The 144,179-nt window shown below is 33.5% G+C and overlaps 8 protein-coding genes and 1 long non-coding RNA gene across 33 annotated transcripts; 3 read left to right on the top strand and 6 right to left on the bottom strand.

The window, feature by feature from the left end:
* Nucleotides 1-14,169: 14,169 nt before the first annotated feature.
* LOC148597945 (uncharacterized) lies at nt 14,170-20,037 on the bottom strand. Its single transcript, XM_088561211.1, has 3 exons — nt 19,690-20,037; nt 17,018-17,170; nt 14,170-15,607 (listed from the first exon to the last, which is right to left on the bottom strand). Exons 1-3 carry the CDS (start codon nt 19,943-19,945, stop codon nt 15,390-15,392), a joined length of 627 nt encoding a protein of 208 aa, XP_088417337.1. The 5' UTR covers nt 19,946-20,037; the 3' UTR covers nt 14,170-15,389.
* A 6,092-nt stretch (nt 20,038-26,129) lies between these two features.
* LOC148597944 (uncharacterized) lies at nt 26,130-27,584 on the top strand. The gene has a single exon (XM_088562131.1). The coding sequence runs from the start codon at nt 26,130-26,132 to the stop codon at nt 27,582-27,584; it is 1,455 nt and encodes a 484-aa protein (XP_088418257.1).
* A 7,539-nt stretch (nt 27,585-35,123) lies between these two features.
* Nucleotides 35,124-46,882, bottom strand: LOC148597943 (uncharacterized). Of its 6 annotated transcripts, none has more exons than XM_088561052.1 (6): nt 46,759-46,882; nt 46,210-46,599; nt 41,270-44,155; nt 40,418-40,804; nt 38,950-39,085; nt 35,124-36,513 (listed from the first exon to the last, which is right to left on the bottom strand). In XM_088561052.1, exons 3-5 carry the CDS (start codon nt 41,313-41,315, stop codon nt 38,985-38,987), a joined length of 534 nt encoding a protein of 177 aa, XP_088417178.1. In that variant the 5' UTR covers nt 41,316-44,155; nt 46,210-46,599; nt 46,759-46,882; the 3' UTR covers nt 35,124-36,513; nt 38,950-38,984. The 6 variants fall into 6 exon arrangements, 2 of the variants coding, with proteins under 2 accessions (XP_088417178.1, XP_088417180.1); XR_015918459.1 differs by lacking the exon at nt 35,124-36,513 and having other exon boundaries at nt 37,521-39,085; nt 41,270-43,454; nt 44,055-44,155; XR_015918457.1 differs by lacking the exon at nt 35,124-36,513 and having other exon boundaries at nt 37,521-39,085; nt 42,386-44,155.
* A 14,947-nt stretch (nt 46,883-61,829) lies between these two features.
* LOC148597941 (uncharacterized) lies at nt 61,830-71,195 on the bottom strand. 2 transcript variants are annotated; one of them, XM_088561277.1, is made up of 4 exons: nt 71,039-71,180; nt 67,406-67,617; nt 64,659-65,048; nt 61,830-62,400 (listed from the first exon to the last, which is right to left on the bottom strand). In XM_088561277.1, the coding sequence occupies exons 2-4, from the start codon at nt 67,461-67,463 to the stop codon at nt 62,282-62,284; spliced, it is 567 nt and encodes a 188-aa protein (XP_088417403.1). In that variant the 5' UTR covers nt 67,464-67,617; nt 71,039-71,180; the 3' UTR covers nt 61,830-62,281. The 2 variants fall into 2 exon arrangements, with proteins under 2 accessions (XP_088417403.1, XP_088417404.1); XM_088561278.1 differs by lacking the exon at nt 67,406-67,617 and having other exon boundaries at nt 71,039-71,195.
* On the bottom strand, nt 65,057-67,328 carry LOC148597942 (uncharacterized). The gene is made up of 2 exons (XM_088562029.1): nt 67,305-67,328; nt 65,057-66,582 (listed from the first exon to the last, which is right to left on the bottom strand). The coding sequence occupies exons 1-2, from the start codon at nt 67,326-67,328 to the stop codon at nt 66,316-66,318; spliced, it is 291 nt and encodes a 96-aa protein (XP_088418155.1). The 3' UTR covers nt 65,057-66,315.
* Nucleotides 71,196-73,863: 2,668 nt separating the features above from the next.
* LOC148597940 (uncharacterized) lies at nt 73,864-83,005 on the top strand. Its single transcript, XM_088562097.1, has 3 exons — nt 73,864-74,169; nt 76,983-77,135; nt 79,623-83,005. Exons 1-3 carry the CDS (start codon nt 73,902-73,904, stop codon nt 79,877-79,879), a joined length of 678 nt encoding a protein of 225 aa, XP_088418223.1. The 5' UTR covers nt 73,864-73,901; the 3' UTR covers nt 79,880-83,005.
* Nucleotides 83,006-90,258: 7,253 nt separating this feature from the next.
* LOC148597939 (uncharacterized) lies at nt 90,259-95,566 on the bottom strand. Of its 3 annotated transcripts, none has more exons than XR_015918700.1 (3): nt 95,532-95,566; nt 91,757-91,866; nt 90,259-90,577 (listed from the first exon to the last, which is right to left on the bottom strand). It is a non-coding gene; the product is annotated as an uncharacterized LOC148597939 (long non-coding RNA). The 3 variants fall into 3 exon arrangements; XR_015918701.1 differs by having other exon boundaries at nt 91,757-91,821; XR_015918702.1 differs by lacking the exon at nt 95,532-95,566 and adding an exon at nt 95,108-95,525.
* Nucleotides 95,567-95,627: 61 nt separating this feature from the next.
* On the top strand, nt 95,628-122,973 carry LOC148597938 (uncharacterized). 16 transcript variants are annotated; one of them, XM_088562080.1, is made up of 21 exons: nt 95,629-95,812; nt 96,200-96,480; nt 98,384-98,438; nt 98,672-98,719; nt 100,379-100,474; nt 100,897-100,995; nt 102,134-102,232; nt 102,552-102,653; nt 106,378-106,476; nt 106,825-106,929; nt 107,172-107,270; nt 108,516-108,596; nt 109,665-109,722; nt 109,953-110,198; nt 111,453-111,902; nt 112,894-112,997; nt 116,649-117,866; nt 118,233-118,263; nt 120,368-120,654; nt 121,354-121,414; nt 122,498-122,973. In XM_088562080.1, exons 3-21 carry the CDS (start codon nt 98,436-98,438, stop codon nt 122,830-122,832), a joined length of 3,621 nt encoding a protein of 1,206 aa, XP_088418206.1. In that variant the 5' UTR covers nt 95,629-95,812; nt 96,200-96,480; nt 98,384-98,435; the 3' UTR covers nt 122,833-122,973. The 16 variants fall into 16 exon arrangements, with proteins under 16 accessions (XP_088418222.1, XP_088418206.1, XP_088418208.1 ...); XM_088562082.1 differs by lacking the exon at nt 96,200-96,480 and having other exon boundaries at nt 95,629-95,807; nt 98,383-98,438; XM_088562081.1 differs by lacking the exon at nt 96,200-96,480.
* Nucleotides 122,974-126,836: 3,863 nt separating this feature from the next.
* On the bottom strand, nt 126,837-143,270 carry LOC148597937 (clavesin-2-like). 2 transcript variants are annotated; one of them, XM_088561425.1, is made up of 6 exons: nt 143,188-143,270; nt 140,081-140,242; nt 137,725-138,155; nt 135,821-135,931; nt 134,272-134,459; nt 126,837-133,894 (listed from the first exon to the last, which is right to left on the bottom strand). In XM_088561425.1, the coding sequence occupies exons 2-6, from the start codon at nt 140,211-140,213 to the stop codon at nt 133,711-133,713; spliced, it is 1,047 nt and encodes a 348-aa protein (XP_088417551.1). In that variant the 5' UTR covers nt 140,214-140,242; nt 143,188-143,270; the 3' UTR covers nt 126,837-133,710. The 2 variants fall into 2 exon arrangements, with proteins under 2 accessions (XP_088417551.1, XP_088417550.1); XM_088561424.1 differs by having other exon boundaries at nt 143,170-143,269.
* Nucleotides 143,271-144,179: the final 909 nt, after the last annotated feature.

The following is a 144,179-nucleotide window of genomic DNA, read 5'->3' as shown; positions in this document are numbered from 1 at the left end:
AACAAAGAATTTGAAATAACTAAATAACACGTACAACGAAACAAAATAAATGATCAACCCGGATTCCACTAAAAAAAGGGAACGTAGACAAGGTGCATTGGTAGGGTAAGCGTCCTCTGCTCTTTTTTTTAAACGACCACCGAGTTGCTCATGCAAATGTTACGTCTGAGGTAGACGAAAGAGGAAAGGAAAATTATAACACTGTAAACAAATCGGTCTCATGGTACAGATCGATACATCATTACGATCTACAAGTTCATACTGACTTTAATTGTGTAACAACTTAATTCTGTCCCAGAAGCCTAATTATAAGATTCAAACACGGTAAAAAATGTTCGCTTAGTTTTGGCAAGCTGTGGTATAACGTATAATTTGGAATATGATATCACCATACGCATGTGGTGAAGGGACGCTGCCAAAGATCAAAATCAAAGTTGGCGATACAGAATGAGAAGTCATGCTTGACGTATAGTTTGGTCGTGCGTTTTCCTTTTTCGTCGCCCTATAAGAGGAGGATCAGGTATGTGGCTGGCTTCATAATGTCTGTAGTGTCAATTTTTGGGGTAGATGCGAAGTATGAATATATAAAATTGCATGGCATTTTATTATTTATAGTTTCATATTTCATCACGCACTTAATCAATCCGACATGATTATTTTCATCAAAGTTTAATAACTGTTCACATTTATAATATTTAGCCACCAGCCATACTGGGCATTGTATATGTCAAATCACGTTAACGTCCTGAAGCTTTGTTAGCGAGGGGATTATTTAATAGCAATCAATATCTTTTGAATATAATTGTTCTAACAATGCAGATATTCATCTTGTTTTGTTTTTATTTTTATTTTTATTTTTATTTTTTTTATTATTTATTTTTTTTAATCTTTTAAATTTGTTTTTGTTTTGATGGCTTATCAATTTGTTTCAAATAGCATATAGTTACCGCTTCTTCGACCAGCATGTGGTACTACGGAGATCGGTTGACGAGTGGTTAGCTCGGAGTAAAAGAAACTGTGCCCTTGTAGGATGGCATTCCTACCTGATTATTTTGCTTTGAGCTAACAAAATTAAGATCCGGCTCAGCGTGTCAGATTATGAGGAACCAGGGCGTGTTAAATAGGTCGTTGGTCCTGGGCTGAAGTGCGTGAAATATATGCCAAAGGTTGTTAAACCATAATCAATCAATCGCCATTTAATCAATCCATCATAGATCAATTATAATGAAGAAGTAAATTTTTATCAGCAAAGGAACCGGAACGGGCGTCTTATCTGGGTGAAAGCTATTAAACAACAGATTTCATGTTATATTTTCCCGCGAGTAAAGTTTTTCTCTTAACCGAGCATAGCATTATCCTTAGATCGCCATATTCAAATGTGTGTAGATAAAGATTGCTGGAGATCCACACCTAGATCTAAATCCTTTTCGGCGTGCTTGTCAATATTCGTATTACTCATTCGCAACTGACATTTGACTAATGATGAGTTTGGCGATTTAGAACTTTCACCAGATTCTCTTAATGTCGTTTCCCTTGCAATACTCGTACCTGCTGTGAAATTAGTAGCTTCCGGTGTATTAATGTCGCCTACTCTTCTTCTCAAACATTTACATTTGAATTCTTTTCGCAACATCTCATTTCTGAGTAAAAACACTAATGGATCACAAAGAGGGTTGATGAGAACAGTGATCGCTAATATTTCGAGAACTGTCTTCAGATTTTCTGTTGTAATATATCCCAAGAAATAAACATACAGACACATCTGTCTAGGAACAGTAGTCATTGATGTCAAAGCAATGACCACGATAAGCGTGATCATATTCTTCTTCATCCTTGCATCGTTTGTTTGATGTTTAGCTTTTTGCGCGTCATTTAAAACTTTTACTTTCATTATCCGATTGTGACGTCTCAGGCGAATTATGATGACGCCACAGCAACCAATCACAAGACCCATTAGGAGGGTAGATACAAAATCGCCAGTGAAATAGAAGTTCATTGTGGCAGTATAAAGAAGGTTGCAAGGAGGGGGCGAGGTAACGCTATCTATGCAAAACCGGATCAGCGACAAAACATGGATTCCACCTAAACCAATAACCGAAGACGCAGTTGACGTCATCATGTTTAATATACGTTTCTTTTGTACAAATGTCGCGTTTAATTGCTGTAGGCAGATCTGCAACGTTTGGTAAATCGAGAATATTAAAGTTCCTGTCATTGTATTTGTTAAAACGTTACAAAGATATAAAAACTTCCGGTCCTCATCACTTGCTATTGTAAAGTGACGTGTTATAACAGTACAGATGAATTCAATTCCTGTGAATGCATCACTAAGACTAAGGAACAACAACAAACGGTTAAATCGGTTACTGCGAAGGTTTTTCCTCCGACACAAGATTGTCAAACACCATATATGGAATGATAAAAGCACAAAACTAAAAATCACTCCAATGACAAGGCGGATCTCGAACATATCGGAAGGAATAATCTCAAAACTTTTACTTTTCAGCTAAAATAAACTATTACAGATATCATCAATTACATTCAGCAGACTACCTTCCGTAAATATATTTATAAGATCGATATCAAGTGACGTTAACACAAACCCGACACGTTTGTTAAAAAAAAATTCCGCATAAAGCTTAAGATACTACAGCTTCTGATGAAGATAATTTCATATTCCGAGCTTCCTATTATTGTGAAACTTCAAAGTACAGACAAAGATAATGAAACAATACTTAGTTTCCAAACACTTTATCAACTCTTGCGTATGAATTTTCTAGCACAAGTCTTAGAAACTTCCGTGTTAGCATCCTCTTACCTTTTTTAACATTTCTTTTTCTCTTCCAGAAGATTTAGAGACAATGTCAACCCGACAGTGTCAGAACAAAGGATTAAACTATTCCCAATACCTTTTAAGAATGTTCCTTTTATCAATAATTAATATGTGTTTTTTTTTTACTTTACTGTAATTAGGAAGTAAGGTGCTGTGTTTTCACTTTCCGGATTTCAATAGAATCAGTGCTTTTATTGTACTTGATTATGAAATAATCACATACAGAAGGATCTTTGATTATGATATATGGCACTGCTGGCTAAAACGATATCTACTTAAACATTCATTTTGTCTAATTAACGGATAAGTCATATTTTGACCACACCAACAATTGAATGTTCATTAAAAACACAATGTGTCTTATTCAGCACCAAAAATAGAACATCAAAGCAAATCTAGTGTTGAGTAGGGCACAAAATATCTAATGCAACCTTTCTGTGCGTTGAGGTAGGCACATTTTGTCTACTTCAACCCAAAAAAACGTCGACACTTTTTGACTAACTCAACCAAAAAAGTGTTGACGTAGCCATAAAATGTCTACATAGATATTTCATTTTGTTAGTTGACTAATGCATATTTTTTACTTTTGTGGTGGACAAAATGTATTTCTCATAGACAGATAATGCGTTGATTGAGACATTTTGTGTTTGTATCAGTCAAACAATGGCTGACGATGGTCATGTCAGTCATTATTTTATTTAGTAGTATAGACATTATTTATACAGTGAAACATGTATATACCGAGGACTTATGTACTGTATAGGTTTTCCAGTTCATAAAGCTGTTCCATTAATACAGGATCTAAATACATTTAAACTGATATGAAAGATTAAAAAAGTCTTTGATTTATGGTCAATTCTTAAGTGATCAGTTTGATGAGGTAGACCATGGGTAAGGGACATATTTCTTGAAATCAGGGATATGTTTGTATCATATTCAATTTCAGCAAAGCCTATCAAGCTTTCATTTGAAACAGAATGAAATCAGTCCAAGTTACTTTGATGCTTACATGTAAAATGCAAAATGCAAACGTTCCAATGCTTTGAAACAGTTGTGTCCCATATTCTAGGTGTACCCCCATACGGGAGTTCGCTGCTCATGTTCAGCCATTCTGGACAGATTTTCGAACTCCTCTGGTGCAATCTATTTCATGGCATTAACATTTTTGCCCAGTGACACAAGCTTTTCTTCTAATGACTTCATTAAATATATCTTAATACGTTAATGGAGATTTTTTTGTCATCCTCGTTTTTTTCCGGGGCTTATTAGATGAAACATACCAGACAAAAACTTCGGAAAATCTAGATATCCTTTTGTGCCAAAATGTCAAATGCGTATATTTCAAAAACGAGAACACTGACCGATCATTTGTTTCTACTCATATTGTTCTAACGTAAAAGATCTTTAAGAAGCTGTTTTTGTAAGAATTATGCAAAATATGAAAAATGTGATACACTCCAAAAAAAGGCTACATATTTTATTGTTGTAATTAAGTTGTTTTATGGGTCTATATTATGAAAATCCAATGGATTAAATTGTATTTGAGCGCCATTTACAAAGTTGTCTCCCTTAATTTTGAGATTTACATTGCATTCTATATATTTTCTTTTTATCTCCAAGAACACGTTGAAAAACCGAATGTTAATTTCTGTTCACGATAGCAATTCAAACAAAATATGTAGGCTTTCCATCCATGAATCACATTTTGCATGATTCTAAGCTGGAGTGACATTTAAAATTTTTCAAAGCGCTTTGAAATCATTATTATTTGTAGACGGATAAGCGAACATTTTTACAATTGCAAGACAGGTTGCGCTGTAATTATTTATCACAAGAGGTTTTGTTATACATGTTATTTGAGTGAACAATTTATCAGGACGTTGAATTCAGCTTGAATTCTGAAAATCAAAATTCCTCGTATCTATCCAATTTCTCTGCGTAATGATATATTTTCACATCCTTTTCATGTACAATCATTCAACCAGTTTCAGCTATAAATTGATAAAGACAACTAATAAATGTTTTTCAACTGTATTTTGGTCCTCAGGTGATCTGGAAAACAGATATTATCTTTAAAAAAATAAAGATAGCCTTTGCAGTAAAATTTCGTTCTTCTTACTTACAATTTCCTGCATTTCATTCAGGAAATAACGCATGGCAAGCAATTTCAATTTTCGATACAGTTTTTTCAACGCCTCTAAGTTACCAGTATTTGGTCAATCAAGAAACAGATATGCGATGAGGTGACTTGCGTTTCCATACAACAGCGTCTTTAAGGTCAAAGTGTAAAAAAAGAAAGTATATCAACTGCGTCGGACAAATCAATCAATTAGTCAAGTATCAAAAAGAATAAAGGACCAATTCAATGTTTGTCATCTACCTACGTTTCTTATTAAAAGGTGAAACGTACCTTTAACGCTTCCATGAAAACACAGGGTAAATCATATGTTTCATTTTGTAACTCCATCCGATATTAGCTGATTTATTGCATATCATTTCTTAACTGAAGGCATTACTTGGGCTATTAATTAAGTAGTTCTCTGAAAGCATCAAAGGAATCAGTAAAGGCTGGGAAATCATAGGTGTCAGATTTCGACAAATTTGGTATATAAGCCCATAACATGGCTCAATTGAAAAAAAAAATGATATGAATTTTCTTTGCATACATTCGGTTGCTATGGAAACCGTTGACCTAGATTTTTTCGCCGAAACTCAGTGTTTTTTAGTGGTAACCAGATGACCAGAAGTTGATTCATTTAGTGACCTCAGTTTTTGTAAATGCTAGCATAGTACTTGCTCTTTTGAAAGATTAAGGGTGTGACATATACTGAAATGAGGAAATTCTCAATTTCTGTAAAAAACTGAAAATTTGACCTTTCTGAAGCAAGATTTACGGAAGAACGCAGGCATCGACAGAAAAGTGGTTTATATCAAAATAGAGACCAAGGTTTACTCTATATAATATATAAAAAATTACAAATTGTATGTTTCTAAAATTAAAATTAATTACTTGATGTAATATGTACATTTAAAATCACAAAATGGCTAATAACTTCATGTTTTCTTATAGATTGTGTCTGTATCTAACCATTATTTGAACTGTTAAAGTTATGATAGAAACTAGAGGCTCTCAAGGGTCGCTCACCTGGTTCAATTTTCGAACTTCAATGGCAATAGCTTTAACATTGAATCGTTCAACAACTGAGGCCCAAAAGAAACTTTTTAAGGCCTTGTTTTAAGGACCATTTTATCAATTTAATGTATTTTTCTATCTATTATAGTTTTAAGATATTCGCTGAAAACTAAAAAAAAAACGTCTTTTCTTGCCTTTCAAGGACAATACCTATAACAAAGTGTTGACATATAACTTTGACGAAATGGAGACTCATAAGGATCATTTCATCAATAGAAACTTTTTCTCTAATTAGAATTTCTTTCCATCTATTATAGTTTTCATGATATTGGCTAAAACAAAAACAAAAAGAAACGTAACGTTTTGCCTTTAAAGTGCAATAACTAGTGTAAATCAATTTATTGGAATACTATCTTAAACCAAAGTACAAGAAAGTCATGTTTCTATACTCTGAACAATGAAATCGTATTATGTCAATATGTGTGAGACATTCAAATGGTAATGTTTGTATAAATAACTTATGAAAAAGTTAAACTTCTTAACTCAAATTAATCGGTTTCAAACAAAAAATAGATATGAATTTCTATGAAAATAATAACAGGATTTCTTTTTTAGAAGTTTGTTATTGTGGAATGTATAAGAACGTCCAAATTGTAACACGCCAGGGGTACCCCATTCCACCACCTGGGGCACATATCCCAGTTGCTCTGAGGGTCGAGCGCCCTAGCCCCCGGCTAGGATTCTGAGCACTATTTAGTCGCCTTTTACGACAAGCTTAGCGCTGCTGCAGGCCTATTCTTTTAACACCCGGACCTGCATGGGGCTGAAGATTGATTGATTGTTTGTGTTTAACGCCAAAGCACCAATATTTCAACTATATCCAGACGGTGAACGTGAAATGGATGATAAAATGAAAATGAAATGATGATGAAATAAAACATTTTAAAAAATGGGATAGTATAACACTGATAATAGGGTCGACAAGTTTCGATTGCCATTGGAAATTGGGAGAGGTGATTGGGTCGAGCAATTTAGCCTCCTTTGGCAAAGACGAGGCTCCTTCTCCTGTCAAATACCACAGCAAGGTTCTATAACGTGCAAGAAACGTGGCATTTTTTTTCAACATGGTGCACTACTATGATTTGCGGTCAGGTTTTCCGTATAATGGCCTGACTACCTCAGCATGTTGCATGCCAGGGGCACCTCATTCCACCACATGGAATACACAACCTAGTTGCTCTGTGGGCAGACCAACCTAGCCTCCGTCCAGGATTCTGATCACTACTTAATTCCCTTTTACAAGCTTAGCGCTGCTGTGGGTCTATTCCTTTGACATCTGGATCCGCACAGGGTTCATTTCAAAGATTCTCAAATAGACACGTCGAAAGCTACAGTTCGACCCCTTACGTACATGTATCTAATTTAACTAAAGTCATGATTTAAACATACATGTATATCATATGAATTCATATCAAACCGGTCAGGTAAATTTTACTGTATACAAATTATTGTTTTTGTATATTGTAAACTTATATTTATAAAAACAATACTATGACAGCCCTAGATCTGCCTCTGAAAGATGTCCTAAACATATACTTACAAGTGTTGTAGTATAATAATTCTGTATTTGTTGTTAGCAATGCGAACATACTCAATTGAAATTTTTTTTCTGTTCATTTTTTTAGGAAGAACAACGTGGACAGAGCTGGGGTCAATTTCAAGATGTGCACTGATGAAATATGCAGTGCAAAGTCTTTTCAGACATACTTTTTTTTTAAATGTCTAAGATAAGTCACACAAATGTCATCAATTTTGGTTACTAACCCGGGTCACAATATATACTACAGTTGTTGCCAGTGTAGTCTGGAGAATTATCCCGAAATCCGGCGCACCATGGTTTGGAGCTTGACAAAACATAGAACAGTTTACCTCTTGATAGTATCTTTTAATAACTATAAAACACTTCATATTTACCTATTCATTGTTCATCAGCTATAGTTTTGATAGTGTGATAGTTTCAAATCTACTGTTGTACATATTCTGACCTTTTCTTTACAAATGTCACTTGACAATATACAGATGAGTTCACCATACCTTTTTGTTTGCTTTGTACATATTATTTTAGTTAAAAAAGATTTCCGCTGGAATCTTGGTTCCCTGGATTACTTTTTCAATACTTCAGAGTTTCAATGCTTGTTTAAGGTGAAATGTCTTCTGTCCTTTCATAATTATACGGTAAAACAAAATTATCTGTAATATAACAGTATCTACATCCGATGTAAGCTGATCAAGCCATCTGAGTTCTAATTAAAGGCATTAATGAATTTTTAACCTAAAATCCTATTGGTTGCCAAATGATGCAGTAATCAAAACTACAAGACTTCCTTAAAAGTAAATGTATATGTTTTATGTTAAACGAATATGTCTGCTTGTCTACTAGTGTACTGAATCAACATCTTGTTGATTTAACATTGCTAATAATTGTTCGTGTTATCGAATAAAATTCAGAAACCATTGCGTGTAAGCTTGCAATAATTCGTGCAGTTTTGTCACTTAAGTAAAAAATGCATTTTTGTTTGTGCAATTCCGTTTTCCCTTTGTATTAAATGTGATGACGTCACATCGTCCTTCTGTTTCTTCACTGTCCCTACCAAGACGCCAGAAGGACGATGTGACGTCATCACATTTAATAATCAGGCTAAATTGCCCGACCTTACCCATCCCCCTTTTTCCAGTGGCAATCAACAAGATGTTGATTCAGTACATATACATTTGACCAGTGGTTATTGTTGACCGTGTCATTCAAGACAGTCACTAAACGGATTAAAATGTCCATTTTTCCCAGACTCAAACAATATCATAAACCAGAGAACTTTTCGCTTAACTGTTAACCGTTATCTTCAGACTTAGTTGTCATAAGTTATGGAACGCGGTGGATATGTAAGAAACTGACGAGGTAACATTTTGTTTGTTTGTTTGTTGGGGTTTAACGTCCGAGCAGCAATATTTCAGCTATATTCAGACAATGAACATGAAATGGATGATAAAATGAACATGAAATGAAAAAAAAGGATGGGTCACAAGGATAATAGGGTCGACAAATTTTGATTGCCACTGGAAAAAGGGGGATGGGTAAGGTCGGGCAATTTAGCCTCCTGTGGTTCCTACTCCTATCGAATACCACAGCAGGGTTCTTTAACTTGCGAGGAACGTGGCATTTTTCCCAACACGGTGCACCACTATAGTTTGCGGTCAGGTTTTCCGTATTATAGCCTGACAACCCCAGCATGCAACACACCAGGGGTACCCCATTCCACCACCTGGGGCACACATCCCAGTTGCTCTGTGGGCAGAGCACCTAGCCCCCGGCTAGGTTTCTGAGCACTATTTAGTCGCCTTTTACGACAAGCTTAGCGCTTCTGCAGGCCTATTCTTTTAACACCCGGACCAGCACGGGGCGACGAGGTTACATGTTGCTTTGTCAAATGTACAGTTGAAAGTCGAAATTCTCCGAATCACTTCAATTAATTCGTATATGCAATGGGCTGCACGTGTACCGTTAATTCAATTATGCAATCAACTAATCAGTTACAGGTAAATCACAGTCACAGGTGGCTGCACATCGGCGAAAATTGACACACCTGTCAATTAATTTCCAATAAACAATTAGGAGATAGGTAGACAGGATGTTAATACACTATTAAAACCAAGCAGACTGTAAGGGTTGACATGATCATCTTAAAATTGAATTGTCCAATAATTGAATTTAAACTTCTTTTTGTGGCTGTGACCTTTTCTGGTCAGCATGTGTAAAGCTCCACGATTAAGCGGAATGGGAATAAGTATGGCAGTTGGACGTGCTTATCTATAAGCGGATTTAATAGGTATAAAAGCATCTTAGAACCGTTTTATAGAATTCAGCTTTGAAATTGTTTCTCGACCCTGCTACGACAAGCCAAGGCTAAACACAGTCATGTACAGTTACCCGAAACATCGCCATTGGTCGTCTGAAGGCTGGAGAATCACAGAATGTATGCAGTCGCTTGACTTTATAATGTTCACCGAAGCACTATTTCCAGACTTTGGCCACAGTACCAGCAATCCGGCTCAACGGCTGACCGTCAACGTTCTGGTCGGCCTAGGATCACATCAGCAGCCGAAGATAAATACACACCGATGCCTCACCAGACCGGAACATAACAGCAACAGATACAGCAACTAATGTCCCATGACCTGAGTTCTCCGTATAATATCGGCACAGACAGTAAGAAACCGTCTCCGTGAAAATGCCTTATGCACCAGACGTCCTTACTTAGGCGCAGTACAGAGAAGAGGCCAGCATTGATTTCCAATGGTCGGATGGTCCAACAGAGTAAGGAGCTGGGACCTTGCAAAACTTGAATCTGGTTCAACGATGAATCAAGATGTATGGTCAGAGAGCAAATTGTCGTACACGTGTCTACAGACGCCGGAATGAGAGGTTCACAAGGAACTGCGTTCTTGGGGTCGACAAATTCGACATATGAAGTATGATGATGCTGGGTGTCATCTTACGCTCGAAAAAACTTAATTGGTGTACATCCCCGGCAACCCTAACGTTTATCGGCACGACAACGCTCGCCCGCACACATCTAGTGTTACTGCTGACTTTCTAACCAACCAGAATGTAACAGTGTTCCCCTGGCCGTCTAAATCCGGAGATTTGAACCCTGTAGAACATTTGTGTAATGATATGACGATGTGTACGCAGTCGTCAGCCAGAATCGCAATCTCTGCAAGAACTGTAGCAGGCTCCTCGCAAAAGGTGGAGAATTCTGCTAAACCTATTCGTGGTTTGATACATTCTATGCCGAAACGGGTCCGTGCTGTGTTACAAGCAAATAGTGGGCGCAACAGATATTTACTTTTGAAGTGACGTCATCTAACCTGTCTGAATTTGAATTGGTATTTTTGACATTTCAGTAAATTAGCAGGCCTAAACAACCCGTGTGCCAAATTTCAGTGTTATATGATGTTAATTATTTTATTTTAAATGAGCATCCACAATGAACAGTTGCACAGAAATACTATGACCCAAAAAATTTGAATGTTATCTGGTATGGGGGCTCAGAGTAGTTCATCTAGAACTAACCCTAGCGTCGAAGGCAGAAAAAATGTTCACGTGTCTTAACTCCATTCAATTTGATAGGGGTACAACAGAATCAAGATTATGTGGTGAATAACGATCCAATTTAATTTGAATACAATCTGATCAGTGGTCTCAGAGATAATTCACCCACAAAGTTTCCCTAAAATGTTATATGCATGCGTAAGAATATGCATTATAACAGCCAAATAACTCACGTTATACATTCTGAAGTGTAGGCAAAATTACCGCAGGGGGTCTGGCGGCCGCTTTAGGCCCCCAGCAGGTCCAGGGGGCGTATTTCCACGTAACTATTACTCGTCTTTTAGCCTTCGAATCCGACATCCTCTCTTTGTCTAGTATCAAACCGGAAAGCAGTTTCCACCAGATTCGGTATAAATGGCGAATGTGAAAGTCGTCTATTGGCTAAAAACCACTAATTCCACTTTCCATAGGCTTCTATGCTAATTTCACAATATTCAATGGCTTCTCTGGACTTTACCTTAACTTTAACCTGCAGAGGACTATATATCAGCATGATTCTACATGTCAGCTCACAATCCTCAGAATGGCATGTGGGGTTAGCAGACTTGCAGTGCAGTACTGGTCACCGGAAGTGAAGGGTCTATAAATAGCATAGGAAATCCCAGTGTTTTCACAAGACAGGGGTATATTTAAAAATCATTATGGAGATTAGGCTTCACATCACAAGAAGCAAAATGCACCTATAAAATGTACAGAAATGTTTTTCCTTTCAGAAACTGTTCCAATTTTTTAAATAAGATGAGAACTTTTTTCACAGCACTATGAGGAACAGGGATAATTTCTGCGTAGGACTATTTTTGCGTACGTTCCAAATGCTCATTGGTTGAATTGGTGGTCTGTAACCTATACTCACTCTACACGTTGACGTACTCCCAAATAGAGTGGAGAAACGCTCTCGGACCCACGTGGGGTCTGGGAGTAGGCCAGAACGTCAACACAGCAGCCCAGCCGCTAGGACATACTCTGAGTGCTTCGGTCAGGTATCCCGGAGGCTGGGCTCCGCTACCTTCTACTACTATCTGGCCTTACTAACAGAATCCCCATAAGGGGCGGTCGTGCGAGATCCGTAAGGATAGTCAAGACCGTAAAAACTTCCAATCATCATCGTCTATACTGCAAAGAATTGTATCTCCCAAAAAAACTTGGACTTGAACAGAGGAGATAAAATGATTTTACTTACATGGCCATTTACCATATCTGATCCCTTTTTTCTATTTAGTACATGCATACAGTGTACCAAATAAATTATCAAACTGAATCATTGTGTATTGAGTTATCCTTCAATATGTGCATAAACTGTTGTGTATCATTACATAAATATCGGTAAAAAATACAGAAGCGACTGTAGTGGGATGATTCTAATTAATACATCATTATCCAATAACATGGCCTAAACATGAACACATGAGACCGAGATGATCTACATACAAAATGTAATGAACCGAATAAAAAATATTATACATAAAAACTGAAGATAAGGGAAACAAGGCGTCATATAAAAAACTAAATCACTAGCAATATCACCATTAGTGACACTAGGTGCTCAGGAAGGGTAAACATGTCCTACTACACCAGTGGCACCCATCATACTCAGGAAGGGCTAGAATGTCTTGCTACACCAGTGGCAACCATCATACTCAGGAAGGGCTAGCATGTCCTGCTACACCAGTGGCACCCATCATACTCAGGAAGAGCTAGCATGTCCTGCTACACCAATGACACCCATCATATTGTAAGTGAATATAATCCAGAAATTATCTAGTGACCATAATTCAGTCTAGTATCAGGAAGGGTTAGCATGTCCTGCTACACCAGTGGCACCCATCATACTCAGGAAGGGCTAGCATGTCCTGCTACACCAATGACACCCATCATATTGTAAGTGGATATAATCCAGAAATTATCTAGTGACCATAATTCAGTCTAGTATCAGGAAGGGTTAGCATGTCCTGCTACACCAATGACACCCATCATATTGTAAGTGAATATAATCCAGAAATTATCTAGTGACCATAATTCAGTCTAGTATCAGGAAGGGTTAGCATGTCCTGCTACACCAGTGGCACCCATCACACTCAGGAAGGGCTAGCATGTCCTGCTACACCAATGACACCCATCATATTGTAAGTGGATATAATCCAGAAATTATCTAGTGACCATAATTCAGTCTAGTATCAGGAAGGGTTAGCATGTCCTGCTACACCAGTGGCACCCATCACACTCAGGAAGGGCTAGAATGTCCTGCTACACCAGTGGCACCCATCATACTCAGGAAGGGCTAGAATGTCCTGCTACACCAGTGGCACCCATCATACTCAGGAAGGGCTAGAATGTCCTGCTACACCAGTGGCACCCATCATATTGTAAGTGGATATAATTCAGTAATTATCAAGTGACCATAATTCAGTCCAGTAACCCTATGAAACTCAATACAGGTGAAATCATTCATTACAACTTAAGTATCATGATGTAACTAGCAAAAGATTGAAATATAACAAATTGTTCCAAAATTTATATATTTTAATATGTATAAAAGTGGTGAAATATACATAATGGCAATATGAATTAGGTATACAAATATACATTAATCAGAAACAGAAATTGTCAACATTTTGTTCGGTCAAAAATTATGAAAAATTCCTCTTGTAATCTTTGCTTTCGTAAATAATCAAGACAGGTGTATTATCAATGTTTTATATCAAATTTTATTTTTGTCTTCAAAAATAGAACTGACACAAAGAAAGTGTGAAACAATTTGAATTACATGTACAAGGTGCTTCGTAATTCATTATCATCTACAGTTATGTATAAACATAGAAATTCATGAAAAAAGTACATTTATTGTTTTATACAATAAGAAATATAAAATCTAACTAAAAACAAAGGAATGAAAACGTGATGTGAGATATGAAAAACAGGTAAGTTTATCAAAATGAAATTTGCCAAAATATAAGGACAAAAGAAGGAACTTCAACTGTCACATTCAATTTTCATGCTTTGAAAAAAGTTATTTCCCCTTTACTGTAAGGTTTGTTTTTGTTTTTTGGGTTTTTTCTGCTTTCTCTGTAAATCATATCATTCTTAACATTTCAGTTATTCACAAATCAAAATTTACTTTTTAGAAGACACGAATCTTTGAACTCAAATGGATGGTCATTTTTAACCAAAGTTTGGCATGTGCCATTATAGCCACCTTTTAAACATAATTAAAATGCACAGTAAAATATATGTAAAATGATTCTGTTCAATATGTACATACATATTTACAATTGATTTAAATTTTTATCAAATATTTACAAAAAAAAATCCATTTTTTTTTGTACAAGTACAAATGTATATAAAAAAAAGATCATATAAAAATATTCTGATCTACACTTAAAAATGACAACCACACTCTGAAATAGTCTATAAAGTGAATATAAATTGGAATGTTTAAACAAAAACCTAAAATTCACAACTATGAATTTAGCTATTTTTTTAGAACGAGTTCTATAAAAAACAACAGATGGCCGACTCATTTTTAAAACCATCAGCCCTTTAATATACACTATACTTCACATGGAGTTCATCATTTTCACTTGTGCATAGTGGAAAAATAATAGGAAAATGTACTTTATACTACCATGCAGTGTTCTCCCCATAATTTTTAAATAGCACAGTGCTTACAGGCATAGCACAGCTCCTATGGTCTATCTCCAAAACTATAGCACAGTGCCCATAGTGCATTCTAACTAAAATTAACTACTGAAAGCACAGTGCTAAGAAATCATAGTGCTGCAAAGTACAGCACTATACTGGCCTGTGGAGAACAAGTGTACATTTATTTATGGCACAAGGCACAATACAATAACTTCTGATCAAGCAAATTTTGAGTTTTCATTGAAAGAAGGAAAACTACTTCATTTTTATATTAAAAGATAAAAAATCTTGTTGATATGGATAAATGAAGGATGTTTTGATATCTAAAGAAAGAAAAAAGATCAATCAAAATAAAGTAAGCATTCCAGTGCATGACGAAAACACATTTTATCAGGTACAATCAGCACATATGTGTACTGTTGTCATAGCAACAAAATTTAGCATGTGTAAAACTTTTCAATATATTGACATCGAAATGACAGTTCATTTACATGCATCAGAAATGCAACAATATGTAAAAACTTGATTATGTCGTGTTGATATGTGGTATTTCTAATATGTTATGTACAATGTACATGTATACAAAAAATTAATTAAACAGTACAATTTTCACTTTATCTGTAGTAACTTTTGTGTGGGTAATCTTCTTTCAATTCGCCTTTAATCTTCCGTGCTGCCAGAAGAAGTAATGCTCCAGATATCAATGTGAAAATTATTGAAATTACAAAAAATCCATAGCCCCATGACAAGAAGTTCTGGTCTGGTCTTGGCATCCAGCCTCTGTCTTCTTTTTTCACACCAAACAACACCATTTCAATGAAGCCCACCAATACTGAAAAAAAGGAATTTTAAAACATTACACAGCTAAAAATCAGTTTTAATTCCAATATAAGTATTTTGTTTGTGTTCATGTAGTAAACTACAGTACCTTAACAGATCCATGAACAAAAATTGCAATTGGTCATCGATCACCGATCAGTTTCTGATCAGTCATTGATCTGCCAAACCGATCCATTAAATCAGTGATCGGATCATGTGACCACAGAGCGATCAATATATTTTACTGTTTCCGTTGTTTTTTTGTCAATTTTACACATATTTACATAACGCAATAAATTTAAACATAAATTTATATTTTTATTTTACATTTTTTTATTTTTGACAGACCATCCATCATTTTACATAACTAAACTGTGATCAGATCGGACACTGGTCATCAGTTATCGATCCGTCAGCGATCAGTCAATCAATGGTCATCGATCTGTAAAACCGTTGCGCAGATCGGTTCAAGGACTGTAGCTGGATTTGCTTTGTACAAATATTTCTGTTTATGTTTTTATATAGTAAACGTTCACTTGAAAATAAACAAAACAGGGCATCTACTGGGACATCAAATGTTACCCCGCCACACTATAAAAAAAAATTTTGAGGGGTAAAAACGACATAAATTGGCCATAACTTCTGTTGTTAACAATCGGATCAAACTGAAGTTTGCTCATGATTGGTATTTTATGACTATACAAAGTTAGGAAAAAAATCTTTTAAAATCATCTTGATTTTTTTTCTGAAAACCAATAGATAGATTGACAGACATGCAACCTTTCGTGGGGTATCACGTAACAAGTCACCATTTTGAGTGATGTGATATAAAAAAGTAAGTCTACGTTTTTGTCAACATTCGGAACAAAGGATCAGTACCAAACACAAGACATATTCTATGAAAACTATAGGTAGCTAAAAGCCAGAATAATTAATAGGTCTGATGTGGGTGACAAGCCTTCCTAGAGGCTACAAGTACTTTTCTGTGACTGTGTATTACAAATATCTTGCCATCTGAATTGGACTTCTCTAGAATAATGCTAAATCAATTGAACTGATCACAGTGAGGAAACACACAGAATGTCTGCCATTGGACATAAACAGCATGTAAAAATCAATCAAGTTTAAGGGACTGAGTGTTTTTTGTCTTTCATTTCTTTGTACATGTAGCATTGTGTTAATATATATAGATGTAAGCACTAGTGTCCATAAACACCATCTATTTCATGGAGTTAATTACTTACCAATAAAGAATCATGTGAAGCTGTAACCCTTCAACACCACCTCTATCATGGAGTTGATTACTTACCAACACAGAAGAATGTGAAGCTGATGCCCATCAACACAATCCATTTCAATGGGTTGATTACTTACCAACAAGATGACCATCAACACAATCCGTTTCAAGGAGCTGATTACTTACCAATGAAGAAGTATGTGAAGCTGATGCCCATCAACACCACCTCTTTAAGGTAATGAGGTATACAGTTCAGGATCATGAGCACCAATACAAGTGTTATTATCACATGGAACAGGAGGCAGACACTAACCATGACCTGGCACACAATAAACCATGCTGAAATGAAATGGTCAATGTCACTAACATGACTAAAATATGAGTAATTAGTTGATACAAGTATACACTACACCATGTATCTGATTTAAGTGAGCATCTTATTGTACTGAAGATCATACTTTATGTATAAAATTGCCGACAATGAGTCTATCGGTAAGTTGTATCAATCTGTCAAATACATTTTTGTAGTTGTGCAGATCGATTTCAGGACTGTACATGTAAGTAGTAATGTTCTATGAAATACAATAAAAATATCAGGATAAAATTACTCCATTTCAATAGTTTTCAATTTGTTTCTGTCCTTTACTGAAATGTCATAAAAATTGCTAGAACCATTACATATACCTTGTTTTAAAGACAGGAGAAGTTAATTACAGACAATTTTTGAAATGGTGACTCCACTGTGGAGAGTGGAGAAATTAAAGTTTGTGTTGACAGTAGTGTACAATGTTCTCCTCAGGCCATTAGAGCAATGTACTTTGCAGTGCTATGATTTCTTAGCAATGTGCTATCAGTAATTAATTATACACTGTAGTTAGAATGTATTGGCACTGTTCTATAATTTTGGAGAAAGGCCAAAAGAGCTGTGCTATGCCAATAAAAAATTATGGGGAGAACACTGATGTACATAATGTTTGCTAATGTGAGCCTAAATTACTAGAACTATAAAAAGGCATGTCAGATGCTACCTTCCTGGCTGAATGACTCTAAAGTCAATTTTCTTATTGCATTGCGTACATAATGCAAATAAAAAGACAAACATAAATTCTTGAAATATAAGTTGCGCAAATACATGTATTAAATAAAAAGTTATTTATGTATATCATTATGGACCTTTTCAAAAACCAATAGCAATAAAAAAAAATGGAATGTTTGTGGCAATAAAAATGTACATTATTGTACAATACATTATGTAATTTTTCTTTTCTCAATTCATTTTGAAGCTGAATTAATCCACATACAAGTTTGACATTTTATAGGGCCAGGATTACAAGTACTTGTAAATATAGATTTTACTAATCAGTTAGAACTCTTTTTTGGTAAGTAAAAACATTTTACCACTCTATTCTTAAATCGTTATAGGGTAAGTAAGTCTCGATCTAGTTTTATTTTCCTTACTGGAATTTCTGATATAGAACGTATTGAAATCTGAAGACCGGTTTGCATTTTATTGTATACTTATGGGATCTCGAAACACTATATCACAATGCAAAATCTTCTATTTTACGCTTTTCTTACCCTATTGTCATGTGGAAATAGATATTTGTCATTTTTATTGGTATATTTACACAAAAAAATGTTTTGGTTTCATATACTGAATCCAATGCTCTGAAAATGACAAATCTTTATGCATTTGAATGGTAAACTATGACCCATTCTCGTGAAACCACGGAGTCAGATGACGAAACTTACAAACCCTATTGAACATTATCTTCAAACTGAAACCACTTTCAATGAAACTTAATTTAAATCAGTTCTTCAAAATTGACAGCTATTCCAAATCTGTTAAAATACTGTTAAAATTACATGTACATTTTACGTGTACCTGTACAAACATTTTCAAATAACAAGGTATTATTTGAATTTGAATTTATTTCGGATTTAAGAAAAAAGTAAAAAAATAATACATTGTTTATAAAATTTATCACTATTAAAGGGATTAGTCATGCCGTCATGACAATTTTGTTTGCGTTTTTTGCAGTTGTTTAAATGCATGACAGAAGCATCTGAACACAAGATGGGAACATTTGTTTGAACGCAACCTGGGAGTGATTATTTGAATGCGCCATAGGAGAGTTTGTTTATTTTGTATATTCATTATTTCCTTTAATCTACTGTTATTTTTATATTTTTTATATTTCCTTTAATTCTATTTCCATTTTTTTCTTTTTTCATTAATATTTGTTTATGCTACTTTTCATCGTTCATGTATCATGTTTATACACATGCTATGAGCATTCGTGCTTTGTTTATTTAAATGCACGCTTAGAGCGTTCATTTATTGTGCATTAAAATGATAGGAGTGTGTGTTTATCATGCATGCATTGGAAAGTGTATTAACTTCCCAGTAAAGTGGTGAGTAGGTGTTTGTGGGAGATTTATTTATTCCTGTCCGTCATCACCAAAACCAAAAACCAAAGTCACCAACTGAGCACAACTAGCTGAGTTGCTGTTAGGCAAAGTCTAAAATCATATTAAAATCAATGTGATGACAGTTCTAAAGAAAGGTTAAGCCTGATCATCACTGTACATGCTTTGTTACATTTCCTCAGTGTCTATATTTTACAGCAACATTATCTTATTTGGGTGTTATGACAAAATATCTTAACACCAATACTTTAACATAATCTTTATAAAAACCCTTGCTTAAAACAAGAAAATGTACTACCATTTTGATCACTTCCGGTATTCGAATTTGAATGTAAACAATACGTTATAATTAGTTTTATACCTGAAATTAGATGAATTCTGCAAACTTGACACACCTGAAACTTCTTAGGAGACTATTATATACTTACGAGGTGACAACCATTCCCAAATCGGCCTGTACTGGTTAGAGAAAATATACCAGCACCCGAGATATCGTTTTCCGTTGTAGTCCTTCCAAAACGTGTAGTCATTGAAACAAAACTCCCATAAACCTGCTTTGACAAATCGGTTCTCAGACTTCGAGAATGACTCTATCCAGTAAGGACTTGCGAAAGCTCCTACCATAAATGTTATAGCTGCTATGGCAAATATTAAACCGATCACCGATTTCTTTTCCTCAGCCATCTTGATGGCTTACCTTTGTCTACTGGTCCCGACAGGTGCACTTCAATATTTTCGCAGCACCACTTACCGGGAACCAGTCACATTACTCATCTGCCATTTGGACGACTCTATTCATGCGAAAAGGGGAGTAAATTTTATTCTCAGTATTTAACAGAGATCAACTTTTACTGTAACAGAAACTCAGTTACCATATTATTTGTACTATATTGCTGTTAAACAGATGATCCAAGAACTGGTGTGCGCCCTTTACTTTTTTTTTTTTTTTTTTTTTTTTGGGGGGGGGGGGGTGAAATCTTAATTTTTCACAAATTACACCGTATTTGTTTTTTTGTATAGTTGCTTCTTCAAGTCTCATTATGCTGCTAGCGGCTTTAATTTTTTTAGTTGATATTTCAGTCAGTTTGCATGTACATGTATCTCTTAAATGAGAGAACATATAGTGGGACTTTGCCACTTACGTCCTGTCCAGTTGTCTCTTGTATCTTTATATGTATGCTTTCCTAAACTTTATGTGTATTAAATATTGTATGCATTATGTGTCTTACATGTATAATATTGTTATGTTGTTTATGTCGGTTTCAAAAGCTTATTTATTCGGGTTTGTCACGGTTGTAAATTTCGGAAAATGCGGTTCCCGGCAGAAGGAGGATTCATTACTTTATTGGTGATTTTTTTTCTTTGTTTTTGTTTTTTTTTGGGGGTTTTTATTTTGCCAAACACACTAAATCAACACAAATTTGCAAATAAAAGGAGGTTCGAACATTTGAACCCACTGATCCTCCAATGAGACCCTTACGGGTGCAGTAAGAAATTTTTTGAAATGGGGGTTCCAGAAAAAAAAGGGTTCCAGACTTTTTTTGCTCATTTTTGCCAAAATTTTGCACAAATTCAACAAAATATTTCAAAAAGGGATTGCGTCCCTGGAACTCGACGGGACCAGCCACTGGGCCCTTTTCACTTAGTCAAAGCAAAGCCAACCAAATCGTCCTTGAAATTATTATCTCCATAGTATACTGTACTATCTCACTTATTTGATTGACAAACTGTTATTCATTTCATTTTAAAATGAAGACAGGAAATATATTCAATTCTTAATATTGTGTTTGCTTGAATACAGACTTAGGTACTTTTTTCTAAAGAAATCAAGCGAGGCCACTTCTCGCCCTTTTTTAACTTGGAATTGAATAATGGATTGACCACTTTAAAAAAAAAATTAAAACGCATCTTATTGGAGGGGGGTGACCGTAAGGAATGGCACCATATACAAAAGAAATCATAGTTGCAAAAGTAATTGTTCATGAAAAAAATGAAATTAGATGTGATGTATGCATGTTGATTTTGTTTTTAGAATGTTCTCCTTGTCTCATACCTTAACTATTTTCTACTCACACAAAAATATAGTTTTCATACAATATGGACTAAACATCACCTGCACAATTCATGAGGGCGGACCTTTCTCCCACATCTTCTCTCCCTTCTCCCGCCCCATTTTTTTTCTCGTCGGTTCTCTCCCTTTCTCCCACCCAGTCTCTCTTTTCTCTTGCCCATTTATCCTTACTCCCACCCTTCTCTCCTTTCTTCAATCCTTTCTCCCGATCCTCTATCTTTTATCCCGCACCTTCTCTCCCTTTCTCCGAGAGGGAAAAGTTTAACGGGGAACCAATCTCCTCTGCAGACCTATAACCGTTTCATGACCTACTATTTGTCACTAAGCTACTTTATTTGTGAAAGAAGCAATTCTCATTATAAATCCGCGAAGCTGTTTCCGGTGTACTGTACTTACTAGTTTACATAAAGGGGATGGTTTAGTACTGAGAGTGGCAGAGGTGTAACGCTTTGAAATAGCGAAACCTTGTGTAGGAAATTGTTAGGTACGAGAGATACTGTTCGAGAAAGGAAACTGGTGTTTGGGAAAAAAAAGGAAAATAGAGAATGTAGTGGCATGATACATACAGGAAATGAAACAATTTTTATTTTTTTGGGATGGTGCGCATAGAATGAGACCATGGGGAAAGAGGAGACCATGAAATATAATTAGACAATGCTGTACAAGATAATCTGTATGCATATGGGGATTTAGAAAATGAGAAATCGGTTAACTGTGAATAAAGAATAAGACAAATGGGAACGGAAACTGGAGTTACGTGAATGCGACAATGAGGATAAGGAGATTCTTTCGGGAGAATGAGAAGTTATGAACGGGATATCACGGTGTATGGTGTTATTGAGATGTTTGCACTATGTCACTAATGTATTTATACATGAATGTGTTATCGGGTTAATATTTTATCATTGCATGTCAACATGCTATCTTGTCACAGTTTTAGTTGACCCGATTTTATACGATTAATCGGAAGGACTAGGTTATATAAAATCTTTTATTGACCCCTAACATTGTTTTCGATTTTAAAAGTGATCGGCTTCATATTTCTGATTTCTATATACTGGTGTCAAGGTTTGCATTGGAAGGTACACATGCAGGAAAAATTGCAACATATGCTTTCAAATGTTTTAAGACATGTGGAAACATATGGACCGATTTTTAAATATTTTGATTTTTTTGCCTATAAAACACATGAATAAAAAATGGGTCAAGACAGAAAAAACACGAAGTTCGTTCCCCAAAATGACTAAGTTCAACTATTTGTATAATGTGTAATTTATCATATGGAGACGTGCATATTGACAGAAATTTATCTTAGCCTAACTATTTTTTTTTTGTTCAAAATATGTTGTTCGCAACTCCTAAACAACTTGCAGGATTATAATGAAACTTTACATGGTGTTAGATTATGATATGGAGATTTGTATATTGCCAGGAATTTATTTTTGGGCAAGTACTTTTTTTGTCTGTCTGTGTTTTGTCCTAAACACATTGCCTGAAACTCCTCCTTTAACTACTTTCGGGATTGTATTGAAACTTTACATGGTCCTCGATTACCATATGGAGACATGCATATTGAGTATCCAAGTACCGGGAATTTATGAATTGGCAAATACTTTTTTGTATGTCCGCTGTTAAGACTGGTATTATATTTTAAGTATGCTACATGTATATGATAAGGCAAACATTGATTACAGTTGATTGAAAAAAAAGATATGGAAACCAATGGCATCATAAAACATCCACATACAATGTTTTGATTATGATAGTTCAAGTCGACAGGCAGTTAAAGAATTTTAAGAAAAGTTCGACTGAGGCATTTACGCTACCGCTCATGTCCATTGTAATTTTTACTACATGTAATATAAGCTTTCTATATTCAATACCCTTTCACGAAATATTACCATTTTGCAACGCATTCTCAGTTTTTGATCGAATTTAGAATCTTGCATTGCTCTGGTGTGTTTCCAAGATGGCACCAGATCGACGGCTTACTATACCCCTTCCTTTAATAACACCATATATGTATATTTGCAAGGTTATGTAATATCAACGATCTTCGACCAGTCACGTTTACATTGATAGGAGGTTACACAGTTGAGGTATGTTGCTCGGGGGTGTTGAAAAGGACAGTAACATTCATCAAACTCGAAACCCTGTTTCGTTTGTCACTCAAAAAAGCAAAGCAGAGGTGTATGTCGGCTGATGGCGTGACGGATCGGTCTTCTTTTCAGGTTAATGTACGTTCTTTCTTCGCTTGAATGAATTTTTTTTGTCATATTGTAATTTATGCAGGTTTTTTTGTAAATTTATCTTTTTAAGACATAATGTAGGTTCGTATTCAAGTAAATTGTTTACTGCTCAAGTTTTCTCCATCACAATGCGTACATGTCAAACTTACTAGCGATTATATACAAAGTGTATATTCAGTAAAGGATTTTTTTACTACAATTCTTTTGTTGTGACATTTCCTTCTGGCGTTACAGCATAGGTAACACATAAGTAAGAGAGGTGCGAAACAACGAACGCGGAGCTGTTTGATTGTGAAGACACAATGAAAGCGGCGCTATAGAGTCAATGTTAATCTAGACACAACAGACCGGGGGCAAATCGCTACAAAAAGTGTTTATAGTCGTCATCATCAACTTGTGGATCGCCATGGTTTGTCATCAGCGCTTAGAGAACAGATTTGTTCACCGTATCAGACTTTTTTCTTTCTTCTCTCGTCTACCCCGGAGCAATTCGGTGGGAGTTTCTAGAAAAGCAGAGGACACTTACTCGACCGGTACACCTGATTCATGCTCCAAGTTTTAAGTGGTGTCCGAGTTGATAATTTATGGTAATGTCATGTTCTATTTTATGTTTGTCTATATATTTTTCTATATCTAGTTATTATCTCATGAATATTTACCTTCTGTGCAATGCGAACTTCTCGAGAACTGGTTTAAATGAAATAGAAATACACCCCAAAAAATACTGTCTTCTCTGTACTATATAATAATTAAATATGACTATAATTACTGTTAATAAAGATGCGCCGTGGATACAAAAGATCAATTAACATATCTGGATTATCTCCTAAGGGCAGACAGATTGGAATGAATAATTATACATTCTATAAAGCACTTCATAACAAAAATAAAAATGTGTTGCCTTTTTGGGGTGAATCACATATTACATAATTTGTATTTAAACCATGCCCCTTTTAACCGGGATACTTATACCAATGAAAAATCCTGTCTGAAAGACGGCGTGTGTATTGGTATTCTTCATAGGTTTTGCTAAAATATTTTCAATTACGAGCAATATAACTAAAATCTAAATATATAATTTTGTATAAATGTATGCATAACATAAACCGCGAAGCGGTTTATTTTGCGTAAATAGAACCAAAGTCATTTATACAAAATGATATATTGAAATATTGGTTACATTCCATTGCACGATTCTTACAATGATTACTACTTTAAAATTGATTCATAAAAATGTTGATCATGATAATGTCACATGAGCAGTTTCAACGTTTAATATTACGAAGGGGTCATTGCAAGTAGAATTAAAATAAACAGATTTCTATCAAGATGTTTAACAAGTGAATGAGTATCAGAGTACTTGAATGTAATCGAGTAGATTCGTTACAATCTCTAATTATTTATACAACAATATTGAATGGAATGGAAGGTTTTGTAGCAGTAAGTGTGTGAGATGGAAAAAAGAACGAATATGGTGTAGCGCAATAAATGCATAAACGTAAACCTAAATATAAAATAGCACTTTGAGAGAGTAATCAAGGGAACCAAGGTTCTAGTGGTAATCAAAAGAATGTAATCCAGGCACAAAGACCAGACATGGAAAACAGACATACACAACAAATAACATGAAGTAACTAAAATCATACACACAAAGTGACAAAAGCAAATGAGCAACTCGGACTCCACTAAAACCTAGGAGCATGGACCAGGTGCACCGGTAGAAAAAGAGTCCTCTGCTTTTCTAGAAACACCCGCCGAGTTGCTCATAAAAAGTCCAGGGTAGACGAAAGAGGAAAGAAAAACTAGATCACCAAAAGGTCTTTAACGAGTATAAAAACACACCTTTACAACATCTGTACGCTCTGAAAGGCCCCAACAATATATAAATTATAAGTTATAATATAAGTTATAAATCCATGATAACGAAGAGACTTCTTCAAAATAGAACTATTTAGCAAAATAACGACATAAAGCATAGGTGGTTCCATGGGGGGGGGGGGTGGCTGACCCCTTATCATTTTTGCAAAATTTATAAAAATAAATAGCGTATTTTTATGCGTAAATGCATAAATGCATTTATTAAAATGCTTTTATCAAGGATTTTATGTTACCCCCTTAGGTGATTTTCTGGATCCACCAATGCAAAGACACATTAATGAGCAACATCTCCTGACTGTGGACAGAGTTTCGTTTAGTAACCATAGTAACTATATTGATCAGTCTCAGTATCTATGAACTTATGTAGACAGTGTCCTCGGAAATTGATGTCGGAAAAGATCTTTCATCTACTCCATTTCGAGCAGTTGACTTTTTTTGTGCAATATGCTGGTTATTGGCATGTGTTTAGTCTATTGAAATCTTGTTTCAATTTTTCGTATTTTTGTCAAATGGGTTCGTCTCGTGAGTGATATTCGCTTTCTTTTAATTTTGTGTAAACCAGGAAACACCGATGATTTCCTTTTTTATTAAAAAGAAAAATATCACCAATCCATGTAAAAGTTTTATTACATGTAGTTACAGCAACAGTCGATTTCATCTATTGCAGAAAATGCTACAGTTTGCTACGATAAGATTTGCCATATTGGTTTTATGGTTTTCTACACCTTTTTATGCAAAATTTACATCGTTAGAGGACTTTCTGAGGGTATCCAGTTCCATCGACCCGAATGAAACTTCAATTGAATACATTAATGGAACAGTTTACGGACGCTTAGCTGGATCCCGGTTAATGCCATTGTTTTGGTTCGAAGGATACAATATAAATCGGAAAGTACCAGAAGAGGGTGGCGATTGGTTGTCTTTGTCTCGCGAGTTTCTCGTCTATCGAGACTTTCATACGAGACAAATTTTGGAAGTGTTTATTAATCCGTTTACATCTATTCCAAACGAAGTATTTCCCGTTGCTAATGATCCAGTGAATGGACGTTTATCCAAAGATGTTAAAATCCCATATAAACTTATACCTGGAGATGTTTCTGTGTATGACTCAAACTACATTTTGGAGTATCCAAATCCCCTCGATCCGACTAAATATCCTAAATATTCCGCGGGAAAATTTTATAATAGTGCCGAACTCTTTACGTATTATGCAAATCACTCTGAACTCGCGAACACAGACAAACCCAGCGTGAATCATATAAATACCTGGTCGAGACATAGTCAATTTCTTCCCTGGTTCGAAATGGGACAAACAGAAGGTTCACTCTTTTACGCGACTTTAGCATGGAAATGCGTGGATGGACTTCAATGCATCACCAAAGACATTCTTGATTTGATCAAGCAAAAATACCACAAGTTTTTGACAGCCCCGGCAAAATATGAAATACCAAATGACACGTCGTGGACCGTTTTCAAAGAAACAATAGATCAGCGGAGGAAATTAAATTTACCAGACATAATTATACCTGCTATCAATATATCGACGCATGCATCATATGACCCTCACGTTGACCCTCGATTAATACGTTTGCTGTCACAATGTCAACATCAGATAAGTTTCAACGCGTCTTTAAGGACTCAAATAGTTGGAACTGATTCTATCAGATTACCTGATATGAAAGGGTTGTTGAAAGTAAAGACGATGCGTAATTGTAATGGTTTTTACCAGCTTATATTAACCGGAGCTGCTTCGTATTTTGACCCACAGACAACGAATCCGATTAATAATTGGATCAATCCTATAACAAATAAAACAGTTAGCGTACCAACTGTCTCTATAAGTGAAAAATGGGACCTCGCGGCAAACAAATCATATTCGACCTACATCTCGGCATTACAAACCTCTGGTCTTACAGTGACGGATGATAAAAGTCGAATCGACCATGATAGCGGAGGCGAATATTGGTCTGTATCGCTCGCTCAGTTTATATTTCCTGAGGCTGAGATCACCAAACCTAATCCACATTTCTATGGAACTTACCATCGGTATGGTAGCTGGTTTAAATGGATGGAACTCGATGGTATCGATGGTGTCCTAGTGTTAAAGGCAATATTTTCCAACTAGCAATAAAACCTGGTCCCTGTTTCCATATACTTTTCTTGTTTCATTTAAAAACTTAAAATAAATTGTTTAGTTTCTGTTATTCATGCATAACTTTTAAAAAATGAAAATAACCAAAGAAAAACTAGAGTTAAATCACAGGAAACAAGGAAAACGTAAATGCGTTGTCAGCAAATCCTAGAACCAGGTGTACCGGTAGAGTAAGTGTGTTCTATATAGTTTTCTAGACACGATCCACGGGTTAAAAGTGTTATGGCACATGTAAATATTAAACTCGTTATATTCCGTAACAAGGTGGACAAAGAAATATAAATGCGTTTTTTTCTCTTTCAAAAATATAGGCGTAACTTTTTTTATAAACTGTATAATGCGTAAAATCTCCCAAACCTTTCTCCCCACTTCAATATCAAATGGTCGTTCCTTAAAATTAGATCTAGTTTGCTAAATATAAAAAAGACATAACTTTTTTAGGATTTCATTTGCGAATAAAATGTGTTATTACTGAATAAAGATGGCAATCAAGTAGTCTCGCATTTCCATGTAAAAAACACGGCGGGTATTAAAATAGGGTCTGTAAGTCTCGATCTAGTTTATTTTCTTCCTGGAATTTCCGATTTAGATTGTATTGAAATCCGAAGACCGATCTACATTTTATTGATTACTTCCGGGATCTTGAAACGCTGTATTACAATGCAAAATCTTCAATATAACTCTTTTTCTTAAGACTTGTCATGTATAAATAGAAATTTGTCATTTTGAAACGACACTTTTACACAAAAAAAAAGAATAGATGTTTTGCTTTTAATACTGAACTCAATACTTTGTAAATGATAAATCTCCATGCATTTGAATGGCAGACTAGGACCAATTCTCGTGAAACTACGGAGTTAAATGACGAGACTTACTTACCCTATAGTACGATTATTCATTGTCCCTTTACAAACTTATGTTTTGTCCAAAAATATGAACAATGACTCATAGAATAGATCAAATATCACAGTATGAAATGGCATTTTGTTTTTGTTCAGAGAAGTTAACATTATAAAATAAATATTCTCCCCTGAACAGGTAGGTGCAAAACGAAAGTGAAAGTAAAGAAAATGGATATTTTTAGTTCAAGACTTCGATGACGCTCCCTAATTTTTGACACAAAATTAAATTTCTACATGTCTTTGGTAGTGCAACAGCAGTACAAAAGACAAAGTTTTCTTTAATCATTTTTTTATTTTAATCCTAAAGATATGCACTGTATAGGAAAACACACGCAAGACTGAAACCTAAACATATCACGCAATGATAACTGCAAGGGCGTATATGGTGTAGAAACATAAGCAACGAATGGGCACTGGGTACGATGTAAAAGACTTGTGCTACATAAAGTGCAGCGGACAGGTTTCAAACAGTGTTTTAGTTTTCGAGTTTAATGGGCCGAGAGGTCATACGGCTGTATCATATGTCAAAGGAAAGATAAATCAATGTAGTTTTTGAATATCGTACTTATCAAAGTGAAAAACGGTAAAGTTTTCTGCAATTTTGCATTAATTAGGGGAGGGGCAAAAGATCAATCGACACCAATACACTTTGATTAGTGATCTAAGTGGAATCGTTCATTGTAGGTATTGGGAAACAAATAACATGTAAAGATGACATGTATACAATTTCAAAAATGTAAAAGTTGACTATTAAATCACAGAACAAAATTGCCCCTAAAAATGGTTGCATTTTAGTGCATTTTCAATGATTAAGAGACAATAAGACACCATAGAATATTACAATGTATATCTAAATATTCTTTACTGCATAACAAATAAAATAAACACTACGTTTTCCATTCGATCTGCAACATGGGCTTTGCAAAATGATTTGCAAATTTTCACACATTTTAACTACTAATTATAATAAAATTGTAAAATACGAAATCAATTCCCGGAGAACCTGTTCTGTTTCCGACCTGTTGATACAACAGAAAAGCATGAATATCATCCAAAGTAATTTATTTTTTGACATGATCAAGATTTTAAATGCTTTTTAAGCAGATAGATAAAAGTTTGACATATTTGTTCTGTTATTCAATAATCGAGCGCTCAACAATGTTTGTTTTCAGGAAATTGGAATGGTGAATGGGATATCTATATAGTCGAGACAAAGCACCAAAAATATTAAAATAGTCATGAGAATAACATATATAAATTTAAAGAATTAACTAGCAGGACAGGCTTGATTAGAAAAACTGAGGGTTTGGACCAGGTTCATTGCTAGGATATTAATTTTAACGCCTTTTCTCTGTTTTCCTTAAGCGCCCGTCGATCTGTTCTTATATATATAAATGATGTCATTCTGGTTTAAACGAAGGGAGAAAACTCTGGCATTGATTAAAAGTCATCTAGTATGTGACGGTGAAAAAGAGAACGTTACAAAGATTTTTGTAAATGGATGATTTCAAATAAAATAGGCCTTTACTATCATATAGACCAATGAAAAGTTTCCAAAATATGAGTGGCTTATTTCCGATTCCTATATTTTACAGCAACTTCATTAGGCAAGGATTGAAATGCTGTCCCTCCCATTGCGTGAAGGGAGGGGACAAGACCATAACCCTAGGGTAGCGAGGATGCTTTTGCAATTGTGATCCCATATTCAGATTAATTCTTATTGGTATTTAGAAAATAGCAAATCAGAAATAGGGTGAACCATAAAGTGGCACACTTATTCATTCTTTGCGTGAAGCAGACAGACATGATTAGCTGCCCGAAAATTAAAACTATGACATTGTAAATGTTCAAAACAACTTTTCTACCTTGTCAAAATATGACAACAGAAGTAACACACAATTCAATGCACAAACCACTTACTACACCTGCTCTGTACATGTATGTTTACGCCGCAAAACAGAAAGAAAGTTCATAACAACTTATAGACAGTAAATATAGTAAACGATAGATTGTATCTTGATCAGAGCCCCTCTCTTTTTTTTAATCCACCCCTAGCCTGGACAATGATGTTTCCTTTGAACTAATATTCTATAGCAACTATGATAACAATGTGTCCTATTCATACGGCTACTAAAACTGGAGTATTTTTGAGAGGTAAAAATAAAATTCGTTTTTATTGCGTCTGAACTTCTTACTTATTTTTGCGTTAGAATTAATATTTTTACATGGAATCTGGTTTATTTTTATCATCTAGTTTAGTATAATCCGTTCAGAGCAGCGGCGGACACAGTGGGGGGTGTATGGGATTGGCTTCCCCCTTTTTATTGGAAAATTTGTCATTTTCATGTGCAAAATTGACAAAAATAGTAAATAGTATCCTTGCACACACCTTTTTTCCTGAATAACCCCGGCTTGCACCCTCCTTTTTACAGTGTGGATCCGCCATTGCAGAGGATATTGCATTACAAGCATCAGCCTGGCGCACAATTAAACATCATAAGACATTAAATGTTGTGACAACATGCATGTACATGTTTGCACATGCTTCCATGCAAAATTCAAAGTTCACAGTTTATGTATTGTCAAATGTATTACAAAATCCAGCCTTATCATGAACCCCCGAGTCGCATTTTTTGTTTGAGAATCCCTGATTCATGGTTAAATCTTGAAGGTTTTATCTGAAGTCCAAGCATATACAGACAAATGCAACGAAAAAAAAAGAGATGTGTATGATATTTGTACAATGTATGTACAAAAATAAATCTCAAAATCTTACGTCTTTTCATCAAAACGTAAGGTAGACTCGATACTTTACATGTGTCTGTTCATAAAACAGTCCGGAAACTAGACAAATTGCACGGAAACGATTCCGTATTATACAATTTTAGTACAATTAATAGTTTAAATATGTGAAAATTTGCAACTTCAAACTCATTTTGCAAAGCCTATGTTGCTGATCGAATCGAGAACTATGTGGATAAGTTATTCGTTATTCAGTAACGAATACTTAGATATACATTGTAATATTCTATGGTGTCTTATTATCTCTTAATCATTGAAAATGCACGTTTTGATACCTATCCGCAGCACTATTTTGTTAGTAAGTTTTGAAAACCATTTATGCAACTACGAGGAATGTTCTATTTTTTGTGTTATGTTATGCAGATAAGAGGAATTGTTTACATGGATAAAATGGGAACTCTTTTTGTTCTTTGGGTTCCCATGCAATTAACAGTATGCAATAAAATGGAATCCACTATACTAATATACAAAAAAACACGAATCTCACAAACCCCGCTAAAAGCTGAGACAGAGCCTTAGTTTGTTTTACTTCTAGTTTTACTAAGTCTCCTACCCAAAAAATATTAGAAAACAAATGAAACTCTTGATTTTTTATATTTCCCTCCTCCAGTACAATGCTTATCATGCAGAAAAATAATTTTAGTTCGTTACAGCATAAAAGAATCTGAATTTATGTTATTTTTGATATAGAAAGTTTTTGCACGTTGTTTTTCAAATTCAAAATTTGTCAAAATAAAAAGAATTGTTACTATTGTTTCATTTTTAGATACAAAAATTTAATTTAATGAAATTGAAATAAATAATTTTGTTTATTTGACATGATTTGTATTGAAAGAGAAAATCAACAGCAGTTTATTTCTTTCCGTCCTCATACAGATAGGTTCTTTAAAAAATTTCGAAGAAACAAAAAGGTGATATATATATATATTTGACCTAAAATGAAAAACAGATCGACTGAACCATCGCTATTTGATCATGCTCCCACATTTTTTTAACAGTTCGAATTTCTGGTCCTACGTCAAGTTGTTGCATTTTGGCTTTACCAAGTGTATTCATTATTTATGTATCTAACGTAAATTATGATACTTCGGTTATTTTGCACCATAACTAAACCCACCAAAATATAACTGAAATGTAAACATCAAATTTGAGAACAAATGTACAGAATTACCAGAATAGATTTTTGTTCGGAAATGCAAATATGCTGTGACATAAATATGTAGTGCAGTGCAAGCTAACAATGATGTGTGAAAAATTGCGATATAAATGAAAATTCAATAGTTCATGTTTGTCGGTGTTGGTATTTAGCTGGATCATTGCATAAAATGTCGCAGTCAATTCGTCTAATTGGCAATTCTAACAAGAAAATCCATGCTAGCTTGCACTGCATCATACATTTAGGAACAGGGCTACATGAATTTCATACTTAAAATTTTGTTCTTGACAGCTGTAGATTTATTCTAAAATACGTTGTTCACTGTTATGTTGTTAATTCTATATAGAAGTTATGAAATGTCCCAGATACTGACTTTAGCTGAACCTTAAGGGACCAATTCATAAAATTGAACATCCTCGTAAACAAAATTGCGTCGCACGTCGTTCTCGTTCGCCATGAACAATGCAATACAGTTTCTGATTCGGTCCAAGAATCATTCACATTTTCCTTTATTTCAGGGGAAAATGATGTGGATCATTATTTTGATTCTAGAGTTATTTGTGGTTTCTGATGCCAAATTCACATCGTTCGAAGACTTTCTCAGGGTATCAAGTTCAATTAATCCGAATGAAACTTGTATTTTCTACATTAACGGAACAGTTTATGGAAGATTAGCAGGACTCCGACAAGTGCCATTATTTTGGTTGGAAGGTTACAATATAAATCGAAAGATACCACAACAGAATGGAAATTGGATGTCTTTATCCCGCGAGTTTCTCGTCTATCGTGATTTCCATACGCGACAAATTTTGGAAGTTTTCATAAATCCTTTCACTGCAAAGCCAAACGAAGTATTCCACATTGTCAACGATCATGTGAGTTGACAGATTTCGGAAAAGTTTAAAATTCCATCTGTGGTAATACCAGGCAATATCGTAGCGTTTAAAGCAGATTACATTTTACAGTACCCCAATCCACTAGACCCAGAAGTTTACCCAAAGTTTTCCGCTGGGAGTAGTTACAAAGGTACGGAACTTTTCGCGTATTTTGTAAATCAATCAGAACTTGCCAACACGGAAAAAAACATCTATTGACAGTGTTACAACCTGGTCACGGCATAGTCAATTTCTTCCTTGGTTTGAAATGGGACAAACAAGAGGCTCCATGTTTTATTCGGCGTTTGCATGGCAATGCGTCAACGGAATTCAATGTGTCAGTCGAGACATTCTTCGCTTGATAAAACAAAAGTACAAAACGTTTTTGAAAGCTCCAAACAAATACGAAGAGCCGGAAGACACCACATGGACCGTCTTCAAAAGGACTATCGATCAACGACGAATGTTGAATCTAACCGACATCAATCTTCCAGCTGTCAACAGATCAATACGTACATCTTATTATTCTCACATTGACCCTAGGATTATACGCCTGTTATCAAAATCTGCACACCAGATTAGTTTTCACGCGTCCTTAATGACTCAAATAGTTGGAGTGAAATCTTTAAAATTACTTAACATGAAAGGCTCGTTAACGCTCAAATCGATTCGTATTCTTTATGGTATTTATCAGTTAACTGTAACCGGAACTGCTTCGTATTTAGACCCTTAAACATTGCATCCGATCACATATTGGGTCAACCCTATAACAAACAAGACGATTAACGTCCCAACTGTCGCTATAAGTGAAGAATGGGACCTCACGACAGACAAATCGCACTCAACCTACATCCCAGCCATACAAATAACTGGTCTTACAGTGGTTGATGATAATAGTCGTATCGGAGATAACCAAATCGGGACGTATCACAGGTATTGTAGCATGTTTGATTGGATGAGTTTTGACGGTGTTGATGGTAACCTTGTTATCAAAGCAATATTTTCTAGTGCTCCTAGAACCAATACTAACATAAACGTACTCATTTTATCATATATTGCCGAAGTTGCTAGTTATAAAATCACTAGAGTATAGAAATTCTGTCAACGAATTTTTTGTATTTTATGTGTCATTCTCTAAGTACGAAAATCATTAGTTGCACTGTAAAAAAGCCAAGTGGTTTATTTTAATGATTAAGAAGAACAAAATGCAGGTCTAAATGGTACTATAGAAAAACCTGTCTAAATCTAACTTTAATTTCTCCGAAGGCTTTCACCAGACACCTGTTTAAGTCCCTTTATATCAATTTCAATATACTTTGAACATTGATAGACTGAAAACCTGTCTAAATCAAACCAATTCTAAAGTCCAAAACAAATTCGGTTTAGACAGGTTATACTGTAAAATAATGCTGGCCATAATTGATATCGGCTATGCCTCAGTCCCATATGGCTAACCTCGGACCAATAACGAAGCCAATATGGAAAACCTTACGCAATTATACCTTTATTGATTATCAACATAGACAAAAACGATAAATCGAGCTTACAATTATTTAAATAGATTGAAGGTTATTTTGAATAATGACACGTAACAAAATTTAAATTATACTATCTTGAGGTAATATCATAGTATTATTGCGTAGGGTTTTCCATATTGGCTGAGTTATTGGTCCGAAGCTAGCAATATTGGACTGAGGCGTAGACCATCTATCTATTTCATTAAAGAAAGCTATTTTAAAAGAGCAAGTAAGCAAGTAAGTAGGGAAATCAATTCTTTATTCAAATGGTAACCTAAATTAGAATAACTCTAATTTTAATTCGGGCCCTCTAAACGCAAATACAATTTTAAAAAAAGATTAATAAAGGGAACCAAGTTTATAGCGGTAATCAAAAGAATGTAATCCAGGGACAAAGACCAGACATGGAAAACAGACATACACAACAAAGAACATAAAGTAACTAAAATCATACATACAAAGTAACAAAAGTAAATGAGCAACTCGGACTCCACTAAAAACTGGGAGCATGGACCAGGTGCATCGGTAGGGTAAGCGTCCTTTGCTTTTCTAGAAACACCCGCCGAGTTGCTCATAAAAAACTATACAACATAAATATGTTCTCTATATGAACAATAGTATATGTTCTCTATATGAACAATAGTATATGTTCTCTATAAGAACAATAGTATATGTTCTCTACATTTATGTTAGTACTCAGTTCTCTAAATCCATTACCAATTAAATTTTTTCGCCAATGTAAAAAAAGCGTTGAAAACAAATGATTCCAAAGTAAATCTAACGATTTACAACATTTTACAACTGCTGGTAGTTCATTCTAAATATTAACAGCCGAAAAATTAAAAAATCTATTATACAAAATGTGTTGGGTCTAGGTAGAAATATGACTTAGGCTGACATTGATTTTGCTACGACAAATAGACAGGCACTAATCCACTAACAAATTAATACATTAAAATAACTTTTTGGTAACTTACTCGATTAATAAAGGATAACCATTTAAGTGACAAAAATATGAAAGAAGACGAAACAGAATAATAACAATTTAATATACTAATAATTCTAGCAACTCTTATTTGCAACTTTACGGTTCTGTCAGAATCTTGTTTGGAAACATATCAACAAACTATTACACAATAATCTATATAATGGAAAACATATCGGTTATGAAATAACTGGCTAAAATGAGTACACCTTTAATTTGTTTTAAATATCAAGAAAATATATATATATACTGAAAAGCCATAAGACCATCAGAATTCAAACAGGACCAAACTGACAAAAAATAAATTGAGAAAATCCACAAAACAACGTGCTTACTTAATATTAAGATTTATTTATGGGATAAATAACGTATATTTTTTTACATTTTTAAAATATACATCAGTTCTATTTTATTTTGTTTTGTTTTGTTTTGTGAAGTCATTCAAATGATCCCAAACCAAATAACGTTTTGGCGTAAAAAAAATAATAGCACCGATAAGACCTATTCTGCCACTACAATCTTCAAAGAAGAGTTAGTGGACAACTATATATCTGTACTATCCTCTTTTGGTCTCACCACCAAAGACGATGATTGTGATTTACCGTCTATGTACTTGATTCCTAAACTCCACATGAATCCAGGCAGTCAACGCTTCAGAGCTGGATCTGCAAATAGTACCACCAAACATCTGTCAAAACTTTTAAGCCACAGCTGTCAAAAGGGGTCTACAGTTCTACCACAACACTTGTTACTTCCGTAGTTGTATAAATTCAATGTGGATCCTGAAAATCTTCTGGAGACCCTCAATTCAAGATTATTATCATCATACAATATCATTAAAACCTATGATTTTTCAGCACTTATACTCCTATTCCCAATACTCAGTAAAAATCCCGACTCGAAAACATTATACATCGTTGTTTCCAAAAAAAACATGGCACACCTAGGTACAAATATTTATATCTTGGTAGAGATTCCACATACTTTGTAAAAAACAATTCCAAATCATCTTCCAAATATACAGAAGAAGAAGTTTTCAGGGTGGTGGACGTGTTTTTCAACAAACGGTCGGCATTCCAATGGGAACAAATTACTTTCCTTTACTTGCTGACCTATTCCTTCACTCTTATGAGGCTGACTATATAGCTGATCTGACCAGAAAGAAAGAATATCGTTTGGCTAGATCCTTCAATCTCAGTTTCCGCTATATAGATGACGTATTATCTTTAAACAATCCTAATTTCGGGGATTTGATACATCGCATCAACCCAAAAGAACTTGAGATAAATGATACTACAGACACTGTAGTCAGCCTAAGTGTATATCTTGACCTACACTTTGAAATCGATGGTAAAGGAAAACTATTGACCAAACTTTACGACAAACGTGATGACTTTTCATTCAGGATAGTCAACTTTCCTTTCATCTGTGGCAATATCCCTTCAGCACCTGCGTATGTAGTGTTCATATCACAACTCATACGTTATGCCAGAGCTTTCCGAAACTACGCAGACTTTTTGTATCGCACTAGAACTCAAACAAATACGCTACAACATTGAAGTCATCACTACGGGCGTTTTATGGTCTTCATCATGAACTCGTGGATCGTTATGGTGTATCCATCTGCACCAGGAAAATTGTTTCTTGTATAAAACAAAATGCAAACGTCTAATTAAAATTTTGAAAGTTTACATATTTATACATTTTTGTACAAGTCTAACAAATACAAATGGAAGAGCATATCACAGTCTTATATATTTATTTCCATTTAAGAAATGTTTCTATTTTTTGAATAGGTTGTACGTTATGACATAAAACCGCGAATTTAAAGAACGTGTTGGTTATCAAAGAGTAATTAAGGGAACCAAGATTCTAACGGAATTCAAAAGCATGTAATTTAATGACAAAAACCAGACGTGGAAAACAGACGAACACAAAAAAAAGAACATGAAGTAACTAAAATAATACAAAGTAACAAAAGTTAATAAGCAACTCGGACCCCAATAAAGACTGGGAACATGGACAAGGTGCACCGGTAGGGTAAGCGCTCTCTGCTTTTCCCGACGAGTTGCTAATAAAAAGTTCGGGGTAGACGAAAGAGGAAAGGAAAACTATGATACGTTGAACAAATCAGTTTCCATGGTGCAGATAGATACACCGTAACGAAACACGAGTTCATGATGACGGCCATGAAACTTCTGTAGTGATGACTTCAATCTCGTAGCAACATAACACTGTTCCAAAGTCCTAATTGTAAGTTGTCTAGCACGAAACAAAATGTCTGCGTAGTTACGGCAATCTCTGGCATAACGTATGAGTTGTGGTATGAAAAATCCATACGCGAAAGGGATGTTGCCACACATGAATGGAAGTTGACCATACGGAATACGTTTATCTTGGCCAATACCTCCAATTATCTTTACATTGAACTTTGACCATACGGAATGGACAGTAATCGCGTTTGTGTTTATCTTGGCCAATACCTCCAATTATCTTTACATTGAACTTTGACATGAAACGAAATAGGTACTTCACACTTAATGAAAACAAAACATTTACATCAGATATGATTTACCCAAATTGTACATGTGAATCAAATATATGATTGTAATAAACCTTTCACTAATTCAAAATCGTTTCCCTAAACATATCGAAAATGCCAGTGTTTATATGAACTGACAACAGTTGTCGGCAAGGGTCATTTGAAAGACATGAAACAAATAAAAAAAATGTTACAAAACCCGTATTAATATTGTAATCATTTGATTGGAAATGCAAAATATTATTTTGAAATAATCTGTTGTTTTAAAAAATATTTGGATTTTTCTGCTACGAATCACTTGAGACTAGATTTAACAACCATCATCTACAATCCTGTAAAAGAAATCGCTTTCTAACGCAGGTGTTATCAACTGATAAGTTCATTTAAAAAAAAACAATAACAACGTACGTGTCGGGTCTTTTCCAAACAGAAATTGTAAAAGAATTAATATTTATGTTATATCATATGCGATCCTTTTAAACATTCGGAACAAATCCATAAATAGACAATATAAATAGAATAATATCAAAACACTGTGTTAAAATAATCTTAAAGTTACCAAATGTTATACAGATAGCACAGCACAATTTTTCCTCAGAGACAAATCCAAGCCATAGTCATTAAGGTAAAGCACACAATTAGATCAGCAAACAGATTCGTCCCTAAATCGCTGAAACCACCAACCGGACATGGCGCTGTAAAGAAACAAAGATATGTTCTTGATATTCTTCATTAATAGTTGTTTGACTTCAACGCACATCATGTATATTTTAGAAATAAGGCTTTGGACATACTCGGAATTTTGCATTATGCGTTGAATGTATTTAAAACCATCTGGACTGAAAATTATTAAAATTAAGCTACACCTCCATGTAACGGAGATAAATGCAAACGAAATCTGACTGACCCTTGTGTTCTACTTTCAGTAACAGCGGCCATGTTTTCGACGAATAGAAAACTATAACAGTTCTATACAAAAAAATCCCCAGGGAAAATTCAAACCAAATTTGATTTAAGTGGTCAAGTAGTGCCAGAAGAGAAGATTTATGAAAGATATAAGCCAAAAAAGGAAAGAAAAAGGCAATCACTCAATCATTATGCAACAGATTAACACGAAAATTTTACCACAAATAGATCTCATCATGCTGAACACTTTTATCACATATCAGAATTTGACTAAATCTAACAGTTTTGGAGATGTATGGAAAAAAACTTCTGACTGACCCATATGTAATGGCAGCAATATTTTTCGGCCGATCGACAATCCTTACACCAGTTTTATGCAGTATACCCTAAGGAACATTCAATTCAGTTCAGTAGTAACAGAGGAGACAATGTTTGATATATCTTAACGAAGGCGGATGCCAAAATGATGGCAATTATAGCTCACCAGGGGAGGAAAAGGATATAAATGCGATTTCTGCATTTAAGATAACATTTTGAATAATTCAGCTTTCACAGAAAGACTTAACAGTGCATTTTTCTTCCACCATGATTTATAGATTGCCTGATTCATACAGAGAATAGCACTAACATGTATATATTTGTATGTACTACATGTATACAATTTTTGACCATATGTATCGCAGACTTAATTCGGCAGTATTAACATTTCATGTGTTGGTTTAAAACATATGCAAAACCACATGACATTCATATTCCCCCACCTTAAAACATAAACCAAATCACATGATATCTACTATTCCCACATTTTAAAAACATATGCCAAACATATGACATTTATATTTTCTTACATTTTAAAAACATATGAAAAACAAATGCTATATTTTGGTAACATCTGAGAGACTGAGACAAATTTGAAATGTGCCTTCCGGAAGGCGCGACATGCGACCCAGGCACATTATTCTGACTCAGGGAAAACAAGTCGACACAACACTCTAATTCTGCCAGGACTACCAAGTTTCAACTCCTTGAACTTTATAGCGCACGCCAGCAAATTTTAGTACATCGAAATTGCTTAGTTTTTTTTGCGAAAAATTCAATTTTCGTTGTCGATAAAAACTTACCCGATATCTCTTTCCTAAGAGAGAACGTATCGTTAAATGCGATGCTTGTGAGACCCCTAACTAAACACACGTATACACCAGCATCACTTTTCTCAAGGTTCTCTTTGGAAATTTCTAACACTAATCGTGCCTTATTTAAAGGACAAATGATTGATTTGTCTATAAATGATCTGCGCTGCAGCCCTTCATTCTTCCATGTAACTATATATCCTGTTGAGCATTTAATGGGATCTTTTGGTTTTATGAAAACTATTGTATTCAGTGTATGAGTCACATTTTTCAAAATCTTAATGTAGTATATGTCACTAAATAGCTGCGTTCGAGCTTGACATATTATATTGAAGTTTTCATCAAGGCATTGTTTTGCACCTAAACTTGGTTCAAGCACTGAAAAAGATAAGCCATAAGAACATATCGACTTATCTATAAATAATATAATATATAAAACGATAGATGATAAATGTGAAAAAAATTTAAAAATGACTTTTAAATGAGTATAACGTTTGTTCCCTATTCGACAAATAAAACAAATAAGTTGATGAATTAAAAAGCCATTAAAGATATCAAAGTAATTATTGTAAGATCGCTTTTCAATTGAATTAAAAAAAAAGAGACCTGCAGCAAGTCTTACGATCCGTAAAATAGAGGGCACGTACTTGATTCCCCTTTTTAAATAAAGAAGTATAATATTTACAGTTCAAAATCAAGAAGAAAAAAATATCAAATAATCTATTATTAAGCTATAACGTCATGTATAAATGATACACAAATGTGGTAATAAGACAATTAAAATTATTAACATTTTTAACAAAAATCATTTTAAAAATCCTATTCAACCCAGAAATTTCTTACCTTTCCCTACAGAGAAAATGAACAACAATAAATTAATATTCATCATTGGAATTTTTAAATTCTAAACACTCAATATAGGAATAGGATATTGGAAAGATATCAATGATTGCGCATCATACTAAAATAAACGTATAGAAATTTCCAATACTAAATTATGGGTATGATTTTTAAAGTTTAATCATATCGAATTTATTGAAGAACAACAGTACATCCTTCTTACGTTGTAGTTGTGCATATTTTACTTTTTCTTGTCTTATATGATGTATACTGTTCGTCGGCAGAACGTTAAAGAGAATGTCCATTTAGAAACTAGGTAGATCATATAATATGGGTGGCACAAGGAAATGTTTTGGGTTTCAATGTTATAGGCGTAGCCTTAATCTCAACGCCTTGCTCTGTTTGAATGTTGTTGTCTTTTAATTAGTTACTGAATACAATACATGTTGCTATTTTAAACGTTAGATATGCTATGCCGTACCAACCAAAATTATTAACACGGCGCTAGCCTGGATGTTCAACTTATGACGGTGACATAAAGAACAAGGATTTTTTTCTGTATTGAAGGTATATGACTCAAAACACATGTTCAAAGTTCTCTTAAAATCAACTAAACTGTGAGTAGATGAAAGAGTTATTTCCCTCGATTTCAAAGTCCTAGTGCTTTCTACTTTGTATATTTCACTCGTACTATTTTATTTCATTACAAATTAACAGCCATTCCTTATAAATGTGTTTGTGAACTCTATTGGATGAAAAAAGGAAAAATAAAATTAGCATAGGCAACTCACTGCCTGGATCTTCCATGAGCACCCTCTCAATTGTATTGTTTTAAACAGAAGTGCCATGAAATTGTTTTAGGACCATTAAGTCATAAACAGGGTTGTTAACTTTCAACTCGAGTCATTTAAAAACTCAGTATTTAATTTATTTAATCCCCGACTGATTACTTAAAAGTGGCGAAAATTACATAAGACATAGTTTGTAACTTTAAGTTTAATAAAGAGTTACCAAAGGAACCATGAATCAAGCGGAAATCGAAAATAAAATGTAATCCAGGGACAAACTCCAAACAGACACAAGCAACAAAGAACAAAAAATAATCAAAATAATACGTACAAAACAACGAAGGCAAATGAGCAACTCAGGGTAAGCGATCTCTGCTTTCACCCGCCGAGTTGCTCATAAAAAGCCAAGTCCGGGGTAGACGAAAGGGCAATGAAAACTATGGCACGTTGAACAAATCGGTTCTCATGGTGCAGATGGATACACCGTAGCAATCCACCAATTCGTGAGGAAAACCATAAAACTTCCGCGGTGATGACTTCAATCTTGCAGCAAGAGTTATTTCAGATCTGAAACTTTGTTCATTTTGCGAACCTTTCGCGACAAATCCAAATGAATATAAAATTATGAAAACGTGTCATTATTTGGACTGCAAAATACAGAATGCCTTAGAAGTGTCCGGCCAAATTGTACTTTGCAACCGAAATTTACTCAAAATTTTTTTATTAGTGAATAAACAAAAGTAAACTATGGTAAGTATTATAATGCAAAGTTAAATGCAAAACTGAGGATATAATAAATAAATGGACGAAATGGCTTACGGTACATTCATACTTATGATACATTGTATGAAACCAGAAAGAATATAAAGGTGAATATTCAGATTCAAATAGTACAAAAAAATAATCAAAATCCAGAAACAGTTTGCAATACATTGTATTTCGAAAGTCAGTCCTTGTAAGAATCAGGCAGTAGGTGACATATGGTATGAAAAAACCGCCATCTTGATGATGTAATTTGAAAGAAAACAGACAAAATGTTCCATATCATGCTGGACTATTGAGTTACAATTTCTTTGAAATGCACTGAAAATTAACATTTCAAGGGCAGATAATTCTGTCAAAAACCTCAATTTTCTAAGATTCTATCGAAAAAAAATTATGGGCAAATCCAATGATCCATGTTTCTGATTTTTCCCATTTTGCCTGATTCTTACAAAAACGTACACTTAAGAAGAAAAAAAAACAGTAATAGCATAAATAGGAGAATAGATCTCGTCTACACAGGAAAATATTGTTCATGTTTAATTTAGGTGAACCACTTAAAGACATTGTTTCATTAGGTGTATTATTTCTAACACCAACTGGATTTGCATTGAGGCTATCCCCATGTAAAATTTAACCTGAAAGAAATGTAACTTTAATGTGGAATTCATTTAACATGACATCATGACTGTGATAAGTTCACGTGAAATTCACATGGTCTAAATTCACTTGAATATTTTTGCCTGTGTATCTATTTTCATATGTTTAGGGTCAACATGGGTAACATACAAAAAAATTAAAAAACATGATAACCATGTTAAATATATTGATAAAATGAATTTACCATATAGTTTCTGGAATGAATAAAAGACAGACAAGTACACATTGTAATGGGGAAAAACTGCATTTTAATGGCCAAATTGTAGTTTTGGCCATTTAAATTCTTAAATCAACAAATATTCAATTGATCAACAATATGAATAACAACTTAAAACATGGTGAACATGGTGAGCATTGTAAGGGTGGGATTCTCCACGCGACATTTTGATTTCCCGGCACTTGGCGGGTAATTACAAATTTTTAATCACTCGCTCATGCTGTGTGAATGAAGCTTATTAAACAGGAGAAATATAAATTAAGACTATATCACTAAATATTTTGACGGTACAAAAATGCTTTTTTAAAACAGCACCATATTATTTGACAATACTTCTCATGCATGTCATAATAAAACATACTTAGTAAGTAAATACTACCACACTAAACGTTATAAATATAATTTGGCTCGTTTGGAAATTCGTCCAACCATCGCTACCACTTTTTGTGGGACACGTATCAACTGAAATAAAACAAAATCGTATTATCAGCGAAGTGTAACAGAAAAAAAGTTATACTAAGTCTAAGGAATACACTAAATATTAGCGATAAGGCCCCCAGGTAACCTTGCCGCATCGCAGGTAAAACAAAATAGTGCGCATACGAAATAGTTACCGAATAGGGTTTGAAGAGGTAACCTGAGGTAACAATTAAGAGAACAATACATAGGCATGGGTTACCCGAGGGCCTGTTTATGTGACCTATTATTATTCTTCTATATTTCGATATGAAATGAATACTGTACAGTATCTTGATGGTTATATGAGTTTTTTTGTAAATTTAACTCTACGAAAGAATGATGTCTTTCCACGGGATCCAATTTTCGTAGTTTAGTTTTATGGTACAGATATACCACGGGCATAAGTTCCAAACTAGAAGTCAAATACATATATTCCATAAAGAAAGTGCGATTAATTTAACGAACCCGTGAATCTGAAAATCCATTAACTATGAACGCACATTTCAGAAAACACGAGAAATGATTCCCATGGATTTAAGTACAATTGTCATTACGAGACTCTGTAGTAATTACATTTATGTGTTGTTAAGATCCTCGTGTTATACTTGTCAAGTGCCAGTTCCTGTAAGAATCAGGAAGTGGGTGAAACATAGTATAAAAACCCATCATTTTGATAGTGTAATTTAATTATTTCCAACATCAGAATCAAGAAAAACAGAGAAGATTTTCCATATCATGCTGGACCATTGAGTTACAATTTCATTGAAATTCACTGAAAATGAATATTTCATGGGCAGTTTACTCTGTCAAATCTAATTTTTCTAAGATTCTATTAAAAAATTCTAGGCAAGTCCAATGATGAAGAAATACAATAATGGTCTTTTCAAATAGAGAAAGCATTCTTGAGTGATATTTTGTTGACAGATCGGTGGGGTTTTGACATGCATGTTTCTGATTTTTCCCATTATGCCTGATTCTTACACTTTATTGCTATTACATATCTTGCAGGACAGGTGCTAAGTTCTCCACTTCCTGGTCACAATGATTATAAAATGATATAATAGTCAGGGGAATTTTCAGAATTTCCTTTATTTCAGCCATTTTGTCAGTGATTTGTGATAATTTATAATTTTATGTCATTGCTTTAACGTGAATGTAAGTGCTAACATTCATATTGTTAGTCTCTTTATTTCAAGTAAGCAAATGTGATAAATGATTGATATACATCTAGGTGTACATTGTGTAGAAATTCTATGTTTTTTTTTTTTTTTTTTTTTTTTTTTTTTTAATTATTTTTCGTTTTAAGCAATGAATAGTAAAAATAAACATATATGCTACACAATATGATTTGTACATCTAAGCATTTTGGTTCTTGTTGGTGTTATTTTTTTAGGTGTGTTGGTGGCAACTTTTCACCTAAATGTAATTTAAGTAGTCCAAATATTTATTGCTTGGGCTCATTTGAAAGCTAGGACACTATATAAAGATACTACGACATAAACAAAACTTGTTTGAACTATGGTAGTTAATAAAGTATCAAGATTTCACAAAATAAGTCGTCGGTGAGCATGCATTGAGCATGCTCATTATCTTACTTACGTGAGATAATGGGCTATACGATTATTGCGCATAGCTATAATTATTTAGTTAACCCCCATTTGATGTCCTAAGGTGACTTGGACGTTTGAACAATTGAGTCAGAAAAATCTAGGCTTTTTACCCAGTTGTGTACAAAAATAAAAGTATGTTTATACAGAAAAAAAAGAATTTTTGGCTATTCTTGAGCGACAAATTGATTCTTTAGTAGAAAGTATCATTAAGGTAATCGCCGTGAAGTAGCATGAGTGGCATGTGCACGGTGGACCCTCCAAGTCCATGGATTAAATGCTGTTGATTCTACTACATGTATTTGTGTGTTAAATTTTAGTTTTGAAAGTTGAAGCAACTACATATATATATACAGTTTCGACTTTTTATACATTTTGTTAGGGTATTATTTGTACAATCGGAAAAAAAACTTCAGACTACCTGAAATAACATACTAAAAAATACCGAACCTGACACTCTTTTGTAAATGAAATATTTTTCGTCTACAGGTCCCCGAACTGTGCGACCTTTAATCCAACACACATACACACCCTCGTCAGTTTCTTTTATGTTTTCTTTGGTAATTGTCAGAACCAGTCGTGTCGCATTCACGGGGAAAACAGAGGATTTGTCTGTGGATGATCTACTTCTGACGTTAGCACTCTTCCATTCCTCGGTATAGTCTGTTGGCTTTGATACTGGAATATCGGGCTTTATAAAAACAATGTCCGACAATGTTGTAGAAGCATTTTTTGACAGTTTTAAGAAATAAATATCCTCAAATGTTTCGTTCTGGGCTTGGCATGAAAGGATGAAGTTCTCACTGAAGCACAACTTCGCTCCAACGTTCACAAGCAAAGCTGAAAGGAAATGACGTACATTTACATAGCAGACAAACCATATACGAGTCATCCTAATATGACGAATTGAATTTATCATGTCGGTAGAATGTCGATCAAATAACATGTTTAAACTAACTATAATAGAACCCATAGGCAATAAAAATTCACAAATCTTACCTGAAATAAATGATACAAGTAAGTCATGTCTCATGAATATCATTCCTTGTTTAGAAAATCTGGTATTATGAAAGAACAATCATGTTCTAACAAACATTTGGGATATTTTATTCTAATTTAAGGTATAAGTTTCCATAGGCTATTTAAAGCTATAGGTTGCGAAGGACTATTTAAAGAATCAACTATAAATTGTTCCAAAAGAGTATTTATAAGTAGGTTACGCAAATATGAATCCCTCGAGTTGGCATTTAAAGTGACGTCTTTATTTCTCGTTATCATTATGATTATCATTATGGGCCCACTTTAAATGGGATTCATATGTACACTATGTTGAAATTGAGTCTTCAGTTTCGATCGGAATTCCCCGATTATTCTCGTCACACAGATGATTTTTTTTGTGTAGCGGAAATGGCCTTCAATGTGAAGCGACTCGCTGAATGATTTGTTTTTTTGCCAAAGGTGAATATAATGTCTAATGATAAAAAACCTGTTTAAGCGATGATTTGAGTAATCAAACTGACTTCCTCGTTCATATCAAACTCTTTGAGTATTTCCTTACAATGAGTGTTTTCAAGTTGCTAATATTGTTAGCGATCGTAATTATAGTACTTCACATTTGCATGTGATTTGCATAATTATATATTACTACACCACCTTATGCTGGTGATCGTTGCCGTAAAACCGTAAACTCTAGCTTCATACATGTACGAGATCAACATGTACCTCTTAAAAATCATACACGTGTATTCTACATGTGTTTGTTTTACTTGTATGAGAACGGGGAATTTACATTATAAGATGGAATGATCGGTTAGCATTGAACTCAATGTAATATATTAATTCATTCTTTGATTCAGACACATTGGCTCGTTAATTGTAATGTAAATTTGGTCTAGTCAGTGGTTGAATTGTCACACAAAAATTATCAATATACTTTTTGAACAAGTTAAAAAGACCAACTACACGTCTCCGTTCACGTACTGATTTAGGCGAGGGTATTTCTTGAATTGCTGTTATATGATCAGGAGGTGGCTGAATGCTATTCTTTGAAGTAAGGTGGCCTAAAAAAAAATACATGTATCTCGTGCAAAAATACATTTTCTTGGTCCCAACTTCAAACCAGCTTCCTCTAAGCGAGAAAACACATTATTCAAGTCATCCAAATGTTGTTCAAAAGTTTCCGATGCAATTAGTATATCATTTAAATAACATATAATACCATGTAATACTTCGTCTATCAGAAGTTGGAAAGACGATGATGATGATTTTAGGCCCATCGGTAATCTGAGAAATTTGAAAGTACCATGATAGCATGTGTTGATAGCAGTAAACCATTGACTATCTGAATGAATCGGTTGCTGAAAGAAACCTGAATACATATCAATAGATGTTAGAAAATTCGGTGATTTGTTGGAAAAAGTTTCAGTGTACAATCTTGTACTTGGCTATTCAAATAACGAAAATCGCAGCAAAATCTTTACTGCAATGCACTCTTGTGTCGTTTATCGGAAGCTTCCTTTGGCTTAGTACGCTTAGATACTAGTACAGCAAGGCTTGCTATTGGTACACTTTCGGATTCATTCACTGATGCAATAATGTTCTGACGTAATAGTTCATCAAGGTGCTCGCGTAGGGCCTCTTTTTACCGGGAGATGAACGGGTCTCTGGTACTTCGGAAGATAATCCGCTTTTAAAGTTATTCTATGATGCACTAAATCGGTGTAACCTAGATCTGGATTTTCGTCAGTCACAAACAAATTTTTGTAAGATTTTAAGCATTCTTGCAAGTTAGCTTTCTCTTTATCACTCAAATTTTCAGGCATTTCAAAATATGACAAGAGCCCATTTGCACGTCGCCAGATTGCTCCGATAACTGCATATTTTGTACAATTATTTGGTCCTCACAATATCTATCGAGTGGAGAGATAATATAGTCACTATCTAAAATCTCAGATTTTGACAACAATTTTCATTTCGGAATCACTATACTTTCATTTGTAACATTTAAGTAGTCTGACGGGGATTAGATTTCTGTTACTGACTGTAACTACAGTTTTTGCAACAATTATTCCGCTTTTGTTTAAATATTCACTACTTGATCATACGCCTGATTACCATACAAAATATTGTTTAACTTTCCGAATTCAACTAATTCTGAGTTCGGAGGAATAGTGACTCTTCTCCGGCTTTTTACTTTAGCCTCCTTGCAACATATTCTAAATTTGCTAAAATCTAGAACAATATTGTGCTTAGTTAAATAGCTGGTGCCGATGATAAGCGGATGTGAAGTTAGTGTGAGAACATAGACACTTATCCAGTGTTTGCCTCTCGACACAGAAACTTTTATGCTAGTTGTGCCTTTAATATCGATTGATTGTTAGCTAATGTTATCTTTTTATAAACATTTTTCATTGGACTTTTACAATTAAAATTTATGGAGTCATAAAAATGTCGAGATATAACATTTATTAAGCTTCCAGCATCAACCAACGCAGCTACATTTAAATCGTGTACTTTTACAGGCATGTACAAGAATTTGGACTTTTTCTCATTATCGGAATCAGTATAATCTGATGTTTCATCGGAAAATGTATCACTAACATCTTGAACTTTTAAAGAATTTGCAGTTAAATCATAGCTTGGTCGGCTTGGAGAAGGAGATCGCTGTCTGGCACTTAAGATTGACCGACCGAGGGAGCGTGCCCTGTGTCCCTCGGGGTTATCGTGTTTAACTTTAAACACTGAAATGCGGAATGGCCGTATTAGTTGCACAATTGGCACCTAAAATAAGTATTTGGCAAACCATTGCCATTTCATAGGCAATTTCGTTGTATGTGATCGACACTTGCACATTTATTGCAAGTAAATATTTCTAATTGTTCAGTTTTACACATTGGCGTGCGTTGTTCCCGAGCATGTTCGGTATTTCGTTCGGTTTGGTAATTATTTGCTTTTCACCTTTGGAGAGGTTCATTTTGTACCTGTAATTTCAGATTTTGCGTCATATGTTTGTTTAGATCAAGGGTCCGGAAATTTTGACAGCTCATGCCGGACATTTTATCAAGCTTCAGCTGACGTTTTTGTCAGTCTTCTACATGCACAGATCGAAAATAAACTTTAAAAAATGTTTGTATGTAGTTATATTAAGACAAATATTGGAAAGTGTTATTTCATCACATACTCTTTTACAAAATATCAGCGCGAGTGAACGAGTTCAGTTTCGACCACACATGGACGTTCTAAAATGTAAACACAACAGGCACTTAGGCAAACAGCCGGAAACTTCCGAGTGATGAAAAAAAATGTTGATTATTTATAAAAGAAAATCGCGAACACATTTTGTATATTGATTTAAATGGTCTGTTGACTTCTGTGTTAAAACGATTCAATCGACGAATTAATAATTACAAACTACATGTACGACTGATTCGTAGTTTCAGTTCCATGTGCTTTCGTTACCTCTGAAAGATCGGCGGGGAAAATGGTGGACTTGTCAATCTTTTTTCTTAATTAATAAATGTATAAAGATTCTCGGAGTTACTTAAATTAATTCGTATATGCAATGGGGATGCACGTGTACCGTTAATTCAATTATGCAATCAACTAATCAGTTAAAGGTAAATCACAGTCACAGGTGGCTGCACATCGGCTAAAATTGACACACATCTGTCAATTAATTTCCAATAAACAAATTAGGAGACTGGTAGACAGGACGTTTATACACTAATAAAACAACGCAGACTGTAATTTATAAGGGTTGACAATTTTTTTAAGTCCGATATTGGAAAATTGTCGGTCATTTGCAAAATTTGTCGGTCAATGACTGCATTTTTTACCGTTTCCGGATCCATGGTTTAGATGTACTTTGCTCAGTTGTGTTTTGTGAAATAGCCGCGGCTACACTTAATTGTGTGTAGTTTCTGTATCTACACGCCTCTCCCATTTTTCCTGCGGATAGTGCACTTGCACTAAAACTGTAGTTACCGGCCCGTACAAAGAACGCAAGTTTTTCTGGTAGACACTTCACAAATTTACATAATATTTCATGATCTGGTTTTGACAAAAGTTATGCTTTTTCGACAAGCGTGCAGTGATAATCCTCCAATGACTGAGATGGGGATAATTTGAGATTTTCGAAAATTTTCCATTAGAACTGATGGGTTATTCCAACTCAAATTGACATATTTATTTTTGAAGTGACTCTCAAATATTTCCCAGGTTTACTTTTTGTGACCTTTGTCGAGAGAATTAAATCACGTCACATCCGGTCCCGTAAAGAGCAAATGAAACGCTGCAATTCTACGCTGATGGTTCCCAGCATGTATGTTGTGATATGTTGCATATGAATCAAATTCATTAAGAAAAATTGAGCCATTTTCATGCGGGTAAACCCCCAAATTTTCTGCACACAGCTAGTTTTTCTATGATTGTTGTACTGGAGGTAGTAGAGGAGTGTCAGAGACGTTAGAAGTATTTGTGATATCGGACAGCTCGTCAAAGTCAGAAGGGGTTATTGAACTTGAACTTAATTTATCAACATTAAATTCGTTTTCTACCAAAAATCTGTCAGAGAGAACAGAAGAGTTGAACAGACTTGAACTACAAAACTTAAAATCGGTTTCTACATCAGACATACCTTTATACTAAATAAATGAGAATGATCTCACTCAAACACTTTTCATGCACAAATGAGGAAGACCTCATATTACTTTTATTCCATGTTAAGGATACATTGACAGTCTTGTAGTAGGGAAGACCCTAATTAAACACCTGAATGCTTGTCGTTTAAGTGAGAAAGATCTCACTCAGACCTTGAATTATATGCTACAAGTCTCTTGGTAGCATACATTCTATTTTCTGAACATCTATAGTAGTATCTGTAACTTTCTGTAAAAAACAACCTCTGCTTTCTATTAATATAATGAAATTGTTCTCAAATTGTATAATCAAGTCATTTGGAAACGTCCCGAATCCTTTCGTTAACATCCTCATTCAGAAAGAACTGGCACAAAATTACAAATTTCAAATTTACTGAGCTAATATTCACATCTTTGAATTCTCCACCATTTTATCATCTGTTGTTTGGGGAACGAGAGGTATGAGGTATATGTTTATATTCTTTAATTGTCAAATCCCAGAAATGAAAAGCACATGTACTTGCAACAGACGACACAAAAGGGAAAACGGTAGTATTTATTTTCCTATAGCCGACAATACTAACATTTTCAAGTTTTTCAGTAATTTCTAATTAAAACTAGGACTCAAAAACCATTTTTTGTTGTAATACTTTCATCTAGAGATTAGATAATCACCATGGGAATAAAGGTTGACCATCTTTTTTTTCAACCACCATCAAAAGTTTGAAGGTACCGGAAGTTTTGCATTTTTTTGGTTCCGAAACTCATTTGTAATTTGCAGTCTTTTTAAAATTTCATAAACACTTTGAAGGATAAGAACATAAACTTATTTGTTTTTTATTTAAACTTTAATCCTTTAAGGATCTGAGAGAGAAAAATCATCATTACAAACTTTATCAGTACACCAATCTGTCCTTTCAATGTTCTACTTCCTTTCATCTGAATAGGGTACACGATTGGTCAACCCAATGCAGGGAAATAAATACTACTATTTTCCTTGCAATATATTCCTGTTAAACGCATAGCATATTTGTCAGCATTATATATTCAATTAACAGGAATTATTATTTCAAGAAGTATATAATTTCATATTATCAAAGTTAAGTGGGACATATTCTTTTATCATGTCTAATTAGATTCCCGTCAGAGTGTCTAGTCAAAAGAAAGAGAACATGTTGTAAAAACAAAGTTACTTGGAAAATTAAGGAAATTCACTAACGATATGTGTTGTTTTAACATAAAGGTACTTTTAGTGCTGCGGACGGCCTAGGATTTTTCGAACTTTAACGGGCCTAGAGGGTATACGGCTATATCTCATGTCAATGGAAAATATAAATCTAGTTTTTGAATATCATTCTTTTTAACTGAAAAGTTGTGAAGTTTTCTGGTATTTTGCATTAATTAGAGGAGGGGTAAAAGATCAATCTACCCCAATACACTTTGATAAGCGATTTAAGTGAAATCGTTCATTGTAGATAACGGAAAATAAGTAACATGTAAAGATCATTGATTTTACTAAAATTGTATACATGTAACACGGAATCGTTTCCGTGCAATTTGTCTAGTTTACGGACTGTTTTATAAACAGACATATGTAAAATATTGAATCTATCTTGCGTTTTGATAAAAAGACGTAAGGTTTTGAGATTTATTTTTGGACATAAAAATATCATACATATTTTTTTTGTTGCATTTATCTTTATATGCTTGGAATCCAAATAAAACCTTCAAGACTTAGCCATGAATCAGGGATTCTCAAACAAAAAATGCGACTCGGGTGTTCATGATAAAGCTGGATTTCGTAATAAATTTGACAATACATGAACTGGGAACTTTGAACTTTGCATGTAAGCACGCCCAAACATGTACATGCATGTTGTCACAACATTTAATGTCTTATGATGTTTAACTGTGCGCCAGGGTAATGCTTGAAATGCAGTATCCTCTGCATTGGCGGATCCACACTGTAAAAAGGAGGGTGCCAGCCGGGGTTCCTCAGAAAAGGGTGTGTGTGCTAGGATATTATTTACTACTATTGTCAATTTTACCCATGAAAATGACAAATTTTCCAATAAAAAGGGGGAAGCCAATCTCATGCACAGGATCCACCGCTGCTCTGAACGGATTATACTAAACTAGATGATAAAAACAAACCAGATTCCTTGTAAAAATATTAATTCTAACGCAAAAATAAGTAAGAAGTTCAGACGCAATAAAAACTTTTAAGTTTTTTTAAACTCAAAAGACTTCAGTTTTAATTGCCGTATAAATAGGATAAAATGGTATCATAGTTGTTATAGAATATTAGATCAAAGGAAACATCATTGTTGCAGGCCAGTGGGTGGATCAAGAATATTAAAAAAGAGAGGGGCTCTGATCAAGACGTTTAAAAACAGGGGATACAATCTATTGTTTGCTATATTTACTGTCTATAAGTTGTTATCAACTTTCTTTTTTTTTTGCGGTGTAAACATACATGTACTGAGCAGTTGTAGTAAGTGGTTTGTGCATTGAATTGTGCATTACTTCTGTTGACATATTTTGACAAGGTAGAGAAGTTGTTTCGAACATTTACAATGTTATAGTTCTATTTTTCGGACAGCTAATCATGTCTGTCTGCTTCATGCAAAGAATGAATAAGTGATCCACTTTATGGTTCACTCTATTTCTGATGTGTTATTTTCTAACTACAGAATTAAAGATAAGAATCAGAATCAAGCTGTAAAAGTATCTTCGCTACTCCTGTAAATTTTAGGAATCGGAAATAAGCCACACATAATTTGGAAACTTTTCATTAGTCTATATGATAGTAAATGCCGATTTCATTTGAAATAATCCATTCATAAAAAATCTTTGTAACGTTCTCTTTATCACATACTAGATGACGTTTAAGCAATGCCAGAGTTTCCCTCCTTCGTTTAAACCGGATTGAAATCGTTTACATAAGGACAGACCGACGGGCTCTTAAGGAAAAAACAGAGAAGGCGTTAAAATTAATATCCTAGCAACGAACCTCGTCCAAACCCCAAGTTTTTTTTTGTTTTTTTTTTTTTGTTGTTTTTTTTATCATGCCTAGCCTGCTAGTTAATTCTTTAAATTTATATATGTTATTCTCATGACTATTTTGGTATTTTTGGTGCTTTGTCTCCACTATATGGATATCATATTCTTCATTCCAATTTCCTGAAAACGAACATTGTTAAGCGCTGGATTATTAAATAAAAGAAAAAATATGTCAAACTTTTATCTATCTGCTTAAAAAGCACTTAAAATCTTGATCAGATCAGAAAAGAAATTAATTTGGATGATATTCTTGCCTTTCTGTTGTACCAACAGTTCGGAAACAGAACAGGTTCTCCGGGAATTGATATCGTACTTTACAATTTTAGTATAATTATTACTTGAAATATGTGAAAATTTGCAACTTCAAACTCATTTGGTAAAGCCTATTTTGCAAATCGAATCAAAAACGTTGTGTTTATTTTATTTCTTATTCAGTAAAGAATATTTAGATATACAATGTAATAATCTACGGTGTCTTATTATCTTTTAATCTTTGAAAATGCACTTAAATGCAACCATTTTAGGGGCAACCTTGTCCTGTGATTTAATAGTCAACTTTTGTCGGAAAAAGTCCTTTTTTTTACATTTTTGAAATTGTATACATGTGATCTTTACATGTTATTTGTTTCCCAATACCCACAATGAACGGTTCCACTTAAATTACTTATCAAAGTGTATTGGGGTCAATTGATCTTTGACCCTTCCTCTAATTAATGCAAAATAGCAGAAAACTACCGTTTTTTACTTTGATAAGTACAATTTTCAAAAACTACATTGATTTGTCTTTCTATTGACATATGATACCGCGGTATACCGTCTAGGCCCATTAAACTCGAAAACTAAAGCACTTTCTGATACCTGTCCGCAGCACTATTTTGTTAGTAAGTTTTGAAAACTATTTATGCAACTACGAGGAATGTTCTAATTTTTGGTGTTATGTTATGCAAATAAAAGGAATTGTTTACATGGATAAAATGGGAACTGTTTTTGTTCTTTTGGGTGTCCATGCAATTAACAGTATGCAATAAAATGGAATCCACTATACTAATATACAAAAACACGAACCTCACAAACCCCGCTAAAAGCTGAGACAGAGCCTTAGTTTGTTTGACAGCTGTAGATTTATTCTTAAATATGTTGTTCACAGTTATGTTGGCAATTCTATATAGAAGTTATGGAATGTCCCAGATACTGACTTTAGCTGAACCTTAAGGGACCAGTTCAGTACATTTAACATCCGTCCTCGTATATAAAATTGCGTCGTCACATCGTTCTCGTACGCCATGAACAATGCAATATAGTTTCTGATTCTGTCCTAGATTCATTAACATTTTCCTTTATTTCAGGGGAAAATGATGTGGATCATTATTTTGATTCTAGAGTTATTTGTGGTTTCTGATGCCAAATTCACACCGTTCGAAGACTTTCTCAGGGTATCAAGTTCAATTAATCCACATTAACGGAACAGCTTATGGAAGATTAGCGGGATCGCAACAAGTGCCATTATTTTGGTTGGAAGGTTACAACATAAATCGAAAGATACCACAACAGAATGGAAATTGGATGTCTTTATCCCGCGAGTTTCTCGTCTATCGTGATTTCCATACGCGACAAATTTTGGAAGTTTTCATAAATCCTTTCACTGCAAAGCCAAACGAAGTATTCCACATTGTCAACGATCATGTGAATGGACAGATTTCGGAAAAGTTTAAAATTCCATCTGTGGCAATACCAAGCAATATCGTAGCGTTTAATGCAGATTACATTTTACAGTACCCCAATCCACTAGACCCAGAAGTTTACCCAAAGTTTTCCGCTGGGAAGAGTTACAACGGTACAGAACTTATCGCGTATTTTGTAAATCAATCAAAACTTGCCAACACGGACAAAGCAACTATTGACACTGCTACAACCTGGTCAAGGCATAGTCAATTTCTTCCTTGGTTTGAAATGGGACAAACAAGAGGTTCCATGTTTTATTCGACGTTTGCATGGAAATGCGTAAACGGAATTCAATGTGTCAGTCGAGACATTCTTCGCTTGATAAAACAAAAGTACAAAAAGTTTTTGAAAGCTCCAGACAAATACGAAGAGCCGAAAGACACCACATGGACTATCGATCAGCGACGGATGTTGAATCTAACCGACATCAATCTTCCAGCTGTCAACAGATCAATATCTACATCTTATTATTCTCACACTGACCCTAGGATTATACGCCTGTTATCAAAATCTGCATACCAGATTAGTTTTCACGCGTCCTTAATGACTCAAATAGTTGGAGTGAAATTTATCAAATTGCTTAACATGAAAGGCTCGTTAACACTCAAAGCGATTTGTATTCCTCATGGTTTTTATCAGTGAACTGTAACCGGAACTGCTTCGTATTTAGACACTTAAACATTGCATCCGATCACATATTGGGTCAATCCTATAACAAACAAGACGGTTAACGTTCCAATTATCGCTATAAGTGAAGAATGGGATCTCACGGCAGACAAATCGTACTCGACTTACATCTCCGCCATACAGACCATTGGCCTTACAGTGGTTCATGATAATAGTGGTATGGTCTCTAGTGGGAGCGAATATTGGTCCGTATCGTCTGCTCAATTTATATTTCCTGAGGCGGAGATAACTAAATCAAAGCCGCATTTTTACAGGACTTATCACAAGTATTGTAACTTGTTTGATTGGATGAATTTTGACAGCGTTAATGGTAACCTCGTCATCAAAGCAATATTTTCTAGTGCTCCTAGAACTGCTACTCACATAAACGTACTCATTTTATTATGTATTACTAATGTTATTATTTATAAGAGTAATCAAGGGAACCAAGGTTATAGCGGTAATCAAAAGAATGTAATCCAGGGACAAAGACCAGACATGGAAATCAGACATACACAACAAAGAACATAAAGTAACTAAAATCATACATACAAAGTAACAAAAGTAAATGAGCAACTCGGACTCCACTAAAAACTGGGAGCATGGACCGGGTGCACCAGTAGGGTAAGCGTCCTCTGCTTTTCTAGAAACACCCGCCGAGTTGCTCATAAAAAGTCAACTCCGGGGTAGACAAACGAGGAAAGGAAAACTATGACCCGTTGAATAAATCAGTTTTCATGGTGCTTATGGATACACCATAACGATCCACGAGTTCATGATGACGACCATAAAACATCTGTAGCGATGACTTCAATCTTGTAGCAACATAACCCTGTTCCAGAAGCCTATTTGTTTGAGTTCTACCGCGATATAAAAAGTCTGCGTAGTCCCGGCAAGCTCTAACATAACGTATGAGTTGTGATATGAACACTCCATACGCAGGAGCCGAAGGAATGTTGCCACAGATGAAAGGAAAGTTGACAATTCTGAATGAAAAGTCATAACGTTTGTCGTAAAGTTTGATCAATAGTTTTCCTTTACCATCGATTTCTAAGTGTATGTTAAGATATGAGGCTGACTTCACGTATAAATACCATTAAATATTTTTTTTAAATAGTGGTCTGTCATTCTGTAAATGAGACGTAAATCAATAAACTCTGTATGATGCACAGTTACTATAGTCACATTTGTAATAAAATATACGGATTCTGATATGACGTCATTAACAGGCTTTGAGACCACATGAGTGGTCGTTTTTCAATTGTTATATGAGTAGCACGTGACTTATTGGGCGTGGCTTGTGTGTTTGTGTAAATAACTGCCCACGTTAATCATGTTAATCATGTAAACAAATACATGTAATATTCCGATGTGTATCAACTGTTTTCAATCATTTCAGTAGCGTAAATGAACATCAAATTCATATCTACGAAAATATGTATGAAATTAAATGAAGCGTTAGTTTGGCCCTATTTAAGAGTTCGACGAAATTATGCATGTACTAGTATATGTAAAATCCATTTTAAATTGTTTTATTCACAAAATCAGTTTGACAAAATGTAAACAATGATCTGAATCAAAAGCAAACATTCATGCAAAGTATCAAATACACGTAACGAACTATAACAGGACGGAATGAAATTTGATTTATCACAATGATGGAAAGTGTAAACATGCGTTTTATGTTGCACGCATTGGCGTGCTAGGCATACCCTCCTCATACAGGAAGTTGATACCCGAAAGGAATCATCGACATGAAGCCATATACCAATCTGAAATGTATCTATTAATTGTAAGTTTTGTGACGAAAATTTTCCCTATCATTCCGCATATGGCTAAGTCCCATGTAAAAAGAAGTTGATATTCAACAGCACCGAAAATTGATAACAGCGTATGCTCAACCTATGTGAAGCCACACACTGAATTCATCCATCGGGTGCCGAGATAATTGTGGTGAAATTCGGACAGACAAGGTGATTCCAAAATACCACTGACTCGTTGAACGTTAATGGCAAATGCAAGGGTATGCTTAAATTATTTGACAGCAAACATAAATACCACAGTTTACACTATTCAAAATTTCAAAATCAAAAATTGTTCCTGCAATTAATTGCTGAAACAATGATTAATCTTTCTTAATTTTTTGAGTATTATAAAATATTTAATAGAAATGGTTTATATGTGGGACTAGTATGTCACATTTTCCCCCAAAACGGCAACAACTTCATATCTCAGAAGGACCTTAAAAGAGCCAACATAGTAGGCTCGACCTCACCTTCTAATGCTGAGATACTTTTCATGTGCCACTTTCCCATTCATGTTTATCAGATGCCTGCATTCGATAATTATATAAAACTATGATAGATAGAACAACATAGATTGTACATGAAATTAGCACTTTACAAGAGTTATCGTTATTTTCGTGATTTGGTTTGATTTGGTTGATTTTAGTGGGAGGCAAAAGTGACGTTTTCTCAAAAGTTTAGATCTAAATGCAGAAAGGACTATTGTAACATAAAATAACCGTTTGTATATCCCCCCCAAAAAAAGCATCGTTTGTTTGGTGTGTTGTTCTTCACCAGGAATCACCTTACCATAAGCAGCGTCTGATTTTATATGGACTGGTATTCAAAAAATCAATTATACAAAATATGTTACCATTTCAAATGCAATATGGTATTGAAAATATATAAATGCACCACGTACTAAACCTAGCATTTTCGTCTTTGTAAGATAGAAGTTATTAATATCATAGTAAACGTCATTATCTGACTCGTTTGGTGTTTCTTCCCACCATTACTAACATTTTCTATCGGGTAGGAAGATGCTGCAATAAAATTTTAAAAAAAAACGTAATAGCATAAATAAATTTAAAATGATTATATGCAGGCGTGTATGGTGGAAAGGTTTAGATAGACAATAACATTGTACTGACTTAAAATAAAAACAGCGTGTGAATGACAGACTTCGCCGAGTGTTTGTTTGTTTGTTTGGTTTTTTTTTACCTTATTTTTTTTAAATCGGGCCGAATTCTTACATCGTTTTTATTTCTAGTCTATTGTTTTTTACCCACTAGTAGCCCCGAAAGAGACGCTTCGATAAACATGTGGTCCTAACAAGAGTAGAAAAAAAGTTTGCTAGAAATATGTAGGAATGAAGTTTCTACTATTTTTCAACTAAGAACAGTTAATATAAGTCTATAGAAATGTCCATTACAGTATTTTAACCACTATAAAGTGCAATACTGATGAATGTGTTATATGAAATTACAATTACAAAGTAAACTTAAAGCTTATATTCCACTAAAATCGGGAGTCTGATGGCAAAGAGTAATTAAGGGAACCAAGGTTATAGCGGTAATCAAAAGAATGTAATTCTGAGACAAAGACCAGACATGGAAAACAAACAAACAAAACAAAGCACAATATGAATTTTAATTTAGGACATTGTTTCTTTTTTTCAGTTCGGGTCAGTTCTGCTTCTATAGACAAATAGTAATGTCTGTTTTCTGTCTGGTCTTTGTCCCTTGATTACATTCTTTTGATTTCCGCTAGAATCGCGGCTCCCTTGATTGCTCTATTATTGCTACTATTTTTTGTACCCTGATATCTTGGCTTTCTTTTTGGTGTCATTTGTACAACAATTATTTGTTTTACTCGAATGCATAAAAGAAGAATGTTTCAAATACTTAAAAATGATCACGTGGTCTTTCTTCAAACGCTTGTTTCTTTGACAAAGCGGCAAAACAGCGGATTAATGCTTCTAATGTTAATATATAAATAGGTCTGCAAAAATCCCATAAGGTTAAGAGATTCGTTACAAGTATCTGATCCAAAGTCTGATATCATCATTAAATATATTGGTAATGCATTTTGGTTGATCAAATAGAACGAAAACGGTATAAAGGAGTATATCTTGTTGGAAAAGTGTGTGTGTGTGTGTGTGTGTGTGTGTGTGCAAAAGGTTCAAGCTATGATCATTTTTTGTTCGACAACAAGACTCATACTTTAAGAGAAAAATGATACAACATACCTGATAATTCTTTAGTAATAAGGTATTTTTCATTCACGGGTCCAGAGTCTGTGCGACCTTTTACCTAACACAGATATACACCTCCGTCATTTGCCTTCAGTTTATCTTTTGGAATCTCTAGAATCAGCTGTGCTTTATAAACCGGAAATATAACTGATTTGTTCACATTTGATCTATACTTTAACTTATCACTTATCTATACAGGAGTAAAATTCGTTGAATTCGAAGTTTGGAGGACAGGTTTTATGAAAACAAGGTTGTGTAATTTGTCTGAAATTTATTTCGGCATCTTTAAAAAGTAAATTTGATTGTATGTTTCGTTCTTTGCTTGGCATCTTAGAATAAAGTTGGTATTGAAACATGTCTGTGATCCACTTTTTACCAACATAGGTGAAAAAAAGATGAGAAATGTACATTTAATTTCAACGTATTAACCAGTTAAGTCCGCCTGTGGACTGTTAAGGGAAAATCCTATTTGAGATTTCATTATTTCAGTAGAAAGTTCAAAAATGTTTTGTTAACCTTATCATAATGATCAACTGTATTTCTTATCTGAATATAGAAAGAAGAAGAAAATAAGAAGAAATCCCATGAATGCAAAGACTTTAATATCATTCTTGTCTAAACAAACACTTCAGCCTTTTTACTTTGGAAAAAATGGACTCTGGAATTTCCAATAGCTATTTTGTCTTATTGTCGTGGGATTTTTTTCCCCTATAAATAGTTAAATTTTCTGTAAATCGGGCTTATTCCAAATTTAACTTTCACGTATTTTCATAATAATGATAATAATGCTTGTACACTTTATCCTCATGTGGTCGGAATTAACGGGCTGGATCAGTTACCATTTAAGTTATTGACACCAAATGTCGACGACGACGATGACGACAGTATGATACAATTGCAAAACCGGATTTTTTTGTGGTCGTATTTATTAATAAAAATAAAAAATAATTTAAAAATGAAATTTTATTTTAAAAATGTACTTAAAAAACAAAACAAAATAGGACTAAGTAAATTATAAATGCTGTCTTAAATGGTAAATAAATAATTGCGGACGGAGTACCAACATGAAGTTAAACTTTATTTGTTACATTTCCAAATGCATGGCAAGAAACATGAAAGTGGAGACCAGTTGTCAGTTGCGGAGGGAGGCATTAAGAATTGTTAAAGTCCTTAAAATCACCGATGTATACATAACTGCAATAAGTTGTCCTCTTTTAATGAACTGACGTTTTCCGCTCCATTTCTGAAAACACAATGTATCAATGCCAAGCCGGGAATTAGCTAGTCAGTGTGTCACCAAAACATTAAATCCTGAATATACCCGTTGTCGAATATGCATTGATATATGCACGATCAGATATAGGCCTTTTCTGAAAATACACGTTTAGAGCACCCTGTTACTCTATTAGCACAAAATTAGGAAAAAAAGTCACAACTAAAATGGCAGATACCACTCTCAGACTAGAAGAGATTATCCCGCTGTCACCTCTGGCATCTTGATTGGTACATGTAATTCCTGAAACAAAACAAAAACGTTTAGATTTGCAGTTTTGATGATATAATTGTAAAATGAATTATTAAAAGTTCCATAATGAATTTAAACCTGCACCTAAAGCTGAGGTCGCTTACCCTACCAGTGCACCTGGGTCTATGCTCCCAGTTTTTAGTGGAGTCCGAGTTGCTCATTCACTTTGTTACTTTGTATGTATTATTTTAGTAATCTTATGTTCTTTGTTGTGTTTGTCTATTTCCCATGTCTGGCTTTTGTCCCTGGATTAAATTCTTTTGATTTTCTCTAGAATATCGGTTCTCATGATTACTCTTTAGATCCCCAAACAGATCTAAAATAGGAGGTGCACAATTGGAATATGCAATGAAGATTCTGTGAAAGTTCAAAAAAGGTGCACTTCATTTAGAGGTGTAGGATGAGTAACGAATAAAGTAGCGTTATCCTCTTCGTAACAGAAATACGGACAGAAGGACGGACACCCCGATCTCTAATACCCTACATTGAAAGAAGCTAAAACACAAAAGAGTGTGTCATCTAGCCTTAGCACTTCAAAAGTTGTATGGTCGTCATTATGAACTCGTGGATCGCTATGGTGTATCCATTTACACCATGAGAACTAATTTGTTCACCATGTCTAGTTTCCTTTCTTCGTCTAACGCGGAAGTGACATTTTATGAGCAAAACGACTATTTTTTCTAGAGAAGCAGTGGATGCTTGCACAGCCAGTGTACTTGGTCCATGCTACTAGGGTTAATAAAGTCCTGCTTGCTTGCTATTTAATTTTGTTTCTAAGTGGGTGCTATTTTTTTTTTCATGTTCTTTGTTGTATGTGTCTATTTTTCTCGTCAGGTCGTTATCACAGTAATATGATTTTTTCCATTACAGTTGAAATCCCGTTTCCCATGACTTTTCTTCCAAACCAAAATCTATCGTTAATTTAGTAGAATATTAGCGTATTTGTAGCGTATTTGAAAAAAATGCTTCGCAGAGCGTAGCTATATATATGCACACAGAGGCTGAACCCTGAGAGATGGGGCAAATATGGACATAAAATACAGCTCTGAACTTGATTGCGATTAAATATATGACACAATATATATATAAGTCAAAAAGAAGCTTACTTTAACAAAAAATCCAACATCAAATTTCATGAAAATTGCTTGAAGCGTTCTGAAGCTATCGCGCATTTGTGTTTGTGTACAATACCCATCTTTTATATATAGTCCAAAAATTGGAATAAAAAGATAATCAGAAATTCATAACAATTGAAGATGGAACTAGCATCATTAGTAATAACCAATTTTCAAAGTTTCGTGAAAATGGATGCAATCGCTTCCGAGTTTGAACACCCCCTTTTTTATGAACAAAATTCCTTAACTCTAAATTGTAAAATCGGGAATGTACATAAATTAAAAGGGGGTTTATATTAATATAAATAAACGATTTAATAAATTTCCATTGACATTACTGCAAAAAACACTCCTTTTGTACAAATAAAGTCGAAACCGAAAAGAGGGAAAATTTATAAAAAATCGAACGGCAGCTCGCATCAATAGAAAGAACGCTTCACGAAAAAATCACAAAATTGGTGGCAGTATTTTTGTGTTATTGTTCGAAGTGTGAACGACGGAGGACGCCGGTGTACCATAATACATCCCGTCTAGATAGACGGGCGTGTAAAAATGAAATGAGTTTGATTTTAGCATAATATTATCATTAGCATCATAATAAGCACAATTTATTAATTACATGTAAATTATTAATCATTATTAAAATATTTATTTTATGAGCAACGCTAATTTTTGGCCTGTATGAACAATGCACAAACTTTGAATAATAGCCGTTCAATACTTTCTGAGTTACATTTTACGCAAAGTAGGCACCATCAACAACATACAGTGACAAAAACATATTGAAAATGTGGGGAAACATTACTCGAATTTCTCCAAAATATGAAATGCACTTCTACAATATGTATACATTGGTTCTATACGATTTGAGTTACTGTTACAGTAACAGATATTACATAGTACATCTTAGTAGATTCAACAGAAAAAAAGCCGCAAAAAAATGTAGATTTATCGAAGTTCTCCTTGATAATATTTACATAAACATTATTTAAATTTTGAATGATATTGGTTCAGTAGTTTTTTAGTTACAGATTACACAAAGTAGGTACCCCCTAAGCGTGACTGACTGGTTGCATGACGGATGGGATACTACAACTGTTTTCCCGGTTGGTGACGTAGGTAAAATTCGCTTACCTTGTTTCTTAATGGTGTAACTTTCGTTGATAGGCTTGCCACCCTCTAAACCCTTAATTTCACATTGATAATCACCCGCATCCTCCTTTTTATAGTCATCTTTATGAATTTCAAGAACAAGTTTAGCTTGGTGAACTGGGTAAATGATCGACTTGCTTAACGATGCTCTGTGTTTTATTGTTTCACCATATTTCACCCAATTTATACTAAATTCTGTAATATCACCGTCTGGGTATTTGGGTGCAATAAATACTTCATATGTTGCATATGGAGAAATCCTAAAGAGTTTGATACTGTTTATCATTGTTAATGTTCGTTCAGTATTTCCTTCACATGTTATCCTGAAATCCTCACTATCACATGGTTTTGTTTCTACTGTAACAACTAAACCTGAAAATTAAGGTAGAAATAAATCAATGTAATGATTTGCATGATAACATTAGATAACACAAGAATCGAGTACTATTATATCAAAAGAGTGTAAATGATACCAGTTCTAATTTTGAATATATACTGTATTTAAGTAGCAGTCTTTACAAAAATCAGGCAGGAGGTAATTCATGCATGTTAAAAACCCACCAAATTCACTTTTATTTTTAACTTAGTAATTGTTACAGACCACAAAACCGGTCTGTCATTTGGAGATAAAAAATATATAGATTGTGTATGAAAAATAGGGTCTTCTCTATACTAATATACCCTAAACCAGTACTATATCTCATAGAACAAATAACTCAACTACTGCTGTACGTATAGACTGACTAACTGTACGTATCTTTTCTGAGCTGCCGCTTTTAATTCAAAATTACAAAGCAAATTCACAACATATAATTATGTACAAAACATTGTCTATACTTATCATTTCATGTTCATCGTCTGAATATAGCTGAAATATTGCTGCTCGGACGTTAAACCCCAAGAAACAAACAATATACTATAATCATAAAAAAAACATACAAAGCCATGTTTCGTGGCCGACCAGGAAAAACCAGTTATTATTTTTTTTTCTTGAAACCTGTGTGCTTTTGTTAATGCCAAGCGAAACTTGAGTGAAGGACCTCACTTGAGCATATAAAAAATACTCAATCTAACATAAATTTTAAGACGACTGAGAAATTTTAGTCCGAACACTACGCCTATACAATAAATTAAACAAAACAATCCAAATACGGTTATTTTTATATAAAGTCATGCCATAACATATGTATAAAGACCAAAAATCCAGCTAAATTGAGCATTTTTATGCCAATGAAAAATTAGATGTACACAGTACAAAAGCGAATCTAGAATTAATCATAAAGTCCCTTTATATTTACCACTACAATTTTTGCCGCCAAAAATTCATACGCCTAGGACATTCTATATACCAATAAGACAATAAATTCCCGCTATACTGCGTATCGCGGGAATTATTTAGTATTCTCTATACTAATATACCCTAAACCGGTACTATATCTCATAGAACAAATAACTCAACTACCAACTTAAGTTTGTTGACTAGCTCGCTGTACGAATAGAACAACAAAAATAGAGTATGAGAATAAAAAAAATATAAAATATAAAAACATACGTTAAATTAAACCAAACGAATAAAGTGTGTCAAAAATGCGTGAAAATACATATCATCCAATGTCCAAGAAATTTACCAAAATAATATTTACAATCCCAAATGCTCTGAAACCTGTAATCGGTTTAAAACTGAATCCGCCACATAACCGTCTTTGCTTGAATCACTCTTCCACCTTCCGTGCCTTTTCCAGCATCTATCATTAACCCCTGAATTAGCTGCCTTAGTGGCACTTCCTGAAGAATGACCCTTGGATACCAATACCTCGTCTCCAGCTCTATACTGGTCTGTTTTACTCTTACTAATTTTAAAGCCCCGTGCAGGTCCGGGTGTTAAAAGAGTAGGCCTGCAGCAGCGCTAAGCTTGTCGTAAAAGGCGACTAAATAGTGCTCAGAACCCTCCGCTTTGCCCACAGAGCAACTGGGATGTGTGCCCCAGGTGGTTGAATGGGGTACCCCTGGCGTGTTACATGCTGGGGTTGTCAGGCTATAATACGGAAAACCTGACCGCAAACCATAGTGGTGCACCGTGTTGGGAAAGATGCCACGTTCCTCGCACGTTAAAGAACCCTACTGTGGTATTCTCCCGGAGTAGGAACCATAGGGCTCCGCCACAGGAGGCTAAATTGCCCGACCCTACCCACCTCTCCCTATTTCAAGTGGCAATCAAAATTTATCGACCCCATTGTCCTTGTGTCCCATCCCTTTTTCATTTCATGTTCATTTTGTCATCCATTTCATGTTCATCGTCTGAATATAGCTGAAATATTGCTGCTCGGACGTTAAACCCTAACAAACAAACAAAACAAACTAATTTTAAATACCAAGTAATCTTCTTTAATTGCAACATCACTGCATCTAATTTGACTCAATTCACTAAAGCACAAAAAAGCGCTGCAACTTAATAAAATCATCACAAGATCTCTTACAACTGTCAAATCGTCAGAAGACTGAAAAATGCTACATAAATGGATTAAATTATCTAAAGACACTGGGTCTTTCTTATTCACAGGGGCCTTAACAGTTCTCTTAGCCGATTCCACTAAATTTTGTACAAATGTGTTGCTTGTGGGATCTAACTGACCATAAATTTCGTGAGCCCATTTTATAGAATATAAAGCAGAGTTAACAGTACTATATGTAGCACCACTGTCTAATAAATTTACAAAATATAAAGTTACATGAATGGGAGAAGCAGGCAAAGAAAGTAAACCATGTTCTATACAAAATCTTTTCCATTTCATAAAACTGTAATAGAGTTTTTTGTCAGTATTTTCACTTCTGGCATCAAGTAAACGTGTAGAAAAACTTTTCACCAAGTTGTGTAACGGATGTCCATCTTTAATTCCACTATCCTCTACAGCTTCTTTCACAAACTTTTCAATGTTTAACCCTGTTCAAAATATAAAAACGCCTCAATCAAAAATAATTCTTGTAGAATTACTCGTAGTAAATTACGCAATAACTTGCAGAGTCGAATTTACGCAAATTTTCGCGAGAGTCGAAATTCCCATGTTTTTGGAATTAAAAAAATATATTCTGACTACGAAAATCGCCACAAGTCATCAACAGAGTCCCAGGTGTATCAATTGTGATAATATTGAACGTAATTAACAAATAAGCTCTTTTTACTATAGAATAAACACCCTAGGGTGACTGGATAGACTACCCAGGTATACTTCGTTCAGCATTTTTCTAATCGGCGTTGTGACGTCTATTTTGCCTTTTACGGACTGATTTGAAGTTTACACCGGATCGAAATTTTGGTCTACATCACATAAAGAAGAAACCACATCACGTAAAGAAGAAATCACTGCACGTAAAGAAAAGAAAATGCACATAAAGTATTTAGAGATCGACATAACGTAAAGATGAAACGACCTCACGTTATAAGAAAACCACTGCACGTAAAGATAAATCCACATAACGTAAATATATGTTGGCATAACGTAATCACAAAACGACAGAACGTAAAGACAAAATTAAAGAACGTAAAGACGAAATGGCAGAACGTAAAGACAAAACGACATAATGTAAAGATGTTCCTACATAACGTAAATACAAAATGACCACATGTAATTATAAAACCACAGCAAGTAATATAAAATTGACAACACGTAAACAAATGTGTATCTCATCAGACAGTTTAGGCGTTCCATATGGAACTCTTATTCTTTTCATTATCTGCCCTACTACCTACTACAGTATTCAAAGCATTACTGGACACTAACAGATTAGTGTTCATCCGAACATCACTCAAGTCACAGACCGACTCAAAACAATCTCTGTCCTCAGGCAGGCACAACAAAGCCTCCGTAGCCTATCTCTGAGACATCTGTGTAAGCCTTATAATCATGAAAATCTGACTCATGTAGATTAGCACCTTTCTCATTCAGAGAACGAACAGAATTCAGTCAAAATTTCAATTCTTCAACAGCTTGATTATCAAAGCAACCAGCGACTTCCAACTAGCTCTAAGGACAATGCAGTGGTATAATTCTCTTGTCCTCAATCTTACAAGACTTCCAAAAACTACTTATATAGAAATCATTTGTCCCACAATACAAGCAACTAGCTTTGCTCTGTACAAAAATTTTGCCTTTACTAAAATCATCAAGCGTTTTTGCAATGCATGATAGCAACCTATCAAATCGTCTTGAGTAATTTTAACTTTGCCGAGATACATATCCCACTCCAAACCGATCCATATCAAATTTTGCTGAGGATACCAAATGCATTTATCTTCAGCTATAAGAAAACCAAATTCTGATAAACTGTTTCTGATATAATGACTAGCCTTAACGGCAGAAGAAAGATCACAGGTACCACCCAAGCCGTCATCAAGATGTATAATCATCTTTACACCATCATTTCTCCAATATCTAACAATCTCTTTCAAAACCTTTGTAAAAATATGTCCTCCACTTGCAATACCAAAAGGAAGAACATTAAATACAAAGTATTTAGTTTTGCCGTCAATAACCCAACCTAAATATTGCTTATGTTCTTCTCTTATTTCAATATGATGGTACGCACTTTTCAAATCAAATCTAAAAAGATAATCACCCTTTTCAAACAATTCTCTAGCCACTGATGCATCCTCCAATTTACATTTAAACTGGTGTATGCAATTGGTTATATGTCTACAATCCAAAACTAATCTCGGCTTATTCGATCTACTAAAAGCTACTGTTAACGGACTAATAACAAGAGATTTACAATTAACCTGTGATATACAACCCTTTTCTAATAATGTTTCGATTTCATTTTCAACAAAATCCCCGTTATCTCTCGAAGATTTGTTATTACCCAAAAACACCCCATGCGGCAACTATTTAAAAGGTATACCGTAACCCTTTATTATTACTTGTAATATGTAATCAGTGGCTCCGGCTTGTTTCCACTTGTGTTTTGCCGCTCTCAATTTACCTACAGGTGTGATCGATTTATTTGATGTATTTAAATGCCTAGTCAATTGATCGTCACATTCGTCACGGTTGAGTAAACAAATACCACCTTTACCGATAGGTAAGTGAGAATCATTTACCGTTAGGTAAGTGAGAATCATTTAAATGGGTAGTTTTCATTGTCAAACTTTCATCAACAAAATCAGCTTAAAAGCTGCTATTACAATTAACACCTTTATTAAAAGTACTTAACTACTTATTCTTCTCTGGGCATTCAAACTGCCGGAGCCCTGGCTTAAAACAGATGAAACACACTCCCGGCCTCTTTATTAATTTAGCACCACAACTACTATTAGCATTATCTGTAGAAGTTGAAGGTCTTGAATATGGAGTCTGCCGTTCCTTTTTGGATTTCTCTGCTTTCACCTTTCTCTCCGCACGCGTTGTTGCCCTCATAATCTTCCTATCGTCTTCCGAATCTTCGGCCAACGGTGTTGTAGTGTATTCTTGTACTAACCTCACACCATGCTCGGACGAATCCGCCATTTTCACAAGTTTCTGACGATAATTTAAAAGTTCTATACCTTCAATTATCTTCTTTTTAGCTTGCCCGGACTTTTCATCGGACGGTTCCAAACAAGATTCCGCTTCCTTAAGTGTCGCATTCAGCTTCTTGTTAAACTTGAACTGATCCTCACAGCTCTTTCTCTGGAATTTATAGATATCGGCCGTCAAGATGTCGGTTTGTAGTCTTCTCATCTGTGCCTCTGAACGCTCTCTATGCTGATTATCAAACGCCTGCAATCTTGAAGTAAAAATCCCATCTAGTTTGCTTAAAAAATTCGTTTTGAGACTTCTGAATTTCCTCTCCAACAATGCGCTTTACGTTTGTCTCTATGTCCATCGGATCCATTTTGTCGACCGGCACTCAGAGAAAAATTAGATGTACCCAGTACGATTAATCATATAGCCTCTTTATATTTACCACTACATATTTTGCCGCCAAAAATGCATACGCCTAGGACATTCTATATACCGATAAGACAATACATTCCCGCTATACTGCGTACCGCGGGAATTATTTATACTTTGCAATTAAGAGTTTCAGTTCTTGATTTGTTAATTATGATTTGGTAGATTTTAATTGGAGATAAATGTATGGTTTTCTCAAAAGTACAGATCTGAATACAGATAGGGCTATTTTTTGATAAAAATACAGCATGTGTAGACCGAAAAATCACCGTTTGTTCGGTGGGTTTTCTTCAGCATGAATCACTTTACCAATGGCAATGTCCGAGTTTTACATTGACTCGTACATAAATAAATTACATAAAACGTAAAATCGGCACTACATCTTACCATTTGAAAATATATCTAAATACACTAGTAAATAACATAAAAACTTACCTAATGTAAACAAAATCACACAAAATGAAAGGAATGTCATGTGTTTAAGATATGAATTGCTCCAGACTATTTATACAGGTATATCCCGTCATTCGTTTAACATAGGTGTTCAAGGTGTTCTAAACAATAAAACAGATATTCGAACTGTGTTTATTTAAATCAATTATTAAGAGCATGGCTGGGGATTTCCATCACCTTAGAGGATCGCGAGATTTTGAGTCACCGAATTAAATATGATATGTCCAGACTAATCGATATTGAGTATTGGGCCGCTTTAGACACTCTTCCTCCCCTCCGCCCCCCCCCCCCCCAAAAAAAATCCCTTGTACCATGCTAGAAGCTTTAGGGATTGGGTGGAAAATCCGGTGATCTGAGTATTTTCTTGGTCTTTTCGTGCTTTTTTGTCTACTGTTATCGAAACGTTTTCTTTTTTCGTATTATGACTAAAAGAGAACAGGCTAGAGGTTTATATTTATGCATAAGGGGCCTGACGCCTTCTGGAGCTACACAGCAAAAAATGCAGCATGTTTTTCATTATGTAAAGGACCACCATTAAAACATAATGTGTCTATTTCTGACTAAAGAACTAATTCATGAAAAGCATGTACAATGAAGTACAAACATATGGTAAGTGTATGTTTTCAATAAGATTTCACGAATAGAAAGAGTGTGGTTTTCATATATGATTTTCGATAACATATGATTAGAAGTAATTTTTAAAAAACACAAATATGTATGTTTACCAAACTGGCATTAAATATGTGTTTCCATTTTTTTTTAACAAATGAAAACATACCGTTGCATTTTGTCCTGTGTACAAATGTAATCCCTGCGACCCCAGTTTTACGGTGAATGTGTCCTCCGCTAAAAAAAAAACTTTAAAACCTAACGTATTTTTTTTCTTTTTCCTTGTTTGAGGACATGTCATAGGACCAATATGAAAATAAATCTATTAATCAGTTGTGTAAAATAAAGAGAAAATATTACTTAATGCAAAATATTGCTTTGAATCCATTTCGTGTGTACTTATTTTTTAAAATTTTAATTATTCTTTTTTCATTTCTTTAATTTAGAACAGGAACAGTAATTGCCAAAACAATCAGAAACAGAAACAAAAGTCACCGGAAGTGTAAAATCAATATACCGAGTTTGGCGTCAATTTCACAAAAAGTCGTAATTTAAAAGTGTGGAGTTGATCGTACAAAATGGCGTCCAAGCAAAAAATAGCAATGTGACGTCAAAAATTACGAGTAATATCACACTTACGACTTTTTGTGAAATTGATGCCAGATCATAGACTAGTCATAATTCATCTTCACGCTGGTTCTAGTCTGACTACTACGTTACGCTACAGAAAACACGCGAGAACTAGTTTAAATTGGTCTTGTGTTATTTTACTCCTACAACGTACAAGGTTGGAACTCCGTTCCTCCATACCCCAACTGGATGGCGCCAATATTTTATGATGTAAACTGTAACTTGAACGTAAACATAAAGTTCCTTTACAAAGTTTGTGATATATGTCTATGAAATAAAAATATAAAATTAATGTTACTTTATTTCATATTTCATTGAACTGAATATTCTCTTAACGAAAACAGCAAGCAAATCGGCTACCGTAACGGGAGATGTCAAGAATGCAAAAAAAAGTTTATAAATTAGAATCGCTAAAATATTAAGAAAAAACAAAACAAAATCAACTACAAAGTAAATGTGTATTGTTCAAGATTATTGTTATGATTTTCTTTTTACACATTTAAACAAGTGTTCTGAGTTGTTTTGAAACAAAAAAAACCATATTTAATTAGCACTCCACATAAGAATCGTGCAAATGAGAATCATCGTTGCATGGAAAGCCTACATATTTTTGTTTTGGATATTTTGTTTAAAATGTCATAGTAAACAGAAAGTAACATATGGCTTTTCATATAACCCTTGTTCACAGGAGATGAAAAATATATAGAATGTACTGTATAATTCAAAATTAAGGGAGATGATTATGTAAACGACACAAAAATACAATAGAAACTGTTAGATTTTTTATGTGGATTATCTCCTAATAGCAGGTAGATTGGAAAGAATAATTATAATAATTATATAATTATCAAGACATATAAAACAACTTAATAACAAAAAAAAAATGTGTAGCTTTCTGGGGGTGTATCACACATCACAGAATTTGCTTGATTCTTACAAAGAATCTACAAAGACTGCTACTTTAACTATAAAATACTTTCAAGCTGATCTCAAAACAGAACAAAATGCTCAAAAAATCCCCCAAATTGTTCAAACAGGATACCAATCTACATGCATATATGTTTATTGTAAAATATATGTCCCAAGATTGTAAAAGAATGGGCCGACTGCATGAAAATTATGGGAAGCAAAATTCTAGCGGAAATCAAAAGAATGTAATACAGGGACAAAGACCACACAGGGAAAACAGACACACACACAACAGAAACATAAAATAACCGAAGTAAAACACGAACATTGAAACAAGAGTAAATAAACAATTAAAACTGGGAGCATGGACTAGGTGCACTGGTAGGGTTATAGTGTCCTCAGCATTTTTAGAAATACCTACCAAGTGCTGAAAGTAAAACTATGACATGGACGTTGGTGAACAAATCGGATTGGGATCATAGTGCTGAAAAATACACCTAAATTACATGAATGACATAAAATTGTAAAGAAGAAAATTGTAGTTGATGTAAAACTGTACAAAAAATCTTTTTCCAATTTGATACCTGCATTATCATTACCATCGGTGTTTGAATGATTCACCGGAAGCAGGTAATACCTGTACACCCCTCGAGAAATTCGAAATGGACTCATCCATGAATGTTAACCAATTACCAAGATGGCGGATAGAGGTTCACTTTTGCTAATCATTGGATTGAGTTTTTCGGGAGCAGCCTTGCTGTTTCTCGTCATCGGGTTTTCTACACCACACTGGCTGGAACTAGACACGAAATTCATTACAAACAGTGGCTTCGAAAAGATTGGATTATGGGAGGCATGCTTCAAAAATTTCGCATTTTACCGAGACTATACTGGCAAACTATATAATGGTTGCTGGTGGATATTCTCTTATGAATATCGTCCAATATGGAGTTTTATTAATCCTCGTAAGTTGTTCTTGTTCAAATACCGAATTTATAGAGGAATTATTGTGTGTATTCTTAATTTTCTCTTCTCACCTGTCATTTTACCTGGCCAATTGTTTACTTCCGGTATTTTCTGAAACTGTTTGTTTTTGTGATTTTTCAGTTGTGTTTGGAAATATATAAATGCTTACTCATACAATAATTGGAATTCATTGAAGGTCTTGATTCTCTATGTGTATATAGCACAAAATGCACATGTTCCACCCGATATACAATGTGTCCAAGTGAACAGTGAAATAAATCCTACAATGGCTACATTGAAAGATCTTGTAACAGTAGAACAAAATTCATAACAGTACCATCTAGAAATGAAACATGGGACCCTTATCACTGTAAACTGACCCTTATTAACTATAATTGATCTGCAGGAGTAAACTCTACTAGACGTTTTTAATCATAATTTTCTTCAGCCATTCTTTTATCAGGGCAGAATTAAGTGTTTTCCATTTCATATAAACCAAACATCAATACATACAATTTAAGTGCACAATCAAAAAGAATTTATAATACCTTACAAGAAATTCCATTGTAATTCTGCCAATTCTTTTGCTAAGTGCTGATTGTTGGCAAAATACTGTTAATTGTATTTTTTCCAATGCAGTCGTTATAGTTTCGCCTTTTACCCTTTGACCTTAAGGATGCTCTTCTATGGAAACGCAAGTCATCTGATTGCAATTCTGTTTCCCAATTGGCCAAATACTGATAACTTGGTGATGTTACAAATAACTGCATCAAAAATTGAAATTGCGTGCCATTTGTTATTTTCCTCAATGAATTAAATGTAGAAACTTATGAGTAAAAAGTACACAATTTTACTGCATAAGTTATCTTTTTTTTTAAATATAGTACTTATCAATATTTATGTTGACAATAATGTAATTTGTCACAAATTTGAAAATAAACAATTATATAGTAGGAATGATGACCTTCAGAAGAATTTTTGACACAAAATAAGGCAGTAAATCTTTGTTTTCGTCAAACTGCTTTGACAAAGTAAACATTGTGATCTGGATTTTAAAAGTCTTCAGATTTTAACAATTCACATTTTACGGAGATTTTGTGATATGAATGTCATTATGAGCAAGTTATTTAACACATTTAAACATCTGTGTGTATCAGTAAAACTGTAGACCAATTTTAATTTTAAATTAGAACAATATATTGTATATGTGACACCGAGTATTGTGCAGCTAATGGAGTGCAGCATTTACTATGTAAATCATCTTCAATCTGTGAGAGGAAGCCACCACTTCACTCCCCCTCCCCATCTCAAATTTAAATGGGCTGCATTGACAATATCCAACATAAAACCTTCACTAAGGACAAATAAAAAAAATTGTTTGGTTCTGGTCACTTCTTGGAATTAAAATAGGTTTGGCAGTTTGGAAAATAAAATGATTTTTTTTCATTTTATTTTTTTCTAACAATTCACGACGTTTGCTGGACAATTTGCTAAATCCAGCAAGATGAAGCCTAAGTGTTAAATTAAAACATAAATTACAACAAGTGATCACTAGACAATCATCACAAACAGGAATAAAACATCAACAGTTTGTAAATTTCCAGCTTTCAGTTGTCACATGGCCACAGCTGTAAGTAAGTACCCATCCATTTTTTGTAAATACCAAGTCCTGTCCAGAGAAGATTCCAAAAAAATCTGGATTACCGGAAGTTCATTTTGACAAAAAAGTCAGGGATCAGCAGTAAAAACTAGGATTGGTTAGCTGACTGGAACTACATATACTAATTATACTTTTTTTATTTGACCTAAACAATATATCAAAGTGAGTTTTTTTTAAGTTGGAGAATGGAGACACTGTAACTCCATTTATAAGATCTCCTCTGTGGAGAGTGGAGAAATTAAAATTTGTGTTGACGGTAGTGTATATATACATTGAAACAGGTATACATGTACATGTACGTGTACATTTTGCCCATGTACAAGAACCATTTTAAAAAAAGTGTTGCTCGTCACTTAACACAATAAAATTTTATAAAATGTTTATGCAACAAGTAATGTGGAAGTATATGTACAACTACAAAATATCAGGGAAACAGACAAAAACATTAAAAAAAAACCACACGCACATGGGTAACCAAAAGGCATGAGCATCATGAACTCCAGCAAAAATAATAAAGGGAATAATGTGATGTACATGTACTGTTTCCTGTGCAAAAAAAATTGATGATTCACACTGAAATAAATTCAATAATTTCAATCTCGGACTTCCTCCCACCAAAACGTCACAAAACATCACAACTTGTACATGTATATCAATCCTCTGTTCACAAAATTTGAATTTTATGTTGAAAATAGCAAAAGATAAGGGAGAAAATCTTTATAGTAAATAAGATTAACAATTGGTTATCGTGAATAACCAAAATATGATCACTCATGCCAAAAACATATTAAGTTTTAACTCCTGCATTGAAAAGTTCGGCACTTGTGATCATATTTTGGTTACTCACTCTTTCCAATTAATTCTCTGTAATTATTCATCCATCATTCCTACTGACCCAGAAAAAAGTTAACTCCCAATTTATAGATGTATAATCATGATTATTGGTGTGACACATTTTCGATATAAAGTATTAGCATGTTTCATTGAAAATGTGCTACAGTTTATGCTTTTACACACTAATGAAACATAAAAAATTAAACCATCAGTTCTTAATTGACCAATAATGATCAATTTATTAATTACATAAATGCCAATTTATTAGCAATTCTGTCTTTCCGAATACATTGTACAGTATTTTTGTTTTTTTTGTAGCATGGTTTCTGGCAATCCAGGTCATGATGACCTTGACCCTGCTGATTGAGATAGCGGTTGTTCTGTTTTCGATTTTGTTCCTTATCCGATGCTGTCCTGGTAGAGATAGTTCTATTGCCATGTTTGTTCTTGGTATTTCTGCTTTAGTGTCAGGTAAATATTTGAAAGAAGTATAACATCACTAAAGGCCAAAAAATTGTGTGTGTGTCAGGTTATCTAACCAAACCTTTTCTTTTTACATAGTTGGCATAATGAAATTACCTCCACCTTGCCCAACTTTTAAAATGACCTGTAATGGTACATTATTATTGTTATTACTCTATTCCTTTGTAAAGCAATTGTCTTTGATGATTTTTAATGAATTGTAATGAAGTCCAACTCGGCTATTGGTTTGATGATGGCAGGCGGGTGGGCATGTGCCAACATTGGTTTCCTTCAAAAACTGGAAAAGTTTATATCAGGTTCAAACCAAACTTTGGAATATTGTTACAACCCAGTAAGTTAGATCCCTATTAATTTTTGAGGAACATAGTATAAGGTCAAGACCACAGCAGGGCTGTAGCCAGGTTTTCTAAATGGGGGTGCAAACTTATCACTTATAAGCAATTTAACTTGGTTATCCGGTATGATTTCTCTTTAATTATAGGCCAAGATGTAAATAAAAGTTCTTTTTTTTAATTTTTAAGGGGGTGCGATTGCACTTGTCGTACCCCCTAGCTACGGCCTTGCATAGGGCCCCAAAAACTTAATTTTTTCCATAAAATTGAGGTTTCAGTAAGGTAACTCCAAAAGTTTACATCTAAATCAAATCAAACTTTGGGGTAATGTTACATACTACATAAGAGAGATCTCTATAGATGTGTGGGAAATTATCTTTAAGGTCAAGGTCTCCGGTCAAAAACTTAATTTTTTTCCATTAAACTGAGGTTTACCTCTAACAATAACTATCAAAGTTTACCTCTGATTCAAACAACATTTGCATATTTTTATATGTCAGATAAAAGAGATACGATGTACCTATTGATTTGGGAAAAGTTTTGGTCAGGGTCCAGTATGACAAAAAAAATCTACTTTTTTGCATAAAAATGAGAATTCCAGATGATAACTTGAAAGTTTACATTTGATTGAAACGGACCCCATGAATATTGTTATATACCAGATAAATGAAAACACTATTGATTTTGGGGAATTTCATTTGTAGTCAAGGTCACTGTTGTCAAAACAAATTTTTCTATAAAAATTAAGTTTCTGAACGATAACTCAAAATGTTGGCATCCGATTCAAATGGAACTTTGGGATATTGTTACATACTGTACATGTACCAAGTAATTGAGAACCCTAGTGATTTAAAACATCGTAACTATTTCTTTCTCTAAAATGGGGACACAACTCACTTGTTCACCCTGGTGCATTTTGGTTTTTGTTAAAGTTTATGATCAGAATTGGCATAGCAGTCTCCTGAGCCATGAGAATGTAAAACCTGTTAGAACCCTTAAAGGAAAATAGTTCTGTCAATATTTATAAGTTTGCATCAAAGTGTAGTGGATTAACATAGAAATTTGATTAACTTTGTATCATTATTATTTCATACAAGAACTTCATATTATTTTGTTATGAGACTTACAAACATGTAATGCAGATAAATTATACCTCAGCTCCAAAGGAAACGGGGGGAACAACATGTGTACTGTTTTACAAGTTTTTGACCCACTTTTATCAACAAGCACTCATCACAGTGGCTTGAAATTTTAATACATATCTCCTCTACAGTGTAGATATGCCATATAGTGGGATACATTTTTTTGGAAAAATTGACAACTTCCTGTTTACAGAGGACTTTCTTTATTTTCCTTATATTGTCATTGAAGGCAGAGGTTTCACTAGCCATCACTCATAGATTTTTTTTTGTTTTCTGGTCTTATTGGAGTCCTGGTCTCGATTTCACAAAAAGTCACAAGTGTAAAGTTGATCGTAAGTAATGACGTCATGAACTAAAATAGCATTGTGACGTCATGATTTACGATCAATTTCACACTTACGACTTTCTGTGAAACCGACGCCTGGTCGTCCTTAATCTCATCTGACTTCCAAATAAGTTAATTTTATTAAATCATAAATACAAATGTAGCAGTAGTGTCAATCTGAAAGGACATCATTACACGGATGTTAAGCAGTGAATGGTTGGGGCAATTGACTACACTATGACAAGTGGTCCTGTAACAGTGATTACTTATAAAAAATGTAATCAGTCACAGCTGATTATGATTACCAATTACAATTACCCTGGTCATTTTTTAGATGCAAGATGCTATATATAAATTCTGGGGTTCCCAGGATGTATGCCATAAGAGTCATATTTTTTTCAACTTTATTTTCTATATTCATTATAATTGTACAGGTACATTTTGTAAGTGCAGGTGTAGTATGAAGTATGACTAGGGATCATGTATAAATTTACATCTACATTGATAATATACATGTACTTGCACATGTGCATGTATGATTGAGTGTCATGGTTTCAATTTTTTTTAAAAATATGATTTGGGTAATTTAAAAAAATCAATATCACCAGAAGTACCCGTAACTATTCCCAGAAGTAACAGCTACATACACTATTTATAAATATACTTTCTATTTCAGGAATCCTGACTGCCATATGTACAGTAATTTTCGGAGCCAAGTCGGTGGTAGATCGTCAATGGATGGAAAATCCAGACAAGAATTTCCTATCCTGGTCTTTCGGAATGGTGGTGTTTTCGGGGTTTCTTATTCTATTTGCTGGAATGTGTATCATTGTTTCCGGTCTACAAGTACGGTTAGAGAACCAATATGAAAGACGCAGAAAGCCATATGCAGACTATGCTCCTCAACATCAACGTCCACAGTACTATTCATAGATGCAGATTTTACATCTTTTTACAAGCATGTACTTGTATCTCAGTGTCATGTTTTTAAAAAAAAAAAAACAAAGTTTTTTTGTATGAGATGTATTTGAACAAGATTTTGTATTAAATCTAGATTTTATCATTTTGTAAAGGGGCTGAAAGATTACAAACATGTACATGTAAACATTACTTCATCAGTATACATTTGCACATACATGGTCTTGTGTAGAAAAGTTTCCATATACTGTAAAGCTTAGTAAATGTAACGAAGTAAATGTTTGTGGTATATGTAAATATATCTACTTTAATTTTCTTGATAATATGATCTATCCTTTTAATTTGGTAAATACATGTATGTCATGAAGAAGTACATGCATGGTGTATAATCGGTCTTCTAACCTCCATTACATGTAATATACAACATGAAAGATTCAAACATGTACCTATATATAACTTGATGAAAAATATGTATGGAGAAGTAAATTCAGTCTTCACATTTAAGCAGTAGTCTGAGGCCTAAGACTTGTCAAAATGGAGGTGGCCCTGTAAAATTAACTATTACAGGTCAACAGTCATTATACAGAATTTCTGAAAACTGCATTTCAGGCCTGTGAACTGGACAGTTAGTTGTGAAGACTGCAGTAAATATTAATTTTCGGAAATCTTTCAGGGCATTGTGTGTCCATAAGTGCTATATACATTGTACATTTTAGGGTTGTGAGGTACAATTTAATACACATCCATTTGTATTGTTATGTTTTTAACGGTTTATTTCTTATAAGTGTAAAATTAGCTGTAAAGTGTCAAGACAAACTTTGTGAGAATTATTTTTGATTATTATATGTGTTTTGACACAAATATTTTAGCATTTTTTTTTATCATTATGCTCTAATGGAGGTATTGATCAGTGACAACATTACTTGAAGAGGTCATGTCAGAGGTTAAATGAATACATTATAAACTGACCAATCATATGGCAGCAAGAATCACCCATTAAGGAAAAAGTCAAATGAGATACAAATTGCCTTATTTAAGCCCTGACTAGACTTTTAATGGAATGTTTCTAGAGCTTTCTATCAACTGGTATTCAGTATGAGTTCAGAAGCATTAAAATTGGATTTCAATAGGATTTGAGACTTACATATTTTGAGCCATAATTATATCTCATAGAGATCTTGGTTGTGAATATTTTTTAAATGTTTTTTTTTTCTCCAATTACATTCCACCTATTTAAATAATGTATATGTTTCTTAAGCTCTTAAGATTTTAAAGTGTACTGTACATATATATAGCTGTGATAAAATTTCTACATCAATTTTATGTACAGTGATAATTGGAAATTGTTTTCAGATGACTAACCATTATCAGGATTATACAATTCAAACTCTGGATTATTTTTTAGAAACTTTTTAAGTTGAGCATTGACAAAGCTACTGGTAGTTTTTCCTGGATATTTTATTGTCACACCCTTTAGTTGGTAATGTTAAATAATGTCTAATTTTGTTAAACAATTGCATGCACATTCTTCAGTTTTTCATTTTAACTTATGTTACGGAATTTCCATTAATTATGGGTTCTGAAACACTTGCAATTTACATTGTATTATAGGTAAAATGGAATGCCTTACTGACCAATAGACATTGATGTTACAAAAAATATCTGTTTCATACATTTACAAATAAAAATGGATGTTACAATTGAAATAAGAGTCCATTGACCAATGAATGTAACTGTTTTATTTCACTTAAATCTCATTATGTAAATATATACTCACATGTGATGTAAATAGTAATACAGTAATATACAGATCATTTTGTGTTATTCCTTTTTATGATTAGAGGTCTTTTAGATAGAAATTTTAATTAATGGAACAGACCAATTTGCAATTTTGAAAGCATATATTTTCTAAAACTGATCTGTAATTGTTTTCGAAACATTCTAATTTTTTTTTTTATTTTAATCATTTATTTTCATTTGGATTATGTCCTGGTATTTTTCTTATTCTTTACTTAGTGAAGTTTTGACTTTGTTGTGAATAAAAAAAAATTAAGTGATAAAAATATCGATCTTTAATTCAACTTTAGTTTTTTATTCAGTTAGTACTTGTAACTTGTATTTACTTTATTAGAATTTTTCATCTTTAATTCCATATTTATTGAAAATATTGAATTTTTTGGAAGAAATACTTAAGAAAAATAAATTGTAGTACCTGCCAATTATATGTGTATTTCAACTTCTACTTGGGAGACTTATTGTCTTGTCTGTCTGTCTGTCCTTCAGAAATTTGTAAGCGCAACTTATTGGAAACTACTGCACCAAATTTCATGAAACTTTGAAGGTGGTAAGGACCTGATATGTAGTTGTAAATATTATGAGAAATTTTGATCCACTTAAGTTTGAATGGCAAGACATACATTTTTGAACGCCAGACAAACTTGAATACTTGGTTGGTGTCTTTCTGATATACCTGTAAAAACTTTGTGTGCCATCTTACATTGTATATCCTGTATAAACAATGATTATATTTTTATAATGAATAGTAGCACGATCAGCAGTTCATAGCATTAGGCTCATGAGATTTTCTTCAAAGCATTATTTTTTAAAGTTTTTCTTTAAAGGAAAAAGAACATTTACGTCAACAACCTTAGTTTCATGATTAAATGTCAATACACATGTTTAATTTTGACATCATTTATCTTTTTTTTTGACAGATTTGTACTTTTGGTGAGAATTTCACTCCATGGGTTGTGTTTTGTTAATACATATCATTACCTGGTATATAATATTTCAACAACATTTATCAGGGTTTTTTTTAATATTGTATTTTTGATAATATTTTGGTTCCAAGAATTTTGTAATAATTTTTAAAAATTATCATTGTTTTAACCAAAACTCATATTCAGAAAGTTGTATTTATTTAATTGTTTTTACTGTTATGGGTCAAAAATGTACTGACGATTATTTTCTGTGTATTCCAAATTTATGTTAGGGAATCTTGAATGACACAATGGAAAATGTTGTAGATAATGAATTATTTCGTTTGACGTACATCAGTTTTTTTTCTCATTTTTTCATGTTGCTTATATAGACCTTATTATTTGTGAATTCTTAAGTAATAAATGATTTTTTTAAAAAAAAGCTTTTTTTTTTTTAAAGAAACTCCTTAAAAATGTTGTTTCTTTAAACTTGTTAAATGGACAAATTTCTTAAAAACATTTACTAAGTTTTTATACCCCACACAACGAAGTTGCAAAGGGTGTAATGTTTTTTACCCGTCCATCAGTCCATCTTCAGTTTTCCAGACATTTTTTCTAAAGCCTTGCAAATATTGGCATGATTTTTGGTATATAACTTCACCATGATAAGTTACAGGTCAAGTTTAACTTTCATTCTGCTCCAATGATTTTTACCAAATTACGGGCCTTGATCTTAGAAAAATTCACAGAAAAAAAACGTTTTCTGGACTTTTTTTCTAAACACATGCAGATATTGACATGATTTTCGGTATATAAATTCACCATGATAAGTTACAGGTCAAGTTTAATTTTTGTTGTGCTCTAATGATTTTTATTGAAATTACACGCCTTGAACTTTGCAAAATTAACAGAAATAACAGTTTTCCTGACTTTTTTCTAAATGCTTGCAGATATTTACATGATTTTTGGTATATAAATTCACCATGATAAGTTACAGGTCAATATTTTGTTTTGTTCCACTCTGATGATTTTTACCAAAATTACGGGCCTTGAACTTAGCAAATTTTGCAGAAATAACAGTTTTTCAGACTTTTTTTTTCTAAATGCTTGCAGATTATGACATGATTTTTGGTATATAGGTTCACCATGATAAGTTACAAGTCATGTATACATTTTGTCATGCTACATTAATATTTACTTTGGATTAACTAAAACTCATAGAAATCACAGTCTGGAGTTTGAAACTACCATTCTGAGTAATAGAATTTAGTTAGAAGATAAAGGTCTAAAGCCTAAACAACATTCTTATTCTTCTTTTTATCGGGATTCTTCTACATGTATTTCTCTTACAAACAAATTTACTTGAGTATCCAACGTGAGGACGCGTGGGGTATGTGAGCACTCACTAAGGTTCTTTCACTGTTGCGAAAGTTGGGTACAAAAGTATAATAACATTTGCAGGTTCTTGATTCAAAAATGTGTTTGCATTGTCTAGAAAACTTCGCTAATTATTGATATCAATAATTGAATTATGCACATGTTGATAAATATCCATTAAGATGTGATACTAAACATCTAAATGGGGAACAAATTCCACCATGGATTGCCGTGGGACAAGTCATATACATATTACAATGCTTCTTCCTTGAAGGTGTACTTGCATGGATGTGTTTAACTTGCTACGTCATGTTAAGGATTGGCCATTTCACTTTATACAGGTTAGCTTGATGAAATTCTGGACTAACAGAAACATACAGTGTGGTATCTGTTAGTTACATAGAATGCCTTTATTTTAAAATGGTGTGGGCCATTAACTCAAAATCAAGTAAGAGCATTTCTTTAGAAGTTAGTAAAATAATATCAATATTTCATAACAATTGATCAACCATAACTATAAAGTCATCGCACAAAAACTAAGTGAATATAGACGACGACGACCGGACGCTGCCGACGGTGACGCTGCTATCAGCACCATACCAATATACAATGTTTTGGGGCGACACTATTATATTAAATATATATAGGCTAATTCGGGTTTTGGAATGCTCTATTTTCAATTCCCTAAAAAGCATGTCAACTACTCTTCCTTAGGACCAATTTGTTAGTGTGTGATTTGCTAAGAATTTACATCTATAAGGTCTTTGTTTTTACATTAGTCCTAGTCAAACAGTTCTCTAGCAAAAGAGAATAATCTGCATAATGGAAAAAAATTCCCACTTAGTCATATACTCAAAAGATAACATTCGAAATTCTTATGAAACCAAAGTACAATGCCGGTATATGAATGACTTTAATACTAAATCCATCGATACTGGCTCACAGTTAACACTTTAAAATCAGTATTCCAGCTAAATCTTCTATAAAACAATTTTAATCAACTTCTAAATAGTTTTATACATTTGTAGTCTGAAAAATGTTTCCTTGGACAAAAACTGTATACTATGATACTTGTTTTGCAGCTGTATAAAATATATCCAGAGGCACTGCCAGTATCGTTTGGTTTCAGAACCAACCTTAAATATATTTACATTCAGCATTTCAAAACACTGTAATTCTCTATTTCATTAAATCCTATAACGCTTCACAATTTGATAAGACTTAGTTACTTTTACGTGTGTAGTATTAATGTCTTGATACTAAACTAAACCTTCATCCTTTTAACAGAAAAGGGATTCGTCCATATTTGTCTATCTGCAAATATAAGAGAGGATTTATTTACTTATTTTTAATACTTTACAAAAATAATCAAAAATGTTTTTTAACATACATGTAGTTGCATATCAATACCTGCATTTGTTGATTGAGTTTATGTTGTTACTCTACATCTATAATCATAAACAGTAAATCTAACTGTGTAATTCAAAATCAATGTCTATTGAATATTCTTAAAAAAAATCATCTGACATCACTACGGCTATAAAACATTTTAAAGAACATTGTATGTGCAATGTATTTTATTTTGCATGCGCATATGTGTACAATATCAAAATAAAATGAGCTCAGAACACCGCCATCAAAACAAAAAATATCTCAAGCGCCAAATCCTTAGAGATTTGGCCGTGGACTAAGTCTAAAATTATTACAATGTAGTTGTTTAGTCTTTAGCATATTTGGTTTTCATTGTATTCTGAGTTTGGTGTCATTATAATGACTTATTTCTCCGAATACACCATGACCCACATTCACGGGTATGACTATGCTCGGGACTGTGTAAACGCTTTGATGCTTTACACCGTCCGTAAAAGACTCAAAATGATAGCCAAGGACGTTAAGAAACCCTTCAGTCTGGTATAAAGTACAAATACCAGATATGAGTGCAAACCGGGTCAAACAGTATTGAGTATATATGTTAGTACGAAAAAAAAAATAAATAAACCAAGTATAGCAATAGTCAGCTGATGGTCAGCGTCTCTCATATCGTGCAAATGATTGGCTAAAACTGTGTTACGAAAGATTTTTGGGGATTTTAGTGTTTATATCCACAAAGACAGTCGAATTATCAACTCAATTATCTGATGTCCTAGTTTTATAATGCAGGAAATGAAGGGTGTAATGGATATACGGAAAGTGCTATCATTTTCAACATTATTGTTATAGTGTCATTTAAATATAGTCTGTAAAGTACATTTGTACAAAATCCAGTGAATTTATCCTTATTTTTTTTTAAAGGTTACGATTGTCAAATCATTGTTTTTTTTTAAATCTTGTTTTCACAAATGGGTATTTGTACCCTATTTGGAACCCTATATATACCTAAAAATTAAGTCATTTTTAGCTCACATATCCATGTGAGGTATTCCCATCACTTGGTGTCCGTCGCGTCTGTTGTTGTTAACAATTTTTTAAAACTCTTCTCCTCTGAACCTAGGTATAATATTCCTTTGGGTAATCTGCATAGAACTTACCTGGGGATTTTTGATCTGTCAAAAAAAAACATTGCCGCTCTTACAAAAAATAATACATAGCAGTCAGACAGAAGTTTTTTGCTTATATCTCCAAAAAGCGTTACGTTCAGCCAAATTCGGATATGGATACAAATTTCAGGATGATGAGATCTTTCTGTAGTAAAGGTTTCGTTTTAATATGTTATACCATGTTGGAGTTATTGCTGTTTTTGACTATTTTTATTTCTCTGAAGTCAGTTGATGAACCAAATTTGGTATGAATGATCCTTATAATATTCTGCATAGAACTGTCGTGGGGATTTTTTTATCCGCCAAAAGCATGGCCGCTGTTACATTACAGTGTGGTAAATTGGAGTCACCTTTTCCAACCATCCATCCTTGAAGTTTTTGTCACAAAAATTCTTGCTCCAAATGGACAGGTTGGTCATAGGATGTAAACAATTTTAATTGCTGTCCGCCATCATCTTTCTGTACGAATGGGGTTATATTGAGTACCACAACTCATGCAACTTTATATTGGATTGAATTGTTATGACGAGACAGTGAGTGAGTGAGGGAGTTTTTAACGTCCTTGAATTCCCTCTCGGGTCCCGCACGGACGGACGAGACATTATAATAGTTGCTGTGTATATCTGACAAACAAAACTTTTTTTCTTGTATTTTTCCCCAAGCTCCTTGCTTGCTCAACCATAATATAATTGCTAGATATAATTGCTAGGTCAGGTGAATGGGATAACCTAAATATGGTTTTAATTAATTAATCTGGTTCATTTTTTATACATTTATGTAACCTTCCTCTTGAAATATTTCTTAAATATTTTTGACAAAAGGCAAAAATGGAACTTTTTATTTTCACTTATTAATATTTTTTTAATGAGTCCCTTCAAATACCTCGCTAGCAAGTTAGCTGAACTAGCAATCTTACTTGTGCTTTGCAAGGTCTTGGCAACAGCTAAAATGATTTTATAAAAGAAAAAACGTTTTATTCACAAAATCGGCCTCTCTTACATGTAAATAATATTACTTGCCTCAAATTTGTTTCTATTTTTACATTGTAAAAGGATCATGATTTTACAGCTTGCATAAAGATGATAAATTTCTAATACACAAAAGATTTAAATAAGGGGCTGACTTTAGTAGAATTTATTCTTATTGAAAAAGCTAAATGTGACTACTTTTGTTGTGATACTTATTTTAACCTCCGTCATCAACAACAAAAGCAGTTATAGTGGCTTATCAACCTCATCTGTTCATCCTTTCATCATGATTTTGGATACTTTCTTTGTTTTATCTGTAATTTAACAAGACTGATAACCTGTCTTGACAAGGGCCACTTTTTTTACTTTTAGTACATGCATGTATATATATATGCAAACAACCTATACATTGGTTCAAACGTATGGTCAGAGAACGAAATCACACAATGTTGGTCCCCATGATAGTTTAAACTGTTGTAAAAGTTCATTATGTAAAAACTCACATTAAATATTGTCATTTTTTTCAATAATAGGAGGCTGCAAAATTTAGCCTACAATTTAATATGGACAGACTGTCTGCGACGTCCAATATATGTAGAATTTAAGACCAAAACTATGAATGGTTAAATATGTTCTGACTATATTTGTCGACACGGAAGAAGAGGATTGCGCCAGTGCAGAAGCGCTGTGTTCTGTTTTTATAGGTCGATGGATACTATTTCATATTTATATAATAATAATTTGGAAATTATTGGCTGTATAGAAATGTATAAAGCTTTCCCAGAAGAAAGTCTCACACATTCTCCTCACCGAGATAGACTTAATTCGCACATAGCAACATGGAGGTGCACTGTAAAAAAAGAATGAGCTCTATCCATCATAGGCATAACTTAAAATCATATTATACATACATAAACACTGGACCCTATAATTAATGTTGCTCAAATACTCTTTGAGTTACAGAGTGTACGAAGTCTGCCTTCCACAGTGGCGAAAAATAGCTTTATTCACCAAACTTAAATAGAGGGAAACTTTCGTCAAATTTCTCCAAAATAGGAGTTGTTCAATACTCATTGAAATACAGATTTCACGAAGTAAATATCGTTCACAGCATAATTGACTAAAATGGCAAAGTGCAACATTCTAAACTGTAGGGGAAAGTATGTCGAATTCGAAAATGTCCAACGTCAGTAAATGGATACACCATAACGATCCACGAGTACATGACGACGACTACATGTATAAAACTTTTGTAGTTATGACCTCAATCTTGTGGCAACATAACCCTGTTCCAGAAGCCTTATTGTAAGAAATCAAGCGCGATACAAAAAGTCTGCGTAGATACGGCAAGCTATGGCATAACGTATGAGTTAGAATATGAAATCTCCGAACGCAGGTGTTGATGGGATGCTGCCACAGATAAAAGGAAAGTTGACAATTCTGAATGAAAACTCATCACATTTGTCATAAAGTTTGGTCAGTAGTTATTCTTGATTCTTAATCGTTACAGTGTATCCATCTGCGCCATGAAAACTGATTTGTTCAACGTGTCATAGTTTTCCTTTCCTCTTTCGTCTACCCCGGACTTTTAATGAGCAACTCGGTGGGTTTGTCTAGAAAAACAGAGGACGCTTACCCTACCGGTGTCATGTGGTCCATACACCCAGTTTTTAGTGGAGCCTGAGTTGCTCATTTGCTTTTGTTACTTTGTATGTATTTTAGTTACTTTTTGTTCTTTGTTGTGTATGCTTGTTTTCCATGGATGACATTGTTTTGATTACCGCTATGACCTTGGTATCCTTGAATACTCTTTACCATCTATCTCTAAGTGTAGGTCAATATATGGGGCTGAAATGCACACGAAACGTTTGGGAACATATAGTATACTAAAATTGATGCATCTGGTTTTTTTTATGATTATGTGTAATATTTTCTTACAGCTTCGCACAAAACATTACGATTTTCTCATATGTCCTTTTGTAAAACGATGCATTTGTCGAGCATACTACATGCAATTTTTGCAACAATCGGAAATGTTCCAATGACTTGAAATGGATGAAAATCTTTTGAAAACAAAATTTGTCATGTGCCACCCTCTGTCTGTTTTTTTTTTTTTTTTTTGTTTGCCTGGACACCCTCTTAAAACCCCACCGCAGACTTCGTGTTGTTACATGTATTTTGTATTCAGATTATACACTGGTGCATTTTTTTGCATTTCATAATATCCGTTCCTTATCTATTTTCTGACAGCCGAGTTGATACATTTGTTCATTTTCCGAAGTTAAATTCGAGTAGATTATCATCAAGAAGAGTTCGCCCTCAATGTAGAACTGTCCTGGTATACTTTATTTTACTTGTTTTTTTTTTTTCAAGAAGTGAACAGTTAAATTAATTATAAACTCTTTCGCTTATAGACATCGTTAAAAATTCAAATAATCATTTTGAGGACGCTTACCCTACCGGTACACCTGGTCCAAGCTCCCACTTTTTATTGGAGTTCGAGTTGCTCATTTACTTTTGTCACTTTGTATGTATTATTTTATTTACTTAATGTTCTTTGTTTTGTATGTCTGTTTTCCTTGTCTGGTTTTTGTCCTTGGATTACATTCTTTTGATTTCTGCTAGAATCTTGGTACTCTTGATTACTCTTGGTTCTTTGTCTGTTATTTCTTAAGTAATCATCGAAATCTCTATCTCAACAAATTAATTAGAAAAGTAAAACAAATTAATAACGTGTAGAGCTCAAGGTATTAATTATCTGGTACATTTGTATTTGTGTTCGAGTTGCATGTACTGCCAAATAAAGATGAAACTCATCTGAACTCATTTATTAAAACATAAGCAAAAATAAATGTAAGGAAAAAGAAGTTCAAAAGTATATTTTGTTAAAGTCTTATTTAAACGGGCACATATTCTTAGATGATCCAACGTTTATCAAAAACATATCTAGAATAACTCAGCATGCAGGACCAATACAACAACACTTAGATATGATTTTCAAGAAGATACTTTTTTCTGTTTTGCCACTACATTTCGATTTTACGCATTCACTGTTGCATGTAGCTTCATCACTAAAGGAAAATGTATCGCACTTCATTTGGAAATAGCCTAAGTGAGGAATTAAGATTGAAACTGAAAAACGAAAATTGGTCGCTTTTAACAGGTTGCAATGTAAAAAATCAGGCATATCTCGATATATGTTGGCACGGGGTAATTTACTGAATTTAGTAATTCAATGTAATGTTTATATCATATGTCAAATAGTAAACAGATTTTTTAATACGACAATGGATGGCTCGGAAAAAGACTTTGAAGTTCCCTAACAGAGCAACAAAATTTTGCACCAAAATAAAGAGTTTTCTCCCTTTTTAAATAAACTTCAATGCTTTCCATATAAGTTTGTTTTCTCTATACCTAGTGTAGTTAATCAAAAACCAACATTCAACTTTAAGAAAGGATGCATCTATAATATTAAATGGATGAAAACATTTTGAAAACAAAATTTGTCATGCGCAATCATCTGCCTGATTTTTGCATGGATATCCTCTTAAAGTTAAAGCAATTAGAGTTTCTATTTTTTTTGTCTGTTTTGAAGTCACATGATATTAGACTATGCCTATGATGGACGGAGCTCAATGTTGTATTTTAGACAAAACAACGCCTCCGCACTTACTGCAATCATCTGCATGTCGAAAAATGTCTTCACTTCTGTCAGAATTCATATTCTACATATATAGTACGTCGCCGCTGACACTCTTTCCATATTATGCATGTTGTGTACATACTATAATTTTCAGTTATCATTGTATGAAAATTGTGTACAAGTAAGTACTCTATGATGGTACATGTATCATACTAGTTATAACCTGTGTAATCTGGATTGTACCAGTAACTCCTATTATAATTCACGTAGCGCAAAGGGCAATAATTTTAAGAAGAACATAAGTTCGAAGTTCCTGGTTTGAATTTTTGGCTGCCTACCTTTGTAATGTATTAACCAGGCATATGAAACAAAAAAAAACGGATGCTTTATTTCGTGTTTCAGGGCATCAATTCGAATTTGCATAATGTTTTTTTTCGCGAATGCGTAATTAATTTCGTGATTCGGGATATCCATTCGAATTTGTATAAATTTATTTTTGCGACCAATTATATTTTAAACATGTATTCAATACTAAATGGTGTTTTATTTTAACTCGGCGATTGAACTCTTCATTTCAGTATTTATTTTTTTTCTCACAAAATAAGTGAAAATAAATTGGTCGCAAAACAATTTAATTTACAGTAATTAAAGTATGAATAGTATCTTACCTGTACAAATAAAAACTGCCGTGATCATTATAATTGTCGACGTCATAATTCCTCCGTATACTATCCTTCACAAAAGTAAAACAAAACTTGTTTCAAGTAGTGAAACTTGTCTAAAATAAACGATTGAGAAATTTGTACGGTTAAGATAGTTGTTCGGTGAACACAGAGTTTAACAGTATTAAATGTCAGTGCTTGTAAAACTCAGGCTGTTGACGAAACATGGTGTGAAAAAAAAACATCATTTTTTTAAATTGAATTTGACTATTTGCATCATCTGAATCAATGGAAAAAGAAGATTTTCCATATCACTTTGATAATCTGAGTTATAATTTCATTGAAATGCAATAAAAATAAGCGTTTAAAGGGCAGATAATGCCGTCCAAAATCTCATTTTTCTAGAAATCCTGCAAATCTGAAAAAAATCCAATGATACAGAGATCAAATAATGGTCTTTTCAAATAGACTTATTATCCTTAAATGAAATTGTAGGTTTTTCACATTCATGTTTCTGATTTAACTAAATGAACTTTTACATCAAATGGAAAAATACGATGAAGCAGAATCCGGAAAAAAAATTAGAAAACTCGGCAAAACCAGTAACTATTTAAAGTCTCAATATATGACTTTAAGTGTACTTAAAACCTTGATTAACCGAACAGCTGTCCATATGTAAATCCTAAGTTTAAAGTCTAAAATGGTTTGGTTTAGACAGGTTTTCATTGAATATCAAAAGAAGCAAACATTTTGGTTGTAACTTTTTCACGGATTTTCATGTATTTATTTTTGTAATTACCATTTTATTACCATAACTGTGTTGGTTACATGTATACCATAAATATACAATGAAACCTGTCTATATCGATCCCTAAATTAACTGATAAAACTGTCATAACCAAACTTTATTTATCGGAAATACACCGCCAAATATAGGAAATTGTTATTTTGCTTGTTAAAAAGCACTACCCACATCTGCTTCATATAATATTTTCAAATTAAAGAGGATACAATCTTTTAAAGTTTCACAATACCCTTTTATTTTGTAATGCAGACATTTTGTTATAATGTAACACATGAAGTCAAAATGTCTATTCTGAAAATATATTGTTTGCATCAAATATATTTTTCGTTTGTTCAATTTGTTCTCGAAGCACTGAATTTACATCCTGTGTGTTGAGAAATTTATTAACTTGACCAACGCCGGCGGCATTGCTTCACTGTTCGTTCTAATCTAGTGAACATCCCTCTATGGTAAAAATTATGGAAAGACCCAACCATTATTTTTTCAAACGATATATTTGGGACCCATTTATCCAAAAGACAACAGGAAATTCGGATAAATGAATGAGAGAGAGAGCGTATCATATCATAAGGAACATCCAGGAAATTATGGGTCTCTAAGCTTTTAGCTAGTCTGACCAGACGACTGTCAAAAAATTTATATTACCAAAATCTCCAAATGAGATATCTACGGAAGCAGTAAAACCAATGCGGTAGAATTCTTCACTACAATAGAATCTAAAGAAAATTAATCACAGAGGACAGCCCTTACATGAAAGAAACATGCAGGACCTTATTATGTCAATTATTGCTGATAATTGACCGCTTTGATGTTATTTCGCTGATGCCTCGATCAATGGCAGTTTAAAACAGATTTTAAACTTTAATGTCCTGTCATTTTTTTTTTTTTTTTATTATTATTTCATGGTCATTTTATGCATTGTCTCATGTTAACTTGTACAATGGTTTAAAATAGCAGCGAAATGAAATGGATACTCTAAAAGGCAAATTTAGAAAAAAATGTCTAACCTGAACCTCTATTCTAACTTAAAAATAGGTTTGTTTTCAAGAGGTGTCTTTTGTTTATTATTATTATAAAGTGACTCTACAAAAAAAAATGACTGGTTAAGACTGGTTTTCTGATTGTTCGGTGTCCGGTTTTAATAAGTTCCATTGTAATTGACTAACAACAATCTCCACCATAATGTCAATAAATTTTAAAAATTCAGTTAAATCTATATTTCTTCGTACGATGACATAAACTCACAGACATTAACATATTTAAATGATTTTAAATGATGTTGTCTCATTATACAGCTGAGATGTTATATACTGGTAAATGTTTCTGACCGTATAAAAGTTTGATATAAGACAGTAAACATTTTACTATTTACAGGTAAATCAAAGAAAATCTGAAAAACCAAAAGTTCTCTTTTTAAAATTTGTGGGGTTTTTCTTGTATTCTTAAAACTGACAATTAAGCGTCTGAAATGGACAGATATGTTGAATACATCGGCATCTCAGATAAAAGTATACCAACATGCGTCTTTACATCGTTTATATGCTACATTTTAGCATTTTGGTTCGTGTTGGGGTATCTTTTTTCAGGGTACAAATGGCAATGTTTGATTTACCGTTCAAATATTCAAAACTTAGCTTAATTCGAAGCTAAGAAATTATTTAAATGTACAGTATCATACCAAAACTTGTTTGAACTACGGTATTTTGAAAAAAAAATTACGATAAAGGATGAAAAAGAAGAAAATCTGAAATTTTGAAAATTCCTCTTTTTACGATTATATAATAATTGTGAACCCTAAAAGAAAAACTAAGCCCATAAATAGATATAATGTGTCGGATACATCGTCATCTTAATCATATCCCCAAAATGTGAGTTTAACTGTTTTTGCATGTTGTAATTGGGAAATTAGTTTGATTTATGTTGGGGTACGGGTAAACATTCTATTTCGTCAACATATTGGAATGATGAGTCGGCCTGTACGTGGTTTTTCTTAGCCCATGTATTATTTAAAGACTTGCCCTTTGATGAGCAACTCGGCGGGTGTCTCTGGAAAACCAGAGGACGCTTACCCTACCGGTGCACCTGGTCCATGCTCCCAGTTTTTAGTGGAGTCCGAGTTGCTCATTTGCTTTTGTTACTTTGTATGTATGATTTAAGTTACTTTATGTTCTTTGTTGTGTATGTCGGTTTTCCATGTCTAGTCTTCGTCCCTGGATTACATTCTTTTGATTACCGCTATAACCTTGGTTCCCTTGATTACTCTTTGATAACCGCTATAACCTTGGTTCCCTTGATTACTCTGTAAATGTTGAAACTAGACCAATTTTATACATAATAGAGTAAGTTCCAAACCATCTGTATTCCCATTTCCCCACAATGTTACTAGTATGTTAATTGTATTATGATTTCAGAGAGAACTTTGCACTGTATTCCATAAAATGGAAAAAAGGAGAGATATGGTGAAACGCAACAATGCACCAATGTATGACCTTTATCAACAGAGCCAATACTTACAGAGATCACCGAAATGTCTTCAATATGCATAAACTCACATTTGAATGAACTCTGAAAGTCTCCGACAACAAAAGTAATAAAATCCATGGAAACAGATCGATGACACTTCTCCACATAAACTAAAAAGTCAAATAACGACACGAGGACACTTCAATGACCAACATCTCCTGACTGTTGACATGCGCATGTCTGCGGTAGGGTTGAACTAGTTTTGTATACATTAACGATCCCTCTTAAAGGTAAAAAATAAACTGAAACCACAAATAAACACAATGTACTCTGTAATATATCCAATTCTCCTTCATGGAATACCTCAACATACCACATATAGACAAATTGAGATACTCAATTAAAGAACGCTGGCAGCTACAAAAAACTAGCTCAAAACATATTAAGGAATGACAACAAATCCACTAAATTATCAACAAATAAAAAAGTTATTTTCATTTATCGTTATCTTACTATTGCTTTCTATGTACTTCGTAAATGTAGTTTTACTTAATGACATCATACATTGTATCGTTATACTTAACGTTTCCTTAAATAACTTAAATATATTAATTTCTATTTCAAATTGAGGAAGAAAGAAACACAACAGCACATGACCTGTGTGGACGACATTTTTGTCAGGATATTACGCAATTGTATGTGGTTAATTGTCCATGGTATTTAACGCCACACTGGTATTTATTGCATACAAGGTCATATGTTTTACTCTTTGAATACCGATTACAGTGGGTACGGTAAGTTTTGCACACTTTGTTTTGCACAATCCTTTCTTTTCTTTATATAATACATACAATTTACAGTTTACTGTAAATATTTCCAATAAGAAATCGGATTGAAGTAAGTATGTTCAAAATGTGATTTTCAGTTTTCAGTTTTCTTTGTATTTAATGCCTCCATTACGGTTGAATCTTGATTTTAATTTCATGTGATTCTTTGCATGTATATTGTGTTTCCGTTGTCTATGTTTGTAATCATTGTTGAATTTTACATTTCGAATTTCGTCTTGACCTTTGAATTCAAACTTTATAGATCAAAGTAAAATTTCCTCGAGATAACTTAAAGCAGGCATTTACTGTCCTTTCAGAAAACGTATTCATGTTTTTATGTTTATATATATATAGGCAACATCATACATTTGTATATACGTCTGAAAGTGTAAATCACAATATCCACTTTACTGCCTCATCCACTACACTGCCCCAACGAATCAGGTGTCCATAATGCATGGAAGATGATGTAAGCATAAACTTCCTAGCAATGTTATAACTGTCACATTTTCAAAACAACTGTTTGGTCGTTATCGTCACGGGACTCGCACTCATACTACTCCATGGCAACAACTCCTGCACCAAGTCTAGCGCCTCAGACCATCAGGCTAGGCTGTATAAAACAGTCATCAAGGGAACCAAGGTTATAGCGATAATCAAAAGAATGTAATCCAGGGACAAAGACCAGACATGGAAAACAGACATACACAACAAAGAACATAAACTAACTAAAATCATACATACAAAGTAACAAAAGCAAATGAGCAACTCAGACTCCACTAAAAACTGGGAGCATGGACCAGGTGCACCGGTAGAGTAAGCGTCCTCTGCTTTTCTAGAAACACCCGCCGAGTTGCCTATAAACAGTCAAGTCCGAGGTAGACAAACGAGGAAAGGAAAACCATGACCCTTTGAATAAATATTTTCATGGTGCTGATGGATACACCATAACAATCCGCGAGTTCATGATGACGACCATAAAACTTCTGTAGTGATGACTTCAATCTTGTAGCAACATTACCCTGTTCCAGAAGCCTTTTTTGTTAGAGTTCTAGCGCGATACAAAAAGTCTGCGTAGTTTCGGCAAACTGATTAAAATTATAACTTTTGTACGGTTGATGATTTCTTCTCGTATGTTTAATATAGGGTTGTATGACAGTACACAATGTATGATATCACAGGATAGTACATGCAGTGTGTTAACGCTTTTAAATGTGTGATATGCACTTTTTCGTTAACTGCAAGTTCAAATCTACACTATTTCTGACAACCTTAATTAACTCCCGGTGTTACCTTGACCAATTTTCTATATTTCACCTTTTATCAATTTCATTCTGTGTTTTAAGTAAGAACTGCCATACATATGTCGACAAAAGCATTTTTGTTGCCTTTAATACTAAAATAAAAAATAACAATCAATATATGCTTATTCAAAAGGTGACGAAAGAGACTTTAAATATAATTGGCATTCTCTATATCTCTAGATAATAATAGATTTAATAAGAACACACAGAACACAAACCGACCGATTAAAACAGACAGCAACACAAACCGACTGATTTAAACAGTCAGAACACAAACCGACCGATTAAAACGTACAGAACACAAACCGACTGATTAAAGCAGATGGAACACAAACCCACCAGTTAGAAAAGACAGAACATACACCGACCTTTTAAATAAAACAGACAGAACACATAGCGACCGATTAAAACAGACAGAACACAAAGCGACCGTTTAAAACAGACAGAACAAAAACCGGCCGATTGATTAAAGCAGAACACATAGCGACCGATTAAAGCAGACAGAACATAAACCGACCGATTTAAACAGACAGAACACAAATCGACTGATTAAAACAGACAAAACACAAAGCGATTGATCAAAACAAACAGAACACAAATCGACCGATTAAAATAGAAAGAACATAAACCTACCAATAAAAAGACAGAACACAAACCGATGTCCAATCATCTTCATCTGTATGCCTCTGTTATATAAACTCGGTAGTTATATTTATTTCACATTTTGACTGCTCACAGATTATTTCTGATATACGGCGCTTTGTTGCATAAGCAATATGGTACTTATCAGATATGACGCTTCGTGTCTGTCTCAGTCATAAAACAAAACTAGACAGCCTGTCTTCTATGTTATATGGCGCTTTGTTGCATAATATTTTAGTACTACATACTTCGTATATTGATATGGCATCATGCTAAACATATTGTTCTATTTTTCACTCTCTATATGAGAGAACAGAACGTATTAAAATCAGCAGAAGAGGGCATTGGCTTTTAAACATGTAAAATTGTAATTTTGCTATCTAAATACAAGAGTACCAAACATATTTAGAATCAAATAAATAGTAGGCTTAATTGAAAAAATTAATTGTTCACAAGAAGTATTCAAAACCAAAACTATCGAAGTAGAAAGCCAAATCCATCATCGAGAGGTTCTACATTAGTTTTCAAATAATAACACAGTTACTAAAATCTTGGTAAATTAATAAACAATATTTTTTTTCTTTCTCAAAGGACTACATGGACGACCAGGTGTGCATTTTGAAGTGGACATTTTTTGAAAGAGGATGGTAATTATTAATTGAATATAAAAGCATGGTTGATGTCTTATTTATTACATCAACTTTAAAACGGAAAAAATATGCAAAAAGCGATAGAAAGTATTGCCTACTAGTATATGTAAAGGCAAAGTTGTTCAATTGACCTAGGCGAATTTTATTGTGTGCCACGGAAACACAAAGAAATGTGGAGAAAAAGACTACATTGTTAATTCGACGTTACGCTCTTTCGCTTAACATTGCAGGAATTATACAGATTGTTAAAAGAAAGCTTAGATAATCATGATATGAATGTAAGTAAACCCTGTTTAAGATAATTATGCAGTACGAGATACGAGTCATTATATTGCTTTTAAGCACGCGCGGATCCAAGGACTGGCGTGTCGGGCGTACGCCCCACCATAAATCGATTAGAAAAAAATTCACCACAAGTTTCACCCCATAATATTTTTTTTAAATTTAGCAGCATAACAGTCAATTTGGTTAGGTGAAGATGGAACCATACTAGAAACGCATGGAAAATGTGTTTAGGTGGGAGTTTTTATAAGAATCAGGTATAATGGAAAAAAATTAAAACAAAACATGAACGTCAAAACCCCCACACATCTGACAATATACTTTTACTCATAGATGCTTTCTCTATCTAAAAAGACCGACCGCTGATTGATCTCTGCATCACTTAACTTGCTCAGAAATTTTTCAATAGAATGTTAGAAAATGATGTTTTTGACAGCGTTATCTGCCTTCGAAGTGTTTATTTTCAGTGCATTTCAATGAAATTATAATTTAATTTACTGAAATTATCTGGAAAATCTTGTCTTTTTCCTTAAATCTGACGGGGTGCAAATAGTAAAAATTAAAATTTCAAAATAGTGTTTTTTTTTTTCATACCATGTTTTACCCACTGCCTGATTCTTACAGAAACTGACACTTAATAAGGCCTTAGTTTTCCTTTTAGTAATGACCAAGTTCTCCAGTCGTGTTTCTGATATTCAATTTTCAAAATACGACAAAGGTACATCACCACCATCATTTTTCATTATTATTTGGTCTATTAAAATGATAAAAAGCCCTTTCATCACCTTTTGTAGGCGACACAAAGAAAACAAGTACTATCTTTAAAAAAAGATAGCCAACGCGGTAAAATTTTGTTCTTTCTACTTATTATTTTCTGCATTTCATTCAGAAAATAACACATGGCACGCAGTTTCGATACAGTTTTTTCGAACGCCTCTATGTTATTAGTATTTGGTCGATCGGGAAACAGAATTGCGATCAGGTAACTTGCGTTTCCATGGAAGAGCGTCTTTAAGGTCAAAGGGTAAAAAGAGAAACTATACCGACTGCGTCGTAAACAAATGCTCCCCCTCCATCTCATTCGGGTTTCGTGAAAAGTTGCCTGAGAACAAACAAACGGTCTACCTGTGCCTTCGAAAATAGGGAGGTATAAAGGAGTCATGTTCTCTATTCGTTCCTCTTTTCCTTTGTTTGTCCCTATGCCAGTGTAATTTGCAGGTCCTCTAAAACTAATGTATGAAACTTGATGAAACTACAAGATTGAAGCTTTCACTACAGACGTTTTATGGTCGTCTTCATGAACTCGTGGATCGTTATGGTGTATCCATTTGCACCATGAAAACTGATTTATTCAACGGGTTATAGTTTTCCTTTCCTCGTTTGTCTACCCCTGACTTGACTTTTTTATGATGCCCTTCTTTTATGTATTTCAATGATATGACTCTTGGGGTTTACTATATAATTGCTGCAAGGATTCTCGGGCATCCTGTAAAATGAAGCCAATCTCCAAAAACAGGCAAGTTTATAATTTGATTATCTATATTATCAAAATGTTAAAAACATTATGTTGATCAGAACCCGCCACAATAAACTTATAAATAAATGAATTGAAGAATCTTAATGTGAGGACACCAAATAATTGCAATTCATTGCAGGGAGAGAATTGGACCAGGATAAGCAGTTTTAAAGATCGAATAAGACACCATATTGCAATAGGAAACAATGTAAATTATCAGTGCCAAAGCGACAATGTCAGTAAGATATGTCTTGATTTCTAATTGGTTGTTTTACTATGTGACAAGTAGGCCTACATCTTGCATGGCTAGTGAGAGTGCGAAAATGCAAACGCTATAATCACCTTTTATGATGATTTTAGAGAAAAATAGATACAACAAAACCGATTAAAGATGTAATAATTTTACAAAAAGAAGGAAATTGTACGAAATAACAAAGCATTGTTCTTTCATTTATTAAATATTGTCACTTCTAGAAATTTCAAAATAACGTGCTGAAAAGTGTATGATTTCTTAAATACTATATATTTAACTGAACCTCTAATTTAGCGAATCTAAATGAGATAAGTTGAAACTTTAATAAAGAAGTTTTTTAAAGCTAATTATTGTTTTAATAGAACACGAAAGCCATATATATTTATCCTATCATATATGTTTAGAATTTAGCACCATTACATCTAGCGTCTGCGAACGGTTTCTTACATGCTGTAGAAGTGCTGATTGATCTTGGTGCTGATACCAATATTGTGGACTCGCGAGTAAGAAAGATATTAGGATATTTTCTTTCTTACAAGCTTTATTCTTGTCTTCATAATATATCGCTATGCAAAATAGATATTAATACAGTAAATTAGTAACAACTACGCAAATGTATTATTTCATAGTTGGAGAATAATTTGAGGGTGCTTGTTATATTACTTTTGTTAAATAAAAGATGGTCGCAAAAGGGGAATAACTGTAGCACACATAAATCAATTAAAAATTAACCAGAAAACTAACAATACTGATATAATATTAACTATATGATTAATCTTCTATATTGTTTAATATTTCAGGAAATCATTATCATCAATATTTCTTAAATATTTTATAATTCACGATTATTTTATATAAAAAAAAATTCTTCTGAATTCATCTGCATAAGAGCAACTACACTTCTGAAAAGTTTTTTTTTTCAATTGGATATTGACAATCTTAAAACGGTTAGACTATACACTTTGCCTGTATAGAAAATGTACAAAGACTAATCAAGGGAGCCAAGGTTATAGCGGTAATCAAAAGAATGTAATCCAGGGACAAAGACCAGACATGGAAAACCGACATACACAACAAAGAACATAAAGTAACTAAAATCATACATACAAAGTAACAAAAGCAAATGAGCAACTCGGACTCCACTATAAACTGGGAGTATGGACCAAGTGCACCGGTAGGGTAAGCGTGCTCTGCTTTTCTAGAAACACCCGCCGAGTTGCTCACAAACAGTCAAGTCCGGGGTAGACAAACAAGGAAAGGAAAACTATGACCCGTTGAATAAATCAGTTTTCATGGTGCAGATGGATATACCATAACAATCCACGAGTTGATGACTTCAATCTTGTAGCAACATAATCCTGTTCCAGAAGCCTATTTGTTAGAGTTCTAGCGCGATACAAAAAGTCTGCGTAGTTTCGGCAAGCTCTGGCATAACGTATGAGTTGTGATATGAACACTCCATACGCAGGTGCCGAAGGGATGTTGCCACAGATGAAAGTTGACAATTCTGAATGAAAAGTCACCACGTTTGTCGTACAGTTTGGTCAATAGTTTTCATATTACATATTCAGAGTTTCATATCTTTTATTATTTAACTAAGATTATATGGAATAAACTTTGGTTAACTATCACCATTTACAGAATCAAACACCTTTGATGCATGCATCAACACATGGGCAGTTAGCTGTTGTTAAGTATTTAGTTGGAAACAATGCACATATTGACAAAGTGGACAAGTTTGTGAGTATCTTATCATATGGAAATTTTCATAATGCAAAATCACAAATATTAAATTAATATACTGAATATGCAAACTATATTGTATCTAGATAGGTAAAAACTTTAATTGGTAAAATGTTCATTTTTTTTCTTTTTTCTTTTCTCCTAAATTGGAGACCACTGACTAGAAACTACCTAAGTGTGAATCACTTATCTGATTCAGTAGTAAGGCATACCAAATACTTAAGTTTTCAGGAAATATCATCTACATAGTTACATAGTTAAATTTTTAAACCTAAGTTCTATTAACTTAACATTAATTTATGATCATTAACATCAGGGATGCACAGCTCTTGTTCGGGCAACCCTGGCAGGTCAGCTGGATATTGTTGAATATCTTACAGAAAAAGGTGCTAACATACATATACGGAATTTCAAGTTTGTGAGTTTTCTTTTTATTTTGTGAAGACTTTATTTTGGTTTTCACGATATTTGTTTTAAAATGGTGTCTTTGTGTGTTGCAAATAGTACAATAAAGAACTAATTATTGCAACAGAAGATAATTGGAATAAAAATGCTCGTAAATAGCTGCAAGATCCACCAAAATCTTCCATAGTGTAAATTTTAAAAATTAAACAGGTATTTTGCATTAATCAATGGACTTGTTACGTTGTGGCTTTCCAGGACACCAGAATCAGATTCAACCCTCTCCTACGCACTATCGGTATCGCCTGTCAACTACGAGTAAAATAATTGATATCTTTAAACATCAAATTGACACATGATTATGTATTCATTACTTGATTTTCAATGATTGAAGACCAAAAAAGGAATTAAGACCTTGCTGTACACATGAGTTATTACAAACAGGAATATAGGTTTCAGTTTATCTGGCCACACATACTTTTTCCGCAACTTCTCAGACATTACTGAACGGATTCCCTTGAAACTTTGTGTATTGTTTAAACACTGTAATGCATGTTCATGTCATAAGTTAAATTAACGGTGGCAAATACTTGCCCGTCTGTCTGTCCCAGTACCATTGGCCAGAAACACCTTCTAAATTTTTCGTTTAGTCATGGATTCTACTTGAGCACTGCACTTTTTTGCATCAAATTTAAGATATCACATCAATCTTTACCAACAAACTATTTTTTTAGGTAAATTCTACACAAAAAGGTATTTTCTGCAGAATTCCATGTTCATTAACAATTGAAGCTATGTTTAATTTTCATATAAAGTTTTACCCGCCGCCTTTTTTTAATTTGTTTGTTTTAGAATAATATTTTAGAAAAAAAAATAATTCGATGAGTTTAAGGCGCTTTCAAATTAAAATAATTTCTTAAAATTTAACTTAACTGTCCTGAATTTTCCCAAAACATCTTATACTAACTCAAACTTTGGTAAAATATGTTTCATAAGACATGTTTATGCTTACAGAAGAAAGTTGAAACAAAATTTATCTATTTTCTTTTGAGAATATTTTTTTTTGTCTGAGGCGCAAAAAAAGAGTTCTTATGTCAAAAAACTATTTAAAACATAGGAACATAAATGATCTTTAATTGTTATTAATTTACTTTTGACCATTTCAATGTGTTATAAATGTTGACCATTGACCCCACCTAGAGGTCAATAAGGTCGTCTTATGGCTCAATCAGTACCATGGTGAAATGTAGTAATCTAATGTCCAAGTATATGCAATATATAGATATATTGCTGCTAAGCCACTTTTATGGTCTTACAGCACCTCCTCCTTTAGCTGGCTCACCAAAGCATTTGCCCTGGAGGAAGGCATGTCATCCATATTAAACATATTGTTTCTTACTTCGATCCAACCGTTCATCCATCTATCTACTGTATGCAGCTTGTTTATTGAAAAAAAGCTGTGACTTGACTTCTAGTCCTTGTTGTGACTCGGACGTTAATTAAACGCAAAGCTCCATACAATCAAGGCTAAGATGCTCATTTTGTATTGAACAATAGATGGACATGTCATCTAAAATTATAATATGACGTCATTAACAGTCTTTAGGACCATAATTTTTTTTATTGCTATATGAGCAGCACGCGACTTACTGGGCGTGGCTTGTGTATGTGTGTAAATTACTGCCTACCTTTGTCATGTAAATAAACACATGTACCATTCCGATCTGTATCAGCTGTTTTCATTCATTTCAGTAGCGTGAATGAACATCAAATTCATACTTAATATATTAAGATATTAAACGTTATGTTTTAGCAAATTTACATTATATTCCGTAAAAATCTCTTACACATTTTACCCGGTAGCACTCACCACGTGCAACGTGCGCCATCAGGTATGAAACCAAACAATAACAATCGTCAATGAATGATACATTGTACCTGTCCGTGTGTGAACACTGTGACTTTATGATGTAAACTACTATTGCCATATCTAATATCATTCAACTTAATTCACCCTTTCCTTCATTAAAAAAAATACAAAGCAAAGTTTCACTAGTGAGCATTTCAACTGGCATAGAAAGCTTAAGTGTACAGTCAAATATGGACTAATATGGCGTCTAAGGTTACCATAATATGTCACGAAAATGTATAGAAAGAGCCGTTATTGTCATATTAGAATCGAAATGAATCACATAAACTCCATTTTATCATTGTAACCTCGAGGAAAAAATAAGCGGCATAAGTGGTCAGTCCGTGCTAAAACAATGATAAAATGGAGTTTCCGTGATTTATTTTTTAATTATCACCTAAATTGCCAACTTTTTTATTTCTTATAAAAGGATGCTATGGATGGACAATTTTAGTTTTCTTAGTAATATAGCTCGCTTCCTATGATGCGAAAATTTAAATCTTATTTAAGTGAAATTTTAATGACCTGGTTTAATGTAATGGAAAATGCTACTGTTAAACTGTGTGAAATATTTTTAAAAAGTGAAGGATTGTTATAGCAACGAGACAGTGACTAGATGCAATGAAAAAGCTGAACCCACTAAAACTGGGGAGAATAAAACATATTTTGATTTTATGTTGAGCATCTATACTCGACGTCACATAATGCACATTTTCGAATTGAAGCTCTACTTTTTAAACCGTCGGGACTTACAGCTAGAGTTGTCTCTCTTTTATTTAATCTGTAGATAGTTCGCATATATGCATGACGTGTTAGTACCAACGAGTCGCTTGTTGGCTTAAATCGTGCGTAACAAATCCTTACGGGAAAATCCCATACTAATATCCTCCATGTTGGTTTCTACGGGACGATTTGTTTACAAACGAAGTTCGTAAGTTCCCGTCGAACTCCGGTGACAATCGCCTGCTTGATCAACTTCTCGGTATTGTACGTTGCTCGCGTAAAATGAGTCGGAGATATCTGAACTAACGCCGAAATGCATTCTTGGTTCTTCAGTTATTGGACAAACCATTTAAACGTGAAGAACATCTCCTAGCAACCTGATCACTGTAAACATGGCCGACTTTTGACAATGTAAATATTGAGACCGAGAATTAAAATCTCACCGGAATTCAACGGTTCAATGTTTAGGGAGAAGCCGTTTGGCTAATCGAATGAGCAAGTCATTTAAGACTAAATAAACGACGCTAGGTGTCAATAAAGTCGTAAAAAATATTTCTATTCAAATTTTAACAGTATCTTATTTATGTGACGCCGAGTATAGTAATTAAATTTTTTACTTGTTGAACGGTTTTATATTAGAAATTGTTAGTGTCAATCAGTCTATAGTATGTATCTACTCGTATGCAACCGTTTTGGTGGAGTGAGTGTATAATGCTCGCCTGAAGTGCTGGCCATTGTGGGTTCGATCCCCGGCTAGTCACACCAAAGACTTGAATATTGTCAGCTAGGCACTGCTTCTCCACCAAGCATGCGGTATTTAAGGGGTTAAGTGATAACTGGTTGGTTCTGACTCAGAATAACTCGTCAGAGTAGGGTGACATTTCTACATGCGGACTGTTGCTTCTGTGAGTCAGCACAATGAAAATAATCCGGATCTGAATGTTGGAGAAGTACAAAGAAGGTCATTGGTCAAAGACCAATGATGCATAATGTGTTAACGGTAAAACGTTAAACAATAATTAATTAATGAATCAATCTACTCCTTTTATTTTAAAGTAATGGATTACAAAGCATTACACATATTTTCTTTTATTTCTGCGTAATATAGGGAGCTTCAGCTCTTTTAGAGGCTGCCTATTGGGGACGTATTCTTATATTAGAGCATCTTTTGAATAATGGAGCACTAATTGAGGAACGTGATTTTGATGTTAGTATCAACTTAAATAAACTATTGGTTTTGGTTTACCCTCATTTGAAAATGAATTATGTAATAAAACATACAAACATAAATATAAATAACAAAACATCAGAAAAACAAAAACATTACAACATAAATAGGAAATCAGAAGAGAAAAAAATCAATTGTATTGAGAAAAGACATAACACACAAACGTAATTATCTCATAACCGGTCCAGTGGTCGCAATTGTTAACATTAACACAAATATTTACTGCTCCTTTCTATTTTAAGGACTTTAGACCATGAACCGAAAATAAAGTTTATCACGTACTTGAAGCCTTTTTATTTACATCTGAATAGTAACTGGTATTTTTAGGGAAGGACCTCTCTGTATAGAGCTGCATCAATTGGACACAAAGACATAATACAGCTTCTAGTCAGTAGAGGTGCAGATATCAACGCAAAAGCGAGGGGCAAAAATGTAGGTTTTTCTCAGCCTATGTGTTGCACTAACGGATGCCTATATGCGATAATACGATTTTTGAACGCTCCCGATTAAAATCCGCAAATCTTAATTTCGAAATCGAACATTATCATACGAGTTACATCATGTCTTGTTCATGCCGAAAGAAAAGAAAATTTCCTCTTCTTGTTATAAATAATAACCATATTACATAAAAGCACTTTTAAGAAAAATAATTTAAATTTCTTTATGTTATTCAGAATGAAACACCACTGCATAGGGCAGCTCTTCATGGACATGTACCTATAACATATTATTTGGTGACGCATGGCGCAAATACAGATGCAAGGACATCAGATGTACGATGTATTGATTATACAAAATTTAATAGTAAATGTAAAATGAAGGGATCCTCGCAGTTACAATTAACAATTGAATGATGAAAGTCAAAAAAGAAATTACATGTTATAAAAGGCAAATTTTCAAGATACAAAAAAACAATGGATACAGAGACTCGTCTCCTCGAAACCTTAGTAGACCCAAACCTGACGAAATCAGATGCTATTTTGAAGTCTTTTAATTTGAATATAAATTTCAAACACCACTACAAACGATAAGACATTTTATTCCGTATTGTCAACTTTCCTTTTGTCTGTGGTAAAATCCCTTCGGCACCTTCGTATGAAGTCTTCATATCACAACTCACACGTAATGCCAGAAAAAATATTGACCAAACTATACGACAAATACGATGACTTTTCATTCGTTATTGTCAACCTTCCTTTCATCTGTAGCAACATCCCTGCAGCACATGCGTATGGAGTTTTTATATCACAATTCATACCTTATCCCAGAGTTTGCCGTAACAACGCAGACTTTTTTGTATCGCACGAGACTACTAACAATGAGGCTTCTGGAATAGGATTATGTTACTTCAAGATTTAAGTCATCACTAGAAAAGTTATATGGTCGTTATCATTAACTCAAGGATGGTTATAGTGTATCCATCTGCAACATGTTAACTGATTTGTTCAATGTGTTTAATGCAATGCATTCCTTTCCTCTTTTGTCTACTTTTGACTACTTTTTATTAACAACTCCGCGGGTGTTTCTAGAAAAGCAGAAGACGCTTACCCTACCGGTGCACTTGGTCCATGCTCCCAGTTTTTAGTGGATCTCGAGTTGTTCATTTACTTTTGTTATTGTGCGTGTATTATTTTGGTTATTTTATGTTCTCTGTTGTTCTCTACTACCTGTCTAAACCAAATAAACTATACGGCCCGAAGTGGTTTGGTTTAGACAGGGATTAACGTACACAAAATCTTAAACTGATAACTTTGTCTTTAAATCCTATTCAATAGTTTAGACAGTGGAAATGTGATCATTTCAAGTTACAAAATAACTCAGAAAATGAATTGTCAAGGTCACTTCTGCATCTAGATCTGTTTCCTTGTACGTTTCCAATATTTTGTTTCCATCGTTAACGGTACCTAGCTCATTCGCAAAAAAAAATAACTGCATGATTACTTCACCTCACACAAATGACCTGCTTTTTCCACAATTCTAGTTTCAAAAAGAGAAACGTTACTATTTTATTATTTCAGAACTTAGCACCCGCAGATATGACTAGAAGAAATGAAAAACTGAGTATAGAAGTAAAGGCAAAGGTCATGGAGTATTTTAAAGTTAGTTTCATATGTTGGTTAATTAAGTATTAGTTTCTGTAAGAATCTGGCAGTGGGAGATACAAGATATGAATTCACATCGGCAGTGTATATTCAATCGAAATAAAGAAACAAAAAAAAAAGAATCTATATCTTTTTGATAAATTAGTTTGAATACACCGTTAAAATGCACTGCACATTAACATTTCAAGAGCGGATTACTCAGTCAAAAACCTAATTTCCAAGAAAGTAACGAAAGATTTTCTTACATATCCAGTAATGCTGATGTCAGTAAGTGGTAATTCTAAATAGATACATCTTAATTGAAAATACATACTCAGATCGATGTGTTTTCGACATGTATGAATAAGATTTTTTCCCACTTTACCTGATTCTTTCAAAACCTTTTACTTAATATATTTTATGTTTTCATTCTTAACATTGAACACAAATTTTGATGTTTAATAGCAGGTCGCTACTCTCTTCATTGTTCATGTTTTCTGTTGCAGTACTTGAAAAAAATTTCCATTCTATGGTATATGGGTAGGTAGGAAGTGGGGATGTTTGGATGGGGATACTGTATTTGGGAAGGTGGACTGTGAATTGGGATGCTTGGAAAGTTAGGGTTGGGTTTAATTAGTATTTATTAGTAAGAAGAATGTATAAGACTTTGTTAAAGATAACATGCAGTTTAAATGTTAAAGAACTAAAAAAATATAAATATAATTCAATTTGAAATTTGATACGAAATATGCAGTTGGGATTGTATGGGTAAATGGAGATTTTTTATGGTTGATGGGGACAACGAAAAATGGAGGGATGTAATATAGTATAAGTGGAAAGTTTACACCATTCAAGAATTGTATTTGTTTTGTGGACCCGTTATTAGTATATTTTTTTTGAAAAATGAATTTCATTGCTTTTATTCAGTTCTTTATCTGATGTATATTTTTTTAGTTTCATTAGTCACATAACTTACAGATTATTTCGTTGAATTTGTGTGTGTTTGTGTGCAAATGTACCTATGTTTTCATTTTTTGGTTATTGTTTGTTTTTAACACTTTTGTTTTCCTCTGACAATTTACACAGAGGAAGGAAGAAGAGGACATCATGAGGTCGTTGGTACAAAAAATGCAACAGAATATGGGTAAGTTAGTAAAACTCATTGGGAATAGTTTTGAAATTCCTACAATAAGTTTCACAAATTTTTGAGTAATTTTATCTCAAAGTTTTTTTTTCAATCGGGTTTGTGTTTGAAAATGTTAAAACGAATTACATTCAGTACAAATTTGTGATACAGGGTTAATTATTTATAAGATCCAAGTAATATCTGTGTAGCTGTGAATAGCCTTTAATGTAACTTTATTACATTTCCAGATACAAGTTTTGATGTTGATAACAAGGAGTTCGAAAAGCTTCTACAAAAAGGTCACTTTAACTCCCACGACTATGTCTTCTACCTTTCGGGGCCTTGCAACGTTGGAAAAACGACACTGGCAAGTCTCCTTATAGACGAGAAAATACCCGAAAAGTGGGAATCCACAAACGGCATAGACATTTTGTTTGGACGATGTTGCATAAACTTAACGGAAAAGAAACTAGAACCCTTACAAAAGCACAAAGGTAGTTCAATGATTATAAGTAGCAGTCTTTGTCTTTGTAAGAATCGTGCGAATTATGTAAAATATTATCTTAAAAAAGGCTACATATTATTTTTTTATTAAGTTGCTTTTATAGGGCTATATGATGAAGTGTATAATTATTCATTCCTACCTTTTTGCGCATAGGAAATAATCCATTTTGAAAATCGAACAGTTTCTGTTGTATTTTAATGTCATTTACAGAGTTATCTCCCTGAATTTTGAATTCTACAGTGCAATCTACATGATGTTTATCTTCTATGAACAGGGGTAATACGAAAAACCACATGTAGGCTTTCCAATAATGAATCATATATTGCATGATTTTTAGCTGGAGTGTTACTTAAATTCTCAATTAACTCCCCTTAAATGATGTGATCCTTACGTTATGATTTTATTATACCGTACTTGACGTTTGGTCACTTGCATTGAGAACCAAAATGTCTGACATGTAAGTATATCGTCCCTTCCAATGTTTTAAATGCAAGACCATGTTAAATATTTGCTACATCAATAATTCCACCTCAATGAATAACTTAAGTTTTGTAGCATTACATTTACTTTTGAAAACTCATAATAACAAATTGTAAGAAGACATTATAAAAAAATACATGCATTGGCAAAGTTAAGAAAAAAGAAAATAGCTATCATTTTCCTGACTTTGCAAATGCATTTTGAAGTGCAGTAGTGGATAAAATCAGGTTTAATGGTTAGACAAACCTCCCGCTTCAATAGTGATCATAGGAATTCCGTTGTAGATTTATGTTTTGCATACAAAAGTCAAAATTGGTAAAACAGTAGTCAACTCAATGATACACAAAACGAAAAGTGAAAAACACATCCGTTATTTGTTTCGTTGCTACAGAACAATCAGCGATGAGATCTTCATATCCACGGGAATATTTTTTTAAAAGATGGGATAATGTGCATTTTTGTTTTTCTTTAGTTAATAACTGGGATGTCAAGATCTCGATGACGTTTTTGAAAATTAACATGGTTAGTTCAGACAGGTTATAACATATCTTGTCAACTGTGAGATGTAAACCCTGTTTGCAGTGGATGGTGGTATATTGCTACACATATAAGAACATTTAGTAATTTGAAACAATTATTGTCCTTTTTTATCATAAATCTAGTACTAAGGCGACAATTGGTATCAATTCAAGAAGTTCATCTTGAAAATGTGTTTTTACCGCAAAATTGAATTAATAAAAAAAATAAATGGTTACATTTTAAGGCGATGAAGTTTATAACAAATTGATAAGAGGACAAATAAAAGACGATGTTACCTTGGGTAAAATAGTGAATAAAAGAAACGATACAGACCTCAACGACTTAGAGGTCGACGCTAAAAAAGTTCAAAGACCTTGTGCTAGAGAAATTATATATGACAGGCAAGCACAAAGACCGATAGAAGTAGTTTCGAATTCAGTAACAGTCCACCGTACTACCTTACAACGTTTAACATCTCGAAAAATTCAGACTAATCTATTGGAAAAGATGCGCAGTGGAAATTTTAAAAGAGACAAAGTTCCATGTGATATTGTTGATTTTGGAGGTCAGAGGGCGTTTGATACGACTCATCAGCTGTTTATTCATCACAGAGGTCTTATTCTTCTTATGTTCAATGGAAGTAAAGACTTAAATAAAAACCTCAATGAATATGAAGAAAACGTCACAACCATATGTAAGTAATAAATGCACTTAGTTATAGTATCGATTATCCATAGTATACATGGGTACTACTCTTGGAATCAGTGATATTGTTTGAATCATATTTAATTTCACCAAAGCCTATAAAGCTTTCATTTGAAACAGAATGATATCAATCCAAGTTACTTTGGTGTTTACATGAGATTGATGTAAAATGCTGAATACAAACGTACCACTGATTTCTAACATTGTGTCCCTTACCCAAGGACTACCTCCTTATATGAAAATCTCAATGAATATGAAGAAAATTTGACAACCATATGTAAGTAATAAATGCATTCAATGACTTGTTTCTTAGTTATTGTATCGATTATTAATAATATGCAACTGTTCAAACGATGAAGCTTTCACACTCAAGGGATCATGTACAAGACCATTAATTGGGTTGCTTATCAGTACATGTGAATAATTCTAATGTTGGTCAATCCAAAATATTAACAATAACCGGCCCACACATCTTGTATTGACCGTCAATTCCAAAATTTTGACCGCTACTTGCTGTTGAGTTATTTCATTTTTTTTAAATTGATAACGCATCAGTGACTTTGACTTATTAATGTATGGTTATTCGATGCCCCAAATAGAATAGTAAATGATGGTTGATGTATATCACAAAATACGAACTGCCCATGGGTTGCTATATGAACCAAAAGTTGATATTGCGCCTCGACTACGACCCGGGCAATATCGGTTTTCACGAGCAATGTCACTTCCCTTGGGGAATCTGTATATCCCTCTTAATTATTGTTCCAGGATATAATGTTGATAATTTTGTAGCAACTTTGTTAGGCGTACATATAATAAGGAGTAAAATTGTAATCACGCCAACATAAAAACTAAACCATCTTTGCATCTTAAAATCAAAGGATGTGTATTTCAAATTACAAACCCAACATTTGTATTACATGTGTCATAGTGATATTTATATACTCAAAAAGATAATTGAGATTTTATTTTGATTTTAGGTATTCTACAGCATTGGGTGGATTCGATTTTAGCATATTGTACTGACGAGTCAACAAGATTACCAGAGATTCATTTTGTAGCTACCCATAGTGACCTGATAGATGTAATTATATTTTTTAATGTACATCACTCCTGGGCATTTCATTTTAAAGTCAAGACATATTCCTCATTTGTCTACCCCGGACTGGATATTTTATGAGCAACTCGGCGGGTGTTTCTAGAAAAACTTACCCTACCGGTGCACCTGGTCCATGATCCCAGTTTTTAGTGGAGTCCGAGTTGCTCATTTGCTTTTGTTACTTTGTATGTATGATTTTAGTTACTTTATGTTCTTTGTTGTGTATGTATGATTTTAGTTACTGTATGTTCTTTGTTGTGTATGTATGATTTTAGTTACTTTATGTTTTTTGTTGTGTATGTCTGTTTTCCATGTCTGGTCTTTTGTCCCTGAATTACATTCTTTTGATTACCACTATAACCTTGGTTCCCTTGATTACTCTTCCCCACACTTGCTATATTTTCATTCTGCATGTAGAAGTTTTCAATAAGAAGCTGCGATTTTAGACAGATTTTTGTTTCGGTAAATCAAAAACAAATCAAATGACACAGAAACAACTTTTATCAACAATACCAGCAGTTGACTATCCGTCCACGAAAATCTTTATGAAGTAATATAGTGTTATAATAAACATTAATATATGCAAACAGTATTTAATCAAGGGAACTACGATTCGAGCATAAATAAAAAAATATAATTAAGGATATAATACAGAATAGACAGGAAAAAACAGACAAACACAACAACAACTAAAATAACATGTACAAAGAATCAAATCCAAATTAGCAACTTTTTCTCTAACAAAAACTGTTGAATAAGCTACATTTGCTTTTTGAGAAACACACGCTGAGTTGCTCATAAAATGTTAGACGAAAGAGGAGAGGAAAAATATGATGCGGTGAACAAAATTGGTTCTCATGATTCCGATGGATACATCAAAGGCTCCACTAGTTCATGACAACGACAATAAAACTTCTGTAGTGATTATTGCAATCTTGCAGCCCTGATACAGAGCCTAGTTGTAAGAATTCAAAATATTATAACACAGTATCAACGAATAAACGAACTAAACTATTAATATGAATCCATTGGCTTTTTAATTTATATGTAATAAAATATGAAGTCTGATAATATTCATTCAAATTGTCCTGGCAACGTAGCGTTCTTCTTATATCGTTATATTAAACTTCAGGGGTAAGTAAGTTTAATTCTTACATGAATAATGATTAAATATTAAGGGTAATCATTCTCTTGTTTTAGAAATTTGAAGTTTTCATCATCAAACGATTGACAAGACCAAGAACTTAAGAGTGAAAGAGAACCAGATCTTCGATCTGCTACGAGTATAACACGTGGTCTAACGTACACATCGGTTTTCGGTTGAGTAATAAACTTATAATGAATTATTAGATTTAGATGGTCATATGTGAACGTAAACGACGGAAAATTAACCGGAAAATGTAAGCAAAAACCTTATTTGTACTTTTCCGTTATTGTAAACAGTATGTCTATTCGGAAAATATATTTTATTTGTTCAAAATTCGGTAAAATCGATAATTACCGGTGTAAATTTAGCTTTGTAGAGTAGAATGTGTGGGGCATATACTTGGTCTCCGAATGGGTTCATTTGATTATTTTTCTCGTAATAAAAATAATTTTAAATCAAGTATTTTGCATAAAACATTTGTGTAGCCCTTTAAAAAAATCAGTTATTTGCTTGTTACTCAACCAATCACCATCAAAATGTTAGACCGCGTGATTAGCACTTGTTTCCTTTGTAAAATATATCTATTTTGTTCTCTTCTCATAGCGAGCGCCCCCATTCTGGAAACAAAATTAAAAAGTGACATCAATTTTTTCTCGCCCCTGTTTCTAATAGGTGTATGACGTTTCCACTTTTAAGACGTTATATTATAAGAGAACTAGCGTGCGGAATCCCATCTTACACATACCGTCTTAACTCACAAAGGGTCATTTCCGGAAGAAAGATAGTTTTGGCTTCTGTTAAAAACGGTCACGAGTTGTTAGAATGAGAATTCTAGAATTGTCTTGTTGAAATACAACCAAGTGAACCAAGGTTATACCGGTAATCAAATGAATGTAATCCAGGAACAAGGACCAGACATGGAAAAAAGACATATACAACAAAGAACATAAAGTAATTTTTAAGAATTTAAGAAACAATTGAATGTCGTTATAGGCAATTTTGAAGTTTTCTGCTATTACATTGAAAGTATTTATAAAAAAAAATAAATAAACAAAAAATATAAACAAAAATAAAAAACACTTTTTTTCCTAAAACAACTATCGAACTATTCAAAACTTAACTTGGTATGAATATCGCGAAGGTATTCTCCCCAGAGATAACATTAGGATATTTCATCCGCCGATACACATGGCCGCTGTTACTACGATAGACGGGGATAGGGTGTGAAAGAGTAATCAAGGGAACCGGGATTCAAGCGTTAATCAAAAACATAAAATAACCAAAAAAATCACACACAAGCAACAAAAGTAAATGAGCAACTCCACTAAAACTGGGAGCATGGACCAGGTGCACTGGTAGGGGGTGCGTCCTCTGCTATTTTTAGAAACACCCGCCGAGTCGCTCATAAAAAGTCAGGTCCGGGGTATGACCTATTAAATAAATCAATTTTCATGGCGCAGATGGAAACTTCCAAGCGATTTAATCCAATAAATAACATGGGTTACTACTCCTGTCCATGTAGAAACCAGGCTGATCCATTAATAAGGCTGGCATAGGGTAGATTTTTCTCCACCACATTTTGTGTTTCAACGTAATATGATGAAATTAGTATAACATAAGAATGAAGAGGGATTTCTTTTTGTTTTGTTTCTAAAGTAGATGATTCAGATTATGTTCAAAGTTTCCAAAGAAAGCAACTAGATTATGAGTGTATAACAGAGTTATTTCCCTTTATTCTCAAGTTTCTAAAGTTTTATATGTAATTTGTTCCACTTTTTTTTCATTTGAGTTATTTATAAAGCAACATCGATTTCTTAAGAAAAAATGTATTTTTAATCTCTAATGGATGCAAAGTTTTGAAATCAAATTTTGCACCTGTCACTCACTACCTGGGTCTGCAATAGACACCCTCTTATAGACATAACGATATTATACCCACCCAAACTCTGACAACTCGAATCAGCGGAAATGTAAATTAAGCCTGTTTGTATCAGTTTTGATCAATTGGATTTTTGTATAAAAAAAACACATGTGTATGATATAGTATGGATTTTTTCAACGAAAAAAACTCATCTGTAATGTGGAAAATTCCAAGGAAAATTTCCAAGACGAATTATAAATTCTTTGAATGACGTTTTGTTTATTTTTACTACTATCCCAACAACTAAGATTCAATTAAAATTACAATCTCCTCAACAGATTTACAACCGCTTCATGATTTACGACGCATAACCCCTCTAATATAGTGGCTCTGCTATACAGGTAGTAAATAAATCACTTGGCATGAGCACTACTCATAACAAAGCTATTTCCGGTGTTCTATACTAGTTTGCATAAAGGGAAAGTGTTTCATATATCAGTTTGATTTTTATTGTTTAAATATATTATCATATTTCAAGTTAATGGACCTGTAGGAAGTAAAAATTTGTATTGTTTGCACAAACAACAGCAGGGTTTGCGTTCTTTGAGTTCGATACATTTTATTGTAGGTAAAAGAAAGGAAAAACAGAAGGCAAGAACTGATTCACCAGCTACGTAATGTTTTTGAATGCCATAAAAAGGGGGGGCATTTGTTTTATGAAAATCTTTTCTTCATTAACACTACTGATAAAGATGATAATGAACTTGCTCGTTTAAAGAATGTTGTAGTACAATATGCCTTATCGAACTTTAAAACATTACCAATGGCTTGGGCGCCGTTACTGCTGCAACTCGAAGAAATGAGGTCAAAAGGTTTAGCTATTGTAACGAAAAAGGAGGTCGAGAATATGAATTATGCCAATGACGACTTGATGTTGTCATCTGAACAACTATCAAATTTTCTCAAATATGAACATTCAATTAGTCGAATTGTATACTTTGATGAAGTTGGGTTAAATAGATTTGTCATAATCCAGCCAATGGCTTTGGTTGATATTTTAAAATCGTTTGTCACAGATGAACGTTTTTGGCCAGATCAACGTAAGCCTGTATTTTATAGTCTTCGAGAAACTGGTCAAATACAAAGAGACAATTTGCTGAAACTTTGGTCAGAGGAACCTTACAAGAATAGATTTTTTACAACAAAATGTCAAGATTTTGTGATTGAATTATTGTGCAGATTGGATATTTTGATTAAACCAAGTTATGACAATGCTGAATATTTCTTTGTTCCATGCATGATACAGAGTGCCATTCCGACTTCATATTTTGAATCGTTAGTCAGTTCCTATGATAAAAATAAAATAATATGCTTGTCATATAAACTAACAATTGAAATAGTTCCTCCTAGTTTTATATTTAGATTAATCGGTTCTATGATTAGTATGTGGAGTTTGAAAAAGGACGGAAGAAATACAACTCTTTACTGCAAGGCTGCAATTGTATCTATTGACGAAAATAATGATGTGTTAGTTTTTACCGAAGTTAAAAGAATAGTCATTTACTTGCTTAACCAGGGTCAAATAAATAAAGATGTGGTTTTTAGAATTCAGGAGAATGTTACAACATCATTAAAAGGGGTTATATCATTTAATCGAGGATCAGCTAGTTTGTGTCATACTCGACAGAATTATAGCGATTTCTTCTCCATTGAAATTGGTGTTTGCTGTAATGGAAGTCCTTGCCTTATAGATGCGGATGAAGCAAGATACAAAAAATTCTGGATGTGCCCAAAAGACGGGAAAACAAAGCATCAAACTTGTGCTCCACTGTGTTGGACAGGTTCTGTACGTGTTAGTTTTGTACTATTTCTAAGTATATTATTTTTAAGCAGGTAAAGGCGAATGTTATCAGAATTGATCATAAAACTGTTTTTGTGTTTTTGTTTTGTTTTGTTTGTTTTTGTTTTTGTTTTGTTTGTGTTTTGTTTGTTTGTTGTTTTTTTTTTTTTTTTGGTTATTTTTGTTTTGTTTTGTTTTTTTTGTTTTGCGTTGTTTTTATTTTTGTTTTGTGGATTGTTTTTGTTCTCATCCCATATCCCTTTCTATAATATATTTTTTTACTACAGTATCTCAAATCGACATTTAAACAACTTACATGACATTTTTTTTTGTTTTAGAAATCATGTATACAACCACATATTGTACTTGCAGGTTAATGAAAGATGTGATAATTCAGGCAAAGGTCTGTATAGCAAATTTTATCATATTCAAATTTTAGTGATATATTCATTAATTAAGCCTTTTTAAGAAGTGCCCTGTCAAGCTGAACAAACAAAACATTTTGGAAATGATAGTAATGATCAAATAATAAAATTTTGATGTTGATGTTGACCTCAGAAATATCAGGCAGTAAACACTTTTTGTCATTTTTCTTCATTTTTTGTTTCTTAAGCTAATAAATTGGTTTTATAGTTCTTGCTTTTTAGAATCATTTTATCTTAATTAGTATATCGTATTGTTGATGCTACACAACACATTTGTTTCTTTTGTTTTTTTTGTTTGTTTTTTTTTTCGGAAACTACGCGTTAAACAAAAATTATTTCAATCGAAATGAAAGTTCTATCTTGGTATCTCGGTCAAACATGATCATTATCAAGCTCCGAAACATCGTCTGACGTTTGAAAGTCACTCTAGACGCTGCAATCAGCCCTCTCAGGGCAAACTATACAGTTACATTAAGGCGCACTGTTTTGTACACCAAGTTTCCCCCGTCAAATTTTGTAAAACTTAAAATTAAAAATTGAAATTTAGTGGATATATTGTTTAAATGTATTTAAGCATTTATACATAGACAGATGTAATATATAAAATGGTAAGCAGGTGTAATTTTAATGAAGAATGGTATCCGGAACGTTTCAGTCCCCTGCCGTATTAGGTTCTCCCCTCAGCATCAGATTGCTGATTTTCAAAATACCTTATTTTGCACGAACTAAAATTGAATGAGATTGAATTGAAAAGGGTCTTATTATTTTTACCCTTTTTCCATGCATGCTTTCATCCTGTGGAAGTGTCTAAGTTCCTGATATTTCATAAAACTTAATATTTGGCTGTTTAGTTCTTGAAAGGCACCCCTGACTTGCACTAAACCTCAGAAATATTTTTTTCAGTATGTTACAATGGCTACTGGGTTTTATAACAACAATCACTAAATTACTTATGAATCTCCATATAACAAGGATTTCAAAAATATGCATTTTTTATGACAAAACACTAGAAATTTCTCTGCGGACTGCCTCAAAACAGCTTTATTTCAATAAAATGAAACTAATTTTTCAGAAACGAACTATCTGTATTGTACTCCCTCAGAAAATGCAAGAATTTTGCAGTTGGAAAAAAGCGAATGATTTTACGCGACGTTATCCGAGTGTCAAACGACGGATGATTTGAATAACGCCCGCGAATTTCGAAAGGCCTGTCTGCAGCGGTAATTGAGAGAGGAAACGAACGTCTGCCCCCGCGTGGAGCTTGGATCATTATATGTTTTTTTTATAATGAAAAGTTAAACAGAAAGATAGGTTGTTATGTTGAAATAAGAAGGGTTTCCCCAAGTCGTAAAATGTTTATGATAACTAGATGCTTCAGTCGAAAAATAATGTTATTATGGACAGCAGTAAGAGACGAGTATGCGAATCTGAAAGAGGTTTTTCAGGAAAAATATTTTGTGGTTAATTTAGAAAAAAAACCGTTAGTATAAAATCTGTTGTTAATTATGACGTTCAAAATACCTCATGACATCATTACTTGCGACTTACTCTTCACTGAAGTATTTCGTGAAAAGGACTGCTGTTATTGAAAAAGTTGAAAAAAAAGAATGTACTGGCCTACAAAACCTAGAAAACAAAGATATTTTCTTACCTTTGTACAGATACTTCATGCAGTGGAATGAAATAAATCATTTTGGACAGATATTATTGAAAGTAAATTTTCTGCCCTGCACAAATTCAAAAATAAACATTCTGATCCCACAAAATTTGTCATCCCTCTCCTAAGACATCAAATGGTCGTTCCCTAACTGGATATAAATTTCGACATTTTAATAACATTGAAAAAAGATTCATTTCTGACCTGGCATAACAATGTGTCAATCTTTTGAATATTTAGGGAAAAAAAGATATGAAGATGATACTTACAATTTGACAAGTTTCAACTTTTGTATCAAACTTACTGCTTTTCAAAAACACCGACGGTTTCATGTAAAAAAATTATAACTTGTGTCATATATGTTATCAGGCAATATTATCATCGTATACACTTGTGTCTCTTTTACATTTTTTTTTAAATTGTAGTCGATCAGCATTTACTCGAAGAACCGTCAGACAAGGAAATTATGCACTTCGTTGATTTTCTGTCGATCGACCAGTTCAAGCACTTTCTAAGACAAATACATGAAAATGAATTAACACAACGTCGTAATTTCTTTGAAAATATACAGTATACATACCAGAAATACAACGCCTCAACCATAATGTTCGTTGCACTTCACGAATTGAAAAACAGCAAAGATCGTCTTCTCTATGAAAACATGTTCTCGGCGTTGATAAGGGCCAATTTAAATCCTCATTTACTTTGTAACGTAAGTATTCATTGATATTTGTATCTTAAACGTGTGTAAAGAACAGCTCCGTAACTTAAAAATAAAAAAGTTTTGTTCATGTTAATTCATAATGAAGATTATGTAAGCCTAAGATGTTTAGTTGAATTTGTTTATCGCGTTACTGCGTGAAGGTTCTAACGACACTGCTTTCTACTTTCTGTTCTGATGACCTTTCTGACCTTTCTGACCAGCTTTTCAGATTTTATCTTTCATGATTTTGTAAGCTTTGTTCAAAAGAAAAAATCTCGAATATTCTGAAAAAGTTGTCTGGATCAAAGGAAAAATTGGGTGTTGTTAGACCCTTCTACAGTGAATAAATGGAACAATTGGTGTGAATTTTATAAGATTGCTTGCCGTTTTCATGTTTGTTTAGTTAAAGACCCAAACATTGATTAATTAAATAAAATGTTGAATTCCTTGTGGGTACTTTAAAATGTTTCATCTAACTGCCTATTCGCGTCTTTGTTTGTCAAAATAAAAAGTCCCGAGAGTCCAAGTTCCACTTACTCGTTAAATCTAGGCGTTCTTCGGCATTTGTGATAATATTTTGGTTATTCACTCAGTTCAATTTATTATCCGATTATTCTCTCAACTTTTCAGTGTTTAACCTCTGTGGTCGTATCAAGCTGTTCCTCACTACGCATTTAAATAATTTATCATCTCATTGTAATTTTGCAGGCTAGAAGAGAGAAAACTGAATTCGACGGTAAGAACAAACAAATTACCATATTGTTAAATTGTAAGTATTTGTAAGAATCAGGCAGAATGGGAAAATCAGAGAATGTGCATGTCAATGTCCTACCAATCTGACAATGATTTCACACTAGGATAGCCCCGTGCAGGCCCGGGTGTTAAAAGAATAGGCCTGCAGCAGCGCTAAGCTTGTCGTAAAAGGCGACTAAATAGTGCTCAGAAACCTAGCCGGGGGCTAGGCGCTCTGCCCACAGAGCAACTGGGATGTGTGCCCCAGGTTGTGGAATGGGCTACCCCTGGCGTGTTACATGCTGGGGTTGTCAAGCTATAATACGGAAACTTGACCGCAAATCATAGTGGTGCACCGTGTTGGGAAAGATGCCACGTTTCTCGCACGTTAAAGAACCCTGCTGTGGTATTCGATAGGAGTAGGAACCTTTGCGCTCCGCCACAGGAGGCTAAATTGCCCGACCTTACCCATCCCCCCTTTTTCCAGTGGCAATCAAAATTTGTCGACCCTATTATCCTTGTGACCCATCCTTTTTTTTTCATTTCATGTTCATTTTATCATCCATTTCATGTTCATTGTCTGAATATAGCTGAAATATTGCTGCTCGGACGTTAAACCCCAACAAACAAACAAACACATTAGGATATATTCTCTATTCAAAAATACTTTTTTTGGATTTACTCAAAATTATTTCAATAGAATGTTAAAAAAATGATGTGTTGAACAGAGTTATCCGCCCTTGAAATTTTATTTCCGGTGCATTTTAATGAAACTCAAATTTGATATGAAATCTCATATTCATTTTCCTGATTCTGATGGTGCAAATTGTACAAATTAAGCTGTCAAACTAGTGGGTGTTTTCATACTATGTTTCACCCACTGCCTTATTCTAACTGAAACTGACACTTAGAAACAGAATTACAAGTACTCCATGAAATTTTAAAAGCAGGCATTATTTAGCAAGCATTTAAAAAGTCTGATAGTTCTATCTTCTTGGTAACATTTAGCTTTACTTTGATGCAAGGATTTCTAAAGAATGATAATATAAGGTGCTGAAAAATTATTAAAGTAAAATATTTGTCTTAAAAGAAAAATATTACTGAAAAAATAACATCAAAGTTTCAGGTATTGATCCAGAATATATCAACAAATTAAAACTTGAACCAACCGATACAATGTTACACAAAGTGGCAAAAACCGTTACAGGACCAAAAGTTTTCCAGCTGGGCATTGAACTTGGATTGGAGGTGAATATGATCGAGGAAATAATATATGAATATGGCAGTCTTTCAGAATATAACGTTCAAGTTCTCAGAAAATGGAAACAGTCAGATTGTGAAACTACTGTTTTGAAACTGACGGAGGTACTCGAGAATGTTGATAATATTGCAATGGAAGCTCTATTAAAAGACGCTCTGGGAAAAGGCTTGCGAGAGATTCGTCATGAAATATGAACAGATAACCTTCAAAGGACTGTACAGTGGGTGTAATCCAAAAATATCTGAGGTCACCCATTAAGTAGTAATTCATGCAACTCGTTTCGGCGTATAACAAAATAAACCATTTTTAATAAAATTATATCAGTGGTCATAATGTTTCTGATTGTAATTCTTATTTGTTTACTAGTGGTTGATCACAATAACCATTTTCAGATACATTTTGCATTCACCATGTGACAAAGCTAACATGCAAAAACTACGCTGGGGAAGTTTTTTTTTTATACTATACAAAATGTTCCGCATTTTACTGCTTAATATGACCACAGACATCCTAGAATTTATTTCAAGAAATCCAATATTACATTTGGATCGTCTGAGCCAACTTTAAAACATGGGTCACAATCTTGATAAATGATTAGATACAACAAATCAGGGAACCCCCTCGAATTCAAATATTGTTTAGAGGCTTTGGACTTCTGGTGGACCAGCGCAAAAGAAAATGATAGGTACAACATATCAAAGAAACCTACGAGTTCCATTACTTCTCAAATAACTGTTTATAGCTCAAATTGTCTAATTAATCCACTAGATTAAAGATCTTGTATATCTCAGGGGATTTAATTCTTTTTTGTTTTATTTGTTTGATTTGTTTTATGCTTGTTGTTTGGTTTTGGTTTTGTTTTTTTTTTCCTTTCTTTGTATCTAGTAATAAACAGTACGTACCCTTTGGACATCGACATTAACTATTTATATAAGTGGGCCATAGATTTCTAAAATATTCTAGGTTAGATTCAATATATTTTAAGAACCTTAAAAATTTGATTTGTGTTAAAAGTTATTTTTCACCTTTTCACCTAGATGTGAACAAATTTGCGAACAGGGAACAAAATGAAAAAAATATGTATTTAGCATATTGAAGAACCCAAACTTTAAATCAGTCTAACTTGAAAAAAAACTAGAAAACAAAACCAAACATTGGCATAATAAATACGTTTGATTCACTAAATTTAAAACCAAAACAAAACAAATCTAAATAAGCATTCTGGGAGTATTGCAAAACAATACATAGCACCCTACCGGCTGTTTATATCACTTACCAAAATAGTACCTTAAATCATCAAGTATAGATGACGAAATGAGGAAATGACCTTGATTTTGAACAGAAGAAGGGAAATAGATAAAGACATGAGATTTTCAAATCCATTTAACAGATTCAGGTATGCAAAGTTTTATACACGGACAATTGGACAGATTGGGTTAAAATTCCATACCAATCTAACTAAATAATTATCCGATTTTTTGTTATATTAACATATTGTCACATTGAGATAATGTTTGCAGTTTTCTTTGAAAACAAATCGCGTAAAACCGAAATATCGGTATAGCGCATAAAACTGAAAGTCGATTAGTTTGGAAAAAATCAGCAAAGCGGAACGAAAAGCAAACTTGATCTGTAATATATCAACGACTCACATACCAAATCTCACCTAAATATCTGAAAGCGTTTAGTAATCAAAGAGCTGATAGCACAGGCGGTTTTTGATTCTTGTGAAAATTGTAGAATGAACAAAATTTCAAAGATTATATTAAGTTGAATAAAATTGTGACCATACATTGCTTTTAACGAAATACTGAAAACTGTTCTTTTTTAGTATGTATAAACTGAAATTCAATCTATACTACTGATCCGAGTTCACACAAATTTACAAAATTTCGTTCCATTTCAGCTTTTTCCCAAATTTTAAATCTATACAAAACTTAATAGGCATTTACATTCAAAAGCTATATTAACAACAAACGGTCGGCATTCCAATGGGAACAAATTGTGCTCCTTTACTTGCTGACCTATTCCTTCACTCTTATGAAGCTGACTTTATAGCTGATCTGATCAGAAAGAAAGAATATCGTTTGGCTAGATCCTTCAATCTCAGTTTCCGCTATATAGATGACGTATTATCTTTAAATAATCCTAATTTCGGGGATTTGATACATCGCATCTACCCAAAAGAACTTGAGATAAAGGATACTACAGACACTGTGAAGTCAGCCTCATATCTTGACCTACACTTAGGTAAAGGAAAACTATTGACCAAACTCTACGACAAACGTGATGACTTTTCATTCAGAATTGTCAACTTTCCTTTAATCTGTGGCAACATCCCTTCGGAGCCTGCGTATGGAGTGTTCATACCACAACTCATACGTTATGCCAGAGCTTGCCGAAACTACGCAGACTTTTTGTATCGCGCTAGAACTCTAACAAATAGGCTTCTGGAACAGGGTTATGTTGCAACAAGATTGAAGTCATCACTACAGAAGTTTTATGGTCGTCATCATGAACTCGTGGCTCGTTATGGTGTATCCATCAGCACCATGAAAACTGATTTATTCTACGGGTCATAGTTTTCCTTTCCTCGTTTGTCTACCCCGGACTTGACATTTTATGAGCAACTCGGCGGATGTTTCTAGAAAAGCAGAGGAAGCTTACCCTACCGGTGCACCTGGTCCATGCTCCCAGTTTTTAGTGGAGTCCGAGTTGCTCATTTGCTTTTGTTACTTTGTATGTATGATTTTAGTTACTGTATGTTCTTTGTTGTATATGTCTGTTTTCCATGTCTGGTCTTTGTTCCTGGATTACATTCTTTTGATTACCGCTATAACCTTGGTTCCCTTGATTACGCCTTAACAAAGTATTTCTCCTACATAACAATTTCTCTTAAATAAAACAAATATCAGCTTAAGAAAATAATTTCCTTCACACAAGATATGAATTATAAGTGTGTTAACGAGGTAGACCTAGGGTAAGGGACATAACTCTTGAAATCAGTGATATGTTTGAACCATATTTAATTTCACCAAAGCCTATCAAGCTTTCCTTTGAAACAGAAGGAAATCAGTCCAAGTTACTTTGATGCTTACATGAGATTGATGTAAAATGCTGAATATAAACGTTCCAATGATTTGTAAGAATTGTGTCCCTTACCCTAGGTCTACCACCTTAAAATGAAATTATTTAACACAATTTATCCTTCCAAACACAACTGAAAGAAATAATTTTCCTAAATGTAAATTTATTACATTTTCTATTAAATATCTTTCAAGGAAAAAAGGAGTCCCTCAAATCTTAAGCTGATATTAAGACTAGAGCTAAATTTTATAGTAATAAAAGTATATCATTATGCAGATAAGTTGCAAGAAACATATTTACTTGCTATAAAAGAGGTATTGAATGATATAAAAGGAATTACATTTGGACTATTTTTGTGTATTGTTCAGAAATAGTAGAGAAGTTCCAGTGATAGACCGGCGACATAAGGTATTTTGATCGTGAAGGATCAAAAGCCAAAAAAAGTGCGGAAAAATTCAAGTGCCATAACTCAAACAAAAATCAGAGAAGCGGAATGAAACCTAAACTTGATCTGTAACTCACCAAGGATGACAAACATTCTAAAAATTAGTTCAATATCTTCAAGCATTTAGAAAAAAGTGCGGAAAAATTAAATTTCGGTAACGGAGTACAAATCTAAAGTCCCCTTCGGCTAAAGCAGGTAGGGGAACAAAAAACTTAATTTTTCTAATAATACGACCTAACTGTAGACCCGTCAGGATATAAGAACGAGACCGGAATCGACAAAATATATAATACGTGGTTACATTTTGTGTATTGCACCACAGGATTTTGTTTTTGCTTAGGTCAAACAGTTGAATGCTTAATCCTTTTCTCGCTCTATTCGGACCAATGCTACAACAGTAACCAAATCAAATTTCGAATTTATTTTCAAGATTAGCAATATCAAAGACCCAAAAATTTCAACAACAAACAATTGAAGTTGGTCAAGAACGAAGAGATTTGATTTGTACACAATTTAAGAAAATGACTGTAATGCCCACTTCCTGGTCCAGGTAAAAATCTCTTCCTAAATCACCAAGCTATTGTTATGGTACCCGGTGGGAAAACTTCAGAGATCCACTCACTTTTACTCAAGCCATGATCAAGAAATTAAAAGTAAGTTCACAAATACTTGATAATTATTCATTTTATTTAATGCAGAATTAACAGCACATTAAAACTAAAATCTAACAAATGTAAATAATACAAACAAAAAGCATAAAACAGTTCTTTAAATTGTCAAGAAAAAAATAATTATAAAAGAAGAAGTGGTTATTATAAAAGTTTGATTCTTAGTGTAAACAACAACATAAGTGGATATTGATGCAAATATTGTCATAAAAAAGATTTTAAAAAGTACGCTTGAAACCTTCTTTAAATAACTTCATGTCATTCAAAGAATATCCCAACTCAACAATTTTGTCAATTTACGATATTCAGTAAACAGAATGTAGATAATGAGATGATTCTTTAAAGGAGAAACACATTGCGAATCATCATACAAAAGTAATTTACCAAATATCGTTCCCTCCACTAGCAGCTTGTAAATCTATTTGAAAATGGTCCATTCCATTACACTGTCGTAAACTGGGAGTAGGAAATTGAGGAACCATGAAAGAGGAGATAAGTCAAGGTGCAAAAGCAATGTACCAACTTTCTGTGCATTCTCTCAATAAAAGCTGAGAAAACTGTTACAGAATAGTGTAAAGGACAAATAGATGGACAGACAAGGTGATCGCAATGCAGTTGAGGATATAATTTAATATGGCAGATCCTCATAATGTTATTTGTTTCCTTTTTGACTATCATCTTATTTTGCATGCCAGAGAAAAAAATAAGATACAGAAATATAATTTAAGTTAAATGATACACATAAATGGCAATAAATAGGTATAAATACACTACCTTCATCAAAATCAGAATACAATATAAAATATCTTTGGCACAAATCAGATCAATATATTGCACAAAACAAAACAAATGTACATTTTGCTAACAAATACCTTTATATACTGTACCCAAATTAGATTTTACTCTCAGTATTACACAGCCAAATGTGCCACATATGATAATCATATGATGCTCGATTCACATGATAATCATATGGTAACCATATGAAAATTCATATGGTATCTAACATATGATAGTCATATATTTGTGAAAAAACATATCATATGATAACCATGTGACTATCATATGTAAAGTGAATCATATGATTATCATATGGTGCTTGATTTATATGATAAACATATGGTACAAACCATATGATCTCCATGTGTGGCACATTTGCCTGTTTAATTCCTATACATTTAACAAAGAGACAATCCAATTAAAATCAGGCCAATCAATTGTTCCATTAAGTCACTACATCTAGTGACTGAATGGAACATTTCATAGGTCTGATTTTAATATGATTGACAAAGAGATAACTGACAGGTTAATTTCACTGATACAATGATACCTGTCTAAACCAAACCCTCTTCATATCAGTTTTAATGTATTTCGAACTTGGGTAAACCAAACACCTAAATGGGTTCAGTTTAAGAGGGTTTCAGTTTGGAATCATTTCACTATATTTATTAATGATCAATGACACAAGTTTAAGTACGTTATAAATACGCAAAGTGGCCATTCAGTATGTCTAGTTCTATGTTTAACTGGGTTATTTGTATACCTGTTATCCTTCCCAAATTCTGGGGGACTCTCACTAAATCATTGAAAAATTTAAAATCTCCTACAAAATCAATGAAAAATTTAGAATCTCCTGCATACAAATGTAAGATTTGTGGGTTGCTTCTAGTTGAAATTACTGTTTTCTGTGAAAATTAAAGAATAATTGAATTTTTGTATCAAAAATTTGCTTTTACTTTAAAATCTCCCACACAAGACCGAGTCAAAGGTAGACAATCTCCCACACGAACTGTTCAAAGGGCTAACAAGAAGATGTTTGTTTGTTATGCATACAAATGTAAGTGCAAAGGAGCAAAGTCGGTGGGAAAATAAAAATTGGCAGTAGGAGTTGTTAGTTTAACGCCATTTTCTTCAGCGATTAAAAATATGAAATGTACATGGATAAAACAAACCTGGATTATTATCATTTGAAAAAATGCAGAAATTAAAAAAAAGTATTTGAACAGGCCAAAACAACAACCCCTTCAAATCTTAATTTTGTGCTTGTAAGTCAGGCGCGTAACTGAGGCCAAATTGAAGTGTAGGCAAAATTATGGCAGGGGTCTGGGGGCCGCTTAAGGCCCCCAGTAGGTCCAGGGTGGAGATTGCGTTTTAGAGCATCATTTATGCCCCTCCTGGATGTATTTTATCTCAAAAAAAAAAAAAAAAAATTGACAAAATTAAGTGCAGGCAAAAGCTTTTTTGCCTAACAGCAGCTACGCGCCTGTAAGTTAACATAATGTAACCATTTATGCAGATGAAAAATGACATTTTGATCATGTTTAAATAGATTGAAAAACAGGAAAATTGTTAAAATACAACTCACGCTAACTGGCACAAGTGATTTCAATGATGCATATAAGACTATGTATATTTAGCTGTGTTCATATGTCAAGTGATATCAGGTTATGTACAATGAAACCTGTCTAAACGGAACCATAAAAGTGCAAAAACCTGTCTAAACAGAACCCAGAAAATCTGAAACCTGTCTTAACCTGTCACTTTTCGAAGTCCCACTATACGAATTTATATGTACACTACTGACAACACAAATTTTAATTTCTCCACTCTACACGGTAAAGAATGTGAATGAAGTTACAGTGTCTCCACTCTCCACAGTGGAGAATGTGAGTGCAGTCACAGTATCTCCACACTACACAGTGGAGTCACCATTTCAAAAATTGTCTAAAGTTTACTCCTTCTTTCTTCATACCAAATTTAATTATTCTTAAATTTAATAGCATTTAAATTAAATACAAAAAAAATAACTAAAAAGAATTCAAATGAAGCAATTTTATAGTTTTACTTCGTTGGAGTTACATGGGAGGAGAATAAGGATTCTACGGTGAAAAGTGAACAACTTAAATTTAAGTTTGATGTTTGCGTATCTTGAACCTTGGTAAACCAAACACCTGTCCAATCAAACCATTATTTAAATCCAAACAAGGTATGGTTCAGACAGGTTTCACTGTTTATTATACTTTATTAAGGAAATAGACCTAGGGTTAGGGACACAACTCTTACAAATCATTGGAGCATTTGTATTTACAATTCTACAACAATTTGATGTAAGTATCAAAGTAACTTGGACTGATTTCATTCTGTTTCAAGGAAAAGCTTGAAAGGCTTTGGTGAAATTGAATATGATACAAACATATCACTGATTTGAAGAGTTATGTTCCTGACACTAGGTCTACCTCCTTAAGGTTGGACAACTCTTCATTAAAGAGTTCAGATGAAAATGGCTTACAAATGATATGCATGTAGATGGATTTTGTGAAAGATCAGCAAAAGCACCAGTCAACAATAATTGAAAGCAGAGGTTGACACAGCAGTAAACAATGAGGATATTACTATGATTCTGTCCCAAGAGAAAAGTAATAGTTCAGTTACCATATAAAATGACCAAGCAAATTTCCACCATTTCTGTCATGACAGAAAATTACAAAATTCTATAATTCTTTTTTGCCTTTAGTTGTGAATGGTAAAGAATCTGTCTATTGAGGTCTTAATCATATTTATTTTCTGAAAGCTTTACAAAATTCATCAAATGACAGTGTTTAATATTGCATCTTTCCAGGATAACAATATTTCATTTATGCTAAAAGCATTACATTTCATATTTACTTCCCTATTGTAAAAATTCTCACTACTAAATTAGATACGTATAACCACAATTCGGTTTTTCTACGTATCATGAAGGATCTGTAAAGAAAAAAAAAAACAATATCAAATAAAAAACATGGCAAAAAATGTCTGAGATTCAAAAATATAAGTAAGTATATTGCACTTAAACTATTAAAAAAAATAAAACATTTAAAACCAATAAAAACACTAAAAGAAATGTGACTATTGCACATAAATACCTCAACAATTCCAAAAGGAAAAACATACATTTATAATAAAGAGTGGTTACTTCATCCAAGACAACAGTTGCACAAAGAATCAGTCTATGCTCAGTACAAAAACAAATTGAAAATATTTAAGGAGTCACACCTAGTTTAAGGGACACAACTCTTGAAATCAGTGATATGTTTGTATCATATTCAATTTCACCAAAGCCTATCAAACTTTCATTTGAAACACAATGAAATCAGTCCAAGTTACGTTGATGCTTAAATGAGATTGATGTAAAATGCTGAATACAAACATTCCAATAATTTGTAAGAGTTGTGTCCCTTACCCTAGGTCTACCAGCTTAATTTATTGTAAACATTTTATGATTGAAATATTCAATGTTAACCTAACTGTAATATGGAGTAAGTCGAGTTAAAGTTAATAATTCTGTAACACATGTCTAATACTGTCATTACAACCCATGAGTTTTTGCAGTAATAAAAAAAATGCAGTAATTTAGGAATACACAAATGTCTTGCTTCATTATTACCCATGACAGGTACAGTCTTAGAGCAACTAAAGGCCTATAGTTGCTAATTTTTGCCCAAATTTCGAATAACAATATTTTCCAACAAATGAAGGTTTTAAACCCCCTTCTCATGGATAAACCATTGTCTGACCTATATATTAACTATGAATTTAGCAATGTGATTGCAGACAAATGTTTGCATGAATTCCAAGAAAATTGAGGTTTCTCTTAAAAGAGGTGAGGAATAGCTTCCCAAACCCATACCCAACCCAGAGTATTCCCTACTTGTGGCATACAATATGTAATCATAGTTTATATATTTTATGCAGAGTAATCAGTCTTCCCAGCCAGCGTAATTTAAAAAAACACTTGGGAATTTATACAAAGGTTATGATGAAAAATAGAGAAATCTGTTTGTACATATAATATAAAATTCCCTGTCTGCAATGAAAGATAAACATTTGATAGCAAAGATAGAACTCATTTTTATGGCCTTTGTAATTGAGAACTTATAGACTTGTCAATTTCCCTGTGAGATTGGTATTCAGATTTTTTTTTTCAATTTATTACAGTATTTAATAAAAAAAAAATTAAACACTGGAAATCAGACACATCCCCTGTACAGAAAGGTAAGTCTTGAAAATGGGAGACAACTCATGTACAATGAGAAGACAAAATGGGCCTGTGGTAATATCATCTTTGATTGGACAAAAAAAAGTGAATTAAAATGCTTGCTAAATGCATTTAACACAACCTTACCTGTAGCAGATGGAGCAACTATACACAACTGTTTTGCATAATGAGTGAAAATATAAATAATGAAACCTGTCTACAAATATTCAATGTTTAACATTCTCTTTAAAAAATGAATATTGAAAAAAATGACCAAGCCTGAAACACCTTACAAAATGGTCTAAATCTTAATATTTCATATAATGAAACTTGCGTAAACTAATATTGTGTACAGCTGACAAGCTAAATTTACTTTAACTTATGAAAACTAGGTCCAGTTTTATAAAAAAAAAATTCAAAATGAAATTTTCCTAAAATCCTTCCTTAACTCAAATTTCAACTTATTAGTTATTTCCATTTTCTTAACAATCTCAAATTGAGATTTTCATTAATTCCTTTCTCAACTCAAATTTCAACCAATCAGATTACTTGAAATTGAAGATTTGTGGAAAAGCATAGGACTTGAGGAAATTCTAAAGTTTATTTTATGAAACCCAGTCCAGATAATTAGGTTGGAATATACAATTCTTATACGGCCTTTTAAGGTTATTTTATTGGTTCTTATACCATTGAGCATGGAAAATGAAGAGGAAGGCAGAATTTTGGCAGGAAAGGTTTTTTTTTTCCTTTTCTCCTTAACAGAATATAACTTCAGTACAATCTAGTTGTAAATATGTGTTAGTGTTAAAGTTCTCATAATTGTGGGTACCAATTTTTGTGGTTTAGGAAAAAATTATCAGTTAGTGGATTCTTTAATCATGGATTTGACCACTGTATCAAACAAACGAAGGGGAAATTTTCTTTTTGTTAGGAATTAAATTTCTTGGTTTACTGAACCCAAGAAAAGCAAACAAAATTGGTATCTCACAAACCATAGTACTTTCACAGTAATCTTTTAGTGACTTCCATTTCGAAAACATTGTCAATTAAGCTTTAATACAATACTCCAGCAGGAACAATTTTGGGCAAATGATATGAATTTCTTCTTGCCTACTTCAGAATGACTCCTTGGTGAAATATTATATTATATACAAATAACAAATCAAGCACAGATGGAAGCTATATTTTGACATATGACTGGGATTTAACAGTTAAAGAGGTCCAGTAGACCTTGAAAGTTTAATTAGTCCTTTGGGCTACCTAAATTAAATTTTATTTGTTCTAAAGTCAGGACCACAAAAATCCTATGGAATACTTTGTGAGAAAAGTTAGTGTAAAACCCCAATGAACCCCATAGAAATATGGAGTTGTAGTGGGGGGATTCTTGTCAAATTTCATCAAGGTATTAAAAAGCTGACAGTAAAATTATACAGGTATTAACTAATACATTGTTGTTCCTAGCAGTTTTACACCAAAAGTTCAGTTTAGTTATGCCTTAAAAAAATTATTATCACCAAAACATAAAAGCTTGTAATGTAATAAACAGGTACTCTATGAATGCTTTTTATATGAGGTTACTTCAATGTGATGCCACAATGACTTCATTTTACCATGTCCTGCAAGGCAGGTAACTTTTGGGATAATAATTTGCAGTTACAATCTAAAACCCTCCCTTGGAGCAAAAATAGTAAAACATGGCATTCTTTCAAAGTTACCAACTTCACAGTAAATTAATGTACACTATCATCCAATGAAATGAAAATTTCTATTTTATGATTATGCCACAACTTAAAATCAACCTCCCAACAACACATTGGTAACTGAACATTTCACTTCCCTGCTTTTTGTCTCTCTCTCACTCTATAAGGAAGAATTCTTCATCCAGGTGTGCTCTTGTGTTGCTCCCAAAAGATTTACTACTAGTCAGTTTAGGTTTATGTTTGATGATTTCTTCTGTTTCACTCCCCTGTTCATCATCATCCTCATCTTCTAGTTCAGCCTTGGCAAAGAGCTCGGTAGGAAGGGACTCTGATCTAGTTCTGAATATATAAGTTTACAATGATGTTGAATTAAGAAAATATCATGGGCACTGTTAAGAGAAAATTTCATGTGAAAATCATGTTAATTTCATGTGAAGTTCATGTGAATTAACATGAATTTCATGTGAAAAATACTTGCCTGTGTAAAGATCATTTATAAAGTATGTCCAATCAATACGAAGCCAAAAACCAAATTTGGAATCAATCCATCCATCAGGAGCTGAGATCATAGCCAAAAAAAAAAACTGATACACAGACAAACAAGGTGTATTAGAATACAACCCTCTGGTTGACTGGGTGTATAAATCCTTACAAACAAACCAACACATGAAATAAAGGTAATTTCAGTATAAGTGGGGTATTCTAAAAAATCTTACTTGACAGAGAAGCAATAGTCTGGCCAATATATCTGTTTATCACCAAAACTAAAGCTTTCATCCCCAATGAGTTCCTTGGCCCAAAGTAGGTTGTTATATGGAGGTAGAGTACCTCCTAACTCAGCAGGTAACACTTCTTTATGAATGTAGTTATGTAAGGTCCCTAGGTTGATGCCATGCATGTAGATCTAGAAAATAAAGAATATTTGAAGTCATGGTAACACGATGTTTCAACAGAATATAATGCATTTGTTTCATTTGTTCTCTATGCAACATTATTCTACAGACTCGATCGATCATTTTAATTTCATTGAAAAATGAAATCCCTTTTCCTCAAATCTGATTGGTTAAAATATAGTGGAAAAATGATTTGAGAAAAAAAATAATTTAAGATACATGTAATTATGGAACTTTCTCTTAAGAGCTTTTTTCTCCCTTTTGCCTCCCACTAACCATTCTTATTGTGCCTCACTAACCACTGCCCATTGACATATCAATAAGGCCAAAATTGAAATTAAGTTTCTTTTCCCTTACCCTACCTACCCAAAAAAATTGGCCCATTGATGTGTATACTGAAAACTTCAATATGATGAATTCAAGAATCCACAAACTTGTGTTTCCTCCTTAATCCACAAAAATTGATATCCACAAATTAAAGTAATTTGACAGTGACAAGATATGCAGACAAATGAACAGATGGATGGACAGACAGACAGCAAGGTGTTTCCTATACACCCATATACACTTTTTTGCAAGGGGTAAATTTCTTTATTTTTTTTTTTATCTAAAAAAGATAATCTAAAATGTACAGTATTTTAGGATTCCTGTTTCCTGTCACCAGAGTTTGCAATTAGCAGAGTCCTACTTGTCAATGATCCCTAAAATTAGGTGTGGCCTACTAACATTTCTACTCTGATTGTAAAAAACTATATATATTGGCCACTAAAATTTAAGGTATGGCAACAGAAATTTTGGTAAGGGAAAGTTACACATATTGCCCTCTTCCCTATGGAAGTAGAAAACTGGTATGAAGGAAGGATTTGATTAATTTAAAAAGCAGAAATTGATTGTAGAAAAGTTGATTTTCATACACCTCATATGCAACTTTCTTGCAGAAATCTAAAAATTTCATAAACCCAACCACACTTAAGATGATGACCGAGCAAAAACCAGGCAGTGGGTGTCACATGACAAATTTTGTTTTCAAAAATTTTTCACATATTTCATATCATAAATGCACCTTTTCTCAAAGTTGAATATTGGTTTTTGATTAACATCTATGACTAAAAGAAATAAATTACATAGGAAGCATTGAAATTCATCAAAAAAGGGAGATAACTCTTTTATATGACTAAATACCGTTTTCCAAGCCACCCATTGTTAATTTAAAACAAACTTTATACTATTCAAAATATATATAATATATACATCACATTGGAACAAAAAAATCAGTGGAATAAAATTTACCCTGTGCCATTCATATCATAGGACCTGCCTGATTTTCACATGGACTGTTTTTGAAATGTACAGAATTTTCTTTCCTACATACCCTGTCTCTACTCTTTTCTTTTAGGAAAGGCTTCAGTAGTTTGAACATTGCTTCAATATACCATGGCTGATTCACAAAATGTACAGCACCAAATCTTGCTGGGAAACAGTCCTGTCAGCAAAAAAAAAAAGATTTTTACTGTACAATAAATAACTCTCAGCCACAGAAATGATTTAGTATGTATTTTAGCAGTTTAGTTTCATTTACTAGCGCTGTATTTGGTTATTGTATAACTTATACACTTCCTTTCCAAAAAATGTCGCAATTTGCATTAATCATATGAGTTTTAAGTGGACTCTGTATTATGGCAAACTGAAATAAGCTAATACTAATTTAAATGCAAATTAAGGTATGTTTCATAGTGAAATAATATACTAGGTCTAAAATATCATTCAGGTTTACTATGGAAACAAAGTAGGGCACATTGGTATAATGTAAGACAGAATTCTCTGAGAATTGGTTAATAATGAGTACAGACCCTGGACCAATCTGCGCAACTATTTGACGTATTGATGACTGCTGGCTGATTGATTGCAGATGGATCAATAACCAAAGACTGGTGACCGACCTGATCATAGTTTTGTTATCTAAATTGACGGATGATCGGTTCATGTAAATCTGAGAGATTCAATTGTAATGAACCCCAAGATAAAACCATATTAAATTCATCTTAAATCTAAGATACTAAATCCATGTATTGTATTTTGTTAAAAATAAAACAAATGTAAAATAAAAGTAATTATTTGATGTTTCAGTTTACTGCATACAGTAAATATGACCAATCACAATAATAGTTGCATGGATTGGTTTGACATATTAATGACAGATCAGATGTCTAATCAAAATAATAGTTGCATGGATTGGTTTGACAGATTAATGACAGATCAGATGACCTTATCACAATAATAGTTGCACGGATTGGTTTGACAGATTGCTTGGCAATACAAAGTCCCATACCAGAAGAAATTTCTGTTGAAGAGAACAGTATGCAAACTTCATACATAATTTGTTCAGAGAAAAAGTGTGGAAAAATGAGTGTGCATTAGTTTTCTAAGTCAAAGGGCCATAACTCAGCAAAAAAAATCAAAGGACCAGAACAATATTTGACCTTGATCTGTAACTTGCTAAGGTAAACAATGTACAAAATATCAATTGTATATCAGGAAGAATGATAAAAAAAAAGGTGCTGAAAAGTGAGTTTTTGCATTAACTTTCAATGTCCAAAGGCCATCACATAGGAAAATAATCAACAGACTTTAACAAATTTCTAACTTGATCTGTAATTTGGTATGGCAAAGCAATGTACCAAATATCAAATGTATAGCTGCTAAAAAAAGAGTACAAATGCAAAAAAACTGAGTTATGGCATGAATTTTTTATTAGTCCAAGGGCCATAAATCAGCAGACTTGAACAAACTTCATACTTGATCTATAACTTGCCATGGTAAAGCAATGTACCAAATATCAAATGTATATCTGCAAGCAAGATGAAAAAAGTGCAGAAAACTGATCTGCCCGACTGACTGATGGATGATGGATGGATTGCAAACCTGAAGTCCATTTCGGTGAAAGTTGTCGTAGGGGACTAATTACTTCACAGAGTATCAAGTACTTATCATGGTAATCTATATGTATACAAATACTAACGTGTAGCAAAAATGGCCAACTACTGTAATCATATTAACTTTCACAGTCAATAGTTTTTGCTGATTCTGTCAATTGGAAATTTTCATGAGTATCAATTTTTGGCAACATCAAACTTTATCAGATTAGAGGCATACTTATCGATAAGGCTCTGAAGCTATTACTTCAATCTCTTACAGGTAACACATTGCCTATATCATTTCTTTTATATTAACTATTAAAACCAGCAAGTTAAAGTTCAATTTACAATTTTATAATACCTGTAAGCCCTCAATCATCTGCTTCAGAGTTTTAGGACTCAACCACATGGATTGTTTAAAGGTAAACTGACTCCAATCAACAATAACAACGAATCCATTGATTTGAGCTTCGTCCTCGTCAATTAACTTTTCTAACGTCAACAATATTGCTCGGTAAATTGAGTCTAACCCGTAACGTCCGTTATCCCAGTTTGCAGAATACAGCACAATTATTTTTCGACCAAAATGGTCATGGTTTGGAAGAACTCCAGGAAGGCCATCTAATAAGGCATCTTTTATGCCAGATTCGGAAGCTTGAAATTTTTTGAATATATCAGGATTGTCTTGTCTGAATTCAAAGTATCTGCCATATAATTTGAATGCTTCAAAACAGTCAAATTTTCTAGCTCGTAGAAATCTGAGTATGAATGTGTCATCTGTTCTTAAGAAAGCTGAAATACACAAAATTTACATAGTTACAATAGTTACAATGCTGTTTGTACATTATTGCGATGTTTTTATTACTGCAACAAAAAATGTCACTTGGGCCATTCCTACATCCATATGAAATTATAAATGCAAAGTTGCATAGAAAGATACTATAAAAGTTTAACTATGTTTCAAGAAACAAACCTTATTCACTAAGAAATGTTGAACAAGGAAACTTGATAATCCCAAAAATTCAAAACTAATTTTTTAAGACATTCATTCATATATTCTGGGTCTGTCTTGTGGAATAAGTTACTCAAACATTTACATAATCAAGCCACTGATAAATCATTTAAAATAAATACAAAGAAGTACCTTAAGACTTTTGAATAGAGTATCATAAAAGAGAAAATTATTGCTGCTTACACTGTTTTTAATGTTCTATATTGTATTATCTTAAGTAGCTGTCTTTGTAAGAATCATGAAAAATCTGAAAAATGTGATACACCCCAAAAAAGGCTACATATTTTTATTTTTGTAATTAAGTTGTTTTATGGGTTTATACTATGAAATGTGTTATTATTCATTCAAATCTGCCTGCTCTTAAGAGATAATCAACATTGAAAATACAGTAGATTCTATTGTATGTAAGCACCATTTACAGAGTTATCTCCCTTAATTTTGAAATCTACAGTGTATTCTATATAATTTTTATCTCCTAAGAGCACGAGTTATATGAAAAACCACATGTTTATTTCTGTTTACTATGACATTTCAAACAAAATATCAAAAATAAAAATATGTAGACTTTTTACCCATGAATCACATTTTGCATGATCCTTAGCTGGAGTGCTACTTAAAGTGTTTTGATATTGTCAAATCAGCTTTTGTTTTTGTGTTGTTTATTTCTAATTTCTTTAGTAGTTATAGTTTTTGTGTGTGAGGGCCTCAGGGAAGATAAGCTTGTAAACTAACTGTGTAACCCTCTTGAAATAAAGATTTTATTATTACTGTTATTATTATTATGTCATTTTGACACATGAAAAATGTAACAACTTTTAGCTTTTTTTTTTGTCTGGGTTAGGCCATCTTTTTAACATAAAATATGCCAAATTTTTTCACTTCCGGTAAATAACAGGGCCAAAACTGGTTTAATAGCATGTATTCCTATTCAGATAATTTGACCGGGTTGTATAGAAAAAAAGATGGTAGTATTAATTTGAGTCAGACTGATTTCAAGACTGGAAAGAGATTTCTATTTTAAAGTCAAAAGTAAAATCAGGTGTTCTGGGTTTATGCTGGCAAAAATTAAAAGTAGGTACTTCAGAAAATAATTTCTGATAAATTATTTCCCTTGCTTTCCTGGGGCAATCAGTTTTCATCTGTGATTATGATGGATACAAAAATAGAGGGAATGTAGGGTAACCCTCAACATAAGTGCTGTAAACAAAACTTTTTTCACAAGCTATCTAATTTTGCTGATTTCACAAGTAAGAAAAAAATCATGAAAATAAATTACAGAAAATAAGTTCCTTTCTTACTGTATAGATGTTAGATAAAATACAAGTCACAAAAGAAAATTGTAATCAAATCAAAAGAGAAATCAGGGTACCAAGGTTATAGCGGTAATCAAAGGAATGCAATCCAGGGACAAAGATCAGGCATGGAAACACAGACATACACATCAAAGAACATAAAGTAACTAAAATCATACATACAAAGTAACAAAAGCAAATAAGCAACTCAGACTCCACTAAAAACTGGGAGCTTAGACCAAGTGCACCGGTAGGGTAAGTGTCCTCTGCCTTTCTAGAAACATCTGCCGAGTTGCTCATAAAAAGTCAAATCCAGGGTAGACAATCGAGGAAAGAAAAACTGACTTCCTGAAACAGCAAAGTAATCATCCATGAAAAAAGTTACAGTAATTATTTTTTGGCCTAATAATTACTTATATCTGGCCTTGTAATTATCTGTTCTCTGACACCCAACAAGGAATCTTTTATCTGTTCTGGATCTTCATTCAGTTCTGTTTTAGCTTTCTTTTTTAGTTCCTCAGACAGGCCCCAACCAAACTCTGCCATATCATAATATCGTCATGTTACAAAGCTATCTGTAAATCAAAATAAGTAATTGAATACAGTGTTTTACACTCCTATAGATGTTTAGGTTTCCTGCATGCATGATACCTAAACGCACGCTAAACGCTCACTAAACATACAATAAACAAACGCTTCTATCATGCGTTTAAATGCACGATAGACAAACACTCACAGCATGCGTATAAACGCACGATAGACAAACGATGAAAAATAAGAATATTAACAAAAAATGACGAAAGTAAAAATAAAAAATGGAATTAATAAAAGTATATAAATTAATAATAGCAAAAAATATAAAAATAAAAGTTGTATCAATGAAATAATCAAAGTACAAAAATAAACAAATGCTCCAAGCGTGCGTTTAAATGAACACTTCTATCGTGCATTTAAATGAACGCTCCGACCACGCATTTAAATAAACGCTTCTATCGTGTGTTTAAACAAACGCAAAATGATGTGTAAATGCACGATAAACGATGCATGTATGCTAAAATGGGAAACTTGAATGTTTCAAGGAGTGCATTAACATAAAAATAGGAGATGTGAAAAGATTTCCAATGAGACAGTGATCCACCAAATGACAATTAACAAACTAACTTCTACATGTCAGCACACTGCCTTTAATGATGAGCAAAACTCATACCATAAAGCAAGCTCACAGTAAACAACTTCAATAAGTTTCAATAATGGTTTTTGTGTAGTTCAGACCAGAGTTTCACTCTTAACTTTCCTCACTAGGTAGTCCACATGAGTATTTGATAAATAAAGTAGATAGACAAGTCTTCTAAAGTTTTTTTGCAGTTCTGTCTTAAGGACTAATAAAATTTTAAGCCATAATGTATAATTTAGGTACCCCAATTCGTCCTCTTCAAACAAAGGATTCAATTAGTCCTCTTTAAAATTTGGTAGGCAAAGGGCTACTAGAATGGCTGTTAGTGTCAAATGCTGAGTTCCTTCTTAATTTTCTGATGGGGCTTTTATATCACTGAGATCAGAAAGGATGGATCTTTAAATGTGAAAGAAAAGAAATAATAAAGCATTCCCACTATTCTGTTTGAGTTTGTGTTATCTCCCCTTAAACAGAAACCAAGACAATATTTATAAGTTTCTAAAGTGATTGGGATTTATGTACTAAAATGAGGAAATGATTGCATTCTTTTTCTCTTTTTCCATAAACCTGCAAATGCATGCCACTGTGAATTACATCTGTAGACAACATGCACACATCTACCAGATGAAACAAATTATGAATCCATTGACAAAAAGAGCACTATACAGGGTGAATGAATATATATATAATTAAATAGATTTACCTACTTATAGTGTAAATGTAGGCATTATAAGATCAAGGTAGTCGTCTTTCTTATACTACAAATCCAAAGTATGTTTCTATTTTAAAGTAGGTGTTTAAAAGTTTACGTGTAAGGTAATGCTATCCGTGAAGAACTGTAATATTTTCAGTAACTACAAATTATTCAGACCCAGACTAAAAAAAAGATGTCGCTAGCATGACCCATGAGGGTAGAAAAGAAACTTAAGTATGGTGAAGCTTACAGTGCTCACTTAAATAGGCAATGCCTATACCTCAATATTACGTATCTAACTTTTTATTTCTTTCATTCAACATATTTTTTAACACTTGACACTTAATTAATATTGTCAGCAAAATATTAGGTTATAATTTCTCTGAGGAAAATAGAAAAAACAAATGTACATTTTACAGCCTTCAAGATTTCCAAGCAGGTTTTCTTTTTGAGTGACAGATACATGTGTCACTGGGAAATCAAAGTAACTGCAAAGGAGAAGCTGAAATAATCTCCCTTGGAAGGATTATTGTATACAAAAAAAAGGACAATACCACTGTGAAAAAACTGCAAAAGATTGAAATTTTTAAATCAAATTATATTGTGGTAATTCTGTAGATCTTTAATTAACTTTCTGGAAATTGTGTTAAAGACTTTGCCATTCTTACGAAAAGATTATACCTACTGAGATGGTTTGCAACTTTCTGGTTTCTTCTTGATAATACCATTTTTGACAAGGACTTTCCTTTTGACTATTTAACATTTTTGAATCAGATGGTAATATTGGTGTTACCTATAATGAATTATTAGTACACAAGTATAAAATACTCAATTCAAAGTAACGTTCTGTAGAGCGTACAAATTTAATTGACCAGTGGGTGCAAATATAGCTCCACTCACCCTTTGGGTATGGGTTTAATGTGCCTAAGTTCTTTTTGGCAAGATCAAGCACTGTTAACACTGTTTAAAATATTACGTATCTGAACATTTTAAGTGGTCTCATTTGCCAGTGCTCAGTCCAAGGTAGTGGAATGAATCTTTGTCCTGATAACTAATGATTATTGACAGATGGTTTTGCATGGCACTAGTTAGTTCTTGGCTATCAGGACTACTTCACTCCCTACACCATCAAGACTCATTTAGGGAACAGTGATGCACAGTGTCCTGACCCTCCTGTTACACAACTAACAGCATCTCTACTGACACTGGCACACATACAATGTAGTGCCATTATTGTGATAAGTCAACCAGTGGCAGCTGTGGAAATTGAACACAAGACCTCTTGTTATATAGTCAGCAACTTAGCTAGACTCATCTCAGAGTTAAAACTCTAACCCAGCTAATTAATTAAGTTCAGAATAAAGGCATAAAGCCTAGACACCTTCATTACCAATTAAACAACAGGACTTTGGCAACAAAACACACAAATCTATCCTGTAAAATGCAATGGATAGCCTGGACATTTTAAATAAAAATAAAAATTAAAGCGCAGAAAGATGAATTCAATGATCAGTTCCGAGTCATTAATTCAAAAAAAAATGACAAGCCGGCTGGACGCCCTAAAAAATAGACCTACAAAGAAAATCTACACACTAACAACCAAATAAATGATGCACTATGAATTAAACATTAACCCAGGGTTTTGCTTACACCGATGTCAACTTTTTGGTTTGCGTGATAAGTCTGTTCTTTAGCAAATTTCTTTCTATATTTGTGCTGTCTGCTAAATTATCATAATGATGCGGGGTTTTCGATATACCACGCACAAAGTTATTATACCAAATAAAAATAACCTCTTGTACGTAAATATTTATCGACAAGATCAATGATGGTGTGGGAATCGTATTGAACAGCTAAGAATTCAATTGTTTTATCAATCGTGGATTAAAAACATTACAGTTAAGATTTTTTTATGATGTTGAATATCAATTTACAGTGATGGCGATAATAAATTAAAAAACAATAACGGATAACTTTTAATTCCGTGTTAAAAACCTGATTTATAAAACAATGCTTTTCATACCAAACAGATTTTTTACAGAATATTTTTATCAAAGACATTGCTTCTTAATCAGTAAGTTAATCATACAGCGGTATCCATGCCGAATTTAAAAGGGGCGAGCACGCGGTCTATGTTTTAACAAGTGGGTCTTCAGACTATCATAATTATGTTCATTTTGCACAAATTTGCACGAAGACTGGTGTACAAAATCTTCCCCCTTATTTGCCATCGGCTCCACTATAGCTACATAGGTCACGTATCAATTATATTTGTACCATAGACTAGCAGATGGATTTTTATAATGTCTACAAATTAATTTTCGGTAACTATATTTCATTTTGAACTTGACGCAACTTCCCCGCAAAGTTCAATACTTTTTGAAACTAGTGGCTTGTATTTACAATTTTTTTTATTGTATTAATATAATTAAATTCTTTTCATTTGCACTTATTTATTGTTCATATATATTGTTCTGTCTTGAAAACTGATTTTTCCGATAAAGCGATAGAATACAACTACATGTTTGTTGGAAGTTTTGTTTTGTTTTGTTTTGTTTTGTTTTGTTTGTTTGGTTTTTTTTTTGTTTTTTTTGGGGTTTTTTTGGGGGGTTTTTTTTTTGTTTGTTTGTTTTTGTCATTTTTT

This window comes from Perna viridis, chromosome 14, assembly GCF_037379345.1.
Source record: "Perna viridis isolate PV_CMFRI_1.1 ecotype Kerala chromosome 14, ASM3737934v1, whole genome shotgun sequence".
NCBI lineage: Eukaryota > Metazoa > Mollusca > Bivalvia > Mytilida > Mytilidae > Perna > Perna viridis.
This window is presented reverse-complemented; position numbering and strand designations above follow the sequence as displayed.

Bases quoted from the DNA above. Each gene is read 5' to 3' on its own strand.
- LOC148597943 (XM_088561052.1), bottom strand. From the start codon at position 41,315: ATGATGAATATTAATTTATTGTTGTTCATTTTCTCTGTAGGGAAAG. The intron at 40,805-41,269 runs GTAAGAAATTTC...TATCTTTTTCAG, and splicing joins CATTTTCTCTGTAGGGAAAG to TGCTTGAACCAAGTTTAGGT. The intron at 39,086-40,417 runs GTAAGTTTTTAT...GTTTCTTTACAG, and splicing joins TCTTAGGAAAGAGATATCGG to CGCCATGTCCGGTTGGTGGT.
- LOC148597944 (XM_088562131.1), top strand. From the start codon at position 26,130: ATGCTACAGTTTGCTACGATAAGATTTGCCATATTGGTTTTATGGTTT.
- LOC148597937 (XM_088561425.1), bottom strand. From the start codon at position 140,213: ATGGCAGAGTTTGGTTGGGGCCTGTCTGAGGAACTAAAAAAGAAAGCT. The intron at 135,932-137,724 runs GTATTATAAAAT...TTTTGCTGACAG, and splicing joins AGATGATTGAGGGCTTACAG to GACTGTTTCCCAGCAAGATT. The intron at 134,460-135,820 runs GTATGTAGGAAA...TTTATTTTCTAG, and splicing joins AAGAAAAGAGTAGAGACAGG to ATCTACATGCATGGCATCAA.
- LOC148597941 (XM_088561277.1), bottom strand. From the start codon at position 67,463: ATGGAAAAGATTTTGTATAGAACATGGTTTACTTTCTTTGCCTGCTTC. The intron at 65,049-67,405 runs GTAACTTTATAT...CTTAATTTTCAG, and splicing joins TGCCTGCTTCTCCCATTCAT to GTTTAGTTGTTACAGTAGAA. The intron at 62,401-64,658 runs GTAAGCGAATTT...GTTTTGTTTCAG, and splicing joins TTACACCATTAAGAAACAAG to GAATTACATGTACCAATCAA.
- LOC148597940 (XM_088562097.1), top strand. From the start codon at position 73,902: ATGGCGGATAGAGGTTCACTTTTGCTAATCATTGGATTGAGTTTTTCG. The intron at 74,170-76,982 runs GTAAGTTGTTCT...TTTTTTTTGTAG, and splicing joins ATGGAGTTTTATTAATCCTC to CATGGTTTCTGGCAATCCAG. The intron at 77,136-79,622 runs GTAAATATTTGA...TTTCTATTTCAG, and splicing joins TATTTCTGCTTTAGTGTCAG to GAATCCTGACTGCCATATGT.
- LOC148597938 (XM_088562082.1), top strand. The intron at 98,720-100,378 runs GTAAGTAAACCC...AATTCATTGCAG, and splicing joins TAGATAATCATGATATGAAT to GGAGAGAATTGGACCAGGAT. The intron at 100,475-100,896 runs GTCAGTAAGATA...ATATATGTTTAG, and splicing joins ATCAGTGCCAAAGCGACAAT to AATTTAGCACCATTACATCT.
- LOC148597945 (XM_088561211.1), bottom strand. From the start codon at position 19,945: ATGGCTGAGGAAAAGAAATCGGTGATCGGTTTAATATTTGCCATAGCA. The intron at 17,171-19,689 runs GTAAGTATATAA...ATTTCATTTCAG, and splicing joins TTGGGAATGGTTGTCACCTC to CATGGTTTATTGTGTGCCAG. The intron at 15,608-17,017 runs GTAAGTAATCAG...CCTTTTTTTCAG, and splicing joins CTTCACATACTTCTTCATTG to TATTGGTGGGCTTCATTGAA.
- LOC148597942 (XM_088562029.1), bottom strand. From the start codon at position 67,328: ATGGGCTCACGAAATTTATGGTCA. The intron at 66,583-67,304 runs GTTAGATCCCAC...CGACAAGCTTAG, and splicing joins GCTCACGAAATTTATGGTCA to CGCTGCTGCAGGCCTACTCT.